Source organism: Struthio camelus, chromosome 1, assembly GCF_040807025.1.
Source record: "Struthio camelus isolate bStrCam1 chromosome 1, bStrCam1.hap1, whole genome shotgun sequence".
NCBI lineage: Eukaryota > Metazoa > Chordata > Aves > Struthioniformes > Struthionidae > Struthio > Struthio camelus.
In genome coordinates, this window is record NC_090942.1 from 57,937,026 (window position 1) to 58,076,316 (window position 139,291).

The 139,291-nt window shown below is 51.7% G+C and overlaps 4 protein-coding genes, 1 long non-coding RNA gene and 2 other non-coding genes across 16 annotated transcripts; 4 read left to right on the top strand and 3 right to left on the bottom strand.

Annotated features, from left to right (window-relative positions):
- Nucleotides 1-4,085: 4,085 nt before the first annotated feature.
- Nucleotides 4,086-32,304, bottom strand: MGAT3 (beta-1,4-mannosyl-glycoprotein 4-beta-N-acetylglucosaminyltransferase). Of its 7 annotated transcripts, none has more exons than XM_068941626.1 (3): nt 31,965-32,138; nt 11,706-11,871; nt 4,086-10,403 (listed from the first exon to the last, which is right to left on the bottom strand). In XM_068941626.1, the coding sequence occupies exons 1-3, from the start codon at nt 32,026-32,028 to the stop codon at nt 8,894-8,896; spliced, it is 1,740 nt and encodes a 579-aa protein (XP_068797727.1). In that variant the 5' UTR covers nt 32,029-32,138; the 3' UTR covers nt 4,086-8,893. The 7 variants fall into 7 exon arrangements, with proteins under 7 accessions (XP_068797727.1, XP_068797742.1, XP_068797736.1 ...); XM_068941641.1 differs by lacking the exon at nt 31,965-32,138 and adding an exon at nt 28,185-28,199; XM_068941635.1 differs by lacking the exon at nt 11,706-11,871 and having other exon boundaries at nt 31,965-32,304.
- A 19,969-nt stretch (nt 32,305-52,273) lies between these two features.
- Nucleotides 52,274-61,341, bottom strand: TAB1 (TGF-beta activated kinase 1 (MAP3K7) binding protein 1). The gene is made up of 11 exons (XM_068941707.1): nt 61,103-61,341; nt 60,125-60,261; nt 59,783-59,936; nt 59,056-59,142; nt 58,358-58,496; nt 57,772-57,885; nt 55,295-55,406; nt 55,056-55,200; nt 54,450-54,672; nt 53,989-54,145; nt 52,274-52,959 (listed from the first exon to the last, which is right to left on the bottom strand). Exons 1-11 carry the CDS (start codon nt 61,133-61,135, stop codon nt 52,752-52,754), a joined length of 1,509 nt encoding a protein of 502 aa, XP_068797808.1. The 5' UTR covers nt 61,136-61,341; the 3' UTR covers nt 52,274-52,751.
- Nucleotides 61,342-67,713: 6,372 nt separating this feature from the next.
- Nucleotides 67,714-91,226, bottom strand: SYNGR1 (synaptogyrin 1). Of its 2 annotated transcripts, none has more exons than XM_068941720.1 (4): nt 90,990-91,226; nt 76,999-77,236; nt 74,954-75,099; nt 67,714-73,663 (listed from the first exon to the last, which is right to left on the bottom strand). In XM_068941720.1, exons 1-4 carry the CDS (start codon nt 91,086-91,088, stop codon nt 73,565-73,567), a joined length of 582 nt encoding a protein of 193 aa, XP_068797821.1. In that variant the 5' UTR covers nt 91,089-91,226; the 3' UTR covers nt 67,714-73,564. The 2 variants fall into 2 exon arrangements, with proteins under 2 accessions (XP_068797821.1, XP_068797815.1); XM_068941714.1 differs by having other exon boundaries at nt 67,714-72,383; nt 90,990-91,157.
- On the top strand, nt 90,251-97,935 carry LOC104137879 (uncharacterized). 3 transcript variants are annotated; one of them, XR_011140860.1, is made up of 5 exons: nt 90,251-90,892; nt 92,460-92,730; nt 92,936-94,916; nt 95,002-95,148; nt 96,290-97,935. It is a non-coding gene; the product is annotated as an uncharacterized lncRNA (long non-coding RNA). The 3 variants fall into 3 exon arrangements; XR_011140859.1 differs by having other exon boundaries at nt 90,252-90,892; nt 92,460-92,712; XR_692832.2 differs by lacking the exon at nt 90,251-90,892 and adding an exon at nt 91,888-92,300 and having other exon boundaries at nt 92,460-92,712.
- A 3,543-nt stretch (nt 97,936-101,478) lies between these two features.
- Nucleotides 101,479-109,400, top strand: RPL3 (ribosomal protein L3). Its single transcript, XM_068941747.1, has 10 exons — nt 101,479-101,610; nt 102,935-103,127; nt 103,800-103,968; nt 104,852-104,987; nt 105,973-106,159; nt 106,568-106,728; nt 107,217-107,318; nt 107,813-107,908; nt 108,425-108,544; nt 109,285-109,400. Exons 1-10 carry the CDS (start codon nt 101,608-101,610, stop codon nt 109,327-109,329), a joined length of 1,212 nt encoding a protein of 403 aa, XP_068797848.1. The 5' UTR covers nt 101,479-101,607; the 3' UTR covers nt 109,330-109,400.
- On the top strand, nt 106,276-106,367 carry LOC138065890 (small nucleolar RNA U83B). The gene has a single exon (XR_011138935.1). It is a non-coding gene; the product is annotated as a small nucleolar RNA U83B (small nucleolar RNA).
- LOC138065891 (small nucleolar RNA U83B) lies at nt 108,799-108,878 on the top strand. The gene has a single exon (XR_011138936.1). It is a non-coding gene; the product is annotated as a small nucleolar RNA U83B (small nucleolar RNA).
- Nucleotides 109,401-139,291: the final 29,891 nt, after the last annotated feature.

Below are 139,291 nucleotides of genomic sequence, written 5' to 3' on the forward strand. Positions count from 1 at the left end.
GCTGGTCATGCACAGCCTGAGGGGTGCACGCGCTGCACCAGCATGTCTGAAACGGCTGCGGGACAAGTTGTGCTTCAACGGCTGCAACTCCAGCTGCTTCCCCTTCTCCGGGACGGAGCCTGGCTGCGGGATCCACTCAGACGCAACGGCCCACGGGGCCAGGCTGGAAACAGGGGGGCAGATCTCAGCCCAGCAGCGGGTGCCACGTCCCCCCCGGTTGGGTGCTGGAGGCTGCACAGGGCTTCGCACCCCTGCACCCTTAGCGGTGCCCGGCTAGGTGCAGCCCTGCGACCTGCGCTGCGCTGGTCCTCCCAGCGCAAACGCGGCGCTTGGCTTGCGGAAGGGGACTCTGGGCACAGCGCAGGGTTGGTGCCATGGGCGCGCGCAGCCTGAGAAGTACAGAGCTGCCGTGTCATGCTGCTTCTCTTGGTTTTCAGGTGAAGGCACCTATTGCACATCTTGTCTCATTAACTCACGGGTCCTTAAGATTTGTTTCTGCCCCATTTAGGGACGTTTGTCTTGTTTTGGTTTTGCAGCAGTTTGAGGTTCCCTCCTGCACAGCAGTTTGAGCCCAATGCTTTAAAAACACGGACACAGACAAAAGCGGGTAGGTGTTTTCTACATACTTTTATTTTTGTGTGTGTGCCTGGTTCTTAGTAAGCGCCTGGGGAAAAAAGATATGACTGATGAGCTGTTGCTCTCTCTTTGGAAAAGGTCCAGATTGTAGAATAGGGCTGAAATGCCAGGAGAGAGCTTGCCGGGTAGAGGCAGGCTTATAATATTTGATTTTATCCATTCTCTGGGCAACACGGTTTCTTTAATTTGAGTTCACGGAGTCATTTTAGCTCTTCGTTCAGCACAATTTAGTTGCTCTTCTTCTCAGTTTTCCTCATTTTTAGAAAGGTGAAGTGTGGTTCCCAAATTAAATCATTACCATGATGGATTTTGGCCAAGGGATCCACAGTGCAAGCTGTAAGGCACAGGAAACATAAGCAAATGTAAAACAATGGTTTTTTTATTTTCTGTTTCATTTGGCAGGGTGTGGAGAGACATGGCCTTGAAAGATATATATTTTTGTATAACTATAATGTATTCAAACAACCATGAAGACGATTTTCTCTCTTTTCACTTTATTAAAACAAAAAATTAAGAAACCACACCCAGCGATGTTAGAAACGTCAGTAATGCTGAATTTGCCCTAGTTGCATGCAAGGATCTGTGTCTGGGGTTCTCAGAGATGCTTACAGTAGCGGCCCAAACATTAGCTGAAATGGGCTGATCCTTTACCCTTTCACTGACGAACTTGTCCTGTGCTGATGCTACGAAGGCAAAGCTTTAAGCAGCCGGGCGCCGAGCCAGCTTCCTCTCCCAACCGCCCGTGCGTTATAGCCCATATGTCAGCCCCTCGCTGCGGTGACCCAGAGCCCTTCCTCCCGCCCGGACAATTTTGCACAGCTCTTCCGAGCTTGGTGTCCACAGGCGGGCTCTGCTGGGGGCCCAAAGCAGTTAGCACCACCGCCACGCCGGCCCGTTTCCTCCCTCCCGCCGGGATCACCGAGACTCCCGTTTCTGCTCCCCGTTGAGCGAAGCGCGCTAGGAGCGTGCCGTCGCGCCGACGAAACGCCGTGCCGGAGCCGGAGCCGGCCGACGCTGCGCCCTGGGAAGCGGGGCAGCCTGTGCCGGGAGCTGGGGGCACGCGAGCGCGGAGCCCCTCGCCGCGGACGTTCGCCACCGCTGGTGCGGCTGCCTCCCGCGCCAGTCCGCGCGCTGTCCAGCTGAGACCAAACTGCTTTCCCAGCTGGGCTGTTAGAGCGGGGAGATGGGAAGGGAAAAAAAAAAAAAGCGGACTAATAATTGAAGACTATTATTCATCCCTGCGAAACAGCGTATTAAGCTGTGCCCTTACATAGAGAACAAATGTATCCGAGCAACAAAAACAAACAGCTGCAAATCCAGGCTCTTGGTAGCCCCTTCCCAGCTCTTTAAATGCTGGTGTAGGTTTATATTGAAGTCATTTTGTTTCTAAGCACCCTGGTGTTTGGAAACAGCATGTCCTTCCCCAGATCAGCAAACCTCTGCTGTAGGCATCGATCCGAAACCAGCCGGAGCCAACCCTTAGGTGAGACGGAGACGGAGGTGTCTGCCGCAGCCTCGGTCCCCCTTGCTCAGCGTCGTGGGGCGCGGGCCGCGCGGCCCCAGCCCCCAGGCTGCCTGTGAACCGCTTCGCGGCCTCTCTCCGTGCTTCTCGCTGCCAGGGTCTCGCTTCGTGAGAAGGCTCTCAACTGGCTGAATTTGGGGGCCGGGTCAGCTTACTCCTGGCTAACACCTTTCCCAGGAGACCCTGCCTCTGTCACTGAAAGACGGGGCACTCGGCTCTCTCGCCTACCGCTCGGTGGGGGGGATTTGGTCTGCCCGGCAATAGGGAGCGGGCGCCCAGCAAGACCCCCAGCTCATTTCCAGGCGGGTTATGCCAGAGCCCCTAAAGGCGCAGCTCCCCACACAACGTCTCTCTGAGCAAGGAACTGCTCCAAAAACCGTAAGGTTCACCTAGTGCCAGGCATAGGATTGCTTGCGCGCTCACGCTTTGGCATGGAGCTTCAGCCCCCAACCCGGCCAGGCGCTTTGTACGTACCTAAATCCCTTTTGATATGTCTTGATGGAAGCCGGGGGTTTGTTTGACTCTGGAGGAGGGCGTATGCGCCTCGCAGTGGAGCCACCTGCCCTCCAGCTTTACTGATGGTGAGCGCTGCTCCTGCGACCAAGGGTGCGTCTGGGCGTTGCGGGGAGCCCCGAGGAACGGGCTTGCGGAGGAGTTAATCCCTAGCTCACGGAGGCGCTTCTAGCTCACACGGCAGAGGCTTGCACTTTCCGGGAAAAAAGGTCTTGGGTTCTAGTCAATACCTTCTTTCCAAACCTTATGATCTCAAGAGGAACTAAAGAAATGCCATCTACAATATTTCTTAAAATAATGTAAAATGTCAGTAAAAGACCTTGTACCGGAGGTAGGAAAAATATATGGGAGAACCTTTGCCCTACTCAGTTCTCGTTTCTTGAACTGTCTCGCAAAATTTCCGTTGGCCTAAACTTACATATTTCATCTTCCCCTCTTGAAAAATGGGAAAGTTCACAGACGTTCTGGTGATGATCTATTTTTAGTTTATTCCATATTAGGGTGCAAAAATCTGACAATCAATAAGAACGCCAAAAAGTCTTAATTGAAAATGTTAATTAAATTCGTAATCTTGACTAGTATGAGTATTCCAGGCTCTTTGCCACGGAAAGGAGACAGAAGTGGAAAGGCAGAAAAAATGGACACTGCAGCTCTTTAGTTTGATGGAAAGCCTTCCACAAGTGGGAAACTGAAAACATCAGACTGTTTTGGAAGAGAGAGAGAAGAGGGAACCTATAATGTTTATAGTCACTGTCTCTAAATGGGACCAGGAATGAACCTGAAGTGCAAAACACTTAAAAAGATAAAAATGAAATATTTGTAGATGGCATGTGGACTTGCAAAAGGCCCTTGCAAAAGGCACTGCTGAGGCCAAACGCCTAGGAGGATTCAGAGCAGGACTGGGCTTTGATACTGAGTAACAGCAATAGCCAAGATTACATTGGATAGGATAAAAATCAAGGAGGGCATGTTCTCTTGTACCTCATACAGGAAGTTAACCACCAGAGAGAAGTTTCCCCAGTGGGAAGGTTATGGGATAACTTGGGGCTCCAGAGTTTCCACAGCTTTATTTAAAAGTGGACGCTGTGAAGGGAGAAGGAAGGAGCTGGTGATGAGGAACCATCTCCTGAGTGGTGACTTTGGTTCCCATGACCACCACCTTTTCCTCTCTTAGCTCTTTAAAGAGCAATGTGGCAGCTGTTTTTCCCCTCAAGTGTGCCTGTATATGCTCATGCTGCCGTGACATGCAGAAGATTAGGTCTGACTCGGACCCACCTTCATCCTGTTTGTACTGAAGGAAGGAGGAGAGGCACCAAAATCCCAAATCAGCAGGAAGCAGCAACTTCCCTCACTCCATTTGCCAGTGGTTCCTTTGCTAGACAATCAGAAATAAAATCTGTCACACACACACATGCTGGTTTCCTTTCATCCTTTGTAATTTTTTTTTATTTTTATTATTATTATTCTCCTCCTTTTAAGCATCCCTTTAAGGGTGAAATGAAATCCAACCATTTACAGAGAAAATGATTTCAGAATGTACATTTGATTTATCCTTACAAAAAATTCATTATTACTTGCTGTTTATAAATTACAGAGTTGAAAGGAGCTTTGCAGCCACTTTCTTTCTTTTTTTTTTCCCTTTTCTTTTTTTTTTTTTTTTTTTGGCAAGTCCACGCATTCTTTTGCCAAAACAGGGTGTTTTGGGGTCACCCCAGGAGCAACACTACTAGCGAGACCAGGCGGACCCTAGTCTAGGAAGTGCTTCTGGACCACCCCCAGGATGATACTGCATCATCATCCTCACAGGAAGAAAACAGTGGTTTGAATGCTTAGTTTCAGAGTATTTCAGATCCCTTCTTAAGCCATTATGTGTAGTCCCCAAAGCCTTAACTGTCAGTGTATTGCATTAGAAACACCTCTCCCTTCTCGATGCTGGATCTGAGCCCCTCCTGCCACCCTCTTACCTCCACCTCCCCCTTGGTTTCCATATTAAGAGGGTCTGGAGGTGTGGGGGATGGAGGGATTCAGGACCCAGTCTCCCAGTCTCTTCCCTCCTTTCTCACCAAGGTTTGAGGTCCATGAAGCCAGAATGAGCCTTTCCTTCTCTCTTAACCACCAGTGCTCACTAACAAGACCAGGGCTGACCCTGGACTAGTGTCTTCACAGTGCAGAGGCATAGCAGCCACAGAGATTGCTGGCAGGAGCAGGGAAATGAGGACACAGCCTGGGGTGGTTTTGGGAGGGGAAAAGACAATATTATCCCACAAGGACACACCGAAAGAGAATAACCAGGAAAAAATTGATACCTGTTCTGTTCTGACACTCTTTCCCCTCCAAATCATGCGTCACCTGGAGGCCGCAAGGTCCCCTTCGTTTACTCACCACAGAGGCACAACGAACGGGACAGTCTGAGCTGCACGACACAAAGCACCTCAGCAGGACACAGGAATCAGAGAAAGCAACAGCAAGAGTGGACTTGAGCATGTTGTCCTTCGTACCAACCACACAGGCACAAAGCCACCTCCTCTTTTCTGTCCAGCACGTTTTGGGCACCACATTACCCCCAGTCCCCTGGAGAGACAAAGGCAGAGAACCTCCCTCTCCCCCCCTGCTTTAGCAAACTCACCCGCTGCAGGTCCACCAATGCAGGTCCCATATCCTGCCCATGCACAGACATACAACCCTTCTTGGTGGAGAGGAAAGGAAGAGCCTCAGCAGCTGGAAAGGCAGGTGAGATGAGGCAGGCAGAGCAACAGAAGAGCGTGCAGTGCAGGGATGCCATATGCTGCTGCTCCTGCTCTCCAGCCCTCCCTTGCACCACTTAATTTGAAGGTGAAAAGATTCCTGGGTACAAACAGCACAGAGCTGTCAAGCTGAACAGGACTGCAGGGAAAGGCTGACAGCCCTCTGCTAACACCAGCCTGCCCACCCCTCCACTGGATGCCTCGCTCTAGGAGAGGCAGCCAGCGCTTGGCTGAGCAGCTTGTAGCTGAAAAACCCAACCCGCGGCAGGCTCTTGAGATCTGATCCCAGGCCCATCCTGGAGGCAGGTACAGGCTTTTTATTCCTTCCCTTCTCAAACCTCAGTGCCTGGTTCAGACATGATCAAAGGGCCTCAACGCTCACCCCAAAAGAGTTCGGCACAGGGAAATGAGGATCAGGGTCCGATACAAACCTGCCTCCCTCCTTTGCATCTCTCACCACCCCATGCACCCACCCGCTCTGGATTCCCTCCTGTGGAGGATGATTCTGACTTTGCTGCCTCCCCTCTGAGCACAGACCATCGAGGTCCTTGGCTAAGCAGTGCATACAAAGGCTGGACAGAGGGCAAGCCACCACCTTGGGAAATCAATGTGCAAAAGTCAGCTTGCACGTCTTCACCCTCCAAGGGACAAGAAAGATTTTTAATGACAAGTACTCTAATTCCCTAAGGAAAATAAACATAGGGTTAGCCAGACAAATTAGACAACAGAAACCGACTGGTTTGGCCTTAACCAAAGGATGTTTAAATGATTCTTGAGGGAAAAAAAAAAAAAAAGTACTTCATCTGTAAAGTCCCTTCCCTCTCCCACAACAGAAGCCTGTTTTAAATTTAATTTCCTAAGAATAAGAAAGTGGGAAAGTCCAGGAGGGACACAGTGCCAGGCAGTCATGTAGAAGACTCCTGGCTCTGTTCTTACCCAGCTCCAGTGGGACCTTTTCTTCTTGCCCAGGTGGGTAGGAGAAGGGAGAAGGAACTCAGAGGGGGAAGAAGAGAACTATGGAACAAATAAGGGAGGAGTCTGTGCAGGAGATCCAGATATTGCAGCTGTGGGCTCAACTGAAACTCCTAAGAGGCAAGGGCCATAGCCCAGCAACGAAAATATGACTTGTAGCATGCTAAAAATCCCCACGGAAGCTCATGCATGGGAAGGGGAAGAAGAGCCACAGAAGAGCCACAGCTTCTCTTTGGGGAAAGAGCGTTCTGGCTATAGGACCCTCTGCTCACTTCCCAAAGGGGCTTTTCTGCCTGTGGAGGGCATGCAGCAGAAGTGAGAACAGTGATTTAAAAAAAAAAAAAAAAAAGGAAAGAAAAAGGGTCCTTTAGTTCTTTTAATCAGCTGTCATTGCACGTGAGATGTGGAAGGTGCTAAAACAAACTCGATCGCAGTTTGAACAACAACAAAGGTGTTCATCTTGATTCTGTACCTCTAGTTCCTGACTCGGTCTTATTAGGGAACCAAGTTATTTTTGTTGTTGTTTTTCAATTCTCTGGAGAGGGGAATAGGAAGGACAGAGAGAGAGATACAGAAATGGGAATGAGGCATGAGGGAGAGAATGCGCTGGACAACAGAAGAATATGGAGCCCTGATGGCGTGAGTTAACAGCAATGGAAACCCTCCTGCTTCAGCACAGCTGGCCTGATGTCTGGGTTGCTCTTCCTTATGGCCAATATTTTCCTCCTCCTCCTCTGCATGATCCTCACGTCTCTGTTTGGAACATGACCCAGTCTTTCCACTGTAAAGCTAACAGAGCAAGCTCACCATGTTTTTCATGCTCTGCCCGCTACAGTCTGGCCTCCAGGCACCCTGTCAAGCCATTTGCTTGCTAAGGAAGAGAGGTAAGGGTGGAAGCAGAGAGCTGCCTCCTCAATGAACTGATTAAATCTGAGACACGGACAAGCCAGATCCTGACTATCCATTGCTGGTGAATTCTGAGTAGACACTCACCAACCAGCTGCAACTAGTTTCATCCCTGTTTCCCTCTCCTCTGCATGATCTCATCTGCATGGCCCAGGCTGCAAGTGTGGGCTGCACATCCTCTCTGGATTGCCTGGTCATCTTAAAACAGCCTCTTGGTCCCAGGGGAATCCTGCTTATGGGCCCTTTCTCCATGAGCTCCCTCACATCCCAAGAGCAGACAGATGGGTCCTACACCTTGGCATGTTTTGTGTCTCCCCACAACACCCATTGGCTGACTCGAGGCTTTGCCTTTCTCCTTTTTCCTCCAGTTTACCTCATGGCAAGAAGGAATAGCCAGCACATGTGTTCTACCCCCTCTGTAAGCAGCAATAGGCCCAGCCTACAGGGTTGCACACGGCCAGAGCCAGCATGCAACCATCCCATGTGTGTAGCACCGGTATGTGGAGCCAATGCTTTCTCCTATGCATTCCCTGAAACGTAATCCATGCCTAGATGGAGATCATAGCTTCCAGATCCCACCATGTTTTGGCATCTATGGATACACAGGCACCCAAGCCCAACTACGTTCCCTTCCCCCCACCCAGTACTGGTAACAAACGCCCACGTGCATACCAAAACCATGCATGTTAGCACTCATGCACATAGGAAACCATGCACTTGTAAACATACATTCCCACCATCTGATTAAGTCCCCTGCAGCTTATCCCAGCCCTGCAGAAATCATGTCCTGCAAGAAAGATGCTTCAGGTTCTATGGGCCAAGCCAGTGCAGTGTTGTGGGGGCAGGGGTGAAAAAGAAGTAAAAAAACCCCAGCTTTCTCCTCCACTTCCCCTATCTGCCTGCTCCAGGACTGACAGCGCATTAGGCCAAGTTCTGGCCCAGGATAGATGTGTTAAGTCTGTGGGAGGAGGCTATGTGTTGGGGAGAACACCTTGAAAGCAAAGGAGTTATCGTCCCCAAAACACTCTTTGAATATAGAGGTATACAAAAAATAAACGCATACTTAGATGCTTTTGCACATTCACACATCCAAAAAATGCCTGTGACACACATCTGCACGCATGGCCACTCACATTGTTTTGTGCCTGCTGACTCACACGCTCACTGAATAGTCCAGGCTCACATCTGTGCTTGCTCCGATCCACAAAGGACGAGGGTGGACGGGAACAGCTGCCCTCTCTCCCCATGGGATCCTACCAGTCTCCCACAGAGGAAAACCCACTAGCTGGCTGCAAAGATTCTCTCCAGCCAGCAGGACAGGTTTAGGAGATGCAGGAAAGTCTTTATGCTACTCCCAGAGTAGGTCCCCAGCTTCTCTTCTTCCCCTGCCCAGGCCTCCCTTTATGCGACTCAGGAGTTCTTGCCCCCAAGCATCACCCTGGGAGGAAGGGAAGAAGAGAAGAAAGGGACGGCAGAGACTGCCGAGAAATGGTACACCCCACCTGGAATCAAAGAAAACAAAAAAAAGAAAAGAACTAACAAAACACACGACTCTCCCTTTGTTGTAAAGTTCCAATTTCCTGTGCAAGTCCCAGTGGCCTCACCCAGGCCCTTCTGCTCTTCGGTAGGGGTTCTCCAACAAGTAGTGGAATCGTTGGTAGTTCTTCAGCAGGTATTTGGGAGCGTACATCTGCTCCTTGGGGTCAGCGGGTGGATACTCCTGCGTAGAACCATCAAACCAGCCACCAGTCCGGATCAGCTCTCGAATATAATTGAGGTCTCGTTTATCCTCATAGTCACCCCAGCGGGGGAAGTCCCCATTCTGGGCTGATACCAGCTTGAAGTAGATCCCCTCCGGTGTGAAACACCAGGAGCAGTGCCAGCCAGCAAAGTGGAGGGGGCTGCCCAGCGACCACTGCACCAGGATGTGTCCTGTGCTGTTCTCATACTGCCGGAAGCCAGGCATGGTGTAATACTCACGGCGCCGCAGACGGATCCCATCGGTGGCATACACAGCCTGTAGCATTCCCATGGTGCAGCCTGAAACCACCTCCAAGGTACCTGGTTGCTTCCAGAAGAAGCCGTAGAGTGACTTCCGCATGTGAAAGGCAAAAGGCTCTGTCCAGCCGTCATAGAGCTTGAGGAAGAGGACACCATCGCGGGCTGGGATCTCATCGGCATCATCGATGATGAAGACATCATCCGGGCGTAGGTTGCGGAGGCGAGAGACACCATCCCGGGTGAGAAAGGTGCGCAGGTAATCATCAGCAATCCAGCCGTCCTGGCGGCCACCGGGGGGAAAATGGTCCAGGAAGACGTAGAGCACCTTGTGGCGGATGTAGTCGAAGGAGCCATTGAGGAGCATCTCGCGGAACTTGAGGGGCCGTGGCTCACCATAGGCCGTGAAGTTCGACTCACATACCACAAAGGCGTCCACCACGTCTCCCAGCTCGTGGAAGCGGACATCCAGCAGGTCAAACTCATGATTGACATTGATAGCGTTGATGACCCGCCGGGGGATCTCACGTGGCACGAGGCGGTCCTTGGTGGGCAGGTTGGAGTACTGGACTACAGTGGGGACCCCACAGCTTGGGCCATGCCAGCCTGGCAAGCACACACACTCTACCCACTTGCGCCGCTTGGCCCCGCTGGCACTTAGCGGCTTGCGAGCGGGCCGCCCTGAGGCAGCGCCATCTGCTCGCTCCTCTGGCCGCCCTCCCACGGGTGGCTTCTCCAACACCTTGGTGCCTGGTTTAAAGCAAACGCCACCAGCTTTGGTACGGACAAAATATTCTGTTGTATCTTCTGGGAGCACAAACTCAACTCTGTGCAGCTCTTCGCTGGCTCTGCTGGGAGGTAGGGGCTGGAGCAAGGGGGAGTGGGAGTACAGGGGTGTGCGGAGGAACTCTGCACCCCCTGGCTCAGGGCTAACCTGAGGTGTGACAGGTGCATTGTTCCAAAAGAAGCTGGAGACGAGGTTGGGACTAAGTGAAGCTAGCTCCCGGGGGAAGGTGACATAGGAAAGGGCCTTGAGGAAGTGCAAGAAGGAGATGAGGCAGAGACCAGCCATGCAGAGAGTCAGAAAGAGCTTATGGCGTCTCATCTTCATCCTGTGGAAAAGCCATGAAAAGAAAAGTCATATTCAGCAGCTACTGGTGTGCAAAAAATTACCACTAGTAGAAAGACAGATTGGGAACGCCACAAACCTAGTCCAAATTCAGGATGCATCCTTTGAGACTTGAGTCCAAAACAACTTCCCCCACCCTCTGCCATCTTCAACAGGCCTTTTGTCTTGGCTAGGTTACACCGAGTTGAACCTCTTCTAGATCAGACAGAGTCTTTTAACCTCACAAAGAGAAGAAAGGTACTGGCGAGAAGGTAGAAGGAAGGGAAATGCAGAAAAACAGGGATTCACAATCTAGTGAAGTCACCGCAGTTGGCAGATTTGTCCCTATTCATTCGTGGAAACAATAAATGCAGGCCTCCTCGGGTCTTGTACCACCACAGGTGTGGGGGAAGATGAAGAGAGAGCAGAGAGCAAGAGGGAGGAGAGGGAGTAGGGGTTCACAGTTGAAACAACTGAAAACATCACCAATGTATGAGAAGACTCAGATTTTAAAGGATGGGGATCATTAGCCAGTCTCCCAGAACCTAGCAAGTACCTACACTCTGCAGATCTTTTCAGGGTTTACTCACAACACACACCCTAAAAAACCCTTGCTCCCAGGAAAAGCTACCTGATTCTGTATGGGGAACAGAAAAAAAAAATTAAGTTTCTCTTTTACTCTCCTCCCCTCCTTTTGAGGTTCTCTATGCCTCCATATTTTCCACTTTGCTTTTTATTTTCTGTGAACCAGATGCTGAGCATTTTGCATCTGGACCAAGGTGGCTTAAATATACATCTAGCTGTCTCTGCTGGTAATACTGTACTATGGTGACAGATCCATGCCAGGCCAGCAAGAACTCAGCCCTTTTCTCCAAAGAGTAAGAAATACAGCCTCCATTCCCTCTCTCTACCACCTCCCCTCCTCCAGTCCATGCTGGTAGTGCAGCGCTGCTGTCAGACAGAAAAGTGATTGAAGACTACAACCTAGAAAAAAAATGAAAAGAAAGAAAGAAAGAAAGAAAAAGACAGAAGCTCTAACCTCAATCAATGCTTTACCAAGGGAAATAAGAAAGGGCATTTTACTGTTTAGGGAAGGAGGGACTCCCTCCGCCAAAACCAGAAGGTTTAGGAGAAGGTGAATGGTGGAACACGGTCAGGCAAATACCCTTTGCAACATGGAGGCTATACGCTCCCCCCCGGCAGCACAAAACCCTCTGTGCAAAGACATAGAGAGACCCCCTTCCACCTCTGCAAATCAAGCCTCAGCAAAGCCCCCCATAAGGAAGGAAGCATGCCCAAAACGCACCAGCTGGACCTCTCTGCCATGCAGGCTGCCAAGGTGGGGTGGCTCATCAGGGCTCCGCGGCTGCGGGTGCCACTTCTGCGTGCAGGATCCGGCTCCTCCTCCCCCTCTAAGGACCAAAGTTCTTGTACGGGAATGACGCATCCCGCGCAGTCGTTAATAAAAACCTCTGTCGAACACAGACGTCTGGGTTAGGTGACACCTTCACGGGAGGCAGACTCACGTAAGGGACCATACTGCCCAGTGAGACACAGATGAGTGCAGACCACGCTGCATTGGGGCGGAATGCAAAGCCCTTCACTTAGGCTCTCCCTTTTCCCCCAGCCCAGCTCTCCTCAGGGCTGACACGTGTCCCAGGGGTGGGAGCGGAGGGAAGAAACCTCCAGTCTTCTCTTGCCACTTCTGAGGGCAGTAAGTGAAATATAACAAAGCACGTTTACTTATTAACTTGGAGAGACTTCAATACTACAGTGAAAAGCCATAAAGTGCTTAGAAATAAGGCAACCGAGCAAAGAAAAACACACGTGGATCTTCATAGAGGGCTCTGATAGACTGGCCATCTCCATCTATACCTTATAACTCAGCATCAGACATTTCTGGACACTTTGTGGTCCCCTTTCAGCAATCTCGCTGTTCGCTCACACTGTCCCCCCGTGCCAATGGCCTCTGGAGAACTTCCAAGGCTTCCTTCCCTCAAATCCCATTTCCAGCCCTATGTTTTCCATCTCCCTGAACCAAACCTGCTGCATGGCAGTCACAAGGCACCGCTTGTCCCATCTCCTGCCCCAAAGCACCCAGCCATCCGTTCCTCTGCCGCCCGCGTGCTGGGCGATGCAGCTCGTGGGGACGCGGCTCTGCGGTGGCCCTGACAAAACCCTGCGGCTGACAGGGACGAGCACCGCCTGGTGAAATGGTGCGGTTAGGGGGAGACTTCAGCCTTTAGCAACAAGGTTATTTTGTTCCAAAGGGGAGGAGAGCAGCCTGAAGCTGGCAGAAAAGTTAACAGCGTTGCCATGGAAGAAAAAGGAGGCAGCAACCCCATTTGCTAACGTTTATTGTGGGTCTTGATATCTTCGGTGCATCGGGAACCCCTCAGACCTTTGAGACGTTGCATTTACAACATGGAAACCAGCCAAATGGGATCGGCAGCACCAGCGGCGTTTCACAGGCACTGGCAGGCACCTGGCGAGCGCGCCGCTGCAGCGGGACAGCAGATGAGCCTGGCAGCAGGGTGCCCCAGCCTCAGGGGCCCGCGGCGGCACTGGAGACCTCACAGAGCCGGCGCAAATCGCTCCTGCCGCGGCGCCAGAGACGTCGCCGAGAGCCTCACGACACGCAGTGTGCCCCCGAGAGCTTCTTTCCGACGGGTTTGTGGGGAAAACGCTGGCTGGCTGAGGACCCCAACAACGTGACCCGGATCCCCTTGGGCTGGCTTCGCTCATTGCCCTGCTCCTGCCCTGCTGCAAAGGGAGAGTGAAGCTAAGAACGCCGCCAGGCCCAGCGCCCGCCATCTTGTCAGCCCAGCCGGGCTGGGTGGGGGGAGGAAATAGCCTCCAGCAGCTGCCCGGGCTCGGGCCTCCCACGCCCCGCCATCACCGCCTGCCTCTCGCCCGTCTGCTGCTGTGCCGCAGCTGGCCTCTGAGGAAGTCGTCCCTGCGCTGGGCCAGCCGTGAGGGCCGGGGCGTTTGGCTGCAAGCCGTCCGTTCTGGGGGTTCGCTGTAACATTTTCTTCATCGAGGCAAAACATACTGCTGAAGACCTCCCTCCCCGCCCCGAGGGCATCTCGTTGTGTCCAGGGTTAAAATGTTTTTTTAAAGGCTCCGTTTATCGCTGGAGCAGTGAGGTTATTTGCAGAGCAGAGGAGCACCCAGAGCCTCTTCCTTACATGTCACCGGTTTGTCCCTATGTTTGGGGAAAGAAGAGCACAAGGAAGCTGAAAAGACTAAATTAGTAGTGACTCGCTGTTAGGGGAAAACATCCCTCGCTGGTAAATTCCTGTGCAGTTATCTCCTATCAGGTGTCTTGTGCTTTCTCTGAGGCATCACCTCCAGACACCAGGTCTCTATCAAATGCAAAGTCCTTGGTCAGATGGAGACCAATCCCACCGGCTGCCAGGCAATGCCAGATTCATTCTGAGTCCTGCAGCACATAGACGTGTGTTTGCTGCAGCCAGCCTCCCCTGGGTCAGCCCAGTTCAGAGGACAAAAACCGAAGGAGTCGCACACCCGAGACAGGCCTCCATCTCCTCCCCAGATGGCTGAGATGCTCTGCGTCTTGTGAAATTCCCAGACAAAGGTCATAACTCTTGACATTTAACAGGCTGCTTCACTTTCTGAGATCTGGAGTGCCATGTCAACATAGCAGGGCACACGGTTTTAGGAGCAAAGCCTATTTTCCTCACTTGACATTTGCATACATCAGTATCTGACAGGCCCAGCACACGGCTCTGCAGCTCTTCACCCACTGGCAAAACTCAGCCCTTGCATGGCTGCGTTGCTTCCCTGTTATTGCAGCCTGCGTCTGGGAGAGCTGGGCTGGTGCACACTGCCAAAACAAGCTGGCCCTGCAGTACCCTCTGCTGTTGTGCTACTGATATTTCCCAGGAGGCAATTTCGGCTGCCTTTGTGAAGGAATGGAAGAGGAACCCATTTCCTATCCCCTCCTAAAAGGAGGTAAGTGAAGAATACAACTCTATCCCCTTCAAATCCTCTTCCCTGGAGTCATCTCCATTCTCCCATGTCAGGGATTCCTCTGTCAGGGAGGAAGAGAGCTCATCCACCCTTGGGTGGGCTGAGATGCTCAAAACCATCAGTCACGTATCCCTTCCCATATCCTCTGATCAGCACTACAGTGAAAGATATGTCTTTGAGTGATAGCTAATTGGAGACAAAGGCCAGCAGGGGAGGAAGACATTATTACCCACCTTCCCCATCCAAAGCATTCATGTGTGGTGGAAATTAGAAAGGAGGTACCAGTCAGGAAGACATCTCAGCTTGTCATAAAGGACCCCAGCTGCTCTGTCACAAAGCAGCCATCAGCTACCAAGAACACAGAAAACAGCAAGAAGAGATGCTTCCCTTTTGACAATTTTGAGTGAGGAGGGAAAAAAAGAGTCAACTTGATCTCAGGAAGAGAGATCAAGTTGCTGTCAAGTTAAAAACAATGACAAAAAAAACTTTAATGCTCAAGTAGAGGAAAAGGCTGGGAAGAGTATGGACAGTCAGCCCCATTCAGACAAAGCACTTTAGAGAACATGCAGTTAGTTATGCAGCAAGAGAAGCTGAAAGCTTCTTTTTTTAAAGGATCACAGTGATATTTCCTCACTTGAAGAAGTGGTAAGTCTCTACCATGCTGGGGAATGGCTTTCAGAGAAGGAGGAAAGATAGGGGTGGTGTGCATATGAGTTATTCCCAGGCACCTGTTACAGTTTTACTTTGCCATTATATCAAGTGACCAGTTGATTTATACCATCCTGAAATCATATCCTGATTTCAAGGAGCCAGAGAGAAAGATACGCACAACTAAGACCTGGCAATTCACCAGTCCTTATGTTCTCTTCTGGAGGACACTGGCAAGAGGCCATGCAACGGGCCGTTGGATGCACAATACTTCAGCCTCTGGTGCATTAGGGCTCACGACTCAGGACTCTCTATGCTTCTCCTGTGGTTACAGGAGAAAGATTGCTGTAGAGGACAAGTCAGAGCAGATGCTTTGTTTTTTCCCCTGATATACAGATACTCATCTCCTGTGCCTCCAGTTACCCCTTGAACACCCATGCAGTAACATATTTGCCCATCACTAGGCCACTTTGACACAAAGCAACAACTCAAATTAGAGCTGCTTGCATGTGGCAGGACAAAAATCCAACATAATTTCCCCCAGTCCATGCTGAGGGCCAAACTCGCTCTCCACTCTGGTTGGAGATAAACGTGAATGGGCTCTACACTCTTGAAGTACTATATCTACCAGCCATTCACAGGGCACAGGAATAAACACACACTGGCGCTACAGTACCTCAAAACACTAAAATCTCAAATTACTTTTGTCCTGCAAACACCCATGGGAGTAAGGAGAAACTATAAAACTACCATTTGTCTACAGCTGAAAAGTAACTAGCTCAGGGACAGCAGGACTCTGCTTTGCTTTAGGATAGGAAGAGAAGCATATCCTTTTACAAAGCTGGACAGTCGGGCAAGTGGAGGGAAGCATTACCAGACAACAGCAAGGGCTCAGCATTTCTGACTTATGCCATGGTATTTTCAGGGACTGCAGGCAATGAGGACATTAGCAGGAAGTTCTGACAGGGTCGCAGTGCAAGGTGGATTGAATGCAGATAGGTCCATATTGCCTTCCATTCACATTTCAGGAAGGGAATGCAACATCCTTCCATGACCTTTACTAAGAGCTATTGCCCACAGCACTAATGTCGAACAGTAATAGCTCATGCTATGCACTTCCTTTGCAGCTTTGAGGCAACTGACCACAAGGTGCCACTGACTCACTGCCAGCCCAACTAGTAGGAGCAAAACCATCCAGCACAGTTACTCTTCAAGAGGACCTAGCTCAGGCAAAGGGAAAACTAGGCTCTATCCTAAGCATCTTCCCTCCCTTTCAACAGTAAGGCGAGGCAGCCTGGAAAAGGCAGGAGACATGAGGTCACTGTTCTCAATGGTACATGACCATTGCATCCATTTGACTTCCAGATATGACATTTATACACCAGCAATAGGTGACATCAAGCCAGGAGAAAACCTGGATATAGAAAAAACAGCTAAATAGTGAATCTACTCAAGGCTGAGACAAGGTTGGCCAGGGAAGGGCAAGTGCACAACTGAGAAACCAAGACTTTGCCTTTCCTCTTCCGCTGAAGGTAGACACATGATATAAAGTCAACCATAAGCTGCAGGTTTGTGTTCAAGGCCTTGTTAAGCCTCAACTGATGCATAGTATCTATGGTGAAAAAGAAAAAAAGGTGTTTCCTCTCCTATGCACTCTTGTAGGAAACCTCTGGACACAATAGTCCCTGTGCCGCGTTCTCCAAGCCAGCAGCTACAATCTGCTGTATATAGAAACTAAGATGGATGCAATGCCGAGCCTCTAGCTTTTTAAATATTGTAGCTGCCCATCTCCCCAAGGAAAAGGAATCCCAGAGGCACAGTACCTTTGGACTCCACACCTTCCATGGGCTTTCACTGTTTCTACTGTCCTGCTCTTTGGTGGGCTAGGTCTGGGCTATTTAGGTGTCTCATCTCCAACCACAGCAAGATAGCTGCACACCCTCGGACAAAGCGGCTCTCAACCTTTAGTACAGAGCACACAGGACCTGGAGATAAAGCAGTCTTCGTTGACAGGGTTTTAGCTCAAGACTGCTCTTCCAGAAGTCACCAGAATAACCCAGCATCCGAACACCTTCAGAGTCCATTATAAAACCCTTCACTTGAACAGATTGTTCTTACTGTAACTACCATAATACTAATAGCAGCATAATTATATAATTCTCCAGCCCCCGGTCTAAAAGAAGATCTGCTCAGAGAGGAGTAGAAAACTCTACTGAAATCCAATAATGGGCTATGAGACACCAATTTAATTTTATCTGAGAAGTACTCGGACATCACAAGGGTTCAGTAATGCATGCTAAAGAAAACTTAAAGCTGGATTTCTAACTCCACTGGACTCTATTGAATATTCTTTGTATCCTTCAGTTGTACTGGGCCTACTTGTAGCTCTCTTCTCCTCTCCCCAGATAAAACTAGACTCACTGTAGGAATTTCCACGGTTCCAGAGATGCCTCAGCACACTCCTTCAGACACTCTCAGAAACCATAATTTAAACTTCTTAGCACTACTGGACTAAGCACTCTTTCCACTAAAGGAAAAGTAGCACTCTTCCTATCCTCTTCTCTCCTTCACTTACACCTGACATCCTGGAAAGACTCTTCCTCAACCCTGTTTACTGCCTTCTCATAACATCCGGTTCCCTGAAGATGGTTGTGATGGCCCTGGAGATTACGTTGTCATTTGTCCCACACATTGGTCCTCTCAGCACGTCAGAGCGAGCTGAGACATTGCTCATGGCACTCTGTAGTACACACATACACATATCAACGATGCAAGCCCCTTCTCCCAGTCAAATACAGTCTTCCTGCTGCTCGCTGTTTCAAGTGTGCAGCAGTTACAGCAATGCAAAATGAAGTTTGCTAGTTGCTTTGACTTTGGTGTCATACAGGGAAGGAACATGTCATCATGAGACAGTGAACAGGAAAGGAAACAGGGACAAAACTATGCAAAAACAACTTATGTCCTCAGACAGGCCATGGGGTAATTAAAGAAGTACGTGAGAACTCCCAGATAGTCTATATCTTGCAGAGAGGGACAGGACAACATTTTTTTTTTCTGAGTGTAGAAGAAAATCATGCCTTAAGAGACAAGGGCGGCGTGTCGTAACACAGGCTGCGTGGTTTCATAGGTTCTCTCCTCTCACTCACCCCTTTCACAGCCTACCACCCCTCAGCTGTGTCAGTACAATTGCATGCAAGACTGTGTTGTAAATCCAATTCAGCAGCAGATCTAACTGGATTAAAAATAAACTTCAATAAAAGTGCCTAGGGATGGGAACAAGGAGTTGACTGGCAGAAATTTCCTAAACTGACTTCACCAGGTCAGTTCTTAGCAAAACTGAGGTATTGTGTAACTACAGCCTCAGGCACTCAAAATTCAGGGACATTTTTTGATGTGGTCGATCTAAGCAAATCTCCAGTGAGACTCCCATTCAACTACCATGAGCTAGCTAGCTCCTCCTGGCAAACATCAGGGAAGGAGCATGTCTCAAGGAGGGATCTGGAAGAAGCAATAGCAGACAACAGCTTTCAAAGCAGACCCTGCCAGGTGATCCATGGATGCTGAAGAATGCAAATCAAGAATTTTAAGAACAGCAGTAAAATGTGCAGCCAACATCGTACTCATTGCTAAGGGCCCATGGGGGAGGAGTGCAGGGCAGACGTGCACCAGACCATGCACATAAGCCCTGTGCAAATGAGCAAAGGAAAGCAGGAGAAATCCCTGCAACAGTGAAGCTCTGGGAGGTGCAGGCTCAGCAGCCCAGAAGGTGAGGTGGATGTCCCGCAGGCCAGAGAGAGGCAATTAAAGAAGGAACAAGGCAAGAAGTGCTTGATGCCATGGTGATGGGTAGAGTGCAGCAGCCCACGCAGGCAGGCAGAAACCATGTTGCCTCCAGCTATTTTTGAAGCGGGTGGCAGTTGTTTGTGCATCTCTGGGATAAAAGCTCTCCAAGCCGGAGAGAGGAGGGGAGTAATTAAACCCCAGAAAGACAATAAATAAAGAGAGTCCATGGAGTAAAAGGCAATAACGGCAAGATCCTAGCGGCCACGGAGAAGAGCTGGCCCTCCATCCCCGCCCTCTTTCCTCCCCCATCTATCACCAACCACTTGGGGCTTGGCAGTGCGCTCACTTTCCCACAGTAGCCGATCTATTACTGTTTGGAAGAGCGTTCCCAGCCTCTTCCTTCCCCTCCTCCCCTCCTTTCAGGCCACAGGGGTCCCGCTTGGCAGCCCCCGGATCCCCCTCTTCTCTGAATGTCTGGTGACCAGCCAATCCCACGCAAACAGCATTAACCCCTCTTCGCCAGGAACAGCCAGAGAAACCTGACTCCGTGCTGAGAGGTTTCTCTAGGGTGTCTCTCCCTCCTTCTCTTCTCTCCACCCCCAATTCTTTCCCTCGCTTCACTTCTTGCCTCTCCTTCCCTTCCCTTTCATTTCTCAAAAACTAGCTCCAGCCCTGGGAGTGTTGCGCCTTTCCGAGAATGTTACATGAACCCTTGGGAATTTCTCTTGGACCAAGAACAGACCCTTATTTATTTGTCTCTTCTGCCTTTGTTCTTCATTTCCTCTTTCAAGACTTAGGCAAGACCTCGACACAGTGCTGCCTGGACCCCCCACTGCCACTTCACTTTCTTATTATTTTTGGAAAGAAAGCGCTGATAGGCAGAGAGCTCTTCAATGCCTTGCCCCAAGGCAGAAGTGAATCAGCCCAAACTCCTACCTCTGGGGTGGACAAAGGGCATGGGCTCAGGGCTCTGCAGAGCTCGGCTCGCTCCAGCTTGCAGAGACAAACCCCCTGCTTATGTAATCCTTCTGATTGCAGTATCACAGCCCCTCGGATTAAATCCACATGAATCAAATCTTCAGTAACCACTCTATGCCAGTAACAGGCATATGGTACCGTGAAAAGGGGCAGTTTCCCAGAACGAAATCAAAAGCCTCCTAATGCACTTAACTCAGGGTCTCATAAATCTCTCTTCTGCCTCCCACAGACGGCTGGATCCTGTTTACAGGCATTGCAGCAGGCCTGGGTATCAACAATATGTTTACTTCGTCTGTACACACATTCCCTTTCACTAAGCAAAGCAGTACCCTGATCTCCAGATTAAACCGAGTAGAGAGGACTGCAGGCAGGTCTATGTTTCCATTTCCCTAGAGGCAAAGCCACATGCCATTCACATCGCCAGAAAGCTCCCTGCTGAACCCAGGGCTGGCACGGCCAAGGAAGGTGAAAGGTGAGACCTGGAGCCACAGTAGCAGGCAGCAGAGAGGAGCCATATCTGCCCCAAGCCCTGAGACTGGGTCCTAGGGAAAAGAGGGAAAGAGCTCATCTTCATCGAGTGAGATCAAATGCCATCCTGGACATCACACAGACTTTGGCACCATTTCTCTTCCCACTCTTCCCTAAGATCACCTTATTTCTTGGGAAGGACGAGGAGCAATTTTTTATTTATCCAGTTGCTGACTTCCATGACAGGAGGTAAAAACCACTAGGTTCAAGAATTGGTTTTCTTTCAGGCTGAGAACCAGGCCAGGACCTGGTAGGAGAGCGCTGCTTGTCGAAGGGACCTGTGGTGATTACCCAGCCAACTCTTCCTAAACACAAAAGCCACAAACTAACACTGTGCAGCTGAGAGCAGGGAAACCCAGCGTTTCAGCTCAACAGTACAGCGGATAGATAGAGAGCCGTTTACGGTCACAATTGCTTAATTACAGTTCAAGTTCCTTTTGCTTTCCACTCCCTCGGCCCTTTCCCTCCCCTTTCAGGTCTTCAACAGCACAAACACATTTATCTTGAACTCTGAGAAATCAGCTGCCACAGCCACGCCAGAAAGGAAGGAGAGGAAGAAGACAATAAAAGCTAATGCATAAACACACCATTAGAATTAGTGGTGCACTGGAAGGGTGTGCAATACTGCAGGAGCCACAGCTGCATTTCAGTTTCCAAGACCACCTGAGCAGGAGCGGGATAGCCCAACCACACGGTGCAGCAATCTGCCACAACAAGGGCCAGAGGGGATCGAGATACACATCAGCATCGAGAGCATCGAGATGGGCGCTCAGCCCACCCAGCTCATCCTCATGAAACCCATCTGCCGAAAGAGCTTATGAAAACTGTCCCAGCCTCCCTTCACCCTCAACTGGTTGCTGTTTAGGGTTTAATAACTGGGAAATGATGAGAACTTCAGCCATGCAGTTTTCATGGGTTGCTGATAACCATATGATCTTTCAAGTCTTCAGGTCCTGATGATCTCTCGTAAAAATCTGATGTACTGTGTCATGCCAAAGCTAAAATACTTTGACAGGACAATATGAGCTTTCCAAACATGCTCTCAAGCACCTGAATGTTTTACAGAACAGCCCCGATGATCCCTGTCCCAGCTCCATGGCACAGCACTGTAAATGAGTCAGGAACCAAATCAAAGCCCCAGATTCACTCTCTCAAACTTGATGCCATCTCTTTACTGCAAACGCATGTCTCTGCACTCGGGAATCTCCCGCACAGTCCCGAGCCACTGAGATGCTCTGCAGTACCATACACCTGAACGATGCAGAAACCAGAATGGAGTTCACTCCACAAAAGAGTCTTCAAGGCAGTTCAGCTGCATACAAGCATATGGAAGCAAACAGGGGCAGAAGGGAAACCCACAGCACTTCCTCAACACTAAGTGATAGACTCTGGATGCCTGACAGAAACTCCCTTTCCCTCCCCCCAGCGCTCATGGGAAGTGAGAAGACTCTGTTCCAGAGCACAACTGCACTATAAATAATTCAAGAGACTGCTAAATTATGCAGAAGCAATCCCATCGTCCCCCTGGCCAGGCTGAATGCAGGTGTGGTCAACCCTAGCTCCAAAAGTTGCTGCTAAATAGGGAATTTGAGGCCACAGAGGCTCTGTGCCAATAGCACATATCTGAAAGCACAACGGCCACTTGCAGACAGCCAGGCCTGCAGCAAACACCAGCACAGCAGAAGGTATTTGGGGACAAAGGGCTCCTGGGGAAACAATAATTCCTTTAACCCACCTGTTCTCCAGAGACCTCACACGCTCCCAGGAGAAAAGCAGGAAATTACATCCTGTCCAAACTAGGTTTCTTGGTGCCTCGTCTCCACCTGTTGTGCCCATACGTGAGCAGCGAAGGGGGCACAGGCATTGGCACAGCAAAGCAAAGACGAGAGAGGGCTGTTGGGGCAGGAGGGAAGGAGAAAAGGGAACTGAAAATAGCCTGGAGAGAGCGAAGAGGCAACCATTTTTCTAACGCAAGTAACATATGGAGAAGGCTGAGCTAAAAGCAGACAGAATACCTGGCTGCTTTTTTACCCCACTCTAACAGCCTTCAGGAAACACTGCCTCCCCGAAAACCAGGGTGAGAGAGGTTTCCCATACCAATGGGGTCATTAGGTAATTGCGTGCAACTCGCGCTGATCGCTCCAGGGCGCCGCGCTCGGCTCTGCCTCAAAGCCGGCCCTCGCGCTACCAGCTCCACGAAGAGAGGACTTCCTTTCGGCCCCTACACCGGCAAACCCTGCCAAGGCCCTACCTTTCCTGGCTCCCGCAGGCCCCGAGATCTGTCCGTGCCCAACATGTTCAGCCTGCGCAGGCCTCTGTCCTCCTCCTTTTACTTGCCGCCCAGCTAGAAGCGACCGTGCCGAAGGAGGGGGAATTAAAAGCATTCCCAGAGCCCTCTCTTCAGCCTCAGCACAACCAGTTTAAAATCTCTGGGCTCTAGCTTACCTTCCCCTTCTTTCTTAAAGGGCTCAGCATCTAGGAGAGAGGCTCCCTTTCATGTCTCTCACTTTGCCACGCTGTCTCTTTTGCTTTCTGTTCAATTCTAGTATCTGAAAGCTGAAAGAGGGGATCCGAACGCAGATAGAGTCAGCATAGCGGCTACCTGCGTTTAGATCACAGATTTCACAGTGGCTGAAGATGTTATGCAGTGGGTCTAATTTGCATTATTCTCTCGGTACGCTTCAAACTCGCTTGCTGCGGCTTTGGTATGATGCAAAAACACACACAGCAATACCCCAAGATAAAAATTATACCAAAGCCCTAAAGAGATGACAGAGTCTGATTCTGCTCACTAACTCTAGCCCAATCCATGAGGATCTACACGCTGAGGAAAAATGGCACTCCAAGAGACAGGCAGCAGGGAGCTGGGATTACAGATTAGACAACAGATCAAGAAGGAGGTGATGACTGTGATGATAAAGGGCAGCAGGATCCAAGCGGTAACTAGAAAGTTACTGATGACCCCGAGCTCTTGCATCAGCCCAGCCTGCAGGAGTTTTGGGGGATTTCCGAGGCAGCCATAGGTGAGGCAGGCGCAGAAAGCTCTGCGCTCCTTTCTTTGCTCTCCTACTGATCCTCTGCATGTGCCACTTTGTGCATGCCCCAGCCTTGCTCCATGCCGCCAGTTCCCTGAACACAAAATGGGACTTGACACTTTTCTACCTCCAGGTAAGGGGCTTGCTTAATTAAGAGAAGCTTAATGGGTTACTTCGAAGCCCTTTGAAATGAACCTTGTCATAAAACCACAATACATTGAGACAATCCTCAGAAAGAGGAGGTGTTTCCCCCACTGCACCTCTCCCTCTAGACAGTCTTATCTAACTCTCCCTCTGCTTGCAACTTCTACATTACTGGCTGAAAGAGCCTGCTGGCAGAGCTCAGTTTGCTCATACATGACAACCACAGTTGACATCTGCAAAAAGCCTATTTAGACAGACATGGACCTGGGTACTCCCTTAGCCATTGCCAGCTGGGGAAACAGGGAACGTGTTAACTGATCAAGCTGCCTAGTCAATGAGAGGGACTCATTATCTCCGTATGAAAGGCCTAGGCCCCCACAGCAAGCAGCTCAGGTAACTATTGCTATCCCTAAAGCAGAGGATAATCACTCTCTAAGTGATGGCCCAAGAATAAGCCCTTGCTTTTTGTGAGGTGGCCAGTTCCCTTCATGCTATTTCTTCTCCTGGCCTGCCTGATGAGACCTCAGAGCAGCATGCTGCGCTCCCTTTCACAGATCGGCTCTACCAGGCAAGTTTCAGAGCGCAAAAACGTACCCGCTTTGCTTCCGGTATTCAGAGAGAGTATTGGAGAGCAGGACATACCTGTTGTGCTTCAGGAGCAGCTTGAGGGAAGCAGAGGGTTTGCACTTCAGGGAGCACAATGCAGTCAGAAGAGGAGCTCAAAGAAATCCTGTTCCTGTCTTCCTGAGAGGTGCAACCAGAGCCCGTTTCACAAGGATATAGGAATCAAGCTCTTGAGCATCCTTTGCCAGAGCCCCAATGCACAACATCTCCTTCTACCTCCCCGAGAGGAGGGGAGATCTCCATCGTTCTATGACTGCAACTCTACCCTGGTCTCTGGCACCTGGTACAAGCTTCTAGTCCTGGCACGCTGCACGGCATTGCTCCTGCAGCACAGCCTGACCTGCACAGCTCAACCCTGGCAACACACTCCTCTAACTCTGTCAGAGCACCCCACAGCTGACCTGGAGCGCTGCCCACAGCTCCAGGCTTAGCCCCTCCACCCCTGGAGAATGCCAGGCTTTCCTGGGATGTACTCCCGTCCCCTTGCACTGTGTTGCCCGATGCCTCTACCTTCCCCAAATTTCAGATCCCACTGTTACAATGCACCGTAGTACCACAAGATGCCATCCCATCATCAGAACAAATGCATCGTGGCCTGGCTTTTTGTTGCAAAAATGAAGGACGGCAGTGATGGAAGGCAAAAGCAGGTGGGGACAACTAGCTATACTCTTCTCCTACCCCTACAATCAGGCCTGATGCATGAACCAGCCCTCTGAGGCACCTCACACTGACCTAAAGACGCAAGGATGCTTCTTGCGCCAGTCAGTACCCCCTCTGCCATCCTCTCTGCCAGAGTTATTGTCAGCTGTACCAGCCTTCGTTAGCACCACCTCCTCCAGCTACATCCCACTGATTGGGTCACAGATTCCAACAATGTACAAAGGGCTCATTTTAGTGCTAGTAACCCCACCTAAAACCTAATCAGCTTCTAGGAATGAATGCTGGCCCAGCTAACCCATTCTATCCATCACCAAATTTCCCCTCTTCCTTCTTCCGCCTTTATGAACCAATGCACAGGGGGGGGAAAAAAAAGCCGGTCTGTGATAGCAGGTGTACCTTAATGATGCTGTTCTGAAGACAAGAGGAAACCTAGACAAAGCAAGCTGAAAACTCAGATATAAACCCTGCCATAAGATAGACTTTGTCTCTGCTTGCTGACAGGTTAAAGCAAGGAAGAGACAGGGAGAGAAACTTGCCTCTACTGGAGTGTCCCTCATGGACTGTACATGCACAGTAACATCTATGGCATTGTCCTGAACAACTCCCGTACACATGACTGCTTATACAGGCCAAATTTTTTGCTGGCATAAACCCTACAGAAGCACACGTGCTCTATTGTAAATGTACCCAGCAGTACCTGTATGTATTACTACATGCATCTAGTCTTTGCAGGCACCCACATTTGTCACACAAATATCCCTTAAAGACATGCAATATGCATGTTTCACCAGTCTGGAAGGCCATAAAGTCACACTCTACATAACCAATTGTGCGTGGGAGAGGGAGGAGAAAGATAAACAGGAGAAGTACAGGAAACGCATGAGAACACAAACTTTCTGCGTAGATTCCCCCAGCAAACATATGGAGCGTATCTGCACTTACCACAGTGCGTCTAGCCTCTGTTAAGCAGACTTTGCAACCGCAGGGTAGACCCAGCAACCTTTCAAACTCGCTATCCCTGTCTCGTGTTGGGCACAGGCACTCTTGATAAGTGTTTACAGTTGTGGGCCTGTCCTGAAGCTAACATTGCCATGCAAATACACACACTATTTTCCACCTCCACTTCTCAACCTCTTTAGTAAGGCAAACCCTTTCTTTTTGCAGTCTTACTGACATTTAGAGTGAGGGAGGCCACAGCTCAGCCCCTGAACCCAGTTTGGAAATGGCTCCACATGCTCCAGGCACCTGCGATGGAGCCAGGCACCAGCAGCACTACCGACCAAAGGTTTGCAGGCAGGCATGAAAGGCAACAGCTGAGCCACCACTGTAGGAACAGGTCAAGAAAGCTCACCTGAAGCTAGTCAGAATCCCTCCCCTCTCCTAGGGTTATAATCGCCATTTCCAAGGCGTTAATAAACAAGCTATGCAGGTATAACCAAGTGTCCTCACAGGGAGGGAATGTTTTACCTTGCAGTAGATTTCTTACCACTACTGCAAAATCCCCTGAGGGTGGAGGGGGCTATAAATCTTAAAGGGACCTTTGTGACACGCAGCATCCCAGCTTCACTCCTGGTCTGCAATTGCAACAGCTTTCGTTCAAAGCCTGCCCGATATCACTACCAGGAGGCTCCCCAGGAATAGCTCACAGGACTGCTCTTCTATCGCAGCTTGGAGGATGTGTTCCTGGCATCACTGCTGAGGCTGAAGGGCAGTGCAGGTGGTACTGCTGCATTTTGGGGAGTGTTGGGAACTGGAGGTGCACTGGGGAGTGGGGATCTTGGTTTTCGCTCCCCTCTGAGAATGCTCTCGGCCATCTGAGGCTCAGGTAATAGCAAGTTCTGCTTGATTTCAGCTCTTCCCAGAGGAGCTGGCAGCAACTCAAGCTTCAGCAACAGGGACTTGACGTGACTTATAAGTCACAGGCTTCAGTTGGACTTGAATGTCACTTCTGAGGGTGGGATCTACAGACCATGAGACCCGCTGTTTGGGGATGGGGCCTGAAAAGGTCCTGGTGACTCACATCCTACTGGGGCGGGAGGGTGGAGATAGGTGTAGGTGGGAATTTGAAATTCATTTTGCACAAGGCTGGGGGTTCCTAGTGACTCAAGTCATGCTTGTTAGCAGTGGTGCCACTGAGCATTTTCACTAGCTTGAACGTCCCACTCAAGGGGAGGGATTTGGTGTTAACTACAGGACCATTCTCCAGGATGGGAGGTACTCAGCACCCACACTGCCCTGCCTCTGCGTGTGCGGGCGGCAGAGAAGGGGGCCCCTCTCTCCTCACCCAAACTCTGTCCCAGGGCAGAGGAGAGGGGAGCGACATCCCAGCTTCTGTTCTGGGAAGTGGGGGAGGGCTCCTGAGTGACCTGGGCTCAGTTTGGAGAATCACAGCCTGCAGAAACCCCTCGAGGAAAGGCACAGACTGAGGCAGTGGAGAGGTGCCTCTGGCCACCCTGCTCCCTCCTTTGCTGAGCTGCCTGAGCAAGTCGCAAGCTGCAGCAGATGCCGCCTTCCCCATCACCTTTGTCATGCTCACATAGGGAGCACAACTCTCACAAGGACAGAGCCGCACAAGCCTGTGCCACCCCAGAACAAATACACTGTTATTTCCAGCCCGCAAACACCCCGGCAGCCCTGCAGAAGCGGGGAGAACTTCAGCGCCCGCATCCCTTTGCGGCCGGCCCTCATTGGGGGAACTGGAGCAATCCGATGTGGAGATGGAAGGGGGGGGAAGGAAAGAGGAGACGTTTGATGATGATCATACACACACATATATTTGTATGTATGTTTTCCCCTCCCACACACGCACTCCTGTTACTCCTTCTCGCTTGCTGCAGGCTTGGCACGCATCCCCAGCCCGTGCCCTCCTAGCTTGCCGAGCACGGGCAGCAGATGGGCCTTCGCTGCAGCGCCCGGGCTGAGAGGGCGCCTCCATCCCCGGCGAGCCCGCATTTGCGGGCAGGGGGCTCGCAGCATCGTCTTCCTCCTCCCCATCACCGATGCTCCCTAGCAGGGGATGCTGGGATTATGGAGGAGGAGGGGGGGAAGCGCGGAATAAAGAAAAATAATAATAATAATAATAAATAATAAAAAAGGGGAGGTGGGGAAGCTTGGAGAGGGAGACCTCGCTCCCCGGCAGGGCCGGGGGGATGGTGCCGCGCGTCCCCCGGCCGGAGGCGGCCCCGAGCGCAAGTTGCAGGTGGCGGGGAAGGGGAGGGGGGGGGGGAAGCAAAGGCGGGGAAGGGGGCGCCGGTGCCCGGCCCCGCGGCGCCGCCAACTTCTCCGGGGAAGGAGGGAGGGAGGCAGGGAGGGAGCGGGGCCCGCGGTGGGTGCGTGTGAGCCCGCCCGCCGCCGCCGCCGCCGCCCCCCGCCGCCGCCGCCCGCTCACTCACCCCCGGCCGGCGCCGCGTCGGTGCCCGCCGGGCCCCCGGCGGGGCGAGGCTGCCGCGGCGGCCGCTCGCCCCCGGCCCGCCCGCCGCCCCCCGGCATGGCTCGGCGCCGGCCGCGGCGAGGCGAGGCGAGCCCGCAGCCCCCCCCGCCGCCTTCCTCCTCCTCCGCCTTCCTCCTCCTCGCCGCCTGCCGCGGGAGGGATGCGGAGCCGAGCCCCGCCGCGGCGCCGGCAGCGGCGGGCAGGGCTGCAGCAGCCCGTTTTGTGCCGGCCCTCCCCGCCTGTCTCCTCCCCTCGGCCCGCCCGGGCCTCCCCGCGGGGGGCTGCCGCCGCCCGCCCGCCCCCTTCGCCGCGCCAGCCCCGCTCCGCCGCCCGGGGGAAGCGGGAGAGGGAGGGGGGCGCCCCCGGGCCGGGCCTGCGGGTGGCCGCGGGGGGTTACTGAGGCTCAGCCAGGCCGCTCTCGTGGCGCCGAGGATGCGCGGCCGGTGCCGGCTCCCCGCACGGCAACCATCGTTTTCCATGCGGCAGAGCCAACCTCTCCGCCCGCACGGCAGCATCTCTGCCTGCGCCTCTGCCGGGGCGAGGAGGGCTCCGCTCTGCGTGTGCACCGCTGAGATGGGCTGAGGGTCGGTGGGTTGCTTTGTGTAAGGAGGCAAGGCGAGGTGGAGATGTGCAAGCTGCGCTTTGCCCGTCCGACCTCCAGGAAGTTTGCTACGGTGCCAGAAATAGGATAGTCTGCATCTGCTGCTGACTCCCAGTCTTGTGCCCAAACGGCAAAAATTGCCTTCTCCTCATTCAACTTTTCCCTGTCTTCTTCCTCATCGGGCTGATCTTTGTAAAGGGAAGCGAAACCAAGCCAAACCAAAACAAACCTGGCTGAACAGCGCGGCCATAAACATGCGTTGCCACTGAGAGCTAACTAAAGATCAAAAGGAAGCAGAACCTGGGTACACCCTTCCTCGCGATTTTGTAGGAATTTAGAAAAATTAGCACGCTAAAAACAAAGCACGATGCCACCTCCTGCATCCTGCCACCTCTCCCCACTTATCAGATGACTGAGCTGGGCTGCTGGGGAATGTGAAGGGAGAAGCAACTCTGTTAAACTGCCAGCTTTATTCTCATGAGCAGTGCTTAACGATAACCCCATGGTGATCTGCAAGGGTTTGCCAGGAGAAAAAGAGCCCTGTGGACTGATTTTCTGCTTGTTCTCATAATCTTGCCTGGCCAGCACCACAACAGGGTTCCTCGAGAAAGGGCCATCCTCATTCTGAGTTTTGAAGGCAAAACTGAGACAGTCTGAGATCTCAGGCAAAGAGACAGCATAAGTGAAGGGGAAATTTCCCCTTTGCAAACTCAGCTGGAACGATGACTAGAGACGCACAGGGGTCATTTGGGTTCAGAAGTGCCTTGGAAGTATTGCTGAAGTATCGTGGGAGAGCAGCGAGGAAGAAAGAAGAAGATAACAATGCAGGAAGCAAAGATCTCGACTTATGACGGGAACAATTTTGCGGCAGAACACAATACCGCACAAACACAAGTCTTCAAGGACGCCAAAAGGCTGCATCTCCAAAGGCATGAGAGGAATAGCATATTGGTGGCAATATGCTGGAAAGACAACAACAGCTTCCTGTGGGGCTTGAGGACTTGCATCGCTCTTCCTCGGAAGTTAATTTGCGCCAGTTTGGCAGGTCTAGAGACTGGGATCATTTGGTGTGACACTCTCCAGCGATGTACAGTGGTGCATTGCCGTGGGTCCAGGATGAGGCTGCTCATCCATGGGACTGCTGTTTCTTGGCAGCTGTCCCGGACAGCCCCTGATCCCTGGCAGAGAGCGGGGCTTGGAGGGAGCCCTCCTCTCTCTCTCTGCTCCCCAGGGGAATTTAGCAGCCATCGTTCACTTTGCATCGAGTCCTTGATTGCCTTTTTTTTTTTTTTTTTTGAAATGGCTGGCAAATGGCAGCATCAGCCCTGCTTGTGGGGGTGATTTCAGTTCAGGGAGTACAAATCCCATCAGGGAGGGCAGCAATCACCAATGCATTTCCCGCAGCCAACAGACACCCACCGCACGAAGGGGCGGCTGGCGTCCATGGGAAGAAACCATCGCTGTTTTGGACCTCCAGAGCCTGCAAAACATTATCCCTTGATTCAAACATAGTCCCCCTGAACCGTTTGAAGACAGCCAACCCTTTTCCACATTAACGTGCTAAAACTGAAGGCTTACAGGCCCACCTCGAGGTTGCAAATATTCAGGAACGTTAGACCACAGATCTGAGGCAGAGTAGCCCCTTGCGCAGACAGATGCAGCTGCAATACCACAGCTCCCCTGTCCTGTGACACACAGGGTTTGCCACACCAATACTCCCAACTACTGAGGCAGGCTCTCTTTGCCTCCCCAGGGTGCCTGCCCCTCGAATATCCCCTACAAAGCCCTGGGGGAACTTTGGCTTAGCTGGGCATTTTAATCTCTGTGCAGAGAAAAGACAAGGGGTTGATATGCTTAAATCTAGGCGAATGCTAGACCAGGATGATCCAGAATATTGTGGTTTCTGTGTGTGCTACTACATTACGAGCTGTAATAGCATGCAGGAACCTCCTTCCACACGAAATCAGCCGTATCTGCACCTCTTCCTGTACAGGACCTTGTTTCGAGGCTCATGTGGTTCTGGGTTTGCGGACCTGGACTTCAGAAGTCTTTTTTTTTTTTTTTAAATGGCATTATGTTCTTTGATATCACCAGATGGAGGCTGTAGACTGAGATGTAGTAACCAAGCACCTCATGGTTTTTAATTTATTTAACCATCATACCCATTCCAGAAGGTAAAAACCCCAAACCTTTAAAAGCTTTGTTTAACATAAAAGGAACTGAGGACTGGAAAAAAAAAAAAGTGATTTGCTGCAGGCCAAACAGAGAGGCTGCGGTAGGGGAGAAATTTGACTGTGGGTCCCAAATTAGCACCCTAACCATTGCAGTCTCTGTAGTGTTTTCTCACTGCTTTGCATACTTCAGTCTGAGACACGCTGGACAAGCTCCCTTGGGATAAGGAGTCTTTTTTAGCCCGATTTCTTACAGAAATGAATCTCTCACAATCATGTTGTCTATCTGCCTGTCTCTCAGCCGCCCACAACACGGCTTGAATCCACTGGCCAATTTCAACCGAACCTGCCGGCGAGGAGGAGCTCTTGCAGCGAAGCAGTCTTGACGAGCTTTATGATCAGCAGGAACCAGGGGGCGAAGAGAGAGACAAACCAGAGCGCGTCCCTCCGTGTCTGCTCTCCTCGGACCGTGGCCGGCCGGTCACCGCTCGCTGCGCGGCCTGAGGCTGCTTCCTGCCCCTTTCGTGGCAGAGAGCCAGGGATAAGCACAGGGCACCATGTTTGGGGCTGGCGAGACCAGAAAGGGAGCTGAGGATGCTGGAGGGAGACCCTGTGGGAGCAGTGACCTGGGTTAGGGACCCGGGACACGAATGCGGCAGAGACCACGTGCCGCTCGTTCTGCCGCTCCCAGAGCAGCTTCTGCTTCCTGTGCTCCCTAACCCCCTTCGGCTTCTCCTCAGGGGAAGAAGCTGATTAACATATTGCAGAGAGTTTACCTTAAATGGTCTAAAATCCAGGCCTCTGAATGCAAATGAATTCTAATGGGACAAGCGAGATAAAACACCACCCAGCCACAACTGAGCAGGCCGCTCACCTTGTTTGCTAACCGAGACACTTCTCGGGGGTTGCAGCTTAAGCCAACGTTCGCTCCTTGACAAAGCATTTAGCCCCCTAACAGTTTCTTACTTACCGTGCTGTTGCCTTGCTGGGTGCACATCTTTGAAGCACAAAATATTCTTTGCATCCCTTGGCATCCCTTCCTTCCTCTTGGACAGTGTGAAAGGTGGGTGCAGTGGGCAAGATCCTCCGGGGGGGGAGGTGCCTGGCACGCATGGGGCTTTACCAGCCCCGGCAGGGTTGGCACGAGGCAGGGTAGCTCCGAGCTGCCCACCAACGGCCAAGGATGGAAAGCCACTTCTCTACTGCTTCTTGGCGAAACTGGTGTGCATGTGAGGGGCTGTTCCTAAGGGTTTGTTGCTACAGAAGTAGGTAACTGCAAGCTCCTTTTTTTTTCAGAAAGAGGAATTCTCAACACTTCCTGCTCAGTGGCTGTTACGCGATCTTTTTTCACCATGTGGCTAGGGGCTGATAAGTGATTCTTGGGCTGCCAGCGCACAAGATGTTTGACGTTTGGTTAACTCGTGCTGAGTTACGGACCTGAGTTTGTGGTTGCAGAGCCGAACTTTCACTGCTGCCCTTTCCACAGAGGCTCACCAAAAGGTCGCCTCTTTTCCCCCCTTTGGGATTACAGCCCTTTTAAGGCCCTTTTGAGCTGGGCGTCCACAAACAAAGTCCTCCTTTGAGCCAGCCAGTCTTGAAATCTGATGCCCTTGTTCATTTTGCACTGCTGGTGGCAGGGAGGAAAACAACAAAGTGACATTTCTATCATCGGTCACAAGGCAAGCAGCGTAAGACAATGATATTTATCTCTTCCATGAGTGCTCTGAGGCCTCAAATCTGAAAAAATTGCAGTCATTGGCAATCACCGTTTCTAGCAATCAGGCTTAGCTGCGAAAATGGGAGGATGAAGGAGGGCTGGTACAAATACTCAGGGACCCGCACTACTAACAGTGTCTGCCCAGAAAAGATGCCTCATATGTAAGAGAAACAAACAAATGCCTTTAAACTCACACTGGTATTAAGTAACGTAAAACTTTGCCAGATAAGGATTGTTTGCTCTCACTAAGGGGTTTCTGGCAGCCTTGTTCCCTGGATTATTTGCTGAAATGCATTTGGTTTACTTCAGTTCACAATCTTAAAGGCAAAGTGATCGTATTTCATCATGTCATACTACAGAATAATGCTGGGCAGCATTAAAAATCTCATCTTTCCGCAGCTGGGAGCCGGGTTAGGAGGGCAGACGAGTGCAGCAGCCGCGGGGTGGTTCAACAGTGGTTGCCCCAGGCTGTGGACTTGGAGGGTAGGATGTCTCCTGCAGCTTTGCCCGGACATGCTGCCTGGCCCAGGTCAAGCCCCTTGTCCCTGCTAACCCCGTTCCCTCCCAGACTGCAAACTCTTTAGCATGAGGCTATTATTTCACTGTCTGATTTTTAGAGCACTTGGTGTACTGGGGCTTCGATCACATATGGGCCTCCAAGAGCAACTGAAATATAAATAATATTAAGTCAGTGGGGGTCTGCCAGGAGAAGGGTGAGGAAAAAGTTGAGCAAGAATTTGGCCTGGCAGTGACAGAGTACATTTCCACATAAATTTGAAAAGAACAAAACCAAAACCCATGCATTCAAGAAATGGCAGATACAGAAGAGGCGTCAGAGCCATTTCTGCAGCAATGCAGAAGAGCTCTTTAACAGTGCACATAAAGCTGCACAGCAATTGCAGATACGCAGTGGAGGACACTGGCAGTACTGGTGTCGCTGGGTGCTATTATTCTGAATCACCTTTTCTTACTGTGACGGCAAGCCCCTTCTTGCAGAATAAATGCTTCATGGCTGGGAGTTTTCTAACGTCTTTCCCTCTGGAGCAGCAGCAAACAGAAAAAAAGAAGGTCACTTGCCTCCATTTCTCTAGCTCTTGTCACTGCTAGACCTCAGATTATCTAGCCAGCCTGCACCCTCCAGATTGCAGCAGGGGGATCAGTATCTACCAGCTCTCCCAGAGCCTGAACACAGAAGCCAAAAAGCCATCATCGTTAGACCGCAGAAAACTAATAAACACAAAGTATTCTATTTTGCAACATGCAGAATTGGCCCAAACAAGGATAAAGGAGAAGCCAACTGGAGTTGGCTTCTCTGTGTATGATGCTACAACAGGGGTGGAAGGAGAAGATGCTGGACGTTCAGATTTGAGTGCAGCATCTCTCTCTCCTTAGGTGCGGAGAACTGTGGCCACAGTCAAGAAGTCAGCGTTAGCCTAGAGGGAGGCAGCCTGCTCCTTCCTTCCCAGGGCTGAGTTTTGCTTTTCACACTCGGCTTGTTAATTTGGTCTTGTAAACATAATTATCATAACAGAGGGAGGAAAAAAAAAAAAGATCTGGAGAAAAGTGTCCAGTGGTTTCCTCTCCTCTTCACCCGCTGCGCGCCTCGGCCGGCAGCACCCACACTTCTCCTGACCCCGTTCACAGGGCTGCCGAGCTCACCTGCAGACACCCACGCCGCGTTTCTCCCCGCCGAACCACTCTCGGGCCAAACTGACTCAGATCGCCGTCCTCCCTGCCCTGTGTGCCACCCAGCCTGAGCCGTCTCGCCCTGCTGAGATTTCACCAGGCTGGGAGCTCCCGAGGGAGGGTTGCGACACGCGGAGAAGTGCCATGGGGAAAGCTGAGGCTGCAAAGGAGGTTTTCCCACTTGTCACTCGGGAACGCTTTCCAAATCCCCTAAAAAGGAGCTGTGTCCGCGCGCCCAGGAGCCAGGCAGGGAAGCTCTGGTCATGCAGGGACACGGAGGCAGCAGCTGAGATCAGGGCGTGCTGTGCCCAGCTCTGCCAGCTGCAGGACCCACCTCACCTCCGGGCTGCACTGGGGCCTCCTCCCGCCCTACATGTTTGGCGTGTCCCTGTCACATTCCTTGCTGCACCCAGTGTCACCCAGCACGTCATCATGCCCTCCCAGCAACGTCCTGAAGAATAACCACGTCCAAAATGGGGGTATGGCCGAGCACGCAACTTGAGGAGAGCTTTGGGTACCCCTCTGCCAGAGGTTGAAGAAGGGGGAAGGAGGGGATGGGTACCTTGCAAGGCCCCAGCAGAAATGGGTGACTCTAGGCTCCTTGGGTGTGTGTCCTGAAGGAGTCTGCACCTGGGTCAGCTCCTCTGCTTTGATGCTGTTTTCTGTTGGATTTCACCCCATCTCCTTCTGTTCCAACTCTCTCAACCACTCGCAGGTCAAGAAACACCCTCTGCCACCCAGCACGGCAGCAGCTATGTGCTGGCGGGTACTGCCATGTGGCTTAATGTCACTTTACTGGCATGAAAAGGAAGGAAAACGGTGAGATGCTGGGCTGGCAGTTGATGTATTTTGTCTGGCTGCATCAGTCTTGAGGGGTTTCATTTTGTCATTTCCATTCGCTCTGGTGACTCTTCACCTCCGTCATGTTCTTGGGGTGATCACAGTGAGGTGCAGATGCTGGCAACATCTAGTGCCTGCAGAGGAAGAAAAACCCTGGTAACATGGTACCGCAGGGGGACGCAGCTCTGAGCCCTGGAGGCACAGGGAGCTGCTTTGTGGCGCAGAGGCAAGGTCTCTGCCAAGGTGGTTGGACATGCTGCTCTTTGGCTGCTTCAAAGGCAGCTAGCACCCAAATCGTGGCATGGCGGCAAGTCTCATCCCACCACCACCTCGCCACCAGCATGCTCTTTCTGAACCTGCTCCCAGAAACGCGCTTGTACATGGGGAAACTTCAGGCCGGCTTGCGGGCCCCCAGGAAGGAACATGTCTGCATGGGCTGACCCTGCTTAAGAGCGGCGTCAGGGCAGGCTGTGTGGCTAGGTGCCAGTCTCAGTATATAACATCAGCAGCAGCTTCTGGGGCTGAAGGAGGGCTTGGGGAGAAGTGGGAAGGTGCCGTCAGACTCAACGCAGCTGAGCCCCAGAGCCTGCGTTCCCGGTGAAGTGAGCAGATTTGAAGCCCAAGTCAAGGCGTAACTCGCGCCTGTACCTGCAGCCCAGGCATTTAGCCTGCAAAGGCAGTTGCGTGCTCAGCCTGCAGCCAGAGGGATTGCCGGAGAGGAGACAGGAAGCAAAGAGGTGAGAAAGTGGTGAAGGAATAAATGCTATGGCAGTGTGACTAACCCTGGGAAACTCGCTGCAGCTACAATGAGAAAGAAGAGGGAGTTAACTCTTTGGTGTGTGCTTTATGGCTTAAGGCCATCACCAGCAGAATGGAGAACGGGAGGAATTTCCCTCAGGCCATACTGGAAGGGGCCCTGGGCATTTTCCGTGGGAGCAGGGACTGTCTGCCGGGACCAGGTGGCTGTGCCTCAGCTGACTGATTTTCTCTGACTGCCTGTCGTGTGGGAAGGGCCCGGAGGCCTCTGAGGCTGGACGTGTCCTCACACAAGTCAAAGGTGGGAGAGGCACTGCTGTCCCCGTCCACCCTCTGCCCTCCTGCTCCTGGGACGGCTCTCTCCTGAGCTTGCTTTTGAACATTGCTGATGGCGTGGTTGCCACCACTGCCTCTCTGAAAAGTCTCAGGCGAGGCAGCAGCCCGGGTATCCCTCCTGCAGATTCCTTTTCTCACCTCTTGGCCCTCAACTCTGATCTGAAGCACCCTCGATTCGTTCTCCAGCATCTTTTCTCGTCTCACCCCGATTACATCTATCGAGCAGCCACAGGCTGCGCCTGAACCTCCCTGGCTACGTAGAGACGCAGCAGACGCGTTGGAGGAGAGGGCAAGGGTAGGACCCCGCCGCGAGCACGGCCCGTGGCAAGGAGAGGCCGGCTTGCATTGCGGCTGTCCTCCCCGAGGCACGCAGTGGGCCTTGCCGCCCCTTCCTTCCCTCATCTGATCTCCAACACGGGCAAAGGCGCGGTGGGATTTCGGCTGAACAAGTTAAAACGCTGCCCGGGGCACGCTGAGCGCGCTTCAGTCAGGCTCGGATCGATCTCACCGGCCCCTGTGACTGATACAAGCGTGTCCAGCCAGGGCGTTGTTAAGAAAACAGGCTTGAAAGCAATTTCACTGCAACCAGCGCCAGCTTCATGCATTGATAAGGCCTTTGATAACATTGTAAATAGGAATTATTGGTGTTGGACCAGGCTGCCTCATTGCTAAAGCTCTCCCGCCGCGGGCTGGGGAGTGCCAGAGGCAGGTACCAGCAGCTGCTGACGGTGCCTGACGAACGGCCCTTGCAAGTAATGGGTGCGCGAGGCAGCTCTGAGCCCCGGCCGCTGGGCAGGGGCAGCAGCCGAGGCGAGAGGAGCGGGGCCCGGCCAGGCCCACGCCTGGCAGAGGGCTGGAGGGCCCTCGCCGAGCTGCTCGCCCGGTCCGTCGCACCTGAGCTGCGTCGACTCCAGCCGGGGAGACGCTGGAGACCTAGAGCAAGGGGGCATCCCGGAGGGATGAGGAGATCAGCAGGCGATGAGAGAGCGAGCAAGAAAGGGACATTTCAGAATTTGTTCCAGCTTTTCTCTTTTTTCTTCCCTTCCCTTCCCTTCCCTTCCCTTCCCTTCCCTTCCCTTCTGAACTACTCTGGGTAATTTCTCACTCAAGCCCTCCAGATTTACTGCCAGCTCTTGGCAATGCGAGAGCCACGCGTCAAGGGCTTTGGCTGTTCATCCCAGGTGAGGCGCTGGGCTCCTGCGGGCTCTTGGCCCCGCGCCGGCCCCGCATCCGCAGCTGCGCTGCGCGCCGCTCCGGAGGGAGCCATTGCGCACGTGAGGCGACCAGCAAACGCAATGCATACGTTATTTGCTCTCCCCTCATGTGCCCATCCTGGCCGCACCTAATCTTGTTTTATTACTCTTTTCTGAAGTGCCTCGAGAAACGGAGGCTTATCAAGGCATCCCAGCGATAACCAACAAACCGGCTGGGGAGGGGTGACGGGCGCAGGGCCGGCCAGCTGGCGGGAGCGCGGTCCGCAGGAGCCCCGTGCGGCCGGGAGCTGCGGGGAAGAGGCTTCCTGCGGACATCTCTGGGACAAGCGTGAGAGCCGTTGGCTTTTGGCCTGTTATTCGGTGAAATTTGGCTGCGCTTGCCTTAGATTAACCCTGGAGCCGGCTCTGCCTGCAGCGGCTGAAGCAGGAACAGGAAAGGCAGGCTAGCGCAACCCACGCCGCCGGGGCGTGAACCGGCTCTGCTCTCCCAGCCTCCTTAATCTAACTAAACTAGTAAAGCCCAGCGCGGAGTGAGGGCTTATTGCAGGGCTGCTGCGCTTGTGCCGCGGCGAGCTGCTAGCGCTGCCCGGCACGGCTGGGGACGCGCAGTCCTCGCCTGCGGAGGGGACTCGGCCCCGCCATCCGGCTCGCCAGGCAGAGCGGAGCCGCGAGGGAGCCCGCGGCAGAGATTCACCCGTCCTTGGAGCCAGGCAGGATTCCCAGTAGCTCAGAAATGCAAAACCAGTGTAACACTGAAAGGAAACAGAAGCCTGGAAAGGAAATTACACCTAAAAGCTCTGATCACTCACATCTTATCTACCTGCAGCTGAGCAGGGTTAAAAGGGAACCAAGGCCAACTAGCTGACGGCGCCTGGCTCCCTGCCGGCAGGTTCGGTCTCCTCCCCGGCACTTCCAAAATTACTGGCTCGTGGGGCTAAAAGCAGCGTGAGCCCATCCTTTAGCAACCGCCTGACAGCCAGGCTTCAACCAGAGTCGTGCCATCTCGTCGCGAGAAGCTCCCGCGTTTGCCGAGGGTGGTTGCGGGCCGGTCGGCGCGCGGGAACGTGGCAGGGAAAGCCCTCTCTCTCCGTCGGGTCGCACGGACGGACTCGCAGTCGGGGGCTGCGAGTGCTCGGCTGGTTTCCGTCCGGCTCAAGGCTGACCTCAGAGGAGCTGGTTGCACAACTCAATTCGCTCACGGGGACGCCTCAGGCCTCAGTCTTCCCCGTCCTGGCCTCCTTGGCCAGGGGCTTTGAGGTGCAAAGAGGGAAAGGGTGGGAGGAGAGCAAGGCGGCAGCACTACCGCGGCAGGTACGCGGGGAGCGAGGCCGGTGCCCTGAGCGGGTGCCCGAGCAGAAGAGGGAGCTGGTGTCTTCAGTGGATACGGCGCCGTGTAACTTTAGCTCCAGGCCATTGCTATTTGTCTTTGCTTCTTGCATGTTGTGAATAGATATTAGCTCAAGCTCAATGGGCTCCACGCGGATCTTGGAACCAGATGATTCAAGCTGGGATTTGTTCCATATCTCGGGTTTCATGTGTTTTCTTTAGCTGCATTTTAATTGTGGGGTTTTCCTTTTTGTTTGGTGAAATGTGCTGCGCGGGTGCCGTTCCTTGCAGCTGTAACAGTCCCAAATAAATACTGCTCTCTGTTTATGCGAGGGCGAAGAGGAAGTGCCCTACGACATAATAGGTTAGGTTTTTATCACAGCTCTTCGTCTGGAAAGCCATTGAGAATGCATCCATAGAAAATGTCTGGCACGAGTCCGGAAAACAATGTACAATGTCAGCCCTGAGAGAGGGGAGAGGAACATGGTTAAACAAAGCTTGGCTTGGTTTTAGCTCACCTTTATTTCCACCTTGAACCATCAAGTCCAAATGCAGCGGAGCTGAGCTCAAGGCCTGCTGGGGAAGGGAAACAAAATTCACCTCACTTTTGTAGCTGCCTGAATTTTTGGGGGTCGATCCCGACTGGCTGCAGCAACCCAAGGGCTGTTTTTGGCTTCCTGAGCTGCGAGAGGCCAGGAGAAGGCTGGTGACCCAAAACGAGGTGCTCCAGTCCTATGCAGACCCATCCAACCCAATGCAATTCATTCCCATATGGGCCAAGGAGCAGGAGAGGGGCTGGAGGAGTCGCAGCCCTGGGCGGGAGCCCGCTCACAGGTTGTCTGGCCACGTGCAGGCATTACTGGTGTTATAAGGCCTTTAGGAGGGACTGCTTTGACTCTTGGCTTTTGCTGACCCCCCAGAAAAACTCACTTTGGGCAACTCACAGCCCTGGCGGGAGCACGGTCTGCAGCTGTGATTTTCTGATGTGTTTATGCGCAAGCACCTGAGGGTCGAACCGCCCTGTGCATTATTGCTGTCCCTGCCTACACCACCTGAAGCGATGCCAGGAGCATCACAGCGCAGACGACCAAAGCGCGTGGTCCCAAAGCGCTCCCGGCACAGCCTTCGTTCCCACTCCCGAGCGTGGCACCCAGCCCAGAGGGTCTGTGACCTGAGCTGCAGTGCTGGCAAAGCGGAGTGGAGGGGCGATGCTCCCACACTTTGGCCACGAGGAAGGTGGATCTTGCAGGAGAAGACATACGGAGGTGAAGGAAGCATGAAGCTCCTTTAAATTGCATATCGACTCCACTCTGCTGCCTGAGCACTTTGGTGCTGCAATTCGCGCTGCTAGACTTTCCTCTCACTGCAGACATCCTGGTAAGATTATTTTTTTCCCATCCTCTGCTTTAAATTTCTTGCACTCCAGTAAAGCATTGAGAGAGTTGGACTGGGCACTCTCCACGGGTTTTACAGGAAACAGTCCTATGGCAAATAAGAAATTCTTCGTTATTTGTGTTTGCCTGCGTTGCCGAGTTGTCTCGGGTAGGTGACAACCTGCTTCCCCTTCCCTCGCAGCCACCTCCACCGCGTGGATGAAAACCTGCCAAGGAAAGGCTCTGAGCGCGGAGAGCTCTCCATCCCCCAGTGCTCACCATGCCCTTGTCAGCCTGGTGGATCCCAGCTGATGGAGAGCTGCTGGCGGCAAATTTGAGCAGTGGTCCGATGCCAATTTAAATAAATAAATGACTGTGAATGCTTTGCCTTGCAGAATGGCATCTCATCCAGCCGTTCAAGCATCAAATACCTCAGGGATTCTTTGGGTCTTAATTTGCAGAGCTATTTCCCTTTTGAGTGCTCTTTTATTTTTATTCTGCTTATTTAAACTTGTTTTTCTTGTAGTGAGCAGCTCTTGCAGGTGAAAAGAGGCAGAGTTTGGACGTCAATGGAGTTTTCCTCAGCGTTTAAGAGGGATTAGCGGACTCTATTGAAAGGGCATTTTCTGGCCCTGGTGTCCCCGTTTTTGGCTGGGGTGGGGGGGATGCCGAGGCACGTTACGACAGTGCAGCTTGCGTTTCGGTCCTGTTGGGATGACGGATCGCTTGTCTGAAGCATGCTCCAAGTGGCGGAGCCTGAGCAGATGTGCCGCAGCCAAGAGGAAGCGTCGCCTGCCGTGGCCAAGCAGCAGCTGCAGAGCCCCTGTGCGGGAGCTGCTGCCGCGGGAGCCACCTCCCCAGCTCCTTATATGGGCCATGGGGACTGCAGGGATGGGAGGAACATGCATGTGTCCAAAATACCGTAGATGCCTTAAGGAAGGAACAAGCTCAGGCCTGGTGAAATTGCCTTTAATGTCAATGCGATGGGAGAGCGCACCGGGCTGGGGAGGAAGGCGAAGAGGCAACGCGCCCCATCTGCAGCCCCTGGGCTCTGCCCCGTTTGCTTTTCTGGCTCCGTGTGCTTCTGACTGTGGGGTTTGCTCAGAAATACCTGGGGAAGCTGCCTGGGGCACCTGAAAGGCTCGAAGAACAGAACACAGATGGAAAGGACCTGGTATTATTTTCGTTTTTATTTTAAGCCAAACACAAGAATATTAAGGGATCTGCTTCATGATGTTTGAACACCTGGGACTGATACACAGCAGAGCCTTCTCAGAGGCACGAGATTTGCCCTGGACATAATCTAAAACAAATGTCTTCCTAGCCGACCTGTAATCGAGGCCTTATGGATCAGTGAATAAATATAGGGGCTTAGTTAAATTAGCAAGATTCACGTTGTTGTTGTTGCTTTTGTGACTAACTCACTTATCTCCTTACGTAGATTTTTGTCTTCTGTCTTCAGGAAAGAGGCCAGGTCTTTCAGCATCTGTTTGATACCGTGGCCAGATACAGTGTTTTGCAGATACTTGCTAACAAGCAATGATGTTTTGGGGCAGGAAGACACACATAGGCCCGGGTCCCCCCCAGGCCTGTCCCGGGCAGCCCTAGTTCCTGCAAAAAAATCCTCCTGAGAGCAGTTCTCCGAGCGCAGGTTTCCCTTGCTCGTGCTTCCATCCTTGTGCTTTTGCGCAGCGCTTTTGCCTGCAACAGGGCCACTTCCGTAGCGCTGCAGTGGCCTTTTACACCGGCGGAGTGGCGAGCAGAGGATTTGCGCTGGCTTCCTTTCTGAGTGTGTCTGGTCTCTAGCGGCGTTCGCTGCGGTCAGCTTTGCACCCCAGCCAGACCATAAGTAAACGCTTTGGCCTCATGTTTTAGACACGTTTGGTAAATGTAGCGCGAGCCCTGCTGTAGCCCTTCGGCTCCTCGGTACTCGCGCCAGCTCTCCGCGAGCCGCCGGTGCCTTCGCTGCGGATAACGGAGAGCTGGCTGTAATCCCTGTTCGAGAGCCGCACCAGAAGTGGCGGGTCGGTGCCGTGGGGACAACGTGCTCCCCGTGGGGCTGTTCTCCGCTGGTCTCTTGCCTTCCTAGCCAGCCTGAGGGCTCTGCAAAGCTGGAGCAAGGAGGGAGAAATTGTCGATGTGACACGGCTCGGTTAGTGAACGATGGCGCTCGTTCCCTCGTGGGAACGGCACTGCTGGTAGAGTGATAAACTGGAGGTGTTTAGGGATTTGAGAGGACAGCTAGGGAGCTGAGGACGAGCGAGACGTTGCCGTACGTCTGCATGAACAGACGCAGGCAGTGGATGTAAGCTGGAAGGTCCTGGAGGCTGTGGAGCGCTGTCCTTGGATTTGCAAGGCCAGCGAAGCCACCGATGTGGCGCTCTGCAGGCTTTTCCTCAGGTCTCAGCTCTAGCAGGGGGCTGAAGCCATTTTATAGTCCTTGCCCTGCCACGTGCAGTGCTAGCAAATGGCATTGCTGCTGCTGCAAGGCAAGCGCCGGCTTTCGGAGCTGCTTGGTAGCTCTGGGCACCTTGGCCATTGCCACCAGGAGCTGGGACCAGGCACAAGCAGCGTGGGCAGTCACTTTGACGGTCCTCTGCTCTCCATGCCAGCTCAGTTCCTCCTTACCCTCTTCTCTCTACCCTTGGGGAAGCAAAATCCAGTTTTGCCTGCATCACCGATCTGCTGTCAGGCCTGCGCTCTCCTCTCAGGCTTTATCCAGGCCTTGGGGATGGGTGCCTCGGTCTGCCTCCCCGACCCGGCCTTGCGAGGCACCAGCTTTGCAAAGCGGAGCGCTGATTGCTCCTTCTCGCCTGTGCTCCCAGGCCCTCTTTGCACCCGCCTAGCCTGGGCTTCCCCACCGCCGTCCACAGCACGACGTCCGCGGTGGGAACGGCTCCAAAATCAAGCGCCGCGAGCAGCCCGGCGGCACACGAGTCCGCTTGGTCAGCCCAGCTGGGGAACCGATCTGGCCGAAAAATCCTTTTTTTGCGGGGAGGGTTATTCTTTAATTCCGCTCAGCTCCTCTTTCGGGTTTCCGCTGGTTCCTCTGAAGGAGCTGCGGGGCAGCCCTGGGGCGGGAGGACAGGCAGGCACCCACCCTCAGGTGGGCACCCTCGCGGGGCGCTCAGCCCCTTGGGGTACTCTGCTTAGCCGGCCTGACCTAAAACCGCTCCGTCGGCAGTTCAAGGCAAATTCAAATACCGAACTCCGGAGCGGTTTCCTGCCCCGCAGACCGAGCGCGGTGCCCTGTCCGCAGCAGGGCCCGGTGCCCAGGCAGCGTGGTCGCCGCTCCTTGCTAGCCCAGCAGCCGCGAAAACTCCCACGTTGGGCTGGAGCTGGCGAGGGGCGGAAATGCCTTCCCCTGCGCCGCTCCAGCGCTTTGGGAAGTGTTTACATTCCAAAGCGGGATGAAAAGTCCAAATTTTGTCGGTGCTTGGCCAGGGAATCTTTCCGATTCGCAAACATTTACGTGACTTGTTTTTTGATCGTGTTAATATAAATAAATAGACGGGATCAAACCAGCATGGAGCGATCAGCGGACCAGACTGTTTTGACAGCCGAGCTCAATGATGCTTTCTCTAAGGAGTCTGTCCGAAGCAGTATGTCCCAGCAAACCCTGTTGATTTTGATGCCAATTATGTTTTCCTAAAGAAAGTTGGTCATCCTCACCAAGTCCTCAAGGTGTAGCTTGCTTTCTAGCTACCTTCTGGCCGCTTCCATCTCTCCTCTAGCTGGTGACTCTAAGTGCTATTTTTCCGAAGCGGGGACATCACCAGCCCCAGTTAATGGGAGAGCAGGGAGCAGCCCCTCCTTGTCACCCTCCTTGTCACCCTCCTTGACCCACCACTTCTAATACCCTCCTTTGAACTCTTTAGTGAAGATGCCAGAACTTGACTAGGTATCTAGCGCTCTGGCACTCACTTAAGCCTCCATGCCCTAAATAGCACTCAGCAGTCATTTATCACCACAGGCCGGGCTCTCCAGGCGGTGAGCTTTTGCATGACAGTATTTATAGCCATGCCAATTGTAATTTTTTCAGAAATACTGAAATACTCGCGTTCTCTGCTAGAATATCTTATCGAAGCTGCCACGCTCCGCCGGTTCAATAAACATCAACCACCTCACAAATGAAGTTTGTCACAACATATTCTTTTATTATCCCACGATCTGCACTAGTTGTGGCTGCTCCTCTTCTGAAGACTAGCGCCATTTCTCTGCTGCGGGCACACGATGTCTGGGCCGCACAGTTGGCTTTCCTAGTGGATGTGGGGCCTGGCTAACCCTTGGACCTCACATCTTTCTTCTGTCTCATGTGTTGGTTTGTGTCACTGGTACTGGCCTCCCTGTGAATCCCATAAATGGACTGGGATTGGTGTCTGGCCGTGGGAGGGGGGAAAGCTGTGGCAACGGGCTTCAGTGTGACCGTGTGTCTCCCTGCTCCCTTGCATGGGGGAGGGGGTCTTGCTAAGTTGCTTTGCCGCCCTCATCCCACAGACCCTGAGTGGGTTTGGCAAAGAGCCGGCAGAGCAGTCTGGGAATCACAGCCCCTCTCCAACGCCTGGTTCCTCTGCTTTGAGAAATTGGTGTAATTAGAGGAGAGTGAAATGCTTCTCCTGCTCGCAGAACCACGGGTCCCAAGACGACTTAGAGCTCTGCCTAACACCACTAGCATGACAGCATGTCTCCCGAAAACTACGCATTTGCTCACACGCTCAGCAGGCTGCAGACCAGATGTAGCCACTCTGGCAGGAGGTGCCAAGCATAACAATTAACGGCAGCTTTGCAGTGGTATTGCAAATGGCAGCTGCAAATCGCAGGCACGTTTTGCTGGCCTTCTTGCTTTCAGGCACGATATAGCCCTCTTGCACCCTCCGAAGGGCACCGCTGGTGGGTGGCAGCGAGCTCAAGGAGATGACAGTGAGGATTGGCTGGTGCCAGCTGGCCTCAGGACCTTGGTGACTTACCAAAACCAGACGTCTCATGGTGAAGAACATCAGTTAATATGCATCTCAGCTAAATTGCTGAATATTATATCTTGTTTATGGCAAGGTACTGTGTCTGTCTGTTTTTTAAATGCTGACTCAAGCTGCAGTTCTGCAAACACGGAGTAGCTTTATCCAGGTGAACAGCCATGCTGAGTTCAGGAGGCATGCCATGGTGCACAAAGGAGCTTCTTTATTTGCAGAACGGATGCAATAGCAGGCAAAAACTATTTTATTAAGTCCTAATTACTTCCTCGCCATCCAAAATTCTGTAATTTGCCACTAAAGGTAGACAGAAATAAAATGTCACACCTTTGCAGCTCAGATATTTGCAACCATGAATAATACACTCGCACACTCATTTACTAACGGATATGCTTCTCTTCTAATTTCTTTCCCCCTCCAGACATTTGTAAAAGCTCTTTTCATTCCCATCACACCTTTAGCTAGCAGTAAACTACTCTGTGTTTTGTTGCTCTTATCTCTTCTCTGAAAGCTTTTATTGACTGCATGTTGTTTTTTTTTCCCTCCTCACCCTTCCCATTTCCCACATAGCCTTTTTTTTGCTGTTGTTGTTTTAAGGCTTCAGAGCTGAGAAGTCCCTTGTGGAGCTATTTTGGATTTTTCTCTCTGTGGTAGCTGACAACTCCTGGGTGAACTAATGACAAGAGCAATAAGGAAATGTAGCGTTGGCTCCAGAATAGGTTGGAATTCTGGGGTTTTAAGTAAGTTACTGAACTACCTGGATCAAGAACTCATACCCAAAAGCTATTTTGTCTTAGCGCTCGACTCTCATTTACATCTAACAGCTGTAAGTGCTTTGGGGATCAGATCTGAAGTTGTTTCTCTGCATGTTCTTTCTGCCAAAAAAGAGGAAAGAGCCTCTTCCCTTTTCATGTAACATGTGATTGCAGGTAAAAAAATGCTGTAGCTCATAGGAGGACCAGCCGGAGCCAGTTGTAAATGAGCAGACTTTGACCTCCACGCCAAAACGATGAGCAGAACTCGGTGAGCCCTTCCAGAAAGGGCATCTTTTTGTTGCTGCCTTCACATCTGAGCCGGGCAGCTCCTCGCCTCCAAGAGCTACAAGCAGGGAGCACTGAGTGGGAACAGGCAGTGCACAGCCAACCTTTCACCAGGGATAAACTGGCTTAGCCAGACATGATCCGGGTTTTTAGCTTCTTATCGATGGCTCACATTACTGGATCTGACAGCTGGGGGATACCTGGACACTAGACCCAGGGGTTTGGCGCTCTCCCGGACTGTTTAGTGGGTATTTCTGTGAGTGACTGAAATGCATCTCGGATGGGGGTTCCCCTCACTGGGAAGTCTCTTCTGTGTGCCTTTCGGGCAACGAAGGGGGCTTAGGAGTGTTGTTCCCCTCCGGGGATGGGGGAGGGCTCTGCCGGCACCTTTCCCACAGTGCAAGGGGGCTGGCTGGCTCTCCCTCCCTAGCACGCAGGGTTTGCGCAGCAGGGCCAGGCAGCTGGCATTGCCCTCCTTGTGTCGGCGGAGCCAGAGCATTGATTTGGCTGAGGTGATGCTCTGCGCCTCCGCACGTTGCCGCAGGATCATCCCCTGCCTCTGCGGGATGGGGCTGCGGAGTCGTAATGTGAAATCATGCTGTGCTTGCTCTCCTCGGCTCCTGAAATGGGGCACGGGAGGGGAAATTGGACCCTCCTCAGCTGACTGGGAGATGACAGGCGCCAGTTTTTGCCATTTCATTGAGCATAACTGCAGCCAGGACAGGAGTCGAGTGGCTGAGGCGCCACAAAGGGCAGGAGACGCACATGGCGCACCAGGAAATGTGAGCGGCTACCTGTTTTGCTTCGGTTGCCAGCTGCTGTTGGCTGGAGCAAGGGACTTTCCAAATCACTGATGCACGAAACCACTAACAGCTCAACTTTGATCCTTACACTTTGAAAGGAGTCCTGAATTTTCCAAAGCAACCAACTCAGCATAGGTCATAGGCAACCACATGTCCCTGACTTCACTTCTGCTTGGAGCGCTCCACTGCATGTTGGGAAATGCCCAGCTACCTCTAGGAACCCCAGTTTTGGGTTACTGGGTTTTTTGGAGGCTTTTGGAAACAAACCGCAGTGGCTTTCTATGATGTTTTGGTGGCTATTTACCACCTTAATCCTGCACTAACCAAAAGGTTTTTTTTTTTTTTTTTTTTTTTGCAGAGGTGTTTCCTTAGCTCCTGAATAGAGATGTGTAAAGTTGGCAGCTCTTCCAGACTCCTCTCGGCAATTTTGGCAGGTGCCAAGTGCTTGGCACCTCTGCAGTCACCAGGGGTTTAAGAAAGCAAATCCCAGGTAGATACATCAACGAAAAACAAACTGGGAGGAAAGGGAGTAGTTTAAAAAAGAAAAAGAGGGAAGAATATTACTTGCAGTTCTGTGTCGCCCAAGGAATTTATGGAGGCCTCTTTTGTTTCCATTTGGGAAAATCCCAGACAGAAATGCGGGGCACACAGGCTAGCCCGAAGAAGAGCAGCTCGCAGATGGGCCGCAGAGTGGCTGCGGGGAGACGTGCCCCCGTGGCACCTTGCAGAGCCCCAGTGCCGTGGTGCCGGTGAGCAGCAGGGACGCTGGGGGAGGCATCCGCAGGAGCTTGCTTCCAGGCTTGGGCATACATCCTGCTACCTTTAGGCTTAGCTTTCTTTGATACTAGCTCTTCTGAAGTAAGAGTAGCTATTTGCTAAGTGCGTTATGCCACAGACAGGGGCTGGTGTTGCTCCCCAGGGTCGCTTCGTTTCCGCGAGACACAGCGAAGCTCTTTGCCCAGCTCAGGCGAGAGCAGAAGAGCAAACGCCGAGTTTCTAGGTCATGCTGTTCTTGAGAAATGAGGCAAAAAGAGAAAACAGGTTAGGAGATGCTCAAAACACCTAGCAGAGAGGAGGCCAGGCCCAAGCATTGAGTGGCCCAGAAGTCAAAATCCTCTCTCACCCGTCTCGGAAACCCCTTCTGTGATCTGCCTCCTACAGCGGCCAAGTCCCTGCTAACAGGCATCCTGCCGCTTGCAGCCCAGCGAGCTCGTGCTTAAGCTGATGCCTGTTTGGGGGAGAATCGGCACGGGGAAGACTCAGCTCTGGTCGAGGCTTCGTTAGCATAATGCTGAATCTGTCGGAGCTGCCCTGGCTCCCCTCGCCGCTAAATGAGGCTCTCCCAGCCCTTTTCTTTACACGCTTCACTGACGTCTAATCCTGCATGCAGAAAATGCCTTATGCTTTTCGCTCTCATTCTTTCAGGGCATCTGTTTTCTCTTCCCTTCTGCCTGGCTGTTCAACAGCCTGAACCCAGCTAGGCTAATCTCTCCGCTTCGGTCGTGTTCTCAGCTTCACACAATAAATATTAACGGCTTACATGTATCTTGGGGTTCTCAAGCAAGGACTCCAAAGAGCTTCACGGTTCAGACGCACGTGGGGAGCGCTTTGCTCCGCCAGCGCAGCGCAGCCACCGACGAGGCGGCGGTTGTGTCGCGACCTACAGCGGCGGCGCGCGGTCGCGAAGACAGGGAGCGAAGATAAATATCGTGTCGTTTCGAAACGCCGGTAGGGGGTCGGGGTTGGCAGAATATAAGCGCTCGCGTTGTATTTTAGCCAGGACGCTCAGAAGGGCGCTCCTATACTTACAGAAAGAAACGGAGGATTTGAAGTACCTAACCCGTCCCCGGGAGGTTTATTTACAGCTCGCGGTAACAGCACCGACGCGTTGGGCTCTCCGAGACGCCCTTAGCGGGAGAACGGGGTGGTGACTCAGTGACAAACTCTACGGGATCACTCCAAAGCCCTTTCCTCAGCATTTCTGTGGCAGGGGAAAAAAAAAACAACCCAGTATTATATATAAATAATGATTATTATCTGTCAAATTAAAGAATGGGAGCTGTTCAGGCAGCTTCGCCCTTCAGCTCGGCTTTCCCCATCCCGCGACCACAGAAGGACAATCGCGACCTTGAGGGGAGGGTTGGCTTTTGTTTCCCGGTGGTGCTGCAAACCCTGCCGCCATCTCAGAACGCCCTCGAAACCTTAACGCCGTGCAAGACAAAAAGCAGGCCGGGGGGGGTGGGGAGTGGAGGGAAGAAACGCGCCGCTCCCTCCCAGAGCGCGTGCCAGCGCAGGGAGCCGAGCGGCTGGCCGAGGACGGCGCGATCCCCTTGGCCCGGACCCGGTGGCGTTGGTGGGCTCGCTGGCCACCGGGTCCTGGTTAGGAACCTCAGGTGGGCCAAAAGCACCAGCACAAAAGTCCCCGGCCAGCCTTCATCGCTGGAGTCGGAGAGGCCTTCGGCTTCGCCCCGTGCCGCCGAGGGCGATGGCCGCCGGGAGCAGCCCCAGGGCCGGGGACGCCGCCGCCACCGCCGCCGCCGCGGCGGTTTGGGGACTTCCCTTCTCCACAGCAGCCCCTTTGGCAGCTTATTTCCACCCGGGGGAGTTTGGGTGAGCCGGCCCAGGCCGAAGCGTCGTCCTCCTCCGGCGGCGGGAGCGGAGAGCGGCCGAGGCGGCGACTTCATCTCCCACAGTGGGTGGGGAGGTGGCCCAGCACTGTCCCCTCCCTGCCCAGCCCCTCGCGCTGGCGGGGCTTCGCGTTTCCACCCTTGCCTCGCAGGGGACCGCTCTTGAGACGCAGACGGCAGCGTTATTCTGCGTATTCAGCCCTTCCTTCGCTAGCGCCCCTCCAGCAGGCGCCCGCCGCCTGGCTGTGCTGTTTTTTTTTTTCCTCTCTTTCTGCTTAGGACTTTATGTTTCTGGTGGTTTTGAATTTCACTACACTGCAAAAAACAGAAAACAAAGAAAAAAAAAACCCACCCCTCTTCTTTTGTTTCTCCAGATGGTTCTGGTTCTGTCCGCCTCCATCCACTACTTCGCTTTAAAGGGACAGGGAGAGGCGGCTTTTCCACAGCTTTTCACTTAGCCTGCATCTTCCCAAAGCTCCCTAAGGACGATATGAAACGCCGACGTTCTCCCATGAGTCTCCTTCCGCCATACGAGCAACGCCCGGTTTCTTCTTTTGACCCAGACTCCTAAGCCATGGCGCACATAGCACGTATAGACAACTGATTTATTTTTTTTCCCCTTCTCTCTTTTTTCCAGGGGCTGTACAGGCAGCTTAGAGCAATCCCCCCCCCCCCACACTTCTACCCGCTTTATTTTTTGTACTTCGTAAACTGGCAATTATCTCAAAGGATGTGTGTGTTTTGTGTGATCTGCTTTATATAAGTGTGTTTGGCAATTCTTAAACTTTTATCTGGAGCATCCACATGCTGGAATATTTCCTACTGGAACTGCTCTCGGTGTAAGTTAGCAGATACCACAGATAAATGGGGGGGGGGAGGGGGAACTAAGCAAGAAAGACTTGTTTATACAGCTAGCAAAATTTGTGCCAGGTTAGGGAACACAGGATGGAGTAAAAGCTTTTCAGCTCCATTCACTCTGCTTCAGGACTGCACCATCCTATTAAACAGCCACACAACAGCCTGGAGGAAAGGACTAGGATCCCCGAATTAAACAAGAGGCTTCGGAGCAGTCCCAGGTAGCAAGGCCTGGCTGGGCTCAGAGACCCGACGTCCCCGCCTCTTGCAGAGCAGAGACAAGCGCAGAGGACCCCTGTCTCTGCAGGCGAGGGGACGGTCTGCGCTGTCCTCAGTCGGCCACAGGGAGAAAGCAGCAAATCTCACACAAGTCTGCTGCCTTTTTTCTCCAAGCCATTAAGTGCCATTTCTCTGGCAGGGTTACAAGGGTCTTGAAAATAGGTGCCCGTGCCAGCACATTTGGCTGCAGGCAGCACACCCAGCCTTCCTGGGAGGGCAGAGAAACGAGGGTGTCTGCAAACAGCCTGGCAGCCAGGAGCCCCGCACAGTTCACACGAATCCCCACAGGGCAAAGCTGTGCCAAGAGCATCTGGAAGGGGCAGTGATGGAGAGCCACCCACATGTGTTTCAGGGTTTCCTTTTGTGCTAAGGAAACAAGCACTTCTCACCACTCAGATCCTGCCCACATATTTCTCAGTAAACTCAGATCTTGCCTTAGGGCACTCAGTGCTATTTCATTTATCCCATTTCAGCCCCCCTCCACCCTGTTCTAACCTTGCATGACACAACTGCCTTGAACCTGCACGTACCAAGGTTTGTTTGGCTACGCTCTGGCCATGACTGCAGCATCCCCTGCTACTTCATCCTCACCCCTTCCCATTACCACTCTCCTGAGGTGACTAGCCTAGAGTCAAGGAAGGAATCCAGGCTTGTTCCCTCATTTTCACTTTCACTTCTGTAGTCACATCTTCATTTTGTCTAATGCTATATCACGTTCTCACATAGAGCCACCACAGAGTAGGACAGCGGTCATCCCAGAGGCCTCCCCGTATTGCTTATGGAAGCCTAGTTCCCCAGAGACAGAGAGAGACCAGCGCGGAGCCTGGAGCAGGAAGGAAAAGAGGCTCGCTCGCCGCCTGCTGTCAGAAGACTGAACTGAAGGGGAACGTTTCAGGGATGCCGACGCCTTTGCCAGCCAGTTCATCCCTCCTGCTGATTTGATGCATTGCAAGCAGCTCAGCAGCCCACCTCCTCTCCTCACCAGCCAGCTCTCTGCTCTGACACACAGGATACACTCCTGCATCTTCAGGGCAGGCACATCACTACATAGCTGTAGTGTCTAGTACAATCAACATGTAACTTCCTGCTGTTCAATACCAGGAGCCTGCTGAAAGAAAACTGCTTGTAAGCTCTCCCCTGCCCTGCACAGCTTTGCAGATTGAGACTGTGGGGGTGTCTTAAGGGAAAAGCCATGCATTTTGCCCTACTGGATAAGCTGGGCTTACATTTTAACTCCAAGTCATAACCTAGGGCCAGAACTTGGCAAATAAGCACGAGCGAGACAAACACCTGCTTCGACATCACCAACAAGGGGTCAGGCTGCTTTTAAGACAGAAGCTTGCCTGCTACAAGCTGCAACTCTGTGTTCTGGAGGAATACAGGGTTTCAATGGGAAGAGCTGTCACACCCACACATATGTCTGATGTAAGTAATAGAGCAAGCCACACAGGTGCCAATGAGCGTAGCTATAAGTTATTTATTCTGCAAAATAGAGGTATCTTCTATGGAGTTGAACACTGGAATCACAGCATTATGAACCGAGTTGTGGAAACATTATGACAGCACGCGCTCAGGCACACACACATACACCTACACACACACACAGCCTTTGTACAGGCCCCTACTCTTGCATTATCCAGAAGGGAGCCCTCTCTGCAACTTTATTTGTAATAACCTGCAGTGAGGGTTGCATTCAAGAACCCTTCCCATATTCACAGGGCTTCCCAAGGGAACGAGGTTGGCCAGGATAGGGTGCATTGCACAGGCAGCACGTGTGTGAGAGCTGCACAGGCTCCCCGGCCCAGTGTTCAGCACATCCTGGATAGGAGTTAACTCTTGGCAGAACACAGCTGTTGGCTGGAGCTCTCTCCTTCTTGCCTCAGTCTTTGCTCACGGAGCTGAGTGCAGGGTGTCTGCAGAAGACACATCCCTACTTTAGGACACAGTCAGTGCTCCCTGCTCACCATGGTCCATGTTCCAAAGCCGGTAGAACTCTGCAAAGTCCACATAGGGCTCAACACGCCCGTCTTCATCTGGCTGGAGCGAGTGGGTGGGTCGGGAGCGAAAGAGACCCCCATCTGAACTTGAGCTGCTACTCTGCGTGTGTGTATTAGTGGACTGGAGAGTCACAGTTGGGCTCTGACTGTAGAGAGAGAGAGAGAGAGAGAACAAACATGAGCATCTTTATTTTTCCCAGCTGATGCTTTGGGCATGAAAAGCACTGGTAGAAGTGCCAACTTTTTCCCCCCCACACAGATCAAGCTATCCTTCACAAACAGGTAAAAGAAGTTGCAATCTCTTGCTCTATCGGAGCATTAGCTGCATTCAGAACTACCTGGAACTGATAAGTGTCAAAGACATCCATCTCACCTTTAACTGAAGGGCCTTAAGTACAACCAGGCTTCTGAGGAACAGAGAAGAGGAAGGAGAAAAAGAAAAAACACAAAAAGGTATGCACTCTGCTGGCCTCCCTACACCCATGCAGGACGACCTTTACGGGAAAAGCCTGGCAGCAAGATCTCTTTTTGTATGACCTGTGTTATGGCCAGAGTAACTCTGGTGTGTCAGCCTCATTTTTTTCTGGAGCTACTACTACACAATAACCAGAGAGCTTCTTCACTCTGCAGCATGTACATGTTCCACCCTGTGCCAAAGGCTAAACTGAAACTAGAGCCATTAGCATGAGCCTGCAAAGTGGATCTAGACAGCATCCAGTTCTAATCTTTATTCTCTCTTCCACCCTGGCCTCCACCTCCGAGGAAGCCAACTTGTGCAGCACAGCCTCTTCAGCAGCTATACAGGCAGCCTGCACTGCCCCTGCTCCTTACTAAAATGCTCCCTCCATGCACAGCACCCAACACATTTAGCACCCAAGATCCAAAGAGAAGGGCTGCATGCTGCCAGAGTGCCCTCCGGTGACTGCAGCAGCACCTCCCAAGGCACCTTCCCAGAGCTCCTTTCAGCTGCTTGCTTTACTCATTCCCACTCCTCACACAATTGCTTTCCATTAGGCTGGTTGTGAATACGGTGTGACGCTGCAGTCAGGAGGGCTGTGCTGCAGATAAAGGGATTAGTGACAGGTAACTGACAAGTGTCTCTCTGCTTTTCAATCCCATTACAGAGTGTGAGGCGCAGGGGAGGATCAGGGCTATCACAAGAGCATGACATTTACTTAGTGAGGGTGGGGGTGGCTTCATCCAGAGTAGAGCTGCTGTGAGCACCGTTGACCATCTGGCCTTGGGAAGGCATGACAAGGGACAGCGTGACGCTTGTCTTGCTTGTGCTTTGGGAGCTGGAATACGGCACAGAGACTGGATAGACACGGCCTCCTGAGAAGGGAGAAAACAGAACTATAAATCCTGTCAAGTCATGAGTGACTGGGGGTGCACAGGGTCAAAGAACGGTCAAAGGAAAGATCAAAGATCCCCAGGAAAGAACTTATGCTAAACTGCCTTTCTTAAATGTATTGTATTTTGTCAAATTGTCACAGGCTCCAGGTCCTGGAAGCAGACAAACTCTTTAACAAGGAAATGCCTTCTACACCGAGCATCCTCTCTCCTAACATTAAGTCAGGGCTGGATGAATCAGGAGACCTTGTCTTCCATCCTCCTTTTTTTCCCCTCCTCAATATACCTTGTGTTGGTGTCAGCGTAGGCTGGCTCATCTCACCCAGGGGGTACCCAAAATTCCTCACAAGCAGCGTCATGTCTTCATGCCGGGGACAGAACTTGGACCGTTCCCCACCACTGGCAAAAGTGTCACAGTGGATCCGCTTAACCCGGTCTACTACTGCTTGTGCCACTGCATCCAGTGATGTCTGCTTGGCAAACTCCGTGTCTATCATGGCTGCAATTTCCTGAGCACAAAAAGAAAACAGAACGGGAGGATGTCTCAGAGAGGATTCTGGAAGAAACCTTTTCCAGCCATCCGGCCTAAGATTTTTGTATGGCAACTCATCTGGCTATTGCGCTTGCCAGTCTCACTCAGTGATATCTGCCTTTGTGCCTTGAACCATCCCATTCTCCTTAACAATCTACTCCTAAAGGACAGAAAGCTGCCTGGAAGAACTGGCTTGGCAAAGCAGCTCTCTCATTATTACAGACTGGGATCGGGGAGCACAGGCATCCAACCCAGGTGGCACTCACAGGACGGATGTGGAAAAGAGTCTGCATCAGAGCAGCTGACACCACTGGGGTAAGCCAAAAGCCACAGGAACGTTTCCCACATGTGAACACTCACCTGGTTGGCCTGTCCAGGCCCATGAGCTGCCTCCAGAGCTTTGTAGAGCCCTTCTGACATCAGCACCAAGAAACCAGTCACACCATCCAGTGAGTGCCCTCCATGGATTTCAGGCTCTGCTATGATGGGTTTAGATTTAGCAGCACTGGAAAGAAACAGCCTATTTAGTACTTAATGGTGAGAGTGGAGGGCCATGAAGAGGAAGCGGGATTGAAACCACAAAGCTGAGTTTTTCTAACCTGAGCAGTTCAATATCAGTATAGCCATACTTGACTTTGTAATCTCCAATGCGCCGAGTGCTTTCCTGCCCACGAATAGTTCCAACTTGTTTTATTTTCCCTGCATCCAAGCCTGCCAGATTGAAGAGAGAAAAAAAAAAAAAAAGGCTCATTGACTTTGGGAACTTTGCAGGACTTCCTGTGGTTATACAGTGAGGAATGAGAAAAGAAATATCCACAGCTAAGGAGAATTGCAAGACAAAGCAAAACGTTAAAGAACCATTAGGAGCCCAACAGGAAGGAAAGGAAGAATGGTTTGCTCTGTTCAATGGGAAATCTTCTCATTAGTCGTAATCTGGGAAGGAGAGAGGAGAGAGATGCACACACCCTCACATACACACTCTGAATGCAATGGCTGGCCCTGAGACAAAGCCCATGCCCAAAGCCCAAAGGCCACCAGTGGCAGCTGGCCTGGACACACACGCGTTCACTGAAAAGACAGTGGAGCATCTGTGCCTGTCAGCTCCAAATTGTGTGATGGGAGGAAGAAAGCCAGATTGGCAGGAAAAAAAGAACGTGAAGGATTCTGCTCCATTTCTCTTTCACCTGTTACTGAACCCTGCTCCTAACCTCCATACGACAATTTCCCTAGTATGCTCTTTTGGGGAGGGAAAAAAGGAGAGCTGTCTACAAGAGACAACAAATTTGCCAACAGCTCAAATCAGTATTGGCTACTCCTAAAATCAAAGACAGTAAGCAAGTAAGTATTTATCTTAAAAAAAGTTTAAGGGAACATGCCTTTGCTTCGGTGTATAACTCAAATCTGGCAGGGTTTAGGAAGGCATCCCATCTTGAAAAAGGTCTTAACTGGGATCATCTGGGAGCAGCTACTATTTGAGACAGGACTTGGAACAGACAAGCCACTCACCTGATTTGTTTTGGCAACTCCTCCCCGCTTATACCTACAGCTAACAGGCAGAAAATGTTGTTTTGAGATTTTGTCTAGGGATGACTGTCCTCAGTACCAGGTGAAGGCAGGGGTCCAACTGAAACTCTCCCTCTGAGTCAAACCAAACCTCACTGCACAGATGGTTCCACACCTACCCCAGCAGTAAGACACAACTCTGCCATCTGCTGCAGACCAAAGCTGACTCATCAATGCATTTGCTAGCTCATTTGCTGGCTCCCAGCAGGGGGATACATGCTATTGACAGACACAAACACAGGGAGGCTCGCAGCATGCCAGGGGTTCTCTGTCTAAACCACAGCTCCCTCCTGGAGCACTGTATGAGCTGCAATGTGCTGGGCTGACAGCAACGCAGGCCTAACGCCTCTCCCTCCCTTCCCCAGGAGAGGGGTAGCACAGGCAGCACCACGACAAACATTACCCCCACCATTTCCTATCACTATGCTTCAACCCAGCCTTACAGTGACCTCCTCTGTATCCCAACAGAGCCTGTGTACACTGGTTTGTTCCACAGGCTCACTCCTCTGCTGGCACCACCAGTAGGAGAGCCACTACTGTGTCAGGTTAAATAGGCAAGTATATCTAGCCGGTATATCCCTGTTCTGCTATGGACTGCAACTGAATTCTGCATAGTGGAAAGGCAGTTGAAGGTTCTCCTTCCCTAGATCTTGGTATTCATTTTTCTATTTCATAGCACATATCACTACCACAGCATTATAGGGAAAAAAGAGAAAATGGAAGTGAAATGGAATGCAAGATAAAATCTCGCAGCAGAAAATTACCACACTAACAGCCTTACTAGATAAGAACAAATCTACTAGGTGAAGATAATGAAGAATGCCAACTAGCCCTCCCTAAAAAAAAAAAAATACAGGACATAAGTATCTCAGTAAGAACAATTTGCTCTTAACAACCACACAAATGATTTGGACTAGTTCTAGACAAGGAAAGAAAACATGTCAAACATGGTAAAGGAAAACCTGAGGCCTGAGGCAAAATGTCTGTGTTGGACAGAGCTCAATAGACAGATGTGACACCAGTAAATGCCAGTGTTTGGCCTGGTTCTGTCCGATGCACTATCCCAGAAGTGAGACATCAGGCAGCAAGCACCTAACCCAACACAACTGTGGTTTGCCTCCAAAGGGGCAGTCATACATTGTCCTTCCTGCTTTTACCCTCTGGCTGCGTGCTCTTCTCCTGCCTTCGAACCAACTTGAGCAATCACACAGCTGGAGGGCAAATCAATTTCAGTTTGGCAGCTAGATGTGAAACTAACTCTCAAAACGTGGAAAAAAAAAAGTTGTATAGTTAGTTTTCTGTTGGATCAACGAGCTGAACTGACTCGCTCTGTAGCCTCACAGTGGCTAGATTTGCAGAAGAGGGCGCTAAACTTGTAATTTGAAACCACAGCCCATGAGGAGCTTCTTTTTGTGGCTAGGTAATGTTTCCAGTGGCTTGAGTCATTCCCAGTAACACAGATAAACTGGGCCGTGAGATGTTCTCAGATAAGAGCGTGAAACCCAGCACTCACCCAGCTGGGAGAAGCGAAAAAGTTCATCCTCATTCTCTGTCGTATGGTCCACGTTGAGCTGAGTCACCTGCAGCCCATCTACCGTGGACTTGCATAGCAGTGCCCGGTTGGTACCTGCAGTAGAAGTAGTAATATGAGGCACCAGATAAGTCTGTCATTAAGAGGCAGAACATAGCCAAAGGGAGAAGGAATGGAAAAGGCGAGTAAGGAAGGAAAAGGAAGAGAAAGCTCATGTACTGTCTTATCATAATCTCCTAAAAGTAGCCTTGTTCACAGCATGCTAGGCAGTTCTTCACCCAGGCCAAAGCTAGTACCGCACAAGAAAGCTCTCCGCTTCTCATTGAGCCTGCACTACTGCCTCACAACCTGTTTTTCCTCTGTTCTTTGGTCGTATACGTTATATGAGCCAATATTTGCAGAGAGAAAGACCTAGACTGATTTCAGGGACTCCTGTAAGTTATAAGCATATCACTCCATGGCCACAGACCAAACAAACTGCCCGCCGAGTTCAAGTTTTTTTCACTTCCTAGAACTGCAGTCATCCTCAGAAATGCCAAGTCTGGGAGGCCGACAAAGAACTACTCACCCACGTTGGCGATATAGAGCTTGTTGTTGAGAACAACAGCCACAATAGCCATGGCTCCTCCAGAGATCTCCTGCTCTACAACCTTCAATCTCTCCACAATCTTCTGGTACTGAGGAGGCAGCTGGTGGTGAGGGACACCCTGGAACCCAAGACACCGGGGGAAGCTTAAACACACAACCCACAACACAGAAACCACAGCTGGAATCTGAATGCTGCAAGGAGGAGAACTGTCTTTATGCAGTCTTGGCATGAGGCTGTGACAAAGAAACACCCTAACAAATAAATAACATGGCTCTGGTAAGGTTCTGGGGAAGACAGTCCAGCTCACCTGAAGAGCAGAATCCACATCTGCCCAGATGCCATGCAGAGGCCCTGTCTCTTATCTGTGTCATATGGCTTTGTCCTGGAAGAGCCACATGCACAGAGGTGAACTCATCTCCATGATACGTTCAGTTCTCCACCCCTCTTCTGAGACGACCAATGATGAGTCTAAGTAGGGCCAGTATGAACACAGTGGCACCTCTGGGAACTGGACCAAGACGTTTGCTTCATTTCACACAGGCCCCCAGAAAAGAACTAAAGAGTAATAGTTTTCAAGTACACCCTCCCTTGGACCAGACTGAATAGCGTCTCTAAGACTCATCCAGCAATCTGGAGGGAGGGACCTCCCACAATCTCCGCTGTTAAGACTACGTTACCTCTGGTAGCTGAGACTGCAGGCTGGCCTTCTCTGCCAAAGCATCATCAATGGACTCCAGGAAACTCCTTTCTACCACATCAAAAGCCTAAAAGAGGCCATAAGAGAGACTGAGCTCTTATCTAATATCTACAGAGCTTCCAGGCTGCCCACCCCCACCACACCAAAATGGGCTCACCAGAGTGGTTGATCGCTCTACAGATAGTCAAGAATCACTACATCACACCTAAGAACAATTATTTTGGTGCAACTAGTTAACTAGTCTGTAAAAACAAACTGCAACTACCCAAAACAGGGGACAAAAATATAAAAGTTATGTTCAGAGCAATGTCAGAGACCTGCCTGATTTTGTGTGCTGACTGTAAAAAACTTATTATCACTCAAGAAAGTATGCTCACAAATCCATCGCCCCACACATTAAGTATTCTCTTTCACTCATTGTCATCTCCTTCGCAGGCTGACTTGTCCCTTCCCTACACGTCCAGTGAAGACTGGCTGCAGCTTCCCACAGAGCTCTCAGCAGTGTGCTGACTGAGCCAGGGGGACAGATGGGTATGAGGTGGGAGTGAAACAAAGCACTACAGCTGCTCAGGATGAGTGCAGTCTCAGCTATTGGCAGAGACTGCTCCCAGTTCCCTCAGAAACCAGATGCTGCTCCCATGGTGGCAAAAAAAGAGGAGGTGGGTCCTGTGAGAAGCAGGGGCTGTTCTCAGCCAAATCTCATTTACCTGCAGCAGAACCCGGCGCACATCAGCATCACTGTGATCTGCATGTAGCTGGCCCAACAGCAGTTCTGCAGAGAGCCTTTGACCCACAAAGTTGGTGACTCGGTTGCCATCATAGCCATTGAAGACACCATAGAGGTAGCAGTTGTTCTCACTCCTGTCCAGAGAGGGCAGAAGCAAAGAGGTGAGAGAGGTCTGTGACAGAAAGAAGTATACAAAACAAGTTCCTCCAGACAACTCCTGCATGCTCTGGCCCCACCCTCTACCTCCAAGTCCTACTGTGAGGAGCCAACCACCACTCCTACCTGTCCTTGTGTCTGCAACGGTCTGTGTTAACCCACTTACCTGAATTTTAACCAATTATCTTCCAAGGGATGACCCTCTGTCCCCTTGCCATCTGCACTGTAGGAACGGTTTGGAGCTGAGCCTACCCCAGAGAGATGGCAGGATGGTAAGTCATCTGTCCAGCTGGGCTGCTGCTCCTGGGAGACAGGAAGAGGAAAGAGACTATGTAAATGGCAAGCAGCCTGAAGTGAGGATCCAGGTTCAGCATGGGCAACAAGACCATCCCCACCCTCTTCTCAGCCCTTCTCACCTTTGCTAAAAGGGTAGCACACCACCCCAGCCAGCAACTTCATATTCCCTGCCACTGCTGCAGAATTGGATCGCTTACCACTTTCTTTCCCTCTGAAGCTGAGTTCTGGCTGCACCTCCAGCTCTTGCTAATAAGAAACCAGAACTGAAATTTGCACCTGAGTTTTACACTGGATACAGCACAGCACTAGCACTCCGTTTGGTGAACCAGCCTCTCACGCATCTGCGGCATGGGAGTACGGGCAACGCTCTGGCTCCCTGCTGGAGTACATCCACCCAGGAAAAGAGGGCGATAGCCCTGTCGCTGCAGACAATTAGAGAGGCACCCTCAAGGCCACCAGCTCCCTGTCACACACTCCCTGTGCGTACACACACACACACACACACACACACACACACTCTGCCGAGGCCTGCCCTGACCCCTCCAGACCAGGCACGGCCCCCCTCAGCCACCTGCCGCCCCCCACACGCCGATGCCCCGCTGCAGAGCGGCAGGGCACCTCAGGGAACAGACTCTTGAACATGCAGGGTCCTCCCCCCCCCCGTCCCGCCCCAGGCCGGGCCCCTCAGCAGGGACCCGCCGCCCTGAGGCAACGACCCGCCTCCACAAACACCACAGAAGTGCCCTCCCCTCCATTTCCCAGGGAGCAGGCGAGAGGGAGGCCTGGACCCCCCTCACACACACCTAGGGGGGTGCGTGTGCACGGAGGGGGGGAAGATGCCACTCACACTCTGCAGCAGACTCCTCCTCTGCGCCGCCATCTTGGAGCAGGAGCGACCTCCTCCCTCCTCCACCTCCTCCCCCCCTCCACCCACCCCGGCCCTTCTCCTCCAGAGCAGCCGAGTCCGCCGGCAAGAGCGGCGGCGGCGGCGGCCGCTGCCTCCTCTCCTCCCCCCGGCGGCGCGCGCAGCCAACGGCTGCGGCACGCACCGCTTCCGAGGGGGGGCGCCGCAGCCCAGTGGCGCGCGGCCCCGCCCCTTCCCCTGCGGGAGCGATGGGGAGGAGGCGCGGCTCGGGGGCAGGCGCATGCGCGTAACAGTGCCCCCCCCCCCCCCCCCCGCGGCGGGCGGGCGCGCGCGGGGCGGCCGTTGGCCCCGGGTGGGCGCCGGCAGTGGGCGCGGCGGCAGTGCTGCGTCCTGCGCTGCTCCATATTTATACATATTAATATGAATTAATAATTAATATGTTATATATTGGTAATTAATATACTGTTTTTAAATTTCCCTGTCGTCTCCCTTTCCTCTTTTCTCGGGTGAAGGAAGACGCCTCTTGCCTCTTACCTGGAGGCCGTCAGTATTGAGGGAAAGAAGCGCCCTTCTACCATCATTGCAGGCGTGTGTGGAGGAGGGAGGAGAGGCAGATGAAATGGGGCTACCTTGGGTGCCAAATAGCCCTAAGCAAGCCTGGCGGTCAGTTGTGTTGTGTGCAGCTTTTAAGGAAGACCAAGTATGGTTAAAACCAAGATACCAGCTGTCAGCTGCACTCTTGGCCTGTAGATACCACAAGAGGCCTCCGCTTTCCTCAGCTTGCAGTCCCTTTCCTGCCAGGGTGGTCAAGGCCCTTTCCCACCCTCATTTGCAGGCCACAACAAAGAGATGGTGGGACCATACCCTCAGGCCAGCAATGGGAAGGTGTCCAGAGCAGCTCACAGATGCTTCTCATCATCCACCACATGTTGGAGCAATGTCTGGTAGGCTGGAGTCAGATATAACAGCAAAATCACTTGTAGTTTGTCAAAGAGCTGGATCAAAACTGCTGGGACCAGCTGAAACGCCCCTCCGCTGGCATGGAGTGATTCTGCTCTGGTTCACTATTCAGAAAAATGTGTGGGGAGTGCTTTGCAGGGGCAACAGCTCTGTGACTGGCTGCCTTGATTTCCCTGCTCAGCCCTGGCAGCGTGCCTGCCTGGTCCTCTCTGATCTGCGCCACAGGCTTTCCCACCTGGGGCAAGCTGATGCTTTTCCAGCCCTTGTACCCCAGCATCACTTTTCCATATTCTGTCCTATTACAGCACAGAAAGGGCACAGACTTTTCTTTGCACGATTTGCTAAGTCCACTAGCCAACACTTGCAAATTCCTTCTCCGTTTGGATCATGATCTGAATCAGGCCTTTACTAGGTGGGGATTACATTTCCCTCCTCCATGCTCTTCGCTAGACTTGCGGACTAAGGCCTTCCTTTTTTCCCTCCCTGCCACCTTGATTCTCAGCTATCTTGACTGAAAGCTCTCTGCAAGGTGCTGTGCAACTGCAAAGCAGGGCCAGAGGTGAGCTGACCTGGCTGCTGAACTAGTTCATACTGGAGCATATCTACATAGGTGTCATGAATCCACTTGTTACACATCTCTCTGCCTCTCACCTGGGATGTGGAGGACCTGGGGTGGGAATACCTGACATCTGTGTATGTAAAAAGGGTATTGATATTGAGCTCTTAATCTAGACTATATTCAGGGCCGTTTCCTGTCAATAGATTCCCTAAGGAAACTTAGACCAACACATTCACTTTGCTGTTTCTACTTAAGCGATATAGACACAGAGATAACTGAATTTGCTCTTCTTTAAGAACCTATCTTTGCCTTTCTAGGCAGAGGTAGACAGTTTCAGGAAAGACCGTTTCCATTTAACCAGCCCTACTGAATCAGGAGGGAAGAAAGAGGGATCATTCCCATCACTTACTTTCATTGTAAGTCAGCTGAAGAGCCTTCCGGGTGTGTGATTGGCATCTCTCGAAGTGAGCGATGGCGGGCAGACTGGCTGCAGCACCAGGGGTTTCTGGGAAAAGCACATTTCTCTCTGCGAATCAGAACTGAAGGGTCTTCAACATGCTGGATGTGCAGTTTTAGTCAAGTGTAGCAGTGCAGTTGTGGTGAGGGTGGGAGTACTAAGTAGTCTTGACTTCCAGCAGTCACTTGATACTCTTTTACTGACATCTTTGTGGCAAATGTATTATATTCAGATGCACTTTAGAAATAATTGCCAGTTAATTAACCTCATTCTATAGAATTATGGCTTTTGCTGCAGGGACTCCTGCCAGAGGATTCCAGCTCCCTTCCTGTAAATCCTTTGTCTATTGTTTAATTACATCTCTTTCTTCCAAATATACAAAGAGTTCATATCCTTTCCCATTGGGCAAGACGCACACATTTTCAGCTGTTCAAGCAGACTTGGATACACAGGCAGTATTTTAAAGGTTATATTGTCCAAAGATGGAAGAAAATGCTACATCTAAAATCTCAGTGTACAAACAAGTTTCCTCATGTTTAGCTTTATGTACAAGCTTGGTCTGACTGATCTCATTTGAACTATTTGTGGTTGTAAAGCTGTGAGTGGGTATAAGCAATTATAGGAATGGGCCTTGAGTCAGCATTAAAATTAAAATTAGGAATAACAGGTTTAGAACTAACAAAGATTTGTTTTCTTATCCCTATTAAAAGTTCATGGTGCTGCAGAAACCCGTATAGAACAGCACTGTCTTTGTAGTTAACAAGCAACAGACAAGTTATCTGCTTTAAAACACGATGTCACTTTCTTCAGCATTGCAGCAAAAGCTTATGCTTATTTAATGACATTGAAGATTGCAGGCATGCACCTTGATGAGCATGAGCAGACCCTGTCCTTGCACAAAGCACCACTGAAATCAGCAAGTGCTTAGAGACTTTCCAGGGTGTATCGCATTGCGGGACTGGGAATTTAGGAGTCATTTCTGTCTTCTCATATCCATAACTGACTCCTACTGAGACTAAAAAGAGTGGTGGGTGTGTGGGGGTGTGGGTGTGTGTGTGGGTGTGTGTGTGGGTGTGTGAGATGGGGCAGAATTTGTTCCCAGAGAGAGAGGAAAACAACTTTCTGGAAGATAGATAGAGAAGCTGCCATTTTCCTTGTTTGCACGATGGTTAGTCACCTCTTGCAGTTAAAAGCGTGCCCTATTCCTAATTCAAATGGGTCTGACTTCAGTTCTCACTCACTGATTATTGTCCTTCTGGTTTATCTTTTTCCTTCCCCTTTGGGCTGGAACACAGACCTTCTGGTGCAAAACATTTTCACGTGGTGAATATACTTGTGCCAGATTCTACCTCGATATTACTGTGGCTCTGCCACTGAGTCCCAGCCCTAACCTTGAGCAAAGCACTTAGCTACTTCTCTGCAAAACATGAATGATAAGACTTACCCGATAGGGCTGTTTGCAGTGCTAAATGGGTACTTCTCAAGCATTTTGCAGTCTTCTGAAGGAAAATGCTACTGATGCTTGTATGCTGCTTCGTGAATAACTGTTCACAGAGACCAATAGCTGTATGCAGCACTTGCTAAATGAAATATTGCACCAACAGTTTTTTTGGTTATATTGATCAAAGTTACTTTTCCCTTTGTTTTATTTATGCTTCTTATCTTTAGTAAATCCTCTCAGAAATTACTGTGCTGTATGAGACAGCAAAAAGCTCCCCAAGAATGCAGGATATCGGCCATTGAACCTCATCCACACGCAAATAAATTCCTTGTATGAGTCAGTGACTACCGGATCTAGAGTTATCTTAAAGCACAGCTCCCTCTCTCATGTCAGTTTAAAACTCCCATATTTCTCATTCCTCTCTCTCTCTTTCTCTCTCTCTCCCCCTCTGTATTTATTATTTCTCTTTGCTTCTCTGTTCCCAGCGCTAGGGACTATATACACAGCATTTCTGGTGCCAAGTGGTACTACTGCCTTCCTGTTTTTACAAATGATTTCTCTGTAGAAAAGGAAGCATGCTCACTCTGCTGGACCAGTAGATAAAAGATGTTCCCTGTTGAACAGCATGCCCTGGGGGAGCACAATGTCAGTAGGACAGCCCCTGCAAGGTGCTGCTGTAAGTACTCAGAAATTTTACACAATGAGAAGCTATTATAGGATTACCAGCAAAAGCCATCATATCATTTAGTTTCTCTCTGCTGGTCACAAGCGAGATTGGTTTAAGGAGAATTTTTTCTGCCCTGTTTTGCTGATGATGGAGGCTGGGGCTGGGAGGAAAGTCATGATGTTCGGCAAAGCTTGCAGGCGCTGATCTGGAAAAGAGTCACTCAAGCAGAGCCAGCCTGCTGCACTTGCTCTGTTCCTACGGCAGAGCCTTACAGAGACCGATGGTAGAAGGGGCGGCGCTGTAAGCATCACACAGCTCCTCCCAAGCTCTCCTCAACTACCTGTACCAGCTTCGGCCCCCTGCTTCCCACAGGCCCAGATGCCCTAATGCTCCTGGTTCTTCTGTAGGCCACTACTTCCAGGCAGGCTGGAAAGGCAAGGAAATAGAAATGGAGCAATAGAGCAATAGAGGGAACAAGAATTAAGGAAGGAAAGATGGAGATAGAGGAGAGAGCAGCTTCCTTCCTCCAGCACCCTCCAGGCAGATGGAGGGCCAAAGTGGAATAGCTACAGCCAGGAGAAGGGGAATGGTGAGGGAGGACTGATGCCCAAAGATAAGAGAGAGAGAGTAAGCCAATATCTCTGCAAAATTGATTTAGTAAAGAGCTGTGAGCCAGTTCAGTTTTTTTGAAGGAGGGAAATGGAGTTGTTACAGTTGTGCTGAAGCACATGATTTTATTGAGTTCCAGGATACACTAAACAAAGCCTCAGCTCTTGGAGCCCTGGGATTATGTGAACATTTCATTTTTTAACTTTGTAACAGAATTATGTTTCTAGATGTCATGGCTGCAGGGAAAAGCTTCAAAACATGACTCATAAGAGCTTGAAATATGAGAAAGCAATTAAAGAGATTTCAAATAATTAGAAGAAACAAATAAACCCATAACGTTGGAGCCTTGTTCATCTTAAATGCTTGTTTTTGGTAACATTTTGTCTCATCAGTTTTTAACTCTTACATTTGCCAACACACGTTTTTCTTTCTGTGGGTAGGATATTTCCTCAACACTGCCACACCACAAGCTAAAAACCCACAAGCACAAGCAAATCTTTGCTTTCTCCAAACAAAGATTAATCAAGAGACAGGTAGGTATATCAGCACTTCTGGATGTAGTCTTATGGGAAAGGAAGCTAGGAAACTCAGGAGGGAAAGGAGTGTGTGTGTGTGTGTGTGTGTGTGTGTGTCTGTGTGTGTGTGTCTGTGTGTGTCTGTGTGTGTGTGTGCCTATCTGTGTATGCATGAGGGGAGACAGTTTGGGGGACTGGATACGGACTGTTCACCATCATGTTCCTCTGCTTATTGCCCCCAAGCTGCACAAGGGTGGGCACGTGCGATCCTCAGATACTCAGAAGATAGGCACATTAGAAGGGGATGAGAGGAAAGCTTTGTCTAAGCACTGGAAGGGATGGCATTTTGAATTTTATTTTTCTTGCACAGCAAGTTGAAATGAGATCCATTTTAATGATAGGGTGTCTGTCACTAAAACCCACTATCTGTAGTGTCTTGAGAGCTCTTATTTCTCAGTATTTTATTATGTTTTGAAAATGTATACTCTGCTAGACACCTGAGCAATAGTCACAAAAGGTGAATACAGGTAAAGATGCATCAAAGTAATAAACCCATCTTCTTCCCTGGGTGTGAAGCTACTGATGCTTATTTTCATATGGGTTTGTATCCTATATTCCTATATGACCCCCATCCATATCTCCTATGACCTTATCCCTTTCACAACAGAGCCCACTTCCCTCCCCAACCTCTCACCTCTCACATAGTACTTCCAACTCCTTCCCATGTTTTCCTGCTGGTTAGCTAAGAGACATTTAGCAGCATGGATGGTTTGAAACAAGCTCAGTAAAACAAGGAACTGTTAGTTCCCCCTTAAACATATCTCTCAATAAGGGCCATTATTTAGGTCTCTATCCTCCATTCAGCCACTGATCTTCACTAAACCTGTAAGAACTTAGTACCTTGGGCACCATCGGCAGAAGTCACTCGGAGAAGTGTCGGTGTGGGCAATCTAGCTCTTTGACTGAGGTGACCCAGGTCGTATCCAGACTGCATGACCCCAGGGCCTTCTGGGATAGATCAGTGTGACCCCACTGCAGGCCATGGCAGGCTCACAGTACCCATCACTGCTCTGTACCTCCGCTTCCCTTGCAAGGGCAATGCTTGGACTTGTCCCAGAACGGAGCCAGGATGCGCATGAACCTGTAAGCACTATGAGCAGGGGACTAGGATGTCAGGGTGAAAGCGAGCGCTCTGGTATCACACTCCTGGGCCATGGTCCCCTCTGACAAACTGGGTTAACGCTCGCCAACAAGTTGTCAGGTAAGTTCTGTCTGTCAGACATAAACCAGTGGGCCAGCCATGTGGGAAGACGTGAGTCTTGCTATGGTAGCAAACTGGGCTAAAAAAAAACACCCTTTCACAAAGAAGAAGAAAATCCAGCCCATTTTTGACATAGTTTGGTTATTTTGAATGTCATAACTTTATTGAGACACCAGTAGTTACCACCTTCACTTTGTTAACCACAAATATATAGGACATTGTAAACACAGGTGCCAAGGTGGTGGGGTTCGCTGTAGTTGGAGTTTAGAACGGACCGGGGTGAGGGTCGGAGGGGGAGGAAGGGTGAAGGGCTTAGACAAGTCCACTCTGGGGATCCTGTATGCAGCAGGCCATCCGTGAGTCATCATATATACGTATATATGTATAGCTTTATATTATACATCTTTTTAAATATATATATATATATAATATATACTATACACAGGCAGTAATGCTGCAGGGGGAGGGGCAGAGCAGCCCAGATGGTGTTAAGAGATGCCACAGAGGCAGCAGAAAGTTGTTCTGGATGAATGGTTTGGATTTGCTGCGTGAGGTGGCCTCACTGGGCTCCTTGCCTTGTGCAGGCTCTGGAGACCAGAGCAGAGCCTCCTATGGGAACCATCCTGCAACGCTACCTTGCTGGGTCCTCCCAAGCACTCATGAGGGTGCAAGATGTGGGGCCAAAGACACCCTCCTCCCCTAAGGGAACTGCCAGGAATAATGCAGAGGGGAAGGGTGTACAAGGAGGTGACAAGCAGTATGGTGGGGATGTGTGTGAGCCAGGGACGGGGGAACCTTGTTCCTCAATACCCTTCAGGATATTGAAGTGATAGGTAGAAGTGGGGCAAAGTTTCATCACCCCTTTGCCCTTCACAGCCCCAACTTTCATAAAACAATCCTTTACTTAGGGGTTTCATAAAACAAGAGGACATCAAGGGGCCCACGCTCGCAACAGGGGATGGCATTTGACTCAGCAACATAATCCTCTGTAATCCAGACAACCAGCAGAGGGGGAAGAAAGCCTTCCTATCATTTTGCTTATATGGCCTTCCCTCTCATCTTCTAATCCCTAGAGCGGGACTGATCTCGCCCACATTTAGGATCTAAAAGGGACATGTCCTAGCCAGCTGCCCAGGCCTTGCCTGTGGTCCTCAGAAATAGGCAGCACCTTAACATAAGCGTCTCAGGCAGACAGGCTAACCAACCCCTTGGATAGGGCTGTATCTCTCCTTGGCTGCAGAGCCAGCCTATGCCATGGGAAACTTCATTTTAAAGAGCTACATGCAAAGAAGATGAATCCTACCCCCGGGCCCATTGCCGCCAGGCCTCCACGGCAAAGGCTGAAAACAAGTTAACCTGAGGAGAGTATGCCCTCTCCCGTGAGCAAAAGCAGAAGTTGCTTCAGTATGTACTATTATAAAGCATCCTCTCCCACACCAGTCCCTGTCCTGCAACTTAAAAACAGAGAAAAGGGACAGAGAGGTGGGCAGTAACCCAGGATGAAGCCACCTGGCTCACTTCCCACTGACAGGCCTGCTCTGAGGGAGAGGCCTGTTCCCACCTCAGGCCTACCAAAGCCCATCAGTTACATGAGGGAAACAAGCCAAAGGGGATGCAGAAAAGCTTCCTCAGTTGTCAGCCCCAAATGATGGTTAGCCACCCATGCAGCTCTAATGGGAGAAGGGACAGGTAAGACAGTCCCATGCTATACCCCAAAGCAGACACCCAAGTCAGACCCCTCGGTTCTGGCCCATACCTCCTCCCCATAAGCCTGGTCCTTCACCACCCCTGATGAGTGGGGACAAGTGATGGGCAGTTCCTCCTGGAAAGTACAGTGCATTTTTGTGCTGAGGGCTGGTTATTTATAGCTTCCTCCTTTTCTCGGTTCCTCCTCTCCCTCCTCACCCAAAATGAAAGCATGAAGGATGATACAGATGAGTCTGGATGAGTACACTACTTCTTCTCCTCCTCCACCTCATCTTTCTTTCTGTGCCCTCCCCTGGGGAAAGAGACAGACTGGAGGGAGCTCCCCCCACAGCCACAGTCATGACAAATCTCTCTCAATAAAGTACCCCCTCCCAAGCCTAAATATTAGGCTGGTCTCACAGAAAAAGAAGCCTGAGGGGCTTCCTTCTGAAAAATACCCTTCCTATTTACAGTAATGTTTTCAGGGCCACAGAGCAAGGGATGTGCTAAGTTCCTCTTTGTGCTTCAGCTGGGCCTACTGGTCCCCCTCTCCTCAGCCTTCACTAGTGCTTAACCACAAACCAAGGGATGGCAAACCATGGGGAGGGCTGCCCATAGCACAAGTCTGCAGACAACGTCTCAGCCCCTGCCATATCTCTCTCTCACTCCTGCAGGCAGGTCTAGCAGCCCTTGAAAGCTGGAGACAACAGGTAGAAATTGTGCCTATGCACAATGGAGAAAATTGTCCTCCCTTTGGGGCCTGCAACTCTAGGTTTCACACCCTTTCCCTGTCACAGTGGGAGAGCTGGAGAGAAGTAACCCTAGGAGGAGGGGAAGGACTGGTAACCTGGATGTTTTACGCTGTCCTAATGGGAATCCTGATGAAACAGGACTCAGTGTCCTCCAGACAAGATGTTCACACAACCTCAGGCCAGACCTGTGTCCCCTCCTCCTGACTCCTGAAGGTGCTACAGGGAATAGGTAGAACACACAGGGGAAGCACCTATGGGTTTGGGATTTGCTCCTAATCTCTGCCACTCAGGCCAGCGTTACTGGCACCAGGGCTGGCAGCCCAGGGAACGGAGCTCCTCACTGCTGCAAGACATATCCAGCTTTGGGCATCAGCCTCTTGTGTTCTGAGAGGTGTCTGTGCTGGGGAAAACTGTCCAGCTGGCTATCGTTGAATTATTTTCCTTTAGGTACGCTGTCTTCTGGAATAAATATTACTTCTATCCTAGGGTTACTTCTGCTTCCAGAGCAGCATCTCTACTTGAAACAAAATCATCAGGAGTATGGAAAAGCATCAATATGAACTCTGTCTGGCAGTCACCACTGCCACCTAGGTGCAGCTTTAAAGACAGCTAGGATTTCAGATGCTGCAGAAGGAGCACTAGGTAAGGTATAGTAACCCCAATTTTCAGAGAGCTGAGCCTGGCCCAAACCAGTTTTGCATGGACAGAGGAAATTCTCCCATTTCAGCTCAGTTTGCTGAACTGCACACTAAGAACTCCTCCCCATCTGAGTGGGAAGCAAAGCACAGAGCTCAGCTGGGAAGGCGCAGGACCCTTTACTACTTGGTTACACCCCTGCTGTGTAACAGCAGTATTTCTTGCCAGAGGGAGTCCTGCTGCATACCTCCATACTACAAGGATGGTGTTATTGGGAGGCTTTGCAGTCTGGCAGCAGAGGAAAGCAGGAAGATTCAGTAGGGCATGCGTCAAACTAGCTTTTTTCTCCTCCTCCTCCTGCCCAGGGTGAAATGGCAAAGCTCTCCTCTCCCCCAATCAGACTCTCTCAAACAGCCCAGCTGGGGACAAGGACTTCCTAGGAACACACCTCCTCCATCCTTTCTCCCACAGGGCCTGCACCTTGATGCCAGGGACTCAGCACAGCTCCCCCGTCCTGCCTCACTAAACACAGTGCTAGTCTGAGAAGAGTTGAAATTTAAGACGTACAGTTAAGGGGAAAAACACAACCAGCTCAATCCAAAACTCAATCCAAAAGGACCTGGGGACAGACTGACTCTCATGGCGCTGTCCCTCTACTCTACTCTATCAAGTCTCTTCAGTTAAATCTACAGATGAGTCTGTGGTTTTTGATTGTACCTGCAAATCTTCCTCCTTCCCCTCCCACTTTCTCTCTCTGTGCTCCCTCCTCCTCTCCCCCCGCCCCCCACGCAATACCATTCCTCCCCAAATGGTCTAAAAATAAAGCATCCCTCCCTCGCCTGTGTGCATCAGCATGGGAGAGAAAAGCACCTTTGTCATTGCACGCCTGCGTGGGGAACCCTTTCCCACTCTACCACCCACCTACAACCCTCCCTCCACCCTTGCATGCCTGCATGCTAACTCTCATGCCTTCCCTCCTTTTGCCACCTCATGTTCCCCTCCCTGAGCAACCAGGCCTTGGGCCCAATTCGGATGCTCCTACATCTACTCCAGCCTTTAGCAGCACCAGCTCTCCTAGGAACCCCTAGGTCCCTGTTCCCTCCCACTCCTTCCTTTCCCCCTCTAGTGCCTTTTTCCCCTACTCTGTTGGTGCTGTAATCCTTCTCTCCTGCCCACCAAGAGGATGAGCCAGAGTCCTCCCTCCCGCAGCAAGGGAGGAGGGAGAGAAGGGGGGACTCTTCTTGTTGCGACACAGTGACACACTTGGAACAACTTGGTTCGGGCAGGTAGCTCTGAGGGCACGAGAAGGAAGAAGTGATTAGGGCTTTTTTGTTTTGCCTTTTTAAAAACAATAAATAAAAACAGATGACCCAGAAGGCTGGAGCATAGCTGAGAGCCACCTCTTGTGCCACTACGCACGTGTCTGTTTTGTGCCTTGGCTTTTTGCCGGCAGTGGGAAAGGGGCAGAAGGGAAGGGGGAAAGGGAAGGGGCATCGGTGGCTCAGTAGTTCTGCGTTTGGTACCCCTGGGTCTCGGTGTCGAAAGCATCTGCTGGAGGGGGCTGCTGGTACGTCCCCACCGTATCTGTAGCGTCCTCCTCATTCGTGTAGGGAGCATAAGGCATGCCGGAGTCCTGGCTTGGGTCCATGTAGTCCTGGGAGAAGAGGGCTGAATCGGCACCCAGACGGAAACGCTGATACGCCAGGAATGCCTGGCCCACCTTTAAGGTAGGAGGTACAGGAAAGAGATGGGAAGCAGAGAGGGGATGGGAGAAAAAGAGGGGAACGTACCGAAAAGAGAAACAAACAGAAGTGAGGTTAGTAGTGGTTATGGATTAGTGTGTGAAGCCCATCTGGAAGACCACCGGTAAAACACGCCTGAGAGCAAGGAGACTTAGACTGCCCCTCAGAAAGCATGAGCCCACCAGGAGAGAGAGGTGGGTGAATTGGGACGGCTGTGACTCCAGCTGGCTGCATGCAGCCTGCTGGGGCTCACAGCTGTCTCTGAGGTGTGCTGGGCATCTCCTGCCCCGTGATGGGGTTTCACCAATATGGCACAGATTGCAGAGGCTCAGACAGCCTGTGGATATCCAGTTAAGAGTCTTCTGCCCCTGGGGAGGCAATTTGCCTCAGCTCTACCAGAGCTTCATCTGCTGGGCTGGATATATGAGCTGTTTCACCTGGAGCTCCCAGAGGCCAGAAAGGAGAGCAGAATTTGACCCATAGTAGTGAGGTAGTGGTCACCCCTGATAACCCTTTCACTACAGTTAACTGGACAACATCTGCAGCAGGCAACTTAGACCTGGGGAAAAAGGGCAGGGAGGCAAGGCAGCCATTTCCCAGACCGGGGTGGTTAACAAGCATGTTGCTGCCTCCTGCCTCAGGCAGTGGAGGCAGACTGCTCTTCGGTGGATTGAAGGAGCCTCGGCACAGTGTTCATCATTGCACACCCCAGCACACATGGCTCAGCTTCCCAGAGCATCCCTGATAGAAGTGAGCAGTCTAGCAGGTCTGGGACTGCCCTGGGGGAGAGGTCCGGGGGGAATGAGGAGCGGAAGGAAATAGAAAAGATGTATTGGTGGGAGCAGATGGTGTCTCCTGGCTGAAATATTAGATCTAATCAGTCATTGAGAGAAAGGCACAGCAGTGTTACTCAGGATTAGTTAGGGTGCAGGTGAGGGAGAGAAGGGGGGGCAGAAGAGGAGAAGAAATTGCCAGTTCCAACTCCCAGTGGGAAATTACCCATTCAGTGGACAGCCTGGCCCATTCCTGTTCAAAGGCCCATCTCACCCTGCAGTGATGCCACACTGACGCTCATGCTCAGGGAGTTGGAAATGTCTGTGCTCAGTGACCTCCTCCATCTGCAGCCCCTTCTCCCAAGCTCCCCCATGAGTGCAGGTAGTTAAGGCAGCAAGGATGGGGAGTTAGGGAAAAGCGTATTGTATTCTTCCTGAAAAGTAATGTCTCTGAGTCTCCGGAAAGCCAGATATGTGAGGGAGCCCTGTGAGGAGAGAGAGGGGTGTGGGGAGGAGAATCAGTATGAAAGAGCAAACCAGAGCATTCGACTGAAACAAAAAAAAAGGAAGAAACTGGAGGAAAGGCTGCCTATTCAGCCACCTGCAGCCCATGCACAGGAGAGGACAACAACAGGTCATTCTGCTGAGAGCGTTTCTCTGAAAGAGAGTCCTGGGGGACCCCTTGCAAATGCCTTGGCTATTGTCGCGCTTTTTGCCGGAGCCAGAGGAGCACTGCTGTTTGCAAGGGGCCTTCAGCAGCACTCAGAGCGCAGGACACAGCTTGTGGGGGGACAGACTTGTTGCAGTCCCTTGCCCCCGCTGTCATGTTGGCCAAGGTGCTGGCTGCACAACTCTCAACCCCTGGCAGTCCCCTTCCCTCTATGACAGGTTTGTTGTGTGACAGCACCCTTCCTATCTGGGCGCAACTGCCCCACTATAACACCTGTAGGGAGAACATAAAGCCACAGTGAGCACACTCTAGCTCTCACTTACAGGCTCTTTTGCAGGAGCCTTTATGTGGAGGGCTGATAAAATATCTCCTTGAAGAGATGCACCCAAGGAACTCACAGGGAGATTGGCCTAAAATGCTGTCCTGTTTGGCTCCCTCTTATCACTACAGACAAAAATCGCTCAGAACTAGGGCTTCGAGGGAAGGGACAAAATTGTAGATGATATTTATACTGGGCATCACAGTCTGCGCAGGCAAGGAATTGCTAGGGAAAGGGAAGTCTAAGAGACTCCACCATCATTTTCCTGAGTGACTCAGTGAAGCAGACCTGTCATCATGGGTGCAGACTACGTTGTGAGAGCTGCGAGGGTCACAGACTGCAGCCTCTTGTGGCCCTGGTGACATTTCACCCAATGAGAGCAAAGCAGGGAGAAAGATGGATGCAGCCCCAGGCCTGGAGCACCCTTCTATCTTCAGTGTCTGTGAGGCAGCAGTGCTGTTAAACTTCTTCGACGCATGGGGAAATGTTGCTTGGGGACGCTGGCTTGTCCAAGGTCACGTTAGAGGCTTGTCAAGGACACTGCTGACTGGGATATGGGACTCTCATTTCTGTCATACTTATTAATGCTCTAGCACCTTCTTCCACATAAGGATTGGAGTCTGTTCCCAAGTTAGCCTGCAAACCCCTCCCCTCCCGTTTTTCCTTCTCAGAAGCCGTGCGAACTGAGATTTCAGAGGGAATCAGTCTTAGGTGGGCACCTTCTATCCCCACAAGCTAATACACTGCAGAGGACACTTGATCCAGCATCATGGCTGTTTTACTCACCCAGGTGAAGATGGAGAAGAACGAGAATGTGATGGCTGCTCGGGCTGCATCCCCTCCCTCATTCATCGGGTTGTCCTCTTCTTTTGAAACTTGCCACTGATTGGTCAGAAAGCAGAAGCCAACAAACCACAGGAATGCCCAAAAGGCTGGGATGGACCCCCACCATCATGCCAAATGAGAAGAGGAGAGAAATCAAAAAGGTAAGTGACAACAGATCATGAACATATTGTATTTCTCTTGAACCTTCGACCCTGCGAGATCCTCTACCGTGCTACAGATTGGGCAGCCTTTCTAAACCCAGGTGAGCTGGCAGGTTCACTGATGGCCAAATTGTCAAGGTGACAATAGGTGCCTGCAGAAAGTACCTCAGCAGTGTTAGGAGTTTTCATTTGCTTGTCTCTGGATTGGTCACGGGACTTGCATTTGGTGCTGAGAGGGAGTCTGAAGGGCTTCCAGTACAGAAGAGATCACTTAGGCTCTCTGAAACAGCCACTGCTTTACAACTCTGTCCTGCAAGGACAAGTGAAGAGCAATTTTTTCCACAGGAACTGCAGAAGGGTGGGAAGCAGCCAGACTGCAATTGCACAGTGACTGGACTTTGCTCAGGCTAGCAGAGCTAAGGCCCTTACGTCGAAGAGAGCTGCTGAGAGATCATTAATATCCCGCACTGTTTGCTAATAGCATCTCAGTTTTACACCTTTTCCAAAAGATGGGTAACACCCTACAGTAGTAAACAGGGTGGGAGAAAAGCACTGGAAAACAAAGACAAAACAGCAAGGGTGCCACAGCATTTTCCTGCAGGGAAATGCTCTGGATCAGAGCACCCTGCGAAAGGGGTCAAGGCAGGAGGAGCTGGAGGCTGGAATCAGGTTGGCATCTAGTGGGGAGGAGTAAGACTCACCCTTTCTCCCAGGTGTAACCAGATGCCTGGGGGGGGGAGGGAAATGGACATTTGTAAGTGGTAATGAAACTAAGTGCTCACATTTTTGGAGCATGTTCCTATTCCTTCCCCTCTCTGCATCCTATTAGCTGTACATAGGACTGCTAGACAAGGGGCAAATGTGCTAAACACGGACAAACTTCCAAGCCAGAAGTCCTGAACAAGTTCGGATGCTGGAACTGCTCCTGCTCTCACTCCACTGTGGCTCCTTTGATGAGTTGCAGGGGAATTTTGAAATGGAGAAGTTTCACTGTATTGCTGTAATAAACCAGGATAGCGACTCAGGATCACAGCATGATCATGATGCTATCGACTTGCCTTAAACATGCACACACACACATGTTCTGTCTGTCAGTTCTACACACTACTGGGGATGGAGAGAATCTGACTGTAAATTAGAATAAGACTCAGTGTCTGGATAAGGTCCTGCGCAATTATCAGCACAGGGAATGCCAGGTGACTAAGGAGGAATGATTTAGTCAGCCTGCATGAAATCTTCACCTTTTTTTTAATGTTGAAATAGACGTGGTTCACACACTCATGCTAAAGCTGGAAAAGAAAAACGTACCATCTCCAGGCATCTACCCTCAGCCTTAGCAAGCACAAGCACGCAGGAAGACAAGACATGCTGATCTTAAAGGACTCCCTCTAAGCTGTATCTATAGGAAACAGCAGAGAGGCATCAGCCAGCCGCTTCTGCAGGTCACGTTTGTGGCAGTCCATTGTTAACAGCAGGACAGCAGTGTGTGTGTACACACTTGGGCCCACCACGTGGAGGTGGGCCTTTGGTCTCCTTAACCCACTACTGGACCGCAGTGAAGCTGCCTGCAGAGCTGCCACTGAAAGGAGGTCATTCAGAGAAAGCGTGGAAGAAAGAAATGTTGAAGGGGGAGAGAGGAAGAATGACACTGTAAAAAAGAAGGCAAGAAGAAGGGTTTGGCTGAGAAGAAGAGAAAGGAAAAGGAGAGAGGGAAGACGTGAGAGAATAAGGAGCCGAAAGAGCTCCCTGCTAGCAGGAAGCCTGGCACGTGAGGTGCTTAAAGCTCCTTCCCTCTCCCTAGCCCATGGTGGAGAGGGCACTACACGAGGCAGCCAGGAAGCTTACCAGAGACTCCGATGTCCGAGAGAACTGCCTTCTTGCGGTCTTTGACGCTGCTGATCTGTGGGAAGTAGGCATCCAGAGCCAGGTAAAGAAGGCAGCTGAGGAAGGTGAGGACACCCACAGTAATGCCATAGTTGCAAGCATTGCGATTGCGGTTGAAAATACAGTGCTCTTGTGTCTCGTCCAGGCGGTTCACATATCCTTCATTGACAATAGAGCCAAACACCACGATGGAGAACACCTGGTGGAGAGGGAGGCAGGAGACACATGAGGGCAAGTCTGGTCTCCGGACCAGCATGCAGGAGCAAAGCTCTGCACAGGACAGGTGCCCTTCCCAGGCATCTCTCTGCTGCGCAGAGCTCCTGTCCCCCTGCCTTGTCTGGAGTATAGCCATGGGGAATGCACCAGGGAGATGGTTTTATTTTATTTCTGAGGATTAACTTAAAATAGGACAGTTATAAATTGATTCTTTTTATCCATCTGATTTAAACCGATGTAAAGCAGTCTCAGTCTGGAGTAAGGGAGGCTTCCTGCAGACACACAGGGAATCAACATGGAGTGTAAATTAGGATACGGTTTTGATGGGGTGTCTGTGTACAAGGGCTCCAAGTAGTGGAAATCCTCTTAGTTTGCATTTATTCTCTCACCCACTCTTTCCCCTTCTAGGAATTCATTGTTCCTACCACGCATTTGTTCACTATTTTTATCTATCCAGCTACTATTCTATTACTATTCTATTTTCCTCATTCACCCTCCCACAATCCACAACTCTGCTTGCTCTGCGGGTCCATTCTGCAAGGCTCCCTTTCTCCCCATCTCCCTGCACTTCATACATCTGCTCTCTGCCCTAGTTTTGCATCAGCCGAGCACATTACACTATCCTTCTGCTCACATGCATACTTTGCCCACTCATCCATATGCTGACACACCTTCTCCCTTCCCCATGGATTTCATGGGCCAAACACCACCCCTCCAGATCCACCTGGCAGGCCAAGTGCATATGCAGCACCCATCAGTTTTGGCTGCCCCAGTTTGGTGGTAGCACAGGCGATTCTGCGTGGCTTCCCTAGTCCAGCGCCACTATTCAGCTGCCCCTCAAGTTGGGCCTTTTTATGTATTTTATCACCTCCTCCAGCCATTCAGAAAATCTAAATGAATAAAGTGGATCCACTCAGAAAGCACAAGGGACGGACAGATTCTCTCCTCTCTCTTCCCATCCACTCACATTGTGGTTGCTCTGTCTGCTCCCATAGACTGGGTAACTGAGTCCCTTCACTTTTGCTCGCTGGCTCAACACGTTTATCCACCTTTCTACTCAGGGAGACCCTCCCTTCCCTGCCTAGTCATTGGCACAATCTACTTTTGCTACCCTTCTGACTCTTGCATTTACAGTCTCTGTAGATAATACCAAAAGCTGATCAAAGTTGCAGAAGAAGAGCCCTCATGATTCTTCCCTGCCTGCCACTGCCACTACAGCTGCATGTTCTTTTAAATCAGGTAGAATTAAGGATAAGTCCAGGTAGAAATGCCCTAATCCGCAGTTACCAGTTTAATCTGCACTCAGTGACTTAACCTTTGTCTCCTGCTACAAGGCCTTCTGTCTTTGACACAGCAGGTTCACCAAAGCACAGTGATATTTACAGCAGCCCCCTCCTTCAACTCAGATAAACCTTGTATCCCAAGCACAGCTTCTGCTCAAAGCCACAGGAGAAAGAGAGGAAGATTACAGCGGCATGTACAGATTTTTCTTCGCAGGGGTATTTTGAGACCTCAGAAGGGACAGCGTGTGTTAGAGACAGACCTTCCAACTTCAGTAACTGCGGTGCCAGACAGTTGCTTTTCACTGCAATCTTTTGCTTTGTAGTTTTGGATGGTGACATATGTAAATCTGCAAACAGGTTTCTGGAAAGCGAGCCACCAAGCACATGCAGAGAAACCCTCCTGGGTATGTGCAGCAATTCTCTGGGCTGCCTGCAAGGGTGCCAGGCAGATGGGCAACGGGACCTCAAGTGACATACTTGTGATGTGCACTAGGATTTCACCACGCTCTTCTGCTAGTATGGGAGTTATCTCCACAACGGGAGCCTATCATGCTATAAAGCAGGGAGTGCAGTAACCACTTCCCAATCCCCAAAGTGAACAACAAACACAAAGAAGGGATAGACAAGTATCTCACAGGGAGTGGAGGTAGCTACTCCAGTACTGCTTAACCCATCCAAGCACCAGGAGAGGACACCACGGACAACTGAGGAAGTAGAGAAGCTGCTTTGCGAACACAGAGATAAATAATTGGTTGATAATTGCCAATATGATACATAACCTGTCATCAGTGGGGTTGGAGGCTTCAGATCCACAACACAGACCCCTGTCTGCCATCTTCTCCTCACTGGTCCCCGCTCACTGGCCCTCATTTTCTCACTCACCTCTCAGGCCTAGTCTCCTTGCCCATCCAGGCTCCATCTCTCTTTACCCTCAGCCTTCCTCATCCCAGCCTATTCCTTCCATGCCCTCTTCCCTCCTTGCCTTAGTCAGACTTCTGTCCCCTGTACTTTCCATCCAGGAGGTTCCCTTCCCCTCGCTGCCGAGGTGCCAGGGGCAAAGGCAGCAAGGACACACAGGATCAATAGTTTTCCTGCTCTCAATATTTGCGCCGCAAGGGCCTGGCATCAAGAACCAGAGGAAAAAGCTTACTCACAGTCCCTTGCAGTCAGATGGATGCTCAATGTAGACCACATTTCAGTTGCCAAGCTCTAACAAGTTACACATTGAAACTCATATTATTTTTTCACCCCAAGGCTCATAATTTGGTCACATTTGGGTTGCTGATACTGGACATATTTTTGACACTCTAGAGCAAGCTAACAAAGCTGGAAGCCAATGCTCCTCAGCACAGGGGCTGTATGGTTTCTCAGAAAGTTTACCAGAATCTTTTAAGCATGGAAGTAAAACAACTTATTCTTCCTCCTCCTTTTTCTGGAAGATCGGAGTGGATCTTTTTTTGCTGAAATTGCCTGTGAAAAAGACGAGTAAATAAAAAACCCTTCTGCTTGAAGCAAACATCTAGGCTTCAACATTTCAGTCTGAATGGTTCAGAAGGCCAGAAAACTGCACACAATTAAATATAGGATCTTTTAATGGGAAGTCTTGCACACCTTAACTACAGGCTGTGTTGACAGCTCTGCCTCGGATAATTTGCAGTAAGCGTTGTATTTCTCTAACCCGAGGGAAAGCTGACAAACTTCTTGAAGTGAAGTCTGACTGTGAGGCTGTTACCAGAGCCTACGCTGTCACCTGAAATACCAATCTCCTTATATCGGGATTACAAAGTGGGTGCCTGGTTTTCCATAGCATTAGACAAAAAAACATATCTTCTCTTTGGAAGATGAGAAACAACCTCAAAAGAGGAATGGTCTGGGGTTCATTTTTGTTTCAGGGTTCAAAAAATGACATCATGTTGATTCCCTGACTTGGGTCAGCCCTTCCAAAAAGCTGTATGGTGAGTCTCTGATTACTCATTTTGAGATGAGTGAACTTCTCTAATGGCCTCTCCCCAGAGGCACCTCTATTTTCTCTGCTCATCTCCTAATACACACCTTCACTCTGCTCAGGTTTACTGCTGGCCTGGAACAGCCCTCACCTGGGAGTGGAAAAAGCAAAATAATTCCTTTTTGCATTTGTTCTTTTATACTTACGTATGTTGGCACTTTTTAAAGACCAAGTTCAGAGTCATAGGGCCGCAGGGACATCTCACTCTCCCTAAATTTTCAAGCAGAGTTGGCAAGTCTAACTTCCTTTCTCCATCTTTCGTCAGACAAGATGCTACAACTTCTTTCCTATGAAGAGTGACATGGTAAGAATTGTTTCCCAGCCCAAAGGTACCCAGGATATGATTTGCTGCCAAGCATCTGGTTTAAGACAGTCTTAGTAGTTTTCTGAGGAGATTCCATTAAGGGTATTCTCATTTGGGAGTAGAACAAGTCACTGCAAATGCCTATCTTCTGCATCCTAAAATAGCTACCCCAAAGTACTCTCTGTCATTAGTAAAGCTCTCTACAGACCATAGCACAGTAGCCTAAGGGATGCCTCTTTCTCTCTGTGTTTTCCTCGCTATGGATATCTGCTCTGGCATTCCTAATCCATACTCCTTTCCCAGGTACTCCAGAGAGGGAAAGGTTAGTGGCACTGGAGAGGGCTCGCTCCCTGTGTCAGCCTGCCACTGCCCTCACAAGACAGCCCCTCAGAGCAGGACGCCGCGAGGACCATCAGTGCACTGAAGCATTCAGCTGGACTGGATAAAACAGGATGGGCAAGAACTGGCAGGTGAAAACCAGGAATTTCAAACCAACAGCAAGAGCTGGACTGCAAGCGAAGAAACAATTGCTGCTGCAGTTTGCTTGTTTTATCCCAGTGATATCAGTGTACCCAGAAGCTACTGCCAATTGCACAGCAAAACGATTTGCTAGAAAAGTGATAATCATGAAAGCCCAGACCTTGCAGCCCTCAGAAAAAACCATGTTGCACACCTAATCCATAGCAATTATTTATTGTCAGTAAGGTGGTGGGTGGAAGATCACTAACTTAGCAAGTCGTCGTAGCGAGATCAAGCATTTTGTATTTCCTTGATTTTGCAATCCATGTGTGTGCAAGGATAACCTAGGCAGCAGGTAGAGTATGAATGTCTGCATGGATTATAAACAAAAATCCAAAAAGCCTGCAAGGATGAACCATTTATGCTTCAGTTCTCATAACATCTGCATCACTTACAAAGACACACTGACCATCAGCAGCGCTGATATAACCCTGTTTCCCCTGTGCAATACTGCTGCCTGTTACTTGTATAACAGAAATAGCCCCATTTTGTACAGCAGATCCCCATTTCACAAGGCATTGCGTATAGCAACTAGGTAAACGGACCAAAAACGCATGTACAGCTGCAAAGACAAGATGAGCTAAGAGGGGAAGACAGCAGGAGTATTCTGACTGAGATGTACAAAATACACTGAGATGCACAAAAGTTAAGTGATTTGTCAGAAGACTTACAAGAAGCAAGCACAAAGCATATTCCTCCAGTACAGCACAGTGCTTTCATTGCAAACCATCTCCCATTCTGTAGAAGGAGGTAATTAGCTGCTTTCTTATGCTCAGTCATGAAAAAGAGATAGTCATCCACAGCTTTGTGCACCTCAGCGGCCTCATTTCTTCAGAATTCAAAAGAAACTAGTAAACAGCCTTTAAAGTAACTAGAATTTTAGCTTGTCAGGGTTCCCGTAAGCCTTCAAGAACAACTTTAATTGGCCAGGTGCGCAACCTGTTTGAAGGTGCACATTTACAGCATAAGCAGATGCGGCTGAGTCAGCATTGCTGCTAGGACCTTGCTTTTCTTGACTTCACTGCTCCTTAAACATTGCATCAACACAGGTTTTTGCAATTACTTTTCTGGACTTTTGTTTTTGCTGAAGAACTCCAAGACCCAGAGCTAGGCAATCTGCACGGCTGGCAAAGACAGAGGGTTTCACCAGACGCGCCTGTAAGCGCTTTGAGCTTGACAGTATCACCCTGGCCAGGGCTGGTCTCTGTTCCAGCACAACGTTGATGCCATTTAATCTCTGAGAGCTTCCTGGAGCTCCTGGATGCAAAGGGGCACAGCTTAAACTGCTTCAGGCACTGTATGTTGCCCACTGCAGGGCTGGCACACTCTGCAAAGTCTTTGCTCCACATATTCTCCTCTTATTTCTCCCTCCACTCCCCATACACCTGTCTGTAGACTTAGAAAATTTGGTGTTTTTCCGGTACCCTATCAATAAAACTGGGGGAAACCTACCTCTCTACCCCTGCCAGCTTTTGTGGCTGGCAGAGCTCTGTTTCTGTTGCTCTGCATTCACATCGCTATTTGAGGAGCTTTAAAAACAAGCAGAGACCTTTAGTGAGACTCAGAGGACAGTTACCTGGGGCTGTGCTCTGCAGGGGAAGAAGTGCTCCTAAAAAGGAGTCTCTCTGCTCCCTGCCAGTCCTCCTCCAGGTATGAGGCTTTCCCACCCAGATGCCTCTTGCTCGCCTGACAGTATGCTAGCACCGAGGCTAAAAGACGCAGGGAGTACGTACCAACGCTGGCGCCCTGCAGGGAGGAGACCAGGAGAGGCACAGCATTGTCCCCTTTGCTGTTTCTCAAGGGGCCTGCACTTGCTGTCACAAGCGTGCAAGGATTTGCTCTGGCAAGAAAAGTGCAGAACAAACAAAAGGCTGCAACCTGCCATAAAAGACTTTGTTTTCTCTCACTGAACTGTGGGATCTGATTGTGGCAAAGGCGAGAGACGCCCAGTCCTTCCCTGCCTCCTCGCCACAGCTCAGCCCCGCGGAAAGCCCTGCAGACCCTCCTGAGCATCATGTGAGGCTTCCCATCACGCTGCCCATTCCCAGCCGTGCATTAGGCGCTTCTGAGTGTCATGTGACGTATCCACAACACGGCGATGCATTAGGATTTTCCTGCATCTCATCGGAGGAATTTGTCACGCTGCCTCCTGACTTCTTTCCCGAGATTTCCAAGATGGTTGTAGCAGGGACGCGGCTGAAGGGGGTTTCTGTCAAGCTGGCTGTTTTGGCTTGCTGAGATGTCCTCCAGCCACAGGCTCTGTCGCACTGCGCGTTTCCTCTCCCTCTCCTAAATCCCGGTTTTATTCTATTATAAAGAGGAAATAGTTTGGTGACATAATATTCCTCATGGGACTTGAAATCAAATCCACCTCAGAGAGAATGAAACAATAACCTCTTCTGTGTCTGATCTGCTAATGACCAGGAATAAATCTATTTAAAAAGAAAGCGAGAACAGGGGAGGGTGCAAATGAGAGACTAATTGGAGTTGATCTAGTTTTCATTTTTATCCAGCCACTCACAAATGGAGTTTGCGGAAAGCTTTGGAGAGTCCTGGACAGACATGGATTATTATTATTATTACTGTCATTAGATCTACTCATATTTAATTCATTTTGAAGAAAACATATGCAGCTTTTGATAAACATGGGACTGGCAGCCTGGAAACAGAAGGCCTCTGTTTATTCCCTCCAGCCGTTATCATGCAGGGAGCAAATGCCTCCTGCCCACTGCCTTGATGGCACGTCTGAGCCCTGACCTGGGAGAATCGCCTCTGTGTAGGCAGTGGAAGAGGTCACAGCCTCCCAGTACACGTTTGTCCTTGGTTCCTCTGAGCATCTGATGAGGAGAGAGCAAGGGTATGTGAGCACCCTCCTCTCATTAGATCTCCAACTCATTTCCCCTAGCCAGCAGCCGCATGGCACCAGCTTTCCAGCCAGGGCTGAGCTGGAGCAGGTGATACAGAAGGAAAAGGCTCCACATCCCTAATTCCTGCCATGGGATCTGGAGTAGGGTTACTTGCTAGCCTGTTTTTTCATACATGGCTTGGCGGCTGACAGGCCAGTGATTAACCCTTTCACCTCCTACCAGAGCCAGGCTCGGGAGCCCTCCGTAAAAGCACCCTGCAGAGCCTAGCGCATTGAACCGTCCCCAGCAGCCCGACCCCGGAGAGATGGTGCAACACAGCTGCCCTCAGAGCCAGCCAGGAAAGCCTCAATGACAGCAGTGCCCCAGCTGAGCAGGAGAGCTTTCCATCGGGCTCCATGCATCTCCAAGCTTTCCTCAGGGTGACACACATAGCCATTGGTATAACAGCGAGCTGTGTGCCTAGATCCCAGAAGGTAACTTCAAAAACCCCAGTCCAGTCCCACAGCTCATAAGCTCTTCCTGGCTTTTAGGTGAAACAGTATCTTCTGCCCCAATGCTCTTAGTGACAACTCCCTTGGGCCATATCCTCCCTTTTCCATGTTGGCATCCAGGTCCTTCTGTGCTTTCCAGACATCACCAAGTCACCACTCAGTGAAGTGACTGTCTGAAAGTCACAGCTTCTTCCATAAGAAAGAGTTCGGGTTTTTTTGTTGTTTTTCTAGGAACACATCTCTTTCTCCCTGGTTTGGCTGTGCCAGCCTAGGTTGAGGACCACTGTCTGCTGCTGTCTCTGCCTATTACAGTCACACTAGACCTCCCTGCTGCCCTGTCTTGCTGCAGATGTTTGTCTTAGCCATGTCTCATCATAATTCAGTTTCTTTGCTTCTCACCTGTGCCTCTCACGTTTTGGAATAGCCGATCACATGTGATTATCTAATTTTCTGCTCATATTCCGAGCTGCCTTTGGTCCCTGTGCGCTATTTCTCAGATTTTTAGCGGTATCTGCAAATACCATTAACAAGAGATCTGTTCCTGCTCCAAGATCTTTCCTGGGAGCGTTATGTCGGAAACAACATACTCGCTCTATCCAACCCCTAAGCACGCCATCGCTGTGCATTTCTATTGTTCTTTTTTTAAACATGGCCCCTCACCCAATTCCAGTGACAGTGATCCCCCCAAAAACCCTTTGGAAGCCAGTACAGGACAGAGGACTTCACGAAGAACTGTACCTAGAGCTTGACTCAAAGCACGTGCTTTGTACTACTTCCTGCCTTCCTCTTCATCCTGTGCCAACATATCTCGTGAGCACACCGCTAGCAGGCATGATGACCGGGGCAAAAAAATCACATGAACAAGCTGAGGCAGAGAGCTATGGTCCACGTGGGAACCCCCAGAGTGAAGATAACAGACACAACTGAGATTGGTGCAGGGGCAAGGGGAGGGAGAGAGCTCATCCAGGGCCCCTTTCCCTTCCCTCCATTTGCACCCATTGGCTTGGGTTGCGTTGCCACATCACACGAGGAGGTCAGTCTGCTGCTCAACTCCATGGGGGTAAAACAGGAAAGTCACAGAGAGAAGTAAACTATGTAAAAAGGCGAGACCTGAATCTCATTCTCAGGAATGAGACAGGCAAAAGCCCCTTTCCCAATAGGTAGAACCTCAGATACTTGGGTAAAATATCACTGGGAACATCTAAGCTATATTTAACAGTGATGGAAAAAAGGTGGAGGTTGCAGCTGGTTTCAGACTGACATGCCCCTCCCGCATGGGGCATGCAAGTGCCACTTGCAATGAGTTAACCATCACTGCAAGTCCACGCTGGGCATCTTTCTGTACAGTGATGGGAGGTGTGGGAAGGAGAAGCAAGGGGTGTCACGGGCAGGGGGTCACTGAGGTGAGCTGGGGACCCAGTGTAAAGGCACAGCAAAGGACTCTCTGGTATGCCAGAGCTTGCCCTCATCTTCCAGCTCGCAGGCACCCAAGCAGCTGAGTTGCTAACACGCTTGGAGGCCACGCTGTTGAGAGCCGATAGCGTCAGCTCGCAGGGTTGTAAGGTGAAGCTGTTTGCACTGGAATACACCACGTGTCCTTCCGTCTCCAGTCTGGAGCATGCAGGCCCTGGGGAAAGCTGATAAAGCTGCTACTGATTTGTAGCACACTAGGAGCTGATGCTACCCTCAGTCCCCAAAATAAACAACATTCAGCCTCCTGTACGACCAGTGTCAGGCCACAGCATAGCTCAGAACTTAAAACACAGCTGGCCTTGGCCTCACCACAGAGAACATCCCACTGTGGTGAGGCCTGGAGACCGCAGCTCCTGTCCTTCACCTGACTTGTCTGTTCAGACTGAGCTGTCTTGAACATGCAATGCCTGCAGAGACAGACAATAGCACTCTGATCTCAGCTTGAAACGTCTACACAAGCCAGAGGACACAACAGCAACAGCAGCGTGTGATGGAGGAGGAGAGGGAAGGCAGACAGCTCCTTTCTTCCCTGAAACTCCAAGGGGGCAGTACCCCTTGGCATTGGAAGGAGACTCAGCATCTCTGTCCACATGGCAAGTTTTAATGGGCTGTTTTGCCTGAGCAACTGCTGTTTGAAACACACTAACCCAAGCCACCTAGCTGGGCCACTTTCCAAAAAGCAAGTTACTTTAGCCTCGTTTGGCTTTTTAGATGGAACATTGCTTCGGTTTCTGGAGAGAGCAGGTTTCCAAGCAATCAGGAGCTCCTGAAACGACCTGTTTCAATTAACATTTTACTTATTTATGGAGCCAGCACTAAGTTCAAAGCCTGCAGGTCACATCCTTCCTTGGAGTTTTCCAGCCCCAAAACAGCTGCTGTAGAGCTTGTGGCAGCAGGGCAGAAGGGCTTCGTCTCTGAAAGGACGCTCGTCAGCTCCCCACGCAAATGGGAAGGGTGTAAAGGAGCCTTTCATCTCCCCAGCGCCGGCTGCAGAGGACTGCAGGTCAGGGTGTGACAGGATTACTCAGGACTGTGCCCACACTAGTCTGTTTTATTTTTAAAAAGATCTTGGGGCTGCACACTAGCACAGCTCCTGTGTTACAGCTGGTGTGTCATCTCAGCGTGCTGAAAGCAGGTCTCTAAGTCAGGGTGGTTTTAAAAAAAAAAAAAAAAAAAAAAAAAGCCCATGCACCCACGTCCTGTCTACAGTAGGGCAGCAGTTGTGTAATGCATGCAGCTCAGAGTAGGTCTCTGCATCTCAGCAGTAAAAACAGAGAGGTTGTGTCTCTGTTGGGACTCAGACTGTTACTAGCATGGGGAAGCTGCATGGGGGCTCACATGCACGGGAGCTTCTTTCAGCAGCAACTTGCTTAGACAAAGCCGCAAGCAAAGGGGCACTGTGCGGAGCTGTGCCTTGAAAGACTGGGACTTAGAATAAACTCCAGGTAACAATCCCAACAGAGCGAGTTGCTTGACTTCATCTCTGATGGAAACATGGAAGGACTTGTTCTCCTGTTCCCCACAGAAAGGTTGGGAAGGCTCCAGGATCTTCCACCAGCTTATTGGTTTTGTTGGCAAGCCTCAGTCCAGCTGGATCAGACAAGTCCCCTCATGCAAGACCCAGACTCCACTGATCCCCTTGGAGGCAGTCTCAGCAGAGATGCTCAGGAGACACTGCTCACTAGGACTAACTGCCCTGCTTGACTAGGTGCTGTTTCACTCAAGCAAAGGTATCTGGGGCAGACAGCAAAAGAGGAATGACTTGCACTGAGGCTCATCCAAAACTGACACAGGTACCCTGCAAGACCACCTCCAATAGTGGTCTCCAGTAGTGGCTAGCGCCTATGTCAGGCAGCCTTTTTGTAGGAACACGCACAAAAATTCTGACTGTCTTCCTGCACATGAAGGTCTGCTGCGTCCTTCCTCCAATGCGCTAAAGAAATCTGAGCTTCCTCACAATAGCAAGTGCTAGACAGATCTTCCTTTACAAATTTATCCCATCTCCTTGTCAGCAATGAGCAACATACATAATCTATCACCTCATCTGCTCCAGACCCTACAGCTCTTAATGGGGAATTGCTGCCATCTAAATTGGACTGCAAACTCCACGGGCAAGAGCCAGTTCTGCTGACTGTTGGTAAAATGCCATACGCGCCTCTGTGTCATAATAAAGTCTAAAATACAGCATGACCTGAGCACAAGGTAATTCCCTTGGCAAGTGACAATGAGAATTTCTGCTCCTTATTGAAGCTCATCACATGTAACAGGCCAAAAGGAGTGTCAAGCTGGCCCTGACTGGGGAGATGATGGACCACCAACACCACGAGCAAGAAAAAAGCAAATGAGATCTTAGGAGATGGCCGTCAAGGTATTTCCAGGATATACTAGGGCAGGTACATGAAAGGACTCCTACAGAAACCATGGAAAGGGAGAGCCCATCATCACTAGAAGAGTTTGGCTTGTAAGGCCTGGCAATATAAAGGCTAAGCGTGGTTGTGATTGCAGCCTATAAATATACCCGGGGAAAACACCCGGGAGGGAAAAGCACCATTTAACCTCAAGGGCACAAGAGCACAAAAACAAATGGATTGAAAAAAAACAGCCATGAATAGATTTAGGGTGGAAGGCCCTCGCCATCAGAGCAGCTGAACTCTCTCCCGGGGGAGTAAGAATGGCAAGAATACCAAGAACTCTTTTTTCAAGTGAAGTTCAACCAATTTATGAAAGGGGCCAGAAGGAATCTGATGATTATGACAGCCTGAGATAGGACTCTATTGCCCATGAGGAACCATCTCGGTCTCAAGTTAAAAACAAAAACCCACATCTAAATACCTGAGGTGACCTTGTGGCTCCCTGGCTGTGCAGAGGAAGAGATGCTAAGGAGGAGAGACAAAAACAAGCCAGGGAAAAAACATGAGAAGGAACACTGAGGGGGAGAAAAGGTGCACACATAGCCTTGCACCATGACAGCCAGGCCAGTTTTCCTTGCCGGAGTGCTGACCTGGAGCACCTCCAACTCCAGCAAAAGGATATTAATTTCTCCGGCCAAGAGCAGGTCTGCCATACAGTGCCTGGGGTGAGTCCCGTTCTGTCCTCTGTCAAGGTCAAGCAGCGGGCGGCTGTGGGGAAACAACACCAGGTCCCAGAGAGATGCTGGTCCCGTTCCTTGCACGGGGACACCTTATGGGGCACGTAGCTGAGCTCAAAGAGAGAGCCAACAGCACCTGGGTTACACTGAAGCAGAGTAGGTGCCTAATAAAAAACACCTTTCCTGTCCTCCCTCTCTCCCTCACACCTTTGGGAAGCCAGAAACCTGCAGTGTTTGCATGAAGTCATAAAGGGAAAAAAAAAAAAAAAGAGAGAGAGAGAGCGCAATAGAGAGAGAGAGAGAGAGAAAGAGGAAATTCTGTCACAGCGATTAGGAACGGAAAAGTCTTTTTAGGTCACATCATGTCCATCATCCTCGGGCGTGCATGCTGGCTCCACTTTACCCGGCTCAGGAGCTGGGGGTGCTCGTACCCCCTCACCCAGCTCCCGGCAGCAGCGTGAGCAGAGAAACCCCACTCGCCGCGACAACGAGCGCGATGTGCCGTACCGTAAATAAGCCCAGACGGACAGACAGACCGGGCGACCGCGTTAATCACATCCGCAGCTGTCTCCGGGCACAGCGCTCTCCAACTACCCTCCGCGTCGCCAGCAACCACGGAAAAGGGGCATCTCCACCCGTGGCAGGAACGGGCCGGTGCCGCGGGAGCGCAGAGCCCTCTTTCCCCCTCGCCGTGGTGGGGCAGGATGGGGGCTGGCACTGCCCACCGCAGGCCAGGCAGCCCTCTCCCATAACCACCGCCCTAAAAAGGTGGCCCTAAGCCACCTTCTCTTTTCTTTGTTGTTTCCCCCGCGCTGTATTGGGTTTTTTTGTTGTTATATGTATTTATTTATTTTTTTTTTAAAGCAAGCCCCCGCTGCTCACGCTTTGCCTCCTGGCGCTGGTGCGCATGTGTCCCCTCGGCACCGTCTCCCTCCCTCCCTCCCCTTCTCCTCTCCCGGCTCAGACCTCAATCTCTCCCCAGCTCCGTGCCGCAGCTCGCTCCCTTAATCCCCATGACCTTCTGGCACATACGCTCCAGCCCCACGGGCAGCCGTGGCATCAGTGTCACGGGAAGAGGCCTTCCCCCGGACACCCTGCGAGGGGGCGGCCTGACGGGACCCCCTTCGCCCTCCCCACGGCTCCTGTTAGCCCCCCCCCCGGCCCCTTTCCCCTGGCACAGAAGGCAAAACAAATTACAGGAGCGGGTGGGAAAGAATTACAGGGAAAGAGCTCGGCGGAGGGGAACGAAGGAGGGCGGATGAAACGCAGCAGGGCCCCAAAGCAGGCGGCACAACGCCCCCAGCCCGCGCGGCTATACATGCACGCACAGGGATACACCTGCGTGCCTGCACACACCGCCGGAGAGAACAACCATATGTCCAAACACACACACACACATACGTACATATGGGGACAAACCCATATACACATACGGAGAGGTGTACACACACACACACGGGCCTGCCTATGGACATAAACATATATATACCCACACAGGGGTATATGTGTGCATAGAGAGACACGCAGAGATACGTCCCTGTGCACACGCCTATCCATAGGCGTGCATATACCTGCCTACACACACGCACGCACAGAGCACGTCCACACGGTAAGTCATATATATCTGTGTGCCCGGCGGCGGCGGGGGGAGCCCCCCGTCCGGGCGCCGTGCTGCCCCGCAGCCCCCCGGCCCGGCCCGGCCTTACCCAGGAGAGGAGGCGCAGCAGGGTGTGCGGCTGCCGGAGGAAGGCGTGCGGGTCGAAGGCGCCGCCGGCTTTGCCCGCGCCGAAGGCGCCCCCGTCCATGGCGGCGCCCGCGGGGTCGGGGGGGAAGGGAGGGTGCGCGGCGAGGCGGCCGGGAGGCTGCGAGCGGGCGGGCGGGCCGAGCCGAGCCGAGCCGAGCCGTGCCTGGCAGCCCGGCGGCGGCGGCGACGAGCCGCGCGCGCTCGCGGCGGCGGGGCGCGCGCCGGGGTGGGAGCGCGGCGGCGGGAGCGCGCACCGCGCCCCCCCCCTCCCCCTCCGGCCGCCGCCGCCGCCGCTAGAGAGTGGGGGAGGGGTTGGGGGAGTGTATATAAAGTGTATGGGGGGAGGTGGGGAGGGGAATGTGTGCTATTGGGGGGGGGGGGGGGTGGGATGTGGGGTGTGTGTCGGTGCGGGGAGATGGGGTGTGAGGGGTGTATGTGTGGGGGGATGTGGGGCGTGTGTCGGTGTGGGAGGTGTGGGGGGGTGCATAGGTGGGGGGTGTGTTTCGGTGTGGGGAGATGGGGTGTATATGTGGGGGGAGATGTGGGGTGTGGAGCGTGTGTCGGTGTGGGGGGTGTATGGGGTGCATGGGGGGATGTGGGGTGTGTGTCGGTGTGGGAAGATGGGGTGTGTGGGGTGTATGTGTGGGGAGGTGTGGGGGGGTGTATGGGGTGTGTGGGGGAGTGTGTCAGTGTGGGGAGATGGGGTGTGAGGGAGTGTATGGGGTGTTGGGAATATGGGGGTGCATAAGGGGTGGGGGAGGTGCGGGTGGGGGTGTACACGGGTGTGGGGGGGTGTGACTGCGGGGTGGGAGTGTGGGGGGCAGTATGTACGGCACGGGTGTAAGGGGGTGTGCGGGGGGGCTGTGGGGTAGGAGCGTGGGGGCGGCATGCGGAGTGGGGAGGTAGGAGCGTGGGGGGGGACACAGGTGAGCGAGGGGCACGGGGGGTGCAGGTGGGTGGAGGGGGCACGTGTGTGCCCCCCCCGAGCGCAGGGCCCCCTGCCCGCACGGGGCCCCCCACCCGCCGGCCCCGTCACCCCACAGCGGCACTCCGCATTCGGGGCGCCTCGGCGTGGGGCGGGCGCCGTCAGGCTGCCCCCCGCCTGCTCCGCGCTCACCACGTGGCTCCCCCACACGCCCTGGCCGTAGCGACGCCGAGAAGGGGGTTTCAGAGGGGGAGAAAAATGCAGCGTCGGCCCCGGCTCGAGCTCCTCGGCCTGGTGGTTCTTCTGCACGTGGCGGCTTTGCAACCGGCCGCCTCTTGGCTGCAATAGGTTCGCTGATAATCTGTGCTAATAAGACTGAAATTAAAAGTAAACGCTTGGGTTTCAACATGGTTTCTTAAGCTCGGCAGTAGGAGCCAAGAGCGCTTTGAATCTGCTTGGGGCGGGCAACGCGGTGACCTTCAGCGAGCAAATCTCTTTCCTCCGCAGCTTCGCAGCCTTGCTCTGCGCACACATTTTCTGCGGAGCGGGGGGAAAAAGGAGTGTTTGTCTATGGATATAACCCGTTCTGAGGGACCGGGTTGAAGCCGTCCAGCTCCCGGGTGCAGACGCGACTCGGGGCACCACCAAAACCAACAGGCAGAACTGCAGCCCTCCTAAACTCTCTCAACGCAGCTACTTAGGTGTGAGTCTACACGCTCCATATCGGCCAGAGACAACTGCGGCTGCAACGCATCCAAAGGTCACCGACCCAGGATCGGTCTGATTTTAGCTTTGCCAACGCGGGGGTGCACGTCAGAGCTGTGCTGAGGGTTAGGGAGTGGGGAGTTTATATAGCAAGACGTGGGAGGTTTTTTTTAGTTCTCAAAAAACTGTGGGAAATGGGAGGTGTTGCAGATGAATGAGATGGCACCTGCGTAGCATCCTGTTTGTTTTAATCAGCTCCTGGCTTGCTTTACCCACAGAGCCGGCCCAGATGGGCCCATATCGCTTGCAGCTCTACGCCCTCGTTCGGTTCATCTTTTCGGAGGATTTAACGTTCAGCTCTGCGTCGTTATTTTGGAGTTGCTCTCCACAGGAAGCGCCACGATGGCTCCAGCTCAGCACACCATCCGGCCGGCAGGATGGTGTGCGCTAAGCTTACCGCGACGCTGCAGCTACTCCCTAGGAGACCACGAAGAAGTGTGGGCTCTCTGGGAGGCAGCTGGGAGACATCGCAAACCTGGCACTCCAGCAGACGGACCCTTGTTTCTGTGCCCGACCACAAAAAAGTGGCACAGCACCCCTTTCAAAATTGCAGCTGGCCACTGGGCTGAGGTTTGCTGCCGTTGGATTCATGCGCGAAGCCTGAGCAGAACTGAAGCCCAGCTGCTCACACAGGTAAGCCGAGAAAAGATGCTCTGCACCATGTTTCTGCCAGGCAAACGATGGGACAACCCTAGCTCTTTGCTACTGAGACACTGAACTCAAAACAGACAGCGGCTTTGCTCAAGACAGCCAGCCGAGCCATGAGACAGGAACTCTGGGAGCACTTCGTAGGGTTTTAGAGACTGCAAAAACTAGCAAGTCTTCAGGGGGGCCAGAAATGCCAAACTCACCACATTTGCAGCTAAATCCCCAGATGAAGAGACAGAGAGATTTGGTTTGGCTGAAAAGGTGTCTGAAATGCTCCAGTACTCTGAATTAAGACCTCTACTGGATTTGGAACTGGTCAGCTATATACAGAGCAAAAGCAACTGCTTCAGCTACAGACCTGTGTGGAAGGATAGATCTCCTCCTTTCTGTGCTGCAGAGTACATGAAGGTTGAGAAAGCAGAATGACCAGTTGGATGGCTTGTGGCGCTGTCGCTTCCTGACCGCACCTATGCCCAGATTCACTCAAGCAGCAACGGAGCAAACTGCAGAAGAGTTTGATGGGGAGCATGCTTGACTTGCTTTAGCACGCTTCATTCTGCCTGAGTTTGAATTCGTTTTTGTTGTGACGTCTATGAATCAGCTGCTCCATTCAAGAGCTTTGTGTAGGAGGTAGAGGCAGATGTACTGGGGAGATACAAAAGTGTTTAAGGCCCACTCTGCACCCTGGTGCAGCACTTGTACTCTAAAAAGCAAGCAGCTCTGCCTAGTCCTCTGTGGGACACCTTCTGAGGAGCAAATTGGGGCTCAAGGTTGAGCAATCCCTCTTCACATCCAGCCATGTACAGCTCCATTTGGGAAGATGATGCATCCAGGAATAACTGGTCTTCTCAAGGAGATAGACCGAGCTAGGGGGGTGCTTGGTACTGCACCTCCACAGGCTACGTCTCTGTTTGCAAGTTGCGCCACGCTCTCAGAGATGGTGTGTATAGCTAATGAGCTGGTGCAGAAGAACTGTCACCTACACTGCATGTGTCAGGGAGGGCATCACCTTGGACTCGTGGATCCCATGGACTAGACACCCATTAAAGGCCAGGTCAAATGTGGGTGATCTCCCAGGCTTATCTTCCACTCCCTTCCACAGGGCACTCCTAATGGGAACTACAGCACTAACCCAGCTGCACCCTCAGCCCTCCAGGACGGCAGCAAGCTTGCCTAGAGGTTTGCCTTGTCGTGAGACCTGAAGTCCAGGCTTTTCTCCAGTTCATACCAGTTCCCTTCCCGTTCTCTTCGAGGTCAGGGTAGGCAATGAAACTGCCTCCAAATGAGGCACCCCTCAGTCTACAAGGGCTTTTTCACACAGGTTGGTGTGCAGATTCCCTCCAGCAAAAGCCTGCAGCATCGGGTTTTACTTAACCTGTAGAACCTGGAATTGGGGAGATGGAAGGTCTCTGGGAGCTGGTTAAGCTTGTTTAATGCTTGGATATGCTTTCCTTAATTATTTCACCCTGGATGGGTAACTAGCTTCCCAGTGCTGAATGGCTTAGTTCTCAGTTACAGAAGTGCAGCTGGCAGCAGGATTTGGCTCTATTGGTAGGTGTTTGCTTGAACTACTTAATTAATGTTTGCAGTAACTTGATATAATCATAATGTGCAGCACTTACATTGCATATTACAGGTCAGCATCCCAGCGGTGGGAATTCAGACGGCTCCTGCACTGGTGCTGCGGTCCCACTGTCATCTCTCCCTTGCAGAGACGGGGAGACATGCTGCAGGGAGGAGGCAGCACTGCAATCAGCCAGCTCTTGGGGCACTGCAGGCACAGGTATATGTCCTGATCTCCCCCCAGAGGCAAGGGTCTCTGGGTCCAGGTGGTCTGTAACACTTTCTCTTCCCTGTAGCAGTCTCAGGGAGATCCTGAGGGGGGAAAAAAACATTTGTTCTATGTGTGGGCAACTCCAGCCCGCCCAGCTCTGGGTACCGTGGTCTTCACTGACTTGGGTTTGCATCCTCTTTTATTTAGACAGTGCTGAGGCCCATGTTCTTTACAATAACCCCAGGCTATGTATTTATTCCCAATTTATTCAGCCTCCGGATGTTGCAGAGGTGGGTGTTCTTCATCAGCACTTTGCTTGTTTTCCTCAGATAACCTTGTGGATATATCTAGTACCATCTCAACCATCTGGCAGCTTCATGAGCTTCCTCATTTTGCTTGTGACATGCCTCCTTGCCCCAGGGAGGTGCTTAGGTAGCAGGATGAGGCCATCAACAGGGTACATGGTGCTGAGCTGGGCTGGATGCTCCCAGCTGAACTGGGCTCTTAGGTTTATCGGCCAACTTGATTCCTGATGCCGTGTCAATTATCCAAAGCCTGGGCTCAGTCCATGTTAATCCAGCTGAGGCTGTCTGGCTGACCTAGAAGCACCGTGACACCTGGCCATTTTGACCGACAGACCAGGAGCCCGTTCTCCAAAGCATCTGGCTTTCGGCTGCTAGAGTCCAGGCTGGATGAGTGCAGCTCTGCCTGGCCCCGTTGCCCACATCCTGCACCTCTCTTGTAGGTCCCTTCTAGATCCTTTTGGGTGGTCTTTCTCTCCCCTCCTTGATCAGCAGGTGCAGGATATTTGGGCCCAGGGTCCTGAAGTCATGCATGATGGTTTTCGGTTACTGAGTGACACTCAACGTGCTGACTTGTGTTTATCTAACTGGTGATTGGTTTCTAGTGGTTTTACTGTCTGTGTAACCCTCAGGATTAGAAAAGAAAACTCCAACGGCTGCCAGGGCTCTGTTTATCCTGTATGATCCCATCGCGGCCTCTCCTGCGGGAGATGCAGTAGCAGTAGGGAATGGCTGCTCCCCGCTTTCCTCGCCCCAACCCAGGCGTAAGCAAGGCATTTCAACAAGCTGCTCGCAGAAATGAGGGATGGGGTACCAGAGCACGTTTTCCTTCCTTGCTATCCAAACAGATACCGGTGTTTCTTTTCTCATCCTTCTGCTGAGGGAGCCTGCTGAGGGGTCACACTGAGCTGAGCTGGTGGCAGAGACCGGGATCCTGCTCGGCAGCTTGCCAACCTGCCTGGTGGGGTCTGTGGGACCAGTTCGCCCCCAAACCTGACATCAAGGAGAAGGACTACGGCCCTACGTGGAGCACCAGAGCCACTGCAGGAGACGTTTTGGCAGCAGTCATGTTTCAAATCAGTTATCCCACAAAGGTGCTCACACATTTCCAAATCTAGGCAAGTCTGAGAGAGTTTCTTCAGTCTGGTTCTATCCCATTTCCCTGGTTCAAAGCAGGGGGAGTGAATAATTCATCTCCTGCCCTCCAGTTCCCTCCCTGCTCCGGTTTCATCTCGGATCTGCTTCTGTACACTGAAGAGATGCTTCAGCAGGAACTCCTGTATTACCAACTTGCTGACAAGGACAGAGCCAGCCAATATCATCCAGTGACAGGACTTGTCTTTATGGTGCTTATTTGTAGGCTGAGAACAGTAGTAAGTGGAGCAGGGGAAATAATATGTGAATAATGCAAATAATAAGATCTCCAGACAGGTTCCACGGTACATCTTACTTTTAGTTCCTCTTTCACTGCATAACTTTAGCATTTAGATTGTCTTTATTGTTTATTATTAATTCAACAGTAGCACACAGAGGCCCTAATTGAATTTGGAGCTGTGTTGTACCAGGCACCATAGAAATACGTATTAGGATGCAGTCCCTGAGGAACACGCAGTCAGCTTGAGAACATGTCCCTGCAAGAAAGAAGTTATTTGATGTCTTTTTATATCTTAAGATATGCAAAGATGCAAAAGTAATGGGTGCCAATGTTAGCAGTGAAATCTATTTGATCTTATTAATTTTTAAATAATCCATCTTTTCATTTCATTTCCTCACATTGTCTAAGTACTGCGTGCTGCATCTTTTGCAAAGGATGAGCAAGACTAGTCAAGCGTCTTTTGAGTTACAGGTCATTACAGTTCTCTATGACTACAGAGCTATTTAATAAGAACAATTAAACATTACGACAGGATTTTCTGTTGAGGCATGTGTTCATTCACAACTTTGAACAATTAAATTATTTTTGTGGGAAAAAAAATCTAGCCTGTTCAAGAAGGATGATTGCAGTGGTTCGCGCTTTCTCATGTTATATACATCTGAAGAATGACACTGGGATATCATTGTTTTGGATAATGTAACATAAGAATCATAGCTAAAGATTTATTTAAGAAGTTGCATGTATTTTATTATGTACCTCTCTTTACTTTTGATTTTTTTACTTACATAGACACACAGGTAGTGTTATATTTTAAGTGTATACACTTGAATTTTCAGCAAACTCTGCAAGGTATTTTATGTGCAATTTTTTCCAGGGTTCTGTCTCAGAAATTTCATTTCAAGACTTATTTGCTTTGATGAGCGTTCTCTTACCTAAGGCATTCAGGACTTCCTTTGTATTTCCTGGCTGGCTAGTATATTTTGTAGGCGCAATGGTGGAAGAAAATCAAACAGATCCTAAACCACTTCACAAAATTCAGCCAATTTGAAGCGGGCAAGACAAACTTGGTTACATCATGACATCACGGACGGCACTGTATAAAGCTGCCATCACACTTCAGTGTCATGGTAACAGAGCTTACAGCAACAGAGCCTGCCTCTGCCTTGATTTTTTCCACTCTCATGGAAGTTGGTGGGCAACTTAATAGCTAGCTACACCCATGAAGCAGGCACTGATATGGGCCCTTCCTTCTCCTAGGATTGTATTTACTGTTTGAATAAAAACAAAATTCATCATCAGTTACACCAGGCTTCTGCCACAACCAACACGTATGGGATCCCAGGCTGGTCTTTCACCAGAGAGGGAGGAGAGAAAAGCATGAGGCAGAGAGAGAACAGGGAGAAAGGGACGAGATCTTCACCCGTGATTTTTTTTTTTTTTTAAATAAAAAAGGGACGATGCTAAAATGCTCTTGAGTGAGCCTTAAACAGAACTTTTCCCTTCAGGCTTAGGCTATACTAGTGCCTCAGGTTGTTTCCTGCACCTCACCTTGCCACCTGAAATGAAAGCGGGAGAAAGGAGGACCATTCCAACAGTGTTCTCTTTCCAAAACACTTATGCATGGATGAGCATGAAGCCCATTTCAATAGGTGGGAGGCAAGTAACCCTCTGCAAAGCCACGTTGCCTACTGAAGACCAAGCTTTGGAGGCTGCATCTGTGAGACAGGTAGATAAATAGACAAGTTGATAGACAGACAGACACAGATATTTATGTCGATTGGCAGCAACAATAAGTGAAGAAGTTGAGGTGGGTATCACGTTTCTACTGCATGGCTTTAACAATGCTGATGGAAATGAGAGCTGCTTCTCTTGCTTCCCTTCTTCCTTCTCTTGCCAGATGCTGCTTACTCAGCTTATCCAACTTCTTGTGACCTTCAAACGCCTTCCCATTCGTTCTGTGTATGGCACTTTTTCTTTCATTTGCCTCTTTCCCTGCACGTAGCAAGGTTAGCACCCAGCTGTGCTGATGGTGTTTGCAGTATGAGCACTCTCCTTATCAGGATGGTCTGAGATACCACCCCTTCCCCTTCTGTTCCCTGGAGGTTTTCTCAACAAGCCAGTCAGCCTGGTGCTGCCAGGAGGATCCCTTAGAAAACCGCATTGCCCTCTCCTCCCTTCCTCCCAGCTTGTTTTCTTCCTGCCTGTCCTCTCCTTTTACATCACTTCTCCCATCCATATCTTCACTGTTTTCCATGCCTTCCTCTTCAGAACATCCCTTCCTCCTAATTCTGCTCTTCTTGATCTCTTTCCTCCCTCCCTCCACCCTGTAGTCTTTCAACTTCAGTTTCTTCTTATACTCCAGTGCTTCTCTGTGTCTGCCTAGTCTATCAGGTCCCACTCCCTGCTTTTCACTCTCCATCACAAGTTAGGATAAAGCCTCCAAACTAGTATCCAAAAACGTTCTCTAGCCTATGATTTGGGCTGAAATCCTTTTGCATTTAAACAAGCCCCACCTCACTACTGGTACCTGTCTCATAGCATGACATGTCTCATGCATTTTGGCTCCTCCAGCCAAACTAGGGTTCATGTCTTGGCATCAGGACGCTTCTGAATACAATGCTACGAACACGTAAGGAGTTTGCACATCCAGGTCCTCTATCTTATTCGCTGTGGATGACAAGGAAGAGGATGGAGAGATAGAGCACAATGAAGATGAGGCAGGCCGTCTTAACGTGTCGCACTGCGGCGTATCGGCCCTGGGCAGACACGGGTCCTTGCATCCTAGGGAGCCTCACGTGCAGGGGGACGTCCGTGCCCTTCAAGCCATACCTGCTCGAGCCCTTGCTTGCCCTCCCACTCACCGCCACCACCCGCTCCGGCAGGCTGGTGGGACAGAAGAAGCCTTGCAAGGCAGGGGCAGACCGGTCTTTGAAGCGGTGGCCCAGAGGACGCATGGCTGGAGGGAGGGCAGAAGCGATGGCCTCCGAGGGTGCTGGCCTGGGGCGGCATGGGGAGACCTGGGCAACTCTGCACCCCATGGCCTGCAGGGAACATGCCCGTGCCCCCGCCAGGAGCCCCCAGGAGAGGAGAGCCCCCGCCAGGCGCGCAGCTCCCGGCAGTGCCTTCGCGCCCCCCATGCAAACCTGCCAGAGAAAGGCAGCATGACGGGGGTGAGCCCACTCCTCCAGGGCCCGTGGCGAAGCCCCAGCTTCTTCCACCACCTTCGGCAGCCATCGGGAGGCCCCTCTTCGGCCCCAGAGCAGCCGGGCCGTGGCGGAGCGAGCACAGGCTGACGGCAAGGACCGCGGGGCTTCGCCGGCCGGCAGCGTGGCCACGAGCTTCTTCATCAGGATGGCGCGCAGGGCAGTTAGCGTGTCCAGGCTGCGGCGCGCGAGGCCGAGGAGCGCAACGGCAGCGGTAACGGCCCACCAGGAGGCCAGCCCAGCCGGGGCAGCGAGGGGGCCGAGCAGGCGCTTGCAGAGGTTGGCCGCGGCCGAGACGGTCGAGGAGCAGAGCGGCACCGCCGAGCCCATCCTCGCCGGGGCTGTGGGCCCCTGCTCCGGCGCTGGCCCGGCCGTCGGCTCTGCTCTTCACCCTCCCAGAAAACTCTGGCGCCGGGATGCAGCCGGCGTCCCCGGGGGGTGGCCACCTCCGTGCCCCTACCGGTGACGGGGCGATGACACCACAGTCGGCGGTGTCAGACAAGGGGGGATCAAGGGAGCCGCGCGGCGGGGCTGGGAAACACCGGGCCGACCCGCGAGGCCAGCGGTGGGAGGAAGGGGACAGGCCCGAACAGAAGAAGATGGAGACAGGTTAAGGCGGGAGGAGAATTTCAGGCGGCTCCTGGGCCAGCTGCGAAGGCGCTGCTTTTATTAAAAAGGTTTTTGCTCGCCGTGTCCACGCTGCATTTCCTCTTCGCAGCCTGTGGCTGTCTGCGCTGACACTCACGACTTATGTAGGGCAATTTTCTGGGATGCTTCGATCTCAGATGCGCTGGCACAAAGCCACCTAACACTCAGGGGACAAACACCAAGGCAAATCCAGCTCTCTGCGGGCCAGTGAAGGACTAGGAGACATTTAACGTGTTTTGATGTCGCAGGATGTCTCACCTTAAAAGAGACAAGCCAGCTTGCGGCACGGATACTTTAAAAGTTTAGGGATGGAAGGGTGAATGTCACCCTGCCCTGGGCAGCGACCATCCTGGGTGGGCTCGTGTCAGCTTTTCCCCATAGCGGGCTACGCAAAACGCCGCGAGGAGGCAGCTAATCCCTGGGTGGGGAGAAACGGGGCTCCAAAAGCAGGGCCAGGCACCGGCCCTGCAGTCAAGGCTGCTGGCTCTCCAGGAGCGAGCGGCACTGTCCCCCGCAGCAGCGGTTATTCGCTGGCGGGTTGGGGGACAAAAACGCCCAGCAGCTCCATCCAGAAGCAGCAAATGAAGGGCAGGAGCACGGGCGGCAGCGATGGTCTGCTCGGCCTGGGGAAAGGCCCTGCCTGCCAAAGGAAGGGGACGGTGCTGCTGGCCTCGCTAATTCTCTCCCCGGCAGGAGAAAAGCGGATTTCCCAGCCGGCCGCCCCTCCCCCCCGCAGCGTGGCAGAACGCCGTCCCGAGAACTTTGACCGCCCTCGCCACCCGTAGCGCCCCGCTCGTGTCACCCCGCGGGTGCTCGCGAGATCGGGGAGAGCCCTCCCCCCCTCCTCTCCCTCCTCGCGCAATGCCTCATGGGGGCGGGTCGTCTATAAATAAGGCGCACGCGGCCCGCCCCGGCCCTTCCGGCGCAGCGCGGGGACAAGATGGTGGGTGCTGCTGGGGGCGGGGGGAAATGGAGGGAGGCCCGGCTTCGCCATCCCTCGTGTATCGCCGCCATCCCGGCCCCGACGGCCGCCCGGCCTCGCTCCCGCCGCGCGGGGGCCCTTGCGGGAGGCGGCGCCGGGCTCATGTTTCACCCGGGGTGGCGGTCTGGGCGGCCGGGGGCGCCGCCGGAGGGCGGCGTTGTCCATAACGGTGCCGGGTGCCCCTGTATGTATTAAAAAAAAAAAAGGGATTTTTTTTCCTGAGGAACCGCTGGCAGTGAGGTCTGCTTGTGCCGGTAGCCTGGCCCCGGCGTGTTTCCGGGTCGAGGGTGGTGACTCTTCGTGTAGAGAGGGAGGCGTTGCTGCTGGTGCTGCAGCGAGGCCGTGGCAGGGTGGCAAACGTTCGTCTGTAGTGATAATAGTTCACCACGTTTTACTTGCAGGGTCAGATTTCTCGCTTGATTACATCGTTAAGGTGCGGAGGTATTGAGAGCCTTCAGTCTTAGCGTATGTGTCAGAGTTTGGTTCGGCGCGGCCCTGTCACAAGATTTACAATTCGTTTTAAAAGCAGTCCATTTTGAGAGTGGTAAACTTTTTTTCCTGCTTTGTGCGGCTTATGTAGCTTTTTTTGAGGAGGTACCGCTCAGTTTTCATGGTTATTGACTGCTTGCTCCTTGTTTAACTGTATAATTTTTTGTGTTGTTTGGGAATGAGGTTGGATGAGAAGCCCTTTGGGCTGAGAGTTTTCAGAATAGTATCCAACTTCACTTTCAGATTATGGAGTGAAACTGCAGGGTTGATGGTTAAAGAAAACATTTTTGAAATACCTACAATTCCAACCTGAAGCGGCTGTCTCAGGGTGGATGTTTAAATGCTGTTTTCTTGCAGCTTTTCCCGTTGGAGTTGTTTTTATGAGTATTTTCATAATGTTTATAAGTTACTTATTAAAGCGTAAGGTTATCTGCGTATCTCCATATCTCAGCTTCTGAGGTGCATTGAAATCTGGATGGCATGCTGTGGCCATGTTACAGCTTGCATAGTTCTGTTACTCGTGGCACTTGGTCCCTTAAAGTAGGGCTAAATGGGAGGGAATGTTAAGTCCAGGAGGGATGTAGTTGAGGCATGTGGATGACAATATTGTGGTAATATTGCAATGGATTTAACAAGCTAAACAGCTGATGTTGAAAAGAATTTCTAGAATGCAAAATGTCTTGATGTCTACATGTTGTCTGTATGTTTAATGCAAGAAGAAAACTGGCAGTTGGCCCTTGAATGGGGAGAAATGAATCTCTGGAACATGCATTAGAAGTTTGTTTCCTCTTCCTAGTCTCACCGCAAGTTCTCAGCTCCCAGGCATGGGTCTCTGGGCTTCCTGCCCCGCAAGCGCAGTAGTAGGCACCGGGGCAAGGTGAAGAGCTTTCCTAAGGATGACCCCAGCAAGCCTGTCCATCTCACTGCCTTCTTGGGGTACAAAGCTGGCATGACCCACATCGTCCGTGAAGTTGACAGACCTGGATCCAGTATGTATTTGTTCCTTTTAATAGGCCGACTTATTTTTTTTTTCTTACAAATCGTGAAAAATGACCTGTCTATAGGTGTCTTGGGATTTTAGTCCTAGCTTGTCTTTACCCAGTCCCAAGCCCTTTTTGAGTGGGGGGAGGGGTGTAAAACACCTAAACTCCTCCCACTTTGTTAGGAATGGTGTCCTAGCACCAAGGCTTTATGTCTAGCAGTGTTTGCTTTTTCTTGTTAACGAGAACAAGAACGTCTCCTGTTCCAAGATGTATGGTGACTTGTAGAAGAGCCTGATGGTTTGGTTGAGCTGATGGTTTGGTTTAGCTGTACTGTAACAAGCTACTTATGATGACCTCTTCTCGACGGGCGGACATAAGTAAATCGCCTTTGGCGTTTTTTGCTGATTGTCGAGTCCTGAATGTAGTTCTGTTACTAGCTACCATCCATTTTGCCTACAAGGTTTTGTCTGTGCCTGCTGCTGAGCCAGCATCAGATTTATGCAAGACAATTATCACTTGCATTCGTTGGCTCTTTTACCATTCACTTCCTGGCCTTTGTGAAGGGAGCGTGAGTCATTTGACCTTTGATATCAAGCCTTCTGGGGTGTGGAGGATGTGAAGATGTGTAATAGCGGATATCGATATTAACTGGTATGCTGTCTTTCTGTCTTCATCCAGAGGTGAACAAGAAAGAAGTGGTAGAGGCAGTCACTATAGTGGAGACTCCTCCCATGGTCATTGTAGGCATCGTGGGCTATGTGCAGACTCCCCGTGGTCTCCGCAGCTTCAAGACCATCTTTGCTGAGCACATCAGTGATGAGTGTAAGCGTCGTTTCTACAAGAACTGGTAAGAGAGGGGCTTTTGCTTGTTACCTTAATCCTACTCTATGGTCTTCTGTTCTGGTGGGTTGCAGGTTATGCTAGCACAGCTGTTTTGAAACATCTTTTCAGCGATTAGTGTTTGGCCTTGATGAACTAGCCTGATAAAGTGGTAGGTTAGAACTGGCTACTCTAGGAAGGTGACAGTGTAATGTTGGTTAATTCCCTTTTTGATGTGAGGGTGACAGTGCTGGCATTTGCCTAAGATCTCCCTAGTAGGCTATGCGTGATGATCTTTCGATGGGCGGACATAAGGAAATCGCCCCGGCGCTGCTTGTTGAGTGTCGAATCCTGACTGTAGTCCTGCTTTCTGAGGAAGGGGGAAGACAAGTGCTACTTCTGATTAGTCTTCCAGGCACTGTTCTTATTCAAAATATGCACGTTTGCCTAAGTATGGCTCCAGTGTGTCTAGTGCTTAGAGCTTGTTTATGAACTTTGCAGGCTGAAAAGAGGTCAGAGTTGCAGTAAAGATCTCATGGGTGTCACAGTAATGTCAGGCATAGTTTGGGCTTACAAGGGGGGGAAAAAAATCAATATTGTTAAGTGGATAACAATCATATGAAATTTGCTTTAAAGGGTTGTTTTTCTGTTGTTCAGACTTTCTCTACAGTATTTTGTCTTCTGTACTGTGAATGCTAATGTGCTTTGGAATTCATGGCAGCTCCGCTCAGCTTTGGCAACCCTGCCTCTGTCTGATGAGCTCCAGGCTCCGCTTGCCAGTGGAAAAGATTCCTTAGAAGCTGGCAATGAGCCGAAACCTGCTAAGGTGGCAGCTCCTTCCGCTCATCCCTGCTTCCCCAGGGGATTGATGAAGGGCTTAGCCAAACCTTGTCTCTGCTCTGCTCCTGAAGGCACAAGTCCAAGAAGAAGGCCTTCACCAAATACTGCAAGAAATGGCAAGATGAGGAGGGCAAAAAGCAGTTGGAGAAAGATTTCAATAGCATGAAGAAATACTGCCAGGTTATTAGAGTCATGGCTCACACTCAGGTAAGCGTCTGCAGGACTCAGGTATACTGTGGGAGCGCCTGAGAGCGTGAGCATAAAGCTTGCTCTGTTTCCACAGTCAGGTTTCTGCCCTGTGAGTTTGATGCTGTGAAGCACGCTATAAATACTAGTACTCTTCATTCTGTGCAAAGTGTAGGCAGATGCTTACAGTAGCCTCAAGGGCAACTGTTAGCAGTCCTCTGAAGCAACGTACAGAAGAGTCTGAAACATAATGGGAACTTCTCAGACTTGGGCCTGTGCTGACAGGTAGACCTGAGCGCTCTGGATTACAGCTACAGATGAAAATAGACTAGGTACTTAACTCTAGGGCTTTGTATGTTCTCCTTAAATTTGGACTCGGGGAAGTGTTCTGTAGGGGCTGCAAGCACTCAGCCTTTCAGAGGCTTCTGTTGATCAGCTCAAGGTGGTATACTGCTGAGTGGTGTGATAGTTTCTCCCTAGTCACCACAGTTTGCTGCCAGACTTTCTTGAGAAATGCAATTAAATCTCTGGGTTGGCTGTAAATGTAATAAGATATACAGCTATGACATTGTTCACTTTATTAGAATTAGCTTCCCATTCTAGGCAGCAGAGGTCGTATTGCAGCTGCTGTGGATACTTGTCTCGGTACCTCTGTGCTAAATACGGTAGAGGTAACTGTAAATGTGACCTTGCCTAAAGTGTCCTTCAGCATAGTAGGTTTTACCTCCTACCCTTCTTGGATGGAGCACGTCTGCTGGCTGTGGGGTTTGTAGGCGTTTGTTAATTCTGTGTTCCCAATGGTGGTATACAGTGTCCAGTTATTTTGACTTGCCATTTAAGCTTTGACACAACCTTTGCCCTCAGTGTAGGGTCTTTGAAGTTGTTATCTTGGAAAACAAGTATATTTAGAAAAAACTGTTTAGGCCAGGACCTAGTACTTGCTATCCCGGTATCTCTAGGTCCGTCTTGGAAGAACAGCAGCTCAATTCCATCCTTTGTGTTCTAGATGCGTTTGCTCCCACTGAGACAGAAGAAGTCTCACCTGATGGAGATCCAGGTGAATGGTGGCAGTGTTGCTGAGAAAGTGGATTGGGCCCGGGAGAAGCTGGAACAGCAGGTGCCTGTATCAACTGTCTTTGGGCAGGATGAAATGATAGATGTCATTGGAGTCACCAAGGGCAAGGGATATAAAGGTAAACACACCGTTAATGTTCTCTTTGTGATCAGGGCACAGATTTTAGTGAAATTCCACAGTCTGTTTTTACGAGTACTTGGGCCAAGAGGTGAGGGGGTATTCAACACTGCTGTTGCTGTTCTGTGATGAGACCATGGAATAAGCGCTGGGCACAGCGTCTGACATCTGTGAGGAGTCATTCCATGCTGCCTTCCTTCTGAGAACGCATCCCAGGCACAGCCGGGGGAGGGATGTGGGCGCCTCTGGAACAGGCGCTTCATCAAGAAATATGGTTAATACTGGTATGCTGAGGGTGAGCTTATCTTTTGCCTGAGGACAACTGCTTGAAAAGGTTATCTCTACTCTAGTTGAACAATTAGCTGCAACTTGTCAGTAGTCAGCAACATACTTTATTTTCTTGTTTCAGGTGTTACCAGCCGTTGGCACACCAAAAAGCTGCCCCGCAAGACTCACAGGGGTCTGCGCAAAGTGGCCTGTATTGGTGCATGGCATCCTGCTCGTGTGGCTTTCTCTGTGGCTCGAGCTGGTCAGAAGGGGTATCACCATCGAACTGAAATCAATAAGAAGGTATGTGCATCTTGTTTCTCTGAACAGCTATAAAGAAACTACGGCTGGCCAACGTTACTGCATTACAAGGAGCAGATTTGAGTTTTGCCATGGTAGTTTTGCTCTGGTTGAATGTAATGCAGAGCACAGTAACCAATGGACTCTGGCAGTACAGCTCTAACTGCTTGTGTTGGCAAAGGCTGGTTGGCATTTTGTAGATAAAGAAGCGGAATGAAGAGTTGCATGTTTCTGCACAGTGTGGAAGTAAATGGCCAAGAAAGTCTACCTGGAAGGGCTCTGACTCATGTCCTAATAGGATGCTTCTCTGACATGCCAGCTTTCTGTTAGCTTTATGTTGGGCAACCATAAGATTTCTGTGTGATCATGTGGTTTAAAGTACAACAGACACTTGATGTAGAGTCCAACTGGATGTAAAGTCATTTGGCTGTTGGCTGGTGTCAGGCCCTTTCTCTTAACTGTTTGCTGAGTAGAAATTTTTGTCATTTTAGATCTACAAGATTGGCCAGGGTTACCAAATCAAGGATGGAAAGCTGATCAAAAACAATGCATCAACTGATTATGACTTATCTGACAAGAGCATTAACCCTCTGGTGAGTTGTTGCGTCTGTAAGGACAGTCTTGTCTTAAGTTGCAATGTTATGAGGCATATAGGATGGGTGCAAGATGCAAAATGATTGAATAAAAATCTTGAGGGCAAAACTCAGTTGCTGAGTCATTCTTGGTATTGAGTTGTGTAACTTTCACTTATATTTAATACTTGGCAGCAATATAAAAGGGTGCTATAAACCTGGAGATGACACTAATGTAAATAAGGATACTTCAGCAGGGAGAGCAGTTTCTGCTGTTCTGTCAGCTGCTTAATATTGCTGCTGTTCTCTGAAGTCTTAAAGCAGCAGCAAGTAAACTGCTGTAGCAAGAAGCTTGATCAGTAAAATGTAATGCTGGAAACAGAATTTCAGTGACTGTAGGAATGGCTGAGACCCAGAAGTAGTATAAGGTGTCAAGCTGCAGACAAGCATGTGATGACTGATTCTACTTTACACAAAGCAGAGAAACCAGAACTAACTGTTCCCTCCTTATTCAGGGAGGCTTTGTCCATTACGGCGAGGTGACCAATGATTTTATCATGTTGAAAGGCTGTGTTGTTGGGACCAAGAAGAGAGTCCTAACCTTGCGCAAGGTGAGTAGTGCAGGCTGCTGTGAGGTGGGTTGAAACAGCTCAGCTTATTTGCACTGCATCTGATAGCAGATGTCTTAGCTTGCTGCTTGTGGGGATTTGTGTAACCAGCTAGAGAGGAAAGCCTAAAAGACTACTGGGCATGTGCACAAAAAACCCTAATATTCATGACCTGAGGAGTAGCACTGAGTACCTTTCCCCGCTATTTTAGTCCAGGCCTGCTTGCCATGAAAGATGCACTTCAGGGTTAAGAATTCTTGTGAATCTTCAGGACACTGGCAGGCAGAGTTGAGCTTATCTCTGGTGCTGGTGTGGCCTGACCAGTTTTCAGCCTTAAAGACCAAAGGTGACAGCTGGCTAATCAGCAGATGCTCCTTGCATAGTAATGGCTGGAGTGCAAGGTCAGAATAATATAGGAAGTTTTTTCCATGGAGGTGATAATGGAAAGTAGCTAGTGTTGCTGTCATCAGGCAGGTTGAAAGGATGCTGTTGCATACTCACCTGGCATCTCTTCTGTAGTCCCTGCTTGTGCAGACCAAGCGTCGGGCCCTGGAGAAGATTGACTTGAAGTTCATTGACACAACCTCCAAATTTGGTCATGGCCGCTTCCAGACAGCTGAAGAGAAGAAGGCTTTCATGGTAAGGACATGATTTTCTGGAGCTGACCAGTTTGTGTTGCATATTTTTGCATTGTGTTCTGGCTAATAGCAATTTATAGCTTGACCTTTGGGGCTGCTGCAAGGCCAAAATAACCATAAAACAAAGTGTTTAGCTTTGTTCAAGATGGTTCATCTTGTCAGCTTTACTATTTATAACCACAGAAAGCAGCTGTGGTCTCATTTGCCCTGTGACTGCCCTTGGTTCCTGAGGGATGTGGTCCTGCTTGGGCACAAACTGTTTAGTGACAGGCACAGGAGCAAGCACTGAGCGCCTGTGAGAGGTGGCTCCATGTTGCCTTCCTTCTGAGAACAGTTCCAGGCAGTGGTGCTAGCAAGTCTGAGCTGCCAGGCTCTGGGTGGCATTCTCAGCTTGTCAGTTGCTGGGGAAGCAGCTCTCTGTCCCCTTGCCCAGTATTAGGCCCTTGTAGAAGCAGAGTGTTGCATGTGAGTTTTCCCCACTAGGTGGCACCAACATTTCTTCTTTATTAAATTTCCAAGTCTTTAATTTGGTGCAATGTGGCTGCACCAAGTTCGATTTTCTACTGAAAGCTTTAGCTGGGAGGATGGCATTCTGAATTTCCAGCAGGCTCTACATCATTGAGGTCTTTTAACTTAATTTTTTTTGAAACAGTGGAGAAATTAGAGCATTGTAATGGGAGGTGTTGGGGTCTTCTGTGTGGAATAGGTGAACTGCAGTTAATTTTTTTCTTCTTTCTCCAGGGACCACTCAAGAAAGATCGTATTGCAAAAGAGGAGACAGCCTAATGTGTGGAACTGTCTTGTGTTCTGTGGCCTGTGTGCTCTCAGAACAAAATAAAGCCTTTTAGAGAATTAAACTTTGTCTCTTGGTTTATAGATAGGCCTGCAAAGTGTGGTACTCTTGCTGCAGGTCTTGTGGGTGGGACCAGCCAAACCAAAGAAGCAAACAAGAAGCTCACATTCATGAGCACCCAACTCATAATAGGGTTCCTCTAATGAGAAAGAAGTTGTCATTACTGTTTTCAAAAAGGAAAGATTTTCAGGCAGAACAAGGCTCCTCTATTTGATGCACTGAAATAGTAAAGCAGCAGGGCTATTAAGTGTGGTGTTTGCAATTACTAAGGTATTCTGCATCTTAAACATCTGCCAGGTGTTTAGAGAGCTCCTTTGGATCAAACTGATCTCGAAATTAATGAAACCACTTCAGATTGTTTAAACATAACAACATTTTGTGTACCTGCCTGGGGTAGGTGGCTTGATGCTAGCTGTTGCCATGGGAATTCAGTAGCTTCCAAATGGCAGGAGAAGTATCCAGTGTGTTACACAGTGTTCAGATGCAGTTTGTCACTGGCTGTTCATGAAACCAGTAGAAGGCAGCAGATGATATGTTGTTCCCACCTAGCATATCAGCTTATTTTCTCTGAATCCTTTCCCTTGCCTGTCTGAAAGGCTCTGCCTCCAGGCCTTGTATAATTGTCTGGAAGGAGGGAAGGGTGGCATTTTCTTGTTGAGCCAACTGTCTAAGTGTATTTCAGGGAGGAGGAGGGAGGGCTGTGAGTGCCAGCATTGCATTACTGGATAGTGCAAAATATTCCCTCTGGTGTTGGGGGAGGGTTTGGCTTATGTTCCCAGCTGAATCTCCTGGTGAAGGACAGAGGAGACAGCACTTGTGTACAAGATCAATTATCTGTGTGCAGCGCGAGTCCTGCCTGGAGTACTGTGCAGTCTGTGGGAGCTGTGGTGGTGTAATACCAAGAAAGGCAGTGGAAGTCCCAAGTGCTTGTGTGCCTCCAGCCACAATAGTGAGATCACTCATGTTTCAGGGCATAGCATGAAGGCTCATGTAATTTTAGATAACTCTGTTAGTGCATCCTTTACTGACCATAATTGGAGACAAGACACTGATTAGGGCAATAACCTTCCAGACTAACATGCTGAATGAGTTGAGGCATAGAGCTGTTCCGAGATGAACCTAATTTGATACTATTTGCTCTAATTGAAATAGAGAAGGATGTAGAGTATTTTGTATGGTGATGCATAAAACCTTTTTAAGATTTAAAAGGTAGCCAGAAGGAGGAAAAACATTTACCTTGTTTCCCTAGAAACCAGACTAGATGACTGCACAATCTGGCTGGCTCCCTGTCAGCCTCATTTAACACATGAACCTGTTGGCTGATTTCAGCCAAGTGTAACAAGAGAGGTCTCAACCACTGATTTTTTTTTTTTTAAAGTCTCTTTCAAATTGGCAGATAGGTAGAAGAGAGTGCTGTAAATCAGTAATCCCTCAGTGTAGGAAAGTGTAACATCAAACTATTATCCATCTTGTGGCTGAGGCTTTATGAGCAGCTCTGAAGACTGAGGTTTTCCTGCCTGGTAGATAGCCTTTAGTTGACGTTTTTGTTTGGCTGTGAGTTGACCAATTTAAAGCATAGATCCTAGCTAGCTAAAAACTTGCCCTAGACTGTGGCTGCTGCTTTGATCATAACAGTAAGGGATGTCACAGGGTCCTGGGTTTATTGGAATAAATGGTGACACGTCAGGGATGAAAACCTATAGCAAGTTATGCATTGCTAATTCTGCCTTGACAAAAATCTTTCAAGTCTTCTCATTTACAAAATCCTACTCTGTGGCAGGAGCTCCAGGGGTGCCTGGAGAGCTGGTGAATTTATTTTGAAATGGTAATGACAGCAGAGGGAATTTATAATCAAATTAGCACCTAATTAAAAAGAAGTTAAAAAAAAAAAAAAACCTGTGGTTTTGAATCATTTTTTGATCCCAGAATCCTGAGGACGAGAGGATGGCCAGAGTCGGGAGGTGGCGCTCCTCCCCCTGTGGATGGTAGTGGCAGAGGGTGTGAAGGACGCTTGTCCCCAAGGGCCTGGCTGCTGCTTCCTTTGCTGGCAGCACCCTGAGCTTCCTGGGGGTCAGCCTTTGGGCTGGCTGTCCCCACCTTGGGAGTGAAGTCCTGTGGCACTGGTTGAGGGTGTGCTTGCTCCCCACAGAGCTGGCCTGCAAGGAATTGGGGCTGCCCCAAATCCTGTCCCTGCCCCTCACTTATTGCCAGCTGGAAAATGCTGCAGGGAGCTCTGTCCTGGCTCTGCTGCCCTGCCCCTGCCGCACTGCTTCTGCATCAGCTGAGAAGTGAGCTGGGATCTCACCACCCTTTTTGGAAAGCCCTAGGTACACCGCATTAGGTTGCTGCATGCTCAGGGCTACTTAAGGCCTCTCTGAGATGATCGTACACCTTGCTGGCGCTCTGGACATTGACCTTGGACCCAAAGCTCCCTCTATGCAGACTTGCATCTGGGAGCACAAAGCGGCGGAGGCAGGGGGAGAAAGCTGGAGGACTCTGGGCTGGAGTCAGGAAGCATGCGTGCGCCTGCCTGGCCGCCCTCTTCTCCAGGTCTTCCTCCCTCCTGAGCTTGAGGGGGCAGCGACCGGTAACAGTCAGCGCTACTGCATCGGGGGTCCGCGCTGCACCTTCAGCCAGGGAGACAAAAAATGGTTACTCCACCGTAGAGCCCAGGGAGCTGGCAAGCAGGGCAGAAACCTCGCTGGGTTTTATGAGTTTTCCGACCTCCATCCCCTGGCTCTCCCTGCTGCCTCCGAGCCGTTGCTCCTCTCTGCCGAGAGCCGTGGGGACAGGCACGGCTCCGACCCCCCGTTTAGCCGAAATAGCATCGGGCAACGTGGGAACGTGCCCCGTCCCAGCTGCCGCTAACGGGGTGGCCGAAATCCACCCGGCTCCCCCAGGAGCACTGTGTCTGGGAAGCCCGAGCTGGGTTTCTTCCCTTGCGTCCCCGGGGTCCGCAGTGGGCGCCCTCGGACCCCGCGCTCCCCAGCTACCTGCAGCGCGGGGGCTGAGACCCGGGGCTCCCCGGGGAGGGGTGGCCTTCCCCAGGGCACATCTGGCTCCGACGCTGCTTCTTTCCCTCGCCGGAGATGAAACAAGACGCAGCTGCAAAGACGGGAGCGAAGAGGTTAGAGGCGCGTTGCGGGCGCCCAAGGGGGAAAGAGCGGGTTCAAGCTGGAGGTCTTGGCGCTCGCAAGCAGCTTCACGAGCGGCCCAGCCGCCGCCTTTGATCCGAGTGACAGGCGGCGAGCGTCAAGTATGCTCGACGTGGCAGAGGGCCTTTATTAAAGTGCCCCAGGGCAGGGGCGACTCGGGTTCGCGCCGCGCCGCGGCAGCTCTCCGGAGGGTCTCCCTCCGCGCCTTGCGGTTGGCAGGGTCGCTCCGTCCCTGCGCTACCGGGGGCGGCGAGGACGGGGCCTCCTCCAGCGCGGTGGTTGTTTGCGACGCAGGCTGCCGGCAAAAAGCGCAAACCCCTCCGGTTTCCTACCCGACGGCCGTCTGGCTTCCCACCAACCCTCCGAAGCGCCTCGGCGACCCACGGCAGGTGCAAACGGCCGCGCGAGGCCAGGCCCTGGCGGGGTAGGAGGCTCTGCCAGCTCGCTTGCCCCCTCCTGGGTGCCCCTCGTCCTCCAGGGCGCTCAGCGGCCTTGGAGCCGTCCCCACCGCCCACGTGCGGCACGCTCAGCATCCCCCCTTCTGACCTCAAGCGTGTTTTTCAAGCGTATTTTCTGGGGAAAATCCCTCCCGCGTAGTCATTTCTGGTCGTTTCCCCCCCCCCATCATTTCTATATTTTATCACCATGCAAATAGGGCTTTGCAGGGCCCAAAAATAGGATGGGATGCCGACAGCCGCACTTGCGCCAGGGTGGGCCAGCTCCGGCGCTCGCCCCCCCCCCCCATCCCCCGTGGGCTACGGACGGGCCCAGCAGGCTTGCCAGCGGGCTTGTCATTCGGGAGCCGGAGGGCGGCCCAGCAAGGTGGGTTTTTTTGGGTCCGGCTGGGTCACCCCTCGGGATCTCACACGCCACTGTTTCGCTGGGTGGCTTCGACGGCCGCAGGGAGAGCCCCACGCTCCGGCATGGCGCCTCCCCCCCCAACACCCCCACCGCCGCCTCCGCCGCAGCCGCGTCCCGCCTTGCTCCCTGGCAAGGCACCGGCTTTACGGGAGTTCACGTGGCTTTTGGGGAAGTCCTTTCGTGTGTCTCCCCCCGCCCCCCCCCCCCCCCCCCGGGCCCCAGCTCGGTGCTGGGGAATCATGTGTTTTTGCAGCAGCCGTTCAGCAAAGCGAGGTGAACTAAATATATCCCCGGCTGCCTCCCGACTTCCCCAAAGGGCTGGTGCGGGGCGTGAGGACGGTGTGCGCATGAGCTGCTCCCCCCCGCCCTCGAAAGTGTAGCCTCCTGCCAAATTCAGGAGAGAGAAATTCCCCTCGAATTGTCCAAATACGCACCGCAGGACATTTCTGCCTTACGCACCGTTCTTATCTGGACTATATTCTCTATTTGGATTAAAACCAAAGTTCATTTTCCCCTTTGGGAATTAGCCAGTATCTGGGGCCTCGCAGGGCTGCATCTGCTGGGCGACGTTGATTACGGGAGGTATTTATAATCTTTGTTTAGTTACAGAAGACTGGACGCCCAGTCCCACTTCCCTCCATACAATGAGATCAAACAGCTCCAGGACATTTCCTCGCTCCTCGCAGACGAAACCCCTGCATCTGCCTCCCCGGCGTGCCCCGCGCTCCCACCCCGGCCACCCTCGCAGCCTTCTCCCTTTAACTTCCTCGGCCTCCCGTGCCGAGACGTAGCCCACCTCGAGGACCACGAGGGAAAGCCCGCCGTGACTCTGTCGGGGCTGGGCGGGAGCTCCCGGGACCCAGCTCCTCGCTGACGATGTCTGTGGCCTTCGTTGGCTAGACCCAACCAGGTTTCCTTGCTCGGCACAGACAGCAGTTGGCCTGAGCCAGGTTTGTGGTGGTCTTTGGTTGCAGGGACAGGTCCCAGCCCGCAGGGGCTCTCCTAAAAGGTATGTCCCTCACCCCCACCCCACCCCACCGCAACTTCAGCCTCCTCCTGCACAGGACCTCCTTCATCAAAGGCGAGGAAACATGTGCGGGCCATAAATTACGCTGCTCGTTTCCAAACTGAACTTAGTAAAACGGTGTCCAGAGAAGCTGCTCCTTTCGCGAATGGCTTCTTCAGCCCCTTTCGCCCTTTGGCAAGATGGGCCCTACCGCTGCGAGGAGCTGGGGCTGCGGCAGCTCTCCCGGGGGCCGGCTGCTCATCCCCGCGTGAGCTGCCCCCCTGCCCCCTGCCCCCCCAGCTCTTCTCCGTCTCACCTTCCTCGCTCCCACCGTTTCCCCCACCGAGCAAGTTTTCAGTATCGTTATTACGGTCGAGATCCTCCTACACCCCGTGGTGCTCGCAGGGCCTCCCGGCCCCGTCGTGGTGAGCAGGTCCGGCGAAGCGGCAGCAGCGCCTGCTCTGTCGCTTCCCACAGCTGGCTGGGCACCTGCTGGCTCCAGCTGCAGCCGCCGGCAGCGGGGCCCTCGCCATCGCTGAGGCTTTCTAAGGTTTGGGAGAGAATTGGCCTTGGTGGTGGTGTTGCCTTGGCCCCAAAGCGGGGCATTTCCTCGCTTCTTTTCCTCTTCGTGTTTCTCTGCGGACTGCGTGGGCGAGAGGAAGTGGGATCGCTCATGGGGAAGGGCAAGAAATCCGGTGACACCAGCCTGCTCTCGAGGGAGGACAAGATAAAAAGATCAACTCGCAGCACCTGGCTGTTTGTCTTGGGCGAAACGCCTTGGCCTCGGCCAGTCGTGCCCTGAGCTTGCAGCTGAGCGGTCCAAAGGGCCACCCCAAATCACTCTCCTCCCACACTCACGGCAGCCCTGGCCGCGTCACATCTCCAGACGGGTCTGCAGAGGGGCAGAGTGGAGAACGCCACATTTCTCTGAAGTCCTCTGGACTTTCATCATTTGGAGCCCAATCCAGTTCCCAGACCTCTTCTTGCTTGGGGTGCAGAAGCTGCTTAGACAAAACACCCCCTGACCACCGTGGGTGATGCTCAGCCATAGCCAGGCTCCCACTGCAGGCACAACCTTTTGGGAGGCTTTGGAGGACGCCACCCTTGGTGACCCACTTGCCCAAGGCCATGTAAAAAGCCTTGGAGACAGAGGAGCATGGCTCGAAACACCTGCCTCCAGGGCCCACATCCTCCCGTTCTCCTCCCAGGAGCCGCAAGCCTTACCCAGCAAAGTCACAGCCTTGAGCCTTTCTTCCCATGGCTGGTTGTGCAACGTCCGCTTGGCACCTGGACTGCAACTGCTTCCCTGTTTCGACTTTATCTTCTCTCCCATCCTGACACCGCAGAGACTTCGGCAATGCCCACGCCATGCCTGACTGTTCCCATGCGGGGGGTGCAGGCCAGGCACGCTGTTGTCACTGCTGTGGGGGATGAGAAAGCACTAATACCCCCGGGGCTCATGGTGAGGAGAAGACAGGAAGGTACACCTCCATGGTTTCGTCCGCCCCCCTGCCCTTTGCACCAGGTTGAAAATCTTCTAAACCTGTCCCACACCTCCCTCCTCTTCAACAGTGCCTGAGTCTGGCGAAGAGCAAGGATAAGAGAAGGGGGTGGAGGGGGGGCGACATCGCTGCTGTGGGTACCTGCCGCTTCCAACTCCATCCCAGCAACGGGATGCTGCTGCCCAAACAGGGCACTTTGGAAATCTGTGCAGCCCCTTTCCCTAAGGTGCTTTTGCTCCAGGGGCTTTGGGGGCTGAGCTTTCATAGCTGGGCCCCCGAAGGGCATTCCCCAAGGTCCCCCTGCCCCTCGAGACCTGCTGCTGGCACAGGTCTAGCACCACGGGTTTGGAAAAACAGGTGCGCCAGCCACCAAGAAGCACTGCGGCGCATTTGCTTTCTAATCTTTTCCAGATGTCCAAGAAGACTCCGGCTGGCCAGAAAGATCTTCCCAGGCCCTTTAGAGCTCTCCTTCCCAGGAAGCCCTTCCAGCCCCGCCTGGCTCGGTCCTGCTCCCTGGGCTCGAGGAGGGACACCGGGGGAGCCCAGTCTCTGGCCGCTCACCCCGGCTTGGCCCTTTTCCCGCGGGTGCTGCGGGACGCTGGAATGCGGCGCGGCCCCGACGTGTGTGCGCGTCGGCCGCTGCTGCCTGTGCAGGCGTCTCCTCTGAAGCCCGGCCAGGAATTCCTCCTCCCGCAGCCCCCGAGCACGGCTCCGTGGCGTGCGAGGAGCACGAGGAGGAGACGGGGAGAGAGGGGGCGGGGCGGGTGGGAGAGCGCCTCCACTGCTGAGGATGCGGGAACGGTGCCCTGCAGCAGCCCCGGCGAGGCGGTGCTGAGCACCATTAAAGGCCAGCAGGCCCCAGCCCTCAGCATGGGGTGGTCTGCTGGGAAAGAGGAGGAGCGTCCCCATGGCAGCCCCGGCCCCTGGCAAGCGATGAGGAGGACGCCTTGGCCTTGATGCTCAGCTGGGCGCAGCGTCCCCACTTCTTCCTCATCCTTGAGAGGGGTTTCCCCGCGGGAATGTGGAGCTGAGCCCTGGGGAGGGGGAGATGCTGGCCATTTAGTGGGAGCTGCTGGAGGATAAGCGGAGCTGCACTTCCCACAGCGTCCCCCTGTGAGCACCGGCTGGAGATGTGCTCTCCAGAGTGGTTGTGGAGTCTCCTTCACTGGAGATATTCAAAACCGCCTGGACACGATCCTGGGTAATGTGCTCTAGGTGACCCTGCTTGAGGAGGGGGGTTGGACTAGATGATCTCCAGAGGTCCCTTCCAACCTCCGCCGTTCTGTGATTCTGTGATTCTCACCTGGTTGCAGAACCCAGGTCTCACGCTCACACCCCAACCTCCTCCTCCGGGGGACACCCCTGCAACCTCCTCCCAGCAGCCAAGCCCCCTACCCAGCCCTAAACTCATCCCCACCTGCTGCAGGAGAGCATGCAGGTGCAGAACGCAATGCAGATGACCTCAAAGCTTTCCCAGTGCCAGGCCTCACTGATGGAGAAACCAAGCTGTGGAGGAGGAAAACCCACGAGCAGAGCCCTGAACCTTTTTTCCAGAGCCATCTTTCCTAGAGGGAGGGAAAGCAAGCAATGTCTGGGCTAGAAAAACACCTAGGAGAGAAGGAAGGAGTGTGAACCTCCAGCCTTCTCCACAGGGGCCAATGGAGGAGGACAGGGGACTTGAATGGCCAGTCTCCTGAGCGGGTTTCCTCCCCTGTCTGCCTCACAAACCCTTCTCCAGGTATCCCTGGTGCCATGGGGGGCTGCTAATGCAGCAGAGGACCTGGCTGCAGGCAGGGGCTGTGGCTGCTTTTCATGTCCCCCTCGCCTCTCTCATGCTCGCTCTTTCAGCAGGTCCCTGTGGTCTCCAGGGGTCATTACAGGTGTCAGGTTTGGGGCAGCCAAGAGGGGATTTTGGAGGAGGGAGGTGGCAGAGAGCAAAAGGGGATGCCTTAGCAGAGCAAGAAGCAGGTTGAGGATATTTTCCCTGCACAGGGGTTGATAACGATGGGAAGAAAAAAACCTATCTAGCTTTGCCTGAGGATACTGCGACTGGAAACGGGGTGGGCTCTGGTGCAGCCTGGCAGGGTATGTGCACAGCCTAGGAGATGTGGGGTATGTGCCGGGGGCAGGGGTGACCCCGCTTCAGCATCCTCCAGCTACGGTAGGGACAGACGGGTCTTGCCCAGCGTCCTCAGCTCCTACAGCCTCAGCTAGCGGGGCCTTGGGTCCTGCCCTGCTCTGTGGTGAGGTGCCGCAGCTGCCCTTCACCCCGCACTGCTAGGTGCCAGCTCCCTGTTTCGAGACCTGTGGTTGCCCCTTTGCAGCTGTACGCAGGGCGATCGAGACGATTCAGCCTCACTAACGGTGACTCCGTCGCGGGCGCCCTCGTCCCTTCCTTTGCTGCACGCAGGCAGCTCCTGCACGGAGCCGGCCGGGGCTGGGAGCGGGCGCGAGGGCCCAAAGGCTGCTGCCCCAAAGTGGTCCCCATCCCGCGAAGGTGCCTCTTTCCCCCCTCTCCCACGTGCTGCACCGCTTCTTGCAAAGCTGAGGATCAGGGACCCCCCCACCAGCGCCCCGGAGCCAGCAGCACCACCTCCCGGGAGCATGCAGACAGCACCAGGGTGCCCGGAGCATACTGAGGTGTCAGGCCATGCTTGTCACTTGGTTGGGGAGGGGGGGAAAAATGCACACATCCCCCCCCGCCCAAACCGCCACCCCTGAGCCTTCGGCATCCCTTCTTCATCAGCCCAAGCCTTCCTCCTGGAGGGAAACGCTAGCTAAGGCCCCCATCCCTCCCTCCTGCTCCTGCTCCTGCTCCTGCTCCTCCTCCTCGCGCGGCGGGGAGCCAAGCTCTCAGCCGGGGCCGAGGCCGAGACGCGTCCCTCCAGGGCAGGGGTGCAGGAGCAGGGCGCTGGGGCGCAGCCGCCAGCGGAAACGGGGCAGACGGCAGGCAAAGCGGGGGCCGCGGGAGCCTGCCTCCGCAGCGCTCGCTCCGCCGCCCAGGTGCGAACCGGCACAGGTAGCGGGGGCCGTGACTCAGCTGCTGGAGAGAAAGCGCAGCGGTGCCCCCCCCGCCCCCCCCCCCCGCCTGCTGCCACGGCCACGGGGGGGGGGGGGGGGGTGGGCGGGAAAACCAGACAAGCGAACGCCCTCCCTACCCCGAGGCTGGCATGACAGCATTTTGCTCAGCTACCCTGGGGCCCTTTGGGCACAGGAACGCCGAGCGTCTGATTTTGACCCATTTCATTTCCACATGGTAAAATGCTCCTTTGCAATGGAGCCCTGCGAGGTGTGCGTACCCCAGAGCTTTTCCTCTAATGACAGGGTCCAACCGGGTCTGATTGCAGAGATCCCCTCTCCTTGCAGGCGGCTTCCCCTCTCCCTTGTGTTTCCTTGCAAAGAGTTAAACCTCTCCCTTCACTTCAGTACTTTTCCCCTCCCTCCTGGCCCCGGGGATTAATGTTTAACCAAGCCCATTGCTAATTAAATATCGATGACCTCAGGCAGGTTTTGTTATCGTCTCTAAACACCTGATGCATGTGTCACCAGCAAGAGCTTTTCTTGTCTCAAGTACACTGGCAACCCTTGAACTCGAGTTGGCTTTTCCCTTCCCGCCGGCTCCGGCCGCCCCTGCTCGCGGGTGCCAGTGCCGGGGCAGGCAGCAGCAGTTTCGCTGGCTGCCGAGTGCTGCTGTGGGTTCGTCATCGCAGCTCCTAATTGCGTACGGCGACCACGATGAGAAGAAAGGAGTGTAGTCGTACCGACAGGCCAAATGGACCACGCAGATATTCCTCCCTCCTGCTCCCTCTCCCGCTAAGCTCAGACAATTCTGCCCCCCCTCCGCTCACTTCTCTCTCCACCTTGAGTTATATTTTCTTTCTCCTGCCCAACTCTTCCCACCAGACCTGGATTTGCCGCAGGCCTGGCCAGGCTGCGTTGCACTCCTCTGGGGGTTTGCAGACTGGCACCCTCAGGGCAGAGTAGGAAAAGAGGAAAGTGACCCCCAGGTGTGGCAGGCTCTTTTAGTCCCCCTTTCCCCTCTCTCCCCTTCCTCCTTGAATACTTTCTTCGCCCTCTCACACTCCCATAAGAGCAAATGCCTTGCCACATGCTGGAACGTTGGCTTAATTTGTGTTAACAAGTGCTTGTTTGTTAAGCTGGCAATCAGGAGAAAAGAAACATGCCGATGAAGCAAGAAACGATCAAGACGTGTAGTGACACTGGCTCACCTGGACAGGCACAGCTGGCAGGAGGGTCCCACGGGCAGCCTACAGTATGCATCTGGATGGTGAGGTAGCTCCACCACGGAGGACAGGGAAGAGCAGGCAGGACAGCCCGTGAAGCCCAACAGCCAAATGACTTTTCCAGTTGGAGCTGTGAGCCATCACTACCACGTGACCCAACGAGAGGACCCAAACCTTCCTGTCTCACCCTGGTGTGGGCTGATTCACAAGCTGAAGAACACGTTTGGCCCTTTGTCCCATCCTAGGGCCAGAGCCTTGTCTAAGCAAACTCAGCTTGAACTGATGGACCTTTTCCTTTTGGGCTTAACCTTTGATTTCCCGCCCATGAGCATGGAAACAGCACTTTTGCTCATGATGCACAGCATGGCTAGGACCTCAGCTCTTCAAAATGCCTCCTCAGCTTTCCGAGGGCAGCAGCAAACCCCATGGCCTGCATCCCCTGTCCCTGCTGGGCAGATTGGGGGAACACCGCCAGGGTGTTCAGTCACATAGGTCTCAGCTGAGGATTTCCAACGCTGGAGCTGAATCCCTTGACAGCTGCTCGAGACAGAGAGCGGAGAAGAGAAAAAGGAGGAAGGAAGAAAAAAGGAGAGAAAGGACAGACTGGGAGAGTCAGAGATATTCTGGGAGATTGTCAGAGACAAGATGGACTTTTACAGGGGCAGATCTATATCCTAGAAGAGTTTGGGAAAACTGGCCCCCTGACCAGCAGGCAACAGACTTCTAAAGGGGTATATGGAAATGGAGGGGACTCCTCAGGAATTGCACAGCAGCTTGGGTTTCCTGCTGACTTTGCCAGTCTTGTAAACAGTCTCTGAGAGCTAGCTGCTCAAGGATGTCTCTCAGCCCTGCAGAAATTCTTGGGGCTGGTTTTCTTTGTGGGGAACAGCGGAGACTTCATTGACATCATTTTTACACTCTAAGGTATAAATAGCCAATCTAAAAAACAAAGGAAATTCCCCATGAAGACCATGTAAGGCAGAGCTACTGTTGCACCATTTATTTATTAGCTCACTGTAGCTATTTCCTGTCTCTGTTGGTCAGAGACCTCCTATGCTGGCCAAAGTTCAGAGTTCAGCTCTTCTACTCTCACCATGAAATCATGGATAAGCAGCACTGTTGATAAATTTGGGATAAAAACCTTGTTGTCTTCACAGGACAGCCTCATATCTATGGTTAGCTTTGCTCCTGCAGGTTGTTCCAGGTCCAGGGCATCTGCTGGACACCCCAGAGCCACTGTGAAGTGCAGTGGTCCTCTCTGCTCAGAGTAGCAAGGTCAGGTCTAAGGCAGGAGGGATCACTGCAGGTTACTTTATCAAGTATAATGGGGATAGGGCCTTTCACAGCCCACAGTGAAGGGAAAGAGTCAGTGTAGACATCAGGCTGGACTCAGCTTCCCACTCCTTGCTTTTGTCTGCAAGGCCAACATTTGCTGAGGGTTGCAGCGGGGCTTCTTTGAGGTTCTCCATCTCCAAGCTTTGTCAGGGCACCTCTCTTGTGTTGTTCTGCCACTGGGGCACATGCTGCCCTGGTGAAGCTCCAGGAGGAAACAGACACCGTGATGCTCACCATTAAAGTGAGGCAAAGTGGTTTCCAGACCATAAAGCCAAGTGGGACAGAGCTCAGGTGGTTTTTGTTTTCCAAAGTCAGTTTTTGCTGGCTAGGGTCCCTGTCTGGTTGATTTTGGTCTCAGCTAGGACTCTTTAAAGTCCTTTAGTTCCTGAGTGAGGGATTGTGGCTGTGTATAGATGAGTACTACAGTCTTAAAAACAGGCATTAGCTTTCCAGCCTCCAAACTGCAGGCCTCTGCCACTTGAAGAGAAGGGAGCACTTGGTTAGAGGTGAGAAAGCACCTGCGAGCGGGATGGGCTGCAGACACACGGGCGTGCATGAACCCAGCTTGTTAAACAAGCCAGAGCGAGGCTACAGACACATCTTCTTTGGGATCCAGCTGTGCTCCCACTCTACAGCTTTCCCAGTGCTTGTCACTGCCTCCAGATCTGCTAGCAGATGAGTTTGTGCATGTGCTTCCTAATTCGCTTCAGGCAAAATCAGCCAGGCTTGCTAGGCTCCTTCTTTCCTTGCATCAGCTGCATCAGCTGGCTTTGTGTGAAGGAAACCAGGCAATGCTTTTATCCATGGCTCCATCAGCATGCTGGAAGGGTGCGAGCTTCTAGGAAGGGTGTGGGGGTGAGCAGATGGGGACCAGGAGCTCTTCTAGGTGCAGAGCTTGGTCTAAGCGAGGATGTCTGTCCATGGTCTGAATATTCCCCAAATCTCATCTCTCCATCCAGGATGCTAAGCAGTGCATGCCAGGGCCAAGGGACAGATGTGCGTGTCCAGCCAGGACTGCACGGAAGCATGTCTCAATTCTGAGAGGGAATTTGTATCCCTCTCAGAGAAAATACCAGCCAGTGAGGGACAGCTAAGGGACATTTTCTCTGGTCATGCCTACCTGAAGACCAGCTCTGCCCCAGCAGGGTGCGAGGTGACCCTTAAACACATTAGCATAAGAGAGTGCCCAAGCTCCTGAGTCCTGCCTGCAAACCAGAGCAGCCTTGAGCTCTGCCCGTGGATGAAAATGGATTGCAATTGCTTTCAGCTGCCCCCTGAAAATGCTCTTTCCCCTAAGAAATGGAGCTGGATTTGAAAGGAAGAACGTGGCTTGGTCCGGGCTGCTCTGTTGACTTCAGGCACAGATTAGGGCTGTTGTGGGGATGGTGCCTGAGCTGGTTTTGCTTGCCATTCTGGCCAAGGTGTGGGGATGGACAGACCTGCTAGTGGGCTGTAGGAGTTCTCTCTTCCGGTTGCTCATTCTCCTGCCTGAAATTCCCACCTTGTGCAAATGGCCCCGGGGCTGTCTAGGCACAGGGGTGCCGGAGGTTGGCATAAGCCAACTGGGGGCCCCGGCTAGGTCTGACTCAGGGGAAGATCCCAGCCAACACACTGTCTCTTCAGTCATTGTTATCAGGGTAATTCTCAAGCAGTTCAAATCCTGTTTTTGTGCTGATGTTGCCTAGCTCTACAGGAGTGAGGGGGAGAGAGAAACACAGGAAATTGCAGCAACGGAAGCAGAATCATCTCCTGGAGAGAATGAAGAGCCGCTGACGCCACCAGGGGAAACAAAGAAGGAGATTCAGAAGGACTTGTGCATGGGCTTATGCCGTAGACAGCTCCAACAAGGCATCTTAGTCGTAGCCTACGGCACACCTCTCTCCCGTCCTGCACGCTGTACCTCCTTCCAGACCTCCCTCCACCATGGGCCCAATGGGCAGAGCTCGTGGGAACTCCCAGCAGGGCAAAATGCTGCCTTCATGGATGGCACAATTTGGCTTTGATTAAAGAAATCAAGATTTGTCTAGAGGTCAAGGCAGCTGCAAAATCACTGCTCGACCTATCATGCCCCCAGCAGTGAAAGAAGACCTCAGAGGAGCCCGGGGTAGGGAGATGAGGAAGTGACGGGCTAACATGAATGCTTTTGGTCCGGTCTTGGTGACAGAGATGCCCTGGGGATGGAGGCCCTGGGAGATTTCCTTTAACCTGGTCCCAACTGCAGCGAGAGCTTCAGCTCTTGCAGCAGACTGAGGGTGGCTGTGGGAACACAGCAGCGTGCCACGGTGGCGTGGGCGCGGGTCTTGCTGCCATCTCACTGCTCTCCCCCCTTCCCCCTGAAATGCCAGGGTGGCTGCCGTTGTGTCTCATGCACACAACGGACCCTCTGTCCTGCAGGCACAAAAGGAAACTTTGAGCGAAAAGGCCAGAGGGCCCGGCTGCCGTTATCACCCGGGGCTGGAAGGAGAGCACGAGCCAGTGCCCTGCAGAGTCACAAGCCATCCCCCGTCCACAGCCACCAGCAGGGAATGGAGCCATTGACAAGACCCCTTCCTGGTCCCAGCGCTGCTGCTTCCGTGTATCCACCCCTCAGGCCCTTCCTTTCCTGAAGGTGTTGATCAGCAGCGCCACATCCCGTATGCCACGGACCCTTCCTCCCCTTCTGCCTCCCAAATCCTCAGGGAAGACTGGCCTTGACAGGATGTCTGTCCACACCGCTCTGGAGCAGGAGACCTGCTCTCCCTGCACAGGATGAACCCAGTGTGCCCCTGGGTGAGGGGTGGTCTCCCAGCCTCAGGCGCTGCAGGATGCAGGCATCCTGGCCAGGCTGGGCTGAGGAGTTTGCAAAGCCCTACCCTAACAGGTAAGCCTCATGCTTTGCAATTGAGAGCAATGACAATGGGTCCCACCCTTTTCCACACTATTGTATTAAGCAAACAGCACTTACTGCAGCTGCTTGGGACAAAAGCTGTGTTAACCTGCCCTCATTTTCTGTACTGCAAGGGATGGCATGCACGTCTCAGGGCTGAACCCTTCAGTGGTTGAGGAGAAAGAGCCTGTACCTGCCCCGACAGACACAGACCACCTCCGTCCATAACCCCACCCCCATGGCACATCCACCGCCTGGCCAAGAAACAGGAGGAAGAGTCCCCATTAGCAACGCTATGAGGCCCAGCGTTGCTGCTGGGCACCACCCATGCTGGCAAAGGCCCGGGAGAGCGCCGGTGACCATGGCAGGGCAGCACTGCTGCAGGGAAGCTCACAGCCCCTGCAGCCCCTTGGCCTCTGGCAGGGCAGAGCAGCTAGGCCATTTCTACTCGGAGCGCTGCTGTTCCCAGGGTCTGCCTTTGTGAGCTATGTTTGTGGCTCAACGTGAGTGCCAAAATGTCATCAGCCCCTTATCTGCAACATATCCGGGTCCTTTTGGTACCCACTCAGCCTCCAAAAATAGCCCCAGCCCCGGGAAAGAATACATCCCTAAAATAGCACTGCATCTCAGGCTCACCAGCGCTGGAGCTGACACCTGGTAAATTGCCCGTTGTGGCTTTGCAGTGAGATTTCAGGTCTATTCTTCTGCACTTTCCCAGCCTAAAATAGCAGCCACGACTTTAGGATGCTGGGACGCAAGCAAGTGCTTTGCAGTCTTCGCCCAAACCAGCGCTGGACATTGCCCAGCTGTTCTGTGCCACCCTGGGGTAATGCTGCGTGTTTCCCTGCGTGGGTCCTGTGCTGCACAGCCAGATCAGCCCTTTCTCTCCCCACCACTCGGCCTCTGCTCCCCATGCTGCCCTCCAGCACGGCGCTGGGCAGGGAGCTGTGAAAACAAGGAGCCTAGCAAGGGCCAGGTGAGTCACCACCATCAGATGCGGAGAGCAACCTGGGAGGAGCGGCTTGGCTGTCCTCCTCTCCTGAAAAGGAGAGCTCCTGATGAGGAGGAAGCTGGGAGGAAGGAAGTCCTTGTTTGTCTGTTCCCAGAGCAGAGCAGGAACTGCTATATGAGGGTTTACCTTACCTCAGTATCAACTCCGGATGCTCTTTACCGACTTCACTCCCTCCCGTCACTCCATTTAATACTCCTTTCAGCTCCTGCAGCCCTGCGCTTCGCTTCACTAGCGCTGCCTCTCCTCCAAGCTACTCCAGCATCAGCAGCTGGTTTCTGCTAGGCTGTAAATCCTGTTAAACTCCAAATTTATCTGCACCTGCTCTTCCTGGATGGACGGTATTTGCTCACCATCCGTCAATCCAGGAGCCATGCTCTGCCCCGGCAGGCAGTGCGTCCCACACCAAGGCCACAGGGCTCTGTTGGCCCAGGAGGGCAGGGAAAAATGTTTGCAGGTGGTCCACATAACCCAGGGCTTCCAGTTAAGGGTAGGATGCCACAGGTGGGGGGTGGCTTGCAGGAAACTGAGCGCTTGTCACTGACCCAGCTTGGAAACTGGGGGCTCAGGAAGAGGAAAACTGGGGCTCTGTGTCTGTCTCTGACATACATCAGCCTTTAGCAACACATTCAGACCCTATGTACCTCGGTTTGCTCTCCTGTACAGCACATATAGCCCCTATCTCATTCAGTGTTGCACAGCTGAATTTGTCAGCATCCGTGAAGGACTCGTGGATAAGGCCATTTCACAAAAGGTTTCATTTTCTTTGTAAACTGTTGCCTTCTTTGTTGCCTGGCTCTTTGGAAGAGCTGGGCAAAAGTATTTAAGCAGAATACAAGCGATTTAAGGATGTTTTTTGGATACTGAGAGATGAAACCTGGCATGAGATAAATGCTCTGGAAACTGGATCCAGCACTGTGGCTGTTCTTACGGAGTAGCATTTACTGGGGGATGTAGTGGAGCAGGGTCTGCAGATGGTCAGACTACCTCCAAGGACAGGGATGCTCCTGAAATCAAGCTAGGGGAACAGAGGGCAGTGGAAAAGGAAAGCTGGGGTACATGAAGGAGTGCCAAAAGATAAGGGTGGCACAACCTCCCTGCTGTTTAAAGGACTACGTTCCTCCAGGGAGGACCTGTTCAGCTGGGGACTGCTCCAGTTCTTTGCAATGTGGTAGCATCCCACCAACCCCCTGTTGTATTAGGGGCTGAGGATCCTTCCAGGCTCGGGGAAGGGGAGGAAGTCAAAGCAGAAAGCATAGTAGTACCCTTGGGGAGGCTAACTTCAGGAATGGGAAGGATCTGCTGAAATAACAGGTTATTTCCAGACTTAGGAAATGAACCTAGTAATCCAGTGGGCCAGAAGGGACCACGGGGAGGTCTTGTATCTGTGCATCCAACAACCCATTGAGAGAGCTGAGGTCACCACTCATTCCAGAGGGCAGGAACTCAAAGAGAGGAAGAGGGGACCGGATGCTAGTCCAAAATACCTTAAGAAGTGATGCTAAGGATATCCCCTCTCCTCCAGAGCCAAAATGTGACGGTACCTCCCCGATTCTCCATGGAGAGTAGACGTTCCCAGGAGGGGTTGCCCCATATTTCTTCCCACCTCCTCCGTTTCTCCTAACCTCCCTCTGCTTGTAGTGCTTGCTTCCCCTCAGCCATCCTTTTTCATTTTGAAATGAGAACCGGTGATTGAAAGCTTCCAAGCCCACGCAAACAGGATACACATGGCTAAGGACTGAGCGGAGAGCATCATAGCAGCAGAGGGATGAGATTGCTGACCCAGGAGAGGCTGTGAGGCCAATGTGATAGGCTTGGGGAGGTTTGGAAGAGCAGGATACTATCAGAAAAAAAGAAGCCAGTGTTGCAGCAGCAGCAGAAGCAAGGGGCCAGTGTGGATGTCATATTGGGCCTTTCCCATTTTCAAAGAGACTTTACGAGCATTAGCCCATTCATTTCTACCGCCTCTCTCAGTGGCAGTTGACCACTGCTCAAGTCAACTGCAACCCTGGTGGTGCTTTCCCGGGGAGGTACAGGGAAGCCCTTCCTGCATGGGGACCAGAAGTCCCAAGAGGCCACGTTCATGCTTCTTGGCCTGCCTCTGCCTTGCAGACAGGCCACTGCTTGAAGCTGAAGGACTTAGGTCACGTCACGCAGGGAAGATGGTAGAACCCCTCAGATAGGGTAGAATCCCTCCCTACTGACAAATGTCTGAACTTTAAAATACTCAGCAAAGGCTTCTGAACTGCTGATGGGTATCCAAAAAGGGGGGATATGATTACAAGTGGGAATGTGGCAGTCTGAGAACAAGAGGAGGGATGCACAGCTTTCCTGGCCCCTAGGAAAGGAAGACATCATCTCTTACAAGAAAGGGGGAAATCAAAGGAAGAGCAATTTAATTAGATAATCTTCTACTCAGGATATGTGGCAGGCTGCCAATTTCCCTCCTGGAGAGACCTGTGGACTCCAAGAGGAGCCCTCAAGCAAGGATGCTCCTGACCTTCTCCTTTCAGCGCTTGCCAGTCCCTGCTTAGGCTAAAGACCAAGGGCCACAGCAGGACGAGATGCTGCAGGTCCTGATCCCCTCTCACTGCCCTCCCATTTCCAGAAGGCCAGATCAGACACAGCTCCCTGGAGCTGCCTCCTGGCTGTGGCTTTGCAGGAGCTCAGCACTTCTTATAAGTTATGGCATCAGAGCAGCTTTTTGTCATGGCTGTCTTCAAAGCCTGGCTGGCAGCAGACAGGGTCCCTATGGGGAGCATGGGCTTGCACCCCGCTGGCCATACCCTTGGCTCAGTAGCATGGAGTAACAGTGACAGCGTGTGGGGTGACAAGGACAGAGGTGAGTTAGATATAGCTCATCAGCTGCCCCATCTCTCCATCTCCAGCAGTCTCCTCATTGCTGTATGATCTCATTGTCCTAAATGAGCTACTCCCATGGCCCTTGCTCTCTCTGAGTGCCCTCTCCTCTGCAGCGCTTGGATTTCTGGCCATCCCCTCTGGACTCAGCCTGTTTGCTGGCCGAGACATGGACTTCAGCCCTAGGTGACTAGGCAGGACACCTCTATGGGCCTGACTGATCTTCATCACCTCTGGGGGTCTGTCCTCTTCAGGGGTCATGAGAACCAGTAACCAGACCATGTTCTTGAAGCAAAGCACCTCTTATTTAGGGCCAAAGGATCTTACAATACTAGACCAGGCTATGTGCAAACTTGCTTTATTCTTCAAGTTAACATTCCCCACACCTAATGAAGGTCCAGCTTACTCAGGCTGTGCTTAATCCTGGCAGCTGCGTCATTATTCCCCTCTCCCCATCCCCTTTTTCCCCTGAATAAATTTGTTAGAGATTTTTTTTTAATTGGCATTGTCCCTTTGATCCCTAGCTCCTAGCCAGGCAAAACAAGGCATGCATCTTACTGGAGACAGGATAGAGGACTCTTGGAGTTAATCGTTTTCTCCATTGTCTTTCAAATGTGTGCTGAGATGTCCGTAACATGGGGACCCATTGTGCTGCCTTCCTGCTTGTTTTTCCAACAGTCTCCAGTGAATAAAAGCAACGCAGGGCTTGCAATACACTTTCCATGACCTCTAATCTTGCTGTACAATCTAGCTCAATTGCTAGGTCACATATAGTATTAATTAAGCCATTACACAGCAGTTCCACCTCCATCTCACCTACTTCTGTGAAACCCATCCCCAGCTTTACCTGGCTTGCTCCAGCTTACCCTTTCTTAACCACCATCTCCTCTCCCCTCATCTATATCTACTTCTCCCTTCCTCCCCTCATTCTGCATCCCCCAAGCTCTCTCTCTCCGTCTTTGCTCTGAGCACTTGTCTCTGGGGCTGTTGGCACAGAGGTGTGCTGTGGCACCAGTGGAGTTGTAATTCTGATGATAGAGGCAACAGTGCACCGGGAATGCTTGCAGAGGCAGAGAGTGCTTGCTAAGGACCGTCCTGCCTTCTCATCCCCCCCGTGACTGGGCCAGCGTGATGCAGTGGCAGTAAGTGCATCAGGCTAGCTCAGTTACTGGAGTCAGCAGCACGACAGGGATCCAAAGCAATGGCTGGAGGCAATTTTAGGGTAGACAAAGCCTGTGAGTTTGTCTTCCCACCCTGCCTATGAGCTCACTCTACAGCGTGGGCTTGATGAGATTCCCAGATGCGGAGGCACACAATAAGGCAGGGAAACCCTTGTTATTCTGTGACTATTCCGCACTGCTCCTCTGGGAACATATGCCTTTCCTACCGCTTTCCTGCCGCGCCAGAAGCCTTCAGGTGTCCCTCAGCTAGGACAGCCACCTGGGCTTTGGGCCTGAGTCATCCTCTCTTCCTGCCATCTTCTAGTGCTCCCTTTGGCCAGAACAACAAACAACACGAATGAATCAGAGCCTAGGGTGGCTAAGGCACCAGCCCATCTAAGGGCTTCCTGGCATGCATATCCCAGCCTCAGCACCACATAGGGCTGAGGGTCTGGGCTCTGTGCATAGCTGAGTGACACAGATTGGGCACTTTGGGGGACAGAGAAATCTCTGAGTTTTCTCACTTGAAGCTGTGCTGAAAAATCCCTTTCTATAAGGACCATATTCCAGCTTTGGTCTTTTATAGCTCCAAAGGGTTATGCTCAGGGCCTGCTTTGGCCAGAGCAAGAATCCCTCTCCCTCCCCAAGGGTTGGTGCCCTGTTCCAGCTAAGGATAAAATAGTAGCTCCACACTTTGGCTGTGTTGTTCCATCATCTATCATTTTCTCCTTTTTTTTATTTTTTTCTTTTCTCATCTGCTTCTTATGCTAAGCAACTATGGGTAAATCCTGGCCTGGATATCTGCTGTCATCTCAAACCTCCCTGTTGTTCCTCTTGAACTGCCAGAGCAAATGGCTGATCTCTCCTGCGTTGCAAGTGGATGTAGGCAGCACTAGCAAGGTGTGAAACTGGGGCACCATCACAACCCAAATCTCTGCCCAGACTAATACTCCCTGTTCATCAGTCACATCTGCTGAGGAGGCAACCAGCGAGCCCAGTCACGCTCTGGGATTCCCAAGCATTGTGTAGCTGAACTTCTCTTGAGAATATTGACAACAGGTTGTGCCTCACTGGGTCTAACTGCTTGCAACTTTTCTGTCCTCTTCCCATCTCCCAGAGAACTGGCTCAGGTTGGCCCCAAACCTGTAATGTGCTTGCACTTCACTGTGTCACTGTGTCACACCACTAGGATCTGTTGCTGGAATCATCACAACCAAGATTTATAGGCTGAGGGAAGGAACTGGCAGGCAAGATTTTCTGGACTGTGTTATGCAGGGCAAGGGGAAAGGGAATCAGACTAAGCAGTCAGAGTAGTCTTCCCTGGTTTTAAGAAAGGCAGTCTGGAAGTCAACCTCTTTTTCTGGAGATGGTTCAGGTAGGAGATAGACCCAGGGTCTTTGGGAATTAAGAACGAGACCTCATTAGGCAAAGCCTGAAGGTGTCTATGCTAGGGCCCTCCAGTTAGCCATAGTCAGCAGTATCAGTCCTGTTGCTCTCCTTTGGCTGTGTATACAGCCAGGTTTGGGTTGCCATGGGTGGGCTGCATTGCTTACTGTACTCTTGAACTTGGCTCTGCAGCTGGCACTTCTGTCCATGTTTCATACCAGGGGTATAAGTACAGACCATCACCTTTACAGCAAGGTGTGTGACAGCCTCGCAGTGTCCCAGCTGGTGGGCTGTGAGATCTGAAGGGGCCAGGAGAGAGAGGGAGGCCAGTAGCTGGAAGACCATCACCATGCCATTTGTCTGGAGGATCCAAGGATTTTGAGTGCAAGGACAGATTGACTCTCCTTGACCGGACCTACTGCGTAACCCAGGCCTGAGACAGCATAGGCAGGCATTCAGACGTTCCCTGCTCCTTCCCAGGTAGGACACCAAAGAAACGCTACCCAAATATTCTGCCATCTTTATCAGTCTTGCCTTTACTGCCGCTAATCTTGTTTCTCCTTTCCGAATCGCTCCTTATGTTACAGCTCTTCACAGTAAGTGTCTGGGCATCATGCAGAGAGCAAGGGGATGTGAGGACACAGGTCAGCAACAGAGAAAGAAGAAGGGGCCGTTGCCAGGCTTTTCCCATATGAGCCCACGACAGCTATGCCTGGCCGGAGAGTATGGCATGCATGGGTGTGTGCACGGGGGGAGTCGGTGGGGCCGACGCAGGGATGCAGAGGTAGTTATAGTTGCTCTTTCTCATGCTGGCAGTTCAGCGCCCAGGTGAGCTGCCTGAGACTCACGTTATCTCTGACGAAAAGCAAACAGAGAGGGGAAAGTGAGACGGAATTCCTCATCCGAGAGGGCTCTTATCGCCTTTCCGTTTCCCTTGCTCCACAGAGATATGGCAGGTTCAATGCTCTGTTGTTCCTTAGAGCGCCTTACCTCCTCGTCGCTCTCCTCCTCTATCTCCTGCCACGCAGGGGCATGATAGGGGGTCCTGACCATGGCGCTCCCTGCCCTACTGCTCTTGAGTCACCGTTCCCATCATGCCTCTGTGCAGACACTCGGTGTGCCTCAGTCCTCACCTAAGCCCCCACCCCAGCATCCTTGTCCTCTTTGGGTTTTGTGCACCTCCTCAAATTCACAGGATACACTGAATCCCCCCTGCACACTTCCTCTTACTGGGAGATGAAATCCATTTTCTTTGCTCTGGGGTATCATGATTTCTTGCAAATCCGAGCACATACAGAGTAACCAACATAGGCAGTGCATGGTGGCCCCAGTCACGTGATGATGATATAACTTGCCACAACCTTGACTAGTGTCATGTAACTGAGGCCAAGAAATAAAGCTGAGGCTCTTATCAGCACTGCCGTGAGTTGCAGCACTCTTATACAGCGACTGAAGGCAATTAAATATCTGGCAGCACCAAAGCAAGTTGAACGTGATGGCTGAGGATGGGAGGAGGTGACCACAAATGATTAGGCGTCCCTAAAACAGCAAGGTCTTAAAGGGCAGGCAGAAAAGCTGAAACAGTCTGTGCTGCTGCATGTGGGAGAGGCAGAGACACTGGAGACCTGCACGCCATCCTGGTGGCAGCAGGAAGAAACTGCTGGTCACCATCATTGTGGAATTTCAAGGCTCCTTCCAACCATCCGTGTAAGAGGAGCGCTTGGGAAAGATTTTATGCAGCATAGCAGCTGCCAGAAATGGTGAAGCTATTGATCATCAGGTTACAGAGCTACGGAATAAAATCATGTGAATCCGAAGAGTGAACAGATGGCCAGCCTGAGTGGGGATGAAATGATTTTGTTGCAGAACTGACAAGCAGCTCAATTCAGTGCTAGTGCAAAGACCAGATTTGATTTGGCAGGGAAGACAGGGTGCTTGCAAGGCTTGCTAGTGCCGCATTTATTCAGCTCTTGGATTTTTATTCATCCTGAGGTAGTTTCATTTTAGCTGAGGATGCACTCATAACTCAGTCAGCTGTGGTTTGATGCACTTGCCCAAATATTGCTATCCAGTTCCATTTTAGATGCAGAAGAGTATCTTACCTGGCCTACAGCTACCACTCCAGAAGGGTGCAGGTCTCCAATAAGTCCTGTGGCAGATCTGCCAGCTCCAATTACATGTCACAGATATCCGAGGGCATCTTAAATGGTTCTAAGCACCTCCATTTTGGCAGCAGGGTCCAGCCAGGCATCTGCATTTATTAAAGAGATTATTTAATTTTGCTGCTTAGTCCCCTTCTGATAGCACTTTGGGGATTTTAGGTAACACAGACAACCCTCTGATGAAATGCTCGTAAGACAATCAAAATGAAAGGGTCTGCTCAGCACGGGGATGGGAGACAAAAGCTTTGGTAGAGCCAAGAGACAAAAAAAGTGCAAATATATCCACTCTCTTCCTTCATGTTGGAGACTGTAAGCTCAGGAGCCTTCTCTCAGTAACTGAGGTCTTTCACAGCAGCATGTCTCTGACCTTTGAAGCTCTTGAGAACTTAGAAATGCTTGCTGATGATGTGCTGATTTGGAATAAAATTGACCGGTAGTCATACCAGGACTCTGGAGAAGATACCTGCCAAAGAAAGGAGCTATCACCCAAATAGCAGCAGACACCAAAGCTTCTTGCAGAGTCAAGCCCGGAAAAGGCAGAAGGACATTTGTAGCTCAGAAGAATCCGTTCTCAGAACTGTCTCATTTTGGTACTACTAAGGTAGGATGCCTGGGAAAGTCCCCTTGTTTTTTCATTGAAGAGGAGCTGGTGCCAATGTAAAGAAGCCTGGCAGGATCCAAGGGCAGGTTCAAGCAGGCTTAACCAAAGGAAGATGGGCTCTGGAGGCTTTACCGGCTCAGTGTGAACAGCGCAGCACAGTCTCATCACACAGGGGTTTCTTGTTGGCAGCTTGTTTAGGAGGACCTTGCTTTGCAGGCAGGGTTTGCAAAGGGAGCTCTTTCTGCCTTCTCCCCTCTCGTCCTCCATTATAGAAGAAGGACAGGGAGAAGGCTGGGAGGTGACAGCTCCCAAAGGATTCCAAATCAGAGGAGCCTTCTGGAGATTTGCAGACATATCCAGGGGCACAGTGAGGTTCCACAGGGTCTAGGGCAAAAACAAGGCCTGTGATCTTTCCTAAATGAGGATGTTTCATAACGTAATGAGCCAGGCCTCTCACAACAGGTACCTGGGGGCAAACTGCTCCACTCATTTTACTTTCTCCCCAGCTGCCCTGCCCACCCTCCAGCTCATCCTGGGCATGTTAAATGAATTAAAATTAAATGCATCTCTAATTTATCTCCATTCTATTCTCCCTCAAGAATGATTGTCCCAGGGTGATCCCTCAGATAATGAGACGAGAACTGCTTTTGAAAATTAAAAAATACTTGTTATAGAAACCTCAAAACCAAATGCCCTGAGATTAACAAAGAGGCTAAAACCTCAGTGGATGCAAATTTGCAGAGATTAGCAGCTGTTCAAATGCAAGATGATCACCCAATGGCATATGCTTCCAGATCATTTGACTACAGTCCTACAGAACTATGAATAGATTAGGAAAAAATGCTGGCAATTACTTTCCTTTGTGAGCGGTTTCACGGATATACTCACAGGCAGAAACTGGTGGAAGAAGACGCCCACCCTGGGCTGGTAGAAGCCATATAACAGAGACCAGTGTGGAACGCGCAGCCCAGACACCTGATCGTGAAATTGGAGGAATATTTGTTACTGAAATTCCAGTGTGTTTTCCAGAGAGGGGAGATGAGGGAAAAGGAAATGACTGCCAGAACGGCTGCAGAGCTACTTCTTTGGGAAGCTTGAATAAGAAGCACAAAGTGACCCAACCTTAACAGGCTGGAGAGAAAAGTTCTAGCTGGATGGGCATAAAAATCCCCAGCGTTGCAGAAGCAGCACCCCACTGGGACTATAAGTGCAGAGGACATTACTTCACTGTGACACACAGCACAGGATCAGACATACTAAATCACAGCATTTGTCTGGGGACTGAGAAGTGTAAGAAGAGACTAGGTGATGTCTGTTGTAGGTGTGGTGCTAAAGACATTAAAGTCCTGCAAATGCGCGCTGAAGACAAGAAAAAAGGAAAAGCACAGCCAGTCATGGGAAAAGCAGATTCCCTAGGAAAGCCTTGAGCACTCTGGTGCCAGACATTTCCCAGCAAGGGTCCGGGTGCTGCGCTGAGTCCTGCTCACACGAATGCAAGCTCAGCCTGTGGAAATCGTCTGTTTTCTCACTGCAGTCCATATGGGCCCAAGCCTCCCCTAAGCAGGAGGCAATCCAGACCTTCTCCGACAGCCTTGCCCTTTCCATCACCTCGGCCACCTCTGCCCTCTGGCCCCACTTCCCTTCCCCATGCTCAGTTGTTCCAGCAGCAGCCTCCATGCTCACTGCTGTCTGCGTGCCTGGCTTTGGTGACCTTTCCCCAGGACAATGGCTGCTATTGAATTCAGGCAGGAATGCCAGCGATGACATGGAGCTGCAGACGCAACGGTCCCATCGCTGCAAAGAGGGTCCTGCCCAGCACAAGCACAGCTGGGAGCGGGGGAGGCTGCCCTGGGAAAACGACTTCAACCATGAGCCTGCCTTTCATTGCACTCGGTGGTTTACGCTTCACCCGACAGTGCCAACATGGATGGCTCCATGCTTAGATATGCTTCTTAGCTGATTTAGTCCCACTGAAAGGTGCCAGAGCCTCAGCACTGAAAATTGAAGTCCATAGCGTGACTTCAGGAGCCTGCAGAGACGGTAAATACCTTCCCATGTGCTCATGTACCATAAGAGCCTTGCTAGGGAAAAATCATCTCAGTTTCAGAGATGCGCCTACTGTTATTCACCAAGTCCTTGGTGCCTTCCCTGGATTGCTTAGCAAGCAACAAATTACTGCAACCATGACAGAGTTGTCTTCTTTTTGTAGACACCTGTCATGCAGAGTTTTCTGAATGTGGAACCAGAAGATCGGAACAAATTTATCAACGAAATCCTACCAGCAGCTCTCTGGATGGCTTGTGATGTCTGGTTCCCCACGTCCGCAATGGGCTAACAATTGCTCCCTGTCTCACCATGGAAAAATAAATGAGTCAGTGCACATACAGAAATTGCTAGATGGAAATTGATATCTGAATGCTGTGATGATGAATATTACTATTGTTGTTATTACTGCTAGTTCCAGACAGGACTAACAAATCCGTTCTGAATAACTCACACTCAGCTTCCCTACCCCCAGCCCCTTCCAGCATGGCTGCATTTATACAGAAAGATTGGTCCAGGCCTAGCATTTATACCCAGCTCCATCTCTAGGCAAAAATCACAGGTCTTTATGATTCAGAACCCATTGCTACATCCTTGGCCCAGGCTAGAACAGAACTGGAGAATACCCTGTTTTCACTGGTTCCTGATAAATCCAGTGCCTTCGCAGAATGAGGCCAGCAGAACGATGCGATAAAGGTGCCCGTTACGAACCCTGCTCCTTCAGCATGCTAGCTTGAACATAAAAGGCAGATGGAAAGACTCTTCCACCCCCATCACCAGCTAAGCTGCAACCCTTTGATTCAAAAGTAGAGTCAGGAAACCACATGCACAATATTAATATACCAAAGTCTTCAGATCAGTAATTTCCATTAGCTCTAAAAGCAGAACATGTAGAGTCAGGCAGGAACCTCAGGGCCAGCCTCAAATGAGGAAAAGCCCCATGTTAGAAAATACACTGATCAGTCCAACTTTGGCAGGTTTAAAAAGGTGTTCACCACTGCCAGTTAAACCTGCAATCAATCAGGATGGCCATGCATTAGCTCTGGCCCTGCATAGAAAAGCTCTCAAAGGAAGGGAGGAGCCTCTCTCCAAATTGAGTGGTTTCTTCAGAGCGACACAGGACCAGGCGGTTTGGGCTGCGCAGCGCATGAAGGCTAGGAGCACCTTCCCCGGTAACATCCGAAAGGTCTCACCCATTTACAAGTCACTGCCCTGGCTGTTATCTCCTTGTGCCTTGGGGGGCTGTTGCTGTACCTTGGGTAAGAGAAATCCCAATTAGGCAATCCCATCTCTCCCTCTCCCTCTTCCTAATGTCCCAGGAGAGCGTGTAGGTGTGCATGTGTGAGTGTCTGTGCACACACACTTACACACGTTCCCTATCAACCAGCCCTCTCCCTGCAGGCCTCTCTAGCCTGTGTTCCCACAGGTGCCCTTGGGAAGGTGCCTCCCTCACAGCAGATAGCAGATACCCAGGATTTTCTTAGCCTGCTGGGATTCTTTCCCTGCAGGAGGGGAGAAAAGGGGGGTTAATTCAGGGTTTCATTAACCTAACAGATGATTGCAACAGAAATTTGTCCTATATAAGAATTGTGTCAGGAAATAGGCTGGGGGTGGGGGGGATGGAGAAGACTGCAGGTTATCGCAGTCCTGCTGTTTCTTCCAGCCTCTTTTCCTCCAGTCGAGGTACAGAAGAACAGAGTGGTTTGTGTGGGTCTGATTGATTGCCAGCTCCGGGGTGGAAGTAAAAAGACTCATCAAACTCAGCCCGGACAAGGAAAAGGTGAAGCTGTGCTGTGGCACCTCTGCAGATGCCCCCATGCAAGAAACACAGATGATCCCACAGGAATGTATGTGGGGACGTGGGTGGGTACATACAGAATCACTGACCCATTTGCGCTCTATCCATATACATAAGTAATTATGTAGAAAAAAACCTTCCCCCATGTATTTGTGTGGCTTTCTGGAGAGGTGTGGAGCATGCCTTGCATGGAAGCAGAGACATAGGTACATACATCTGTCATAGGTGTAAAAACATAGATGTAAAACATGCCCCTGCTCGCCAGCATGAAGAGAGGAAGGGATTTGGGGTGGTGGGCTCTGGACTGGTTCCCACTGGTGTAAACTTCTGCTGCCACCAAAAGGGATGGTCCCTCCACCCTGGCTCTGTGCTCCCATGGGTCCCCATGGCAGTGTGAGTGGGCAGGCGGCAGGCTGGAGATGATCTGGCTGAAAATTATCCCAGCCAAAAAAAAAAGAAAAAAAAAGAGGGCATACTCAGCAGGAGTAAGAGGGGAGAAGGCAGGAGAGCCATTTTCTCCAGATGCTTTTTTCCAGGAGAGTTAAGCCAGTTTTGAAACCACACCCTCAGTTACAGACGGAGATGTAAATACATCTGTTCCCAAGCAGAGCCACATCGTTTGTCCGCCCCTCCTCCCCAAAAGTCTCCAAGGGGCTATGCCACATGTCTGGGGCCAGCTGGCCACGCACTGCAGGGGCGAGGATGGGAGAGGACTTTTTCTGAGGGCCCTCTATGAGCGCAGCTCGCTCCTGGCCCTAGGTGCTGCCCTGGGAGTGTGCAAGACCTGCAAAGGGGAAGGAGGAAGAGGGAGAAGGAAGGAAGGAGCAATGGTCCCTGGGGAGGGCTTTGTGCATCGCAGAGGCTCCCGTCACCAGTGAGAGGGGGGGAACGAGAAAGGGAGGCCAGACAGGTTGACAACAGGGGTTGCGCCATTCCTGGAGCTGTGTTTTCTTGAGATAAGTCTGACCTATTTGCACTCACTCCGGAGCAGTGGCAGGAGCCGAGCCTTTACGTCTGACTTGACCTTCTATTGTGGCTCCCAGACACTTGGGGAGATTAACACAGTAATCAAACAATTCCCAAACTTGGAGGCATACACAGAGGGGAGCCAGCGCAATGCAGGGAAGCCCACATTCACCAACAGTTGCCAGGCTAAAAACAGTTGGTCCAACATGTTCTGGCTTGAACCCACGTTAAAGCAAATTGACTTCAAAGCTCGTGCTCTGGAGGCTGGGGTGTCCCAAAGGTTTCTGTCTCACAGCATATGCATCCAGGGACCATCGATCCAAAAATCCTACAGGACACCGCTCAACGCAAGAGTCAACCATCTAGATCAATGGCTCTGAGTCAATCCCAAGCCGTTGTGGCAGATGAGCATGTCAGGAGCATCCAGCGTGCTGTGATTTCCTCCTTAGTTAATACAAGTCCAGGCCCAAGCCATAAATAAACTGGGGCGAGGAGGGTAAGAAGCAGGATGGCAGAAAGGTTGTAATCCTTTGAGAGAGGGCAAAGTGACCAAAATTCATGTTTCAAGTATCCCTGGTTGGCTGCTTCAGTGGAAAGGACAAGGTCTGGTTGGACCTCGGAGCATGAGTCCCTTCTCAAATCCTGGAACGATGGCTGTTCCCGACCACCATCTCCTGCTGCCCTCCCAAACACCTTGGCAGGTTAGGGGGAAAAAAAAAAGATGTCTGTTCTTTTATAACCTTGGGACCTTAGGGACTAGGGCGGTCAGTTCAGCATCTTTCCTCAAACCCTGATAGAGCAGAAGAAGAAAAGTAGTACCTTTACTGAATTGACACAGGGAAAAGAAGAAGAAAACAAAATGGTTCTCACATTTGAATCACATTTTAATCAAAGGTGTGACTAGGAGACTGTATCCCCTTGCCTTGTCTCAGGTCTATGAAT

Coding starts and splice junctions, on each gene's coding strand:
- MGAT3 (XM_068941626.1), bottom strand. CDS start 32,028: ATGCCAAGGGATGCAAAGAATATTTTGTGCTTCAAAGATGTGCACCCA. Junction 11,872..31,964: donor CCCAGCAAGGCAACAGCACG/GTAAGTAAGAAA, acceptor TGTGTTCGACAG/AGGTTTTTATTAACGACTGC. Junction 10,404..11,705: donor ATGGCAGAGAGGTCCAGCTG/GTGCGTTTTGGG, acceptor GCTTTTCCACAG/GATGAAGATGAGACGCCATA.
- TAB1 (XM_068941707.1), bottom strand. CDS start 61,135: ATGGCGGCGCAGAGGAGGAGTCTGCTGCAGAGT. Junction 59,143..59,782: donor TGCGCCGGGTTCTGCTGCAG/GTAAATGAGATT, acceptor GGCCTCTTTTAG/GCTTTTGATGTGGTAGAAAG. Junction 57,886..58,357: donor GCTCTATATCGCCAACGTGG/GTGAGTAGTTCT, acceptor CTTCTACTGCAG/GTACCAACCGGGCACTGCTA.
- SYNGR1 (XM_068941714.1), bottom strand. CDS start 91,088: ATGGACGGGGGCGCCTTCGGCGCGGGCAAAGCCGGCGGCGCCTTCGAC. Junction 77,237..90,989: donor TGCTGCGCCTCCTCTCCTGG/GTAAGGCCGGGC, acceptor CCTCTCCACCAG/GTGTTCTCCATCGTGGTGTT. Junction 75,100..76,998: donor CTCGGACATCGGAGTCTCTG/GTAAGCTTCCTG, acceptor GGTCCATCCCAG/CCTTTTGGGCATTCCTGTGG.
- RPL3 (XM_068941747.1), top strand. Junction 103,128..103,799: donor AGTTGACAGACCTGGATCCA/GTATGTATTTGT, acceptor GTCTTCATCCAG/AGGTGAACAAGAAAGAAGTG. Junction 107,319..107,812: donor ACAAGAGCATTAACCCTCTG/GTGAGTTGTTGC, acceptor CTCCTTATTCAG/GGAGGCTTTGTCCATTACGG.